The sequence below is a fragment of the Syzygium oleosum genome, unplaced genomic scaffold (assembly GCF_021117445.2).
Source record: "Syzygium oleosum isolate NSW1041296 unplaced genomic scaffold, Sole_v2.1 Sole_v2.24, whole genome shotgun sequence".
NCBI classification, from domain to species: domain Eukaryota; kingdom Viridiplantae; phylum Streptophyta; class Magnoliopsida; order Myrtales; family Myrtaceae; genus Syzygium; species Syzygium oleosum.
The window spans coordinates 216,266-338,161 of NW_026607508.1; the positions used below are offsets into that span (position 1 = coordinate 216,266).

A 121,896-nucleotide genomic window follows, 5' to 3' on the forward strand; every position below is an offset into this window, starting at 1 on the left:
GGCCCAGACGCGTCGCCGTCTCCGCCCGCCGTCTCCGCCTCGGGCAACAGGCCCAGACGCGTCGCCGTTTCCGCCCGCGGTCTCCGCCTCGGGCAACAACCCAGGCGCGACGCCGTCTCTGCTTCGACGCGAGCGGAACAGGATCGACCCATCCCTGCTTCGTTCCTTCTCAATTGATCATATCAATTCGTATTTTAAATTCATCTAACCCTAATTGAGACTCACTTTAGGCATACATCATATGTATCAACAATTAGGGTTTTCAATTCAACTTCAATATATCACAAGCAGCTCTGATACCACTGTAGGGTTCATCAACGAAAAACAACGCAGCGGAATATAGAACCCCAGACAGGATCCATGTGTATATTGAAATCGAAAGGGAATTTCGACGCGTACCTTTGCATATCGAAGATAAATCGGCACCGGATTGTGTCGGGATAAGCGCCCCAAGTGTTGCGCCTCTACCGGTATCCACACACGCGAACGGAATTCTCCAACGATCCACGTGCTAGCGAAAGATCTTGAAGTTCCTTTTCTTGAACGCTGAATAGAGAACGATTCTCTATCGTAGAGTTTCTCCTGGAGACACTCTCTCTAGGGTTTCCGTATTCTATGGAGGCACGTAGGCGTGTGTCATCTGACGTGAGACTCTCTCACTATCTATATATATATATATAGCCTCATAGGAAACCCTAATGGGCCGGGCTATTTGGGCCCGCCCAAACTATCCACCTCCAATCGTACATGTAACGTTATCTCATAACGCGCACGACCGCGTAGATAATTTAAATAGGAGAATAAATATACTTCTGAAGTAGATCAAGGCGCACAGAAAATATGAAGTCCGTTCGCTATTGTGTGCGACCCTGTAGGTTCACTAAACATTAGCAGTGTGCCCAAAACTCTTTTGGCCCACAAGTCATAAGCGGTCTCTAGCAACACATTATGACTACCTAAGTATAATGAAGATCGGTTTTCCGACACAACCTAATCCACAACTAATATTAGAGTATCAACCTTGATTGATTCTTAGGGCAGACCACTAACAATTCCATATGCAACAATAACACCAAATAGTCCCCGAGAGAGAGAAAACCGAACTTGCACATAATCGGTGCTATTCTGGGCAGCCGCATAGCCGCAGAAATCCTTTTGAAATAACTAGTAATTCAACTCCAAAAATTCTGAATTTTGGATATGTCCTAGGATATAATTTGATAAACATTTTTTGTGCAAGACACGAAACCCAGTTCCGAATGTAAACACCTTCTTTTGCCACTCGAAATCAGACAGAAACCAGCTGGTTCGGACAGGCCGCCCGGCCGTCAAAATGCATTTCATTCAGTACCCAAATCTCTTTGGAAAGCTCTGAAATGATCCTAAACTATATGCTATGCAATTTTAATATTTTTTGTTTAGGAGTTAAAATTTAATCCCTGATTTTTTATGAATTTAATCACTAAATGATTGGTCAAAATTTAGATGTCAACAAAGACTAAATAGATCAAAGCCATTTCCTCGAAGCTAGTATTAAGGGTGTGCAAAACAGACCGCCTAGACTGGGAACCACTCGGGCCAAACCAGCCGGTTTGGTCCAGTTCCCGAGAGTGTCGGTTCGGTTCTTGATTCCTAAAAGTGGAACCGGTGTCCGAGCGGTTTGATTCTCGGTTTTAAGGGAGAACCAGACTGAACCGACTACATATACTTTTTTTTTAATTTATTCAAAAAAATTAGCAAAATGTGAACTAAACCCATGTACAATGCTTTCCCCTTATCGTTGCACCATAATGAATCTTCACTCATCGTCGTTTCCGTCAATATGTTGAGATTTGTCACTCTCTTTCGTTATGATGGGAAAAAAATAACAAAGTGACCGGTTTCATTGGACGGACCGGACCAGTGATGGGTCCTAGGATCAATCGGTCCTATTCCCGATTGTCAAAATTGAGAACCAGCCCTTCCAGTCCGATTCTCAATTTTATTTTGAAATCAAAAATTGAATTGAGAACCGATCATTCCTAACTAGTACATGGTCTACAGTGAAAATAAGTCCATATGTTCGTACATATTACATATCTTATTCCATACTAAAACGCCATTTTTTCCAAAGTTCTACTATTCATAATAGATAAAATATTATATTTTGCAGGTATACTTGATCGTGCGTGTAATTAAAATATGTCTTGACTGGTCATGTTGTAAATCATTATATAGCAAGGAAAAAGTAACTTGTCATAAGTTGGGGATGAAATTTCGAGGAAGCCACCAGGTTGATTTAATGAGTGAGCGCCTAGAGTTTTTCGTCGGTGGGTGCAATAATTGAGTCCACTAGGATCAGTACAGATCTACACTATTCACTGCCTTCCTTGGCCACAAAAAAGCTTGTGTCAATCATACAGTCCGGATAACGCGGAGATACGCGGTCTTCAATGAAAAAAAGTCCATGTATTCATAACCTTAAATCAGTACAGATCCATCCTTATCCTTTTTTTTGGTCGAGGTGCATGTGCATCCTTATCCTTAAAGGCTTATACACCACCGTTAACCAAAAAGTCACGCATCTCTATTCCCTTAGTATAAGAGCAAATCAACAAGATCAAGTGGCGACCGAACTACTTGAAAACCCTATCAAATCTTTAGCTAATAGTTGTTGCTCCTTGTCGAACTCCATCATCCGATGGCTTTTCCGGTCGAAATCCAAAAAGATTTACAATGTCTTCTTAAGTTTTAGAGGCATAGAAGTACGTAATAAATTCTTCGGTCATCTCAATAAAACTTTAAATTAGAATGAAATATACACTTTCATTGATAGCGAGGAACTAAAGAAGGGTTATATTTCAAATATTTAACACGTACTTATAATTGTTAACCAGATTTATATTACTTAGGCTATTTTTCACTGGATCGGGAACTAAACATATGAACTCCGAGCTGTTTTTTGCTAGATTAAGACGAAGATGTCTTATTCTATCCCGCTATGACTACATGGTACCGAATATCATTCCGAGGCGGCCATGCGCTAGGTTCGCAGTGGAATGAATTCTCCAGCGAGATCGACTTCGCATTGGAGGACTCGGGTTTTTAAGACTCGCGATCTGATCCCGAGCCTCCCTTCGAGACTGCCGGGCCGTCGTGCGGGGGCCTCGAGAAATGTAGCTGGTGAAAGAGGCCTTGCCAATATGGGCCACACATTTGCCTTTAATGGGCTTTTACATCAAATGGGTCAAGAGCCCATCAAACTTCATCGAGGATCACATAAGATGTTCAAAGAGTCTCGATGACCTATCCCTCTCCTCATTCTTCACTTTGATAATCCAATTGAGCGTCGAATGCATTTGATACAGCTAAGACTATGGCGTTATTATATTACACTGTAACCGTGTTGTAAAATGTATTATAACTCGAGTTCTCAGTAATACGTGCTTTAAAGTTACAGCACTCAAAGTTGAATGAAACATCTTTTTAAAAGCTGCTACGATCATGACGAATTTGTCAATTTTCTTGTGTTATTGCCTTTCACTCTTTAACGTATGATCAATATTTGGTTATTACTGACTGTATAACAAAAAAACTTATTTATTCCTAAAACCGTATCACATTTGAGTAACAAAATTATCAGTCAACTATCAAGGGAGATGAACTCCTTCATGCAGATAATATTTGTAAATTCTTATTACATAATGCTTACTTGGGATTGAAGAGAAAAACACTTGCTCATAATCAGAATGGTGGTCCATAAGGTAGGCAGCTTGACCCATGTAACCCAACATAAGGCAAGGCAGTACAAGAAAAACAAATGTAAGCTGCAAAGAAAAATAAATGAATCATATGAACCAGCTTCTACTTCTTGGAAAATAAAATAAAATAAAACAGTAAAAACAAAGAAAGAATAATGAATAAACCGGATCAGATTTTTCGTACCATCGTGTACTTATATAATTTTTTTTCTTGAATTTCTTATATAAATCTGAAAAATCTAATATAAATGAATTGTGTCTTCGGTACCGCCTCCTTCTTTCGACATAATATGAGAGAAACAAAATGAGGACAAACATGATTATCCCACGAATCATCTCTTACACACGTATATGAATACTTCAACTGATGGAAGAAATCGTGTGTGAAGTGATCAAAAGTTTATCGATTCTAAGATCGAATAATGATTGTAATAGTGATGGGATAATGTGGATAGGCGTAGCTTTTGGTAATAGCCTCCCAGTGTACCACCGTAAACATTTATTATTTCTCATCAAAGATTCGCGTTTCTAACACTTTATCCCCGATTTTGAATTTTTTAACTTTGGTGCCCACTTTACTTCCGTGACCACACCTACAATTTGTCGTTTATTATCTAAGAAGAGAATCGAAAAGGATGATGTTTTTAACATCTCATACCCGAACACTACCCGAACACTACAGACAAGAAGTTGTTCCCATTCGTTTTTTGATATTGTGGGAGATCGGAATGACATATACCACAATATAATACTACTGTAAAAGTAACATTTATTTTGTCTACCACTTGCACATTAGAGCTGAATTCCCAAAGGTGCAACTCGAATTCTCTACCCATGGCAACCGAGAAACCCACAATCATATGGCAAATACTCTGCTAGGTTGACTATGCTATAGATAGCAGAGGAATTTATGTCGGTCTGTCATGAAAACGCACAAGTTCCGCGTTCCGCGTACTAGATTTGTTCGTAGAGTTGATCTGCCCACCACCCATGATTTTATCTGGAACCAATGGACGCAGCTATAGAGCGTTTTCCATTAATTCATCGGCAAAATTTCCGATGAACTCTGATAAATTTTGTGGCGATTCTTCATTCCGAGAAATGTCTCACAAACTTCTCGAAACCCGACAATATTCAATGTGCCTATTTCTGACAAATTTAATGGAAGGTCGACTTCTATGGTACACTGCTTGTCATAAATGATGCCCTCCATTTCCTCGCGTCTTTTTCTTTGATCTTAAATCATATGGAATGCTCTTCCTTTGACTAAGCGAAAGAAACAAAAAGAAAGGGAACCAGAAGGCGCCGCGCAGCAGCAGGAGAACAGGTCGCACAGCAGCAGGGAGGGCAGAGTCGCGCGAGGGGCAGAGGTCAGAGTCGCCCGGAGAATCCTTTACCCATCCGAGAGGCCCGCGGTTTGAGGCCGGTCCGTTAGTTCACTATCTCGGTTTCTTGTCTTGTATGTTTGGTTGAATAGATTTAGCGCGTCTTCTTTGGGCCGGAAGTTTTGGTAGCCGGAAAACGAGATTTGGTTGTCGGTTTTAAGTTTTAATGGCCAAAACGGTGACCGGGATAGGCGGCCGGCGGTCCGGTGACGGTCAAAGTAGGTAGCGTTGTTTCGGGGACCGGATGTGTGATTGATGGTCGGAGGACATTCCTCCGGCGAAGCAAAAAGGAGACGTTCGAGAGAATAGATTCTAACTTACAGGGTGTCAAATATGCATTTTGGCCGTATGCTCGAAATGGTTTGCTGCATATTCTAGCAAAACCGAGCTGCAATGAAACAAAAAGAAAAATGTAATTAAAACAATAAGAAAAGAAAATAAAAAGTGGCCAGTTCCTGGGTGGAATTGGGAACTAGCAGGTTCGTTTGGTTCCCGGTTCCAAAACAGGATAGGCCGATCATCCCCTAGTCATTTGCTGTTAAAATTGAGAATGAAGCTTAATCAGGAGGTGAACTCGGTGAGCGGAAGCTAGGTTTAGATTTTGAGAGTTATTTCTTGCTCTGAAATGTAATACTCCACGTGTTCGACTTGTTCTGCCACTGCCAGTATTGTTTATTACATGAGTTCGCCTTTGCTTTCTGAACTTGCTCTATGAAGACAATTAAGCATTTCGTTTTGGGCCTTTGATTTTAACTTTATGATTTGATCTTTGAAGGTTCGGACCAGAGATTACCCAACCGGTATGTATTCTCAGAGGAACTACGGTAATTGGACCCGTCAAGGTCTTGAGGCTGAGGCGCCAGCTGCCTACCCTCCTCCAACTTCCAACTTGCGGCAACTTATTAGGATGTATGGTCATGATAATGGAAATAATGGTCCAAAGGCTCCTCCTAGTGTCCCATATCTCAATTATCAAGAGCATTATTCTTTGCATGGAATCCAAAAGTCCCACCTCTTTCCAACTCCCTCACTTCCTCCTCCCCCCACATACTGGCCCCCACGTCCAATCAATTCGCAGCCTCAGCAGCCTAATTGTCCACTCTTCAATCAAAATTCAGGCCTCATTATTTCATTTCCTGCGAAAACTTTCACTCAAACTTCCACTCAGTCATTGGATCCCCAGCAAATCCAATCAACTGGTGAAACAAACTCCTTAACATTGCAGCAGAAGAGAAAAGAGAAGAAAATGCAGAGGAAGAGGAACATAAAAGAGGCAAAAGTTAAGGGGATATATTGCCCGACCATTCAGCGGAAGGCAAAGGATAAGGAAAAGAGGAAGAGGCTGAGGAAGCAAAAAGAGGCCGAGGAAGCAAAAAGAGGCCAAAACTAAGAAGAATATGTGCTATGAGGACGTAAGTCCTTTGTCAGAGTTGTTGGTGGCTGAAGATGATGTTAAATTGGATATCGATATCAACACAGGAGGGATGTCTATGCAAATTCCGGATATATCGTCAAAGAGGATTAGTGTTGAACCTTCCCAAAACATATGCAATGGCGTGTCCGAATGCTTAGATACAGATACGCCATTTGACTCCCTTGCAAATGCATATGACCTGAGACGACAAAGGAGAATACCTATAAAGTTGGCCCAGTGGAATGTTTTGTAATGACAAAGGGTTAATGGAATTGCAACCGTAGAAATAGTGGGTCATTTGTTGGATAAGAATCCATTCAGAAGTTTTCTTCGTCAAGGATGTGGTGCCTATCTTGAGATGGTGGCTACAGTTAAACAAGATTGATACTATGTATGGTTGCTTGAGTGGAGCGGTGCTCAGCCATATAATGGTTGCTATGAATAGGTGTAGAATTTGCCTGGTAAACAAAAGGTAGAGTTTCTGATGCCTGTCTTTTCCTTTGGCCAGTTTTCAGATGTCCTGTTTATCATATGTAGTTGTCCTCTAGACTGGGTATTCGTAGATTGCCATTTGAGAAATGGGAAGTCATGTCCTTGGTTAAGGAAAATGACAAGTAGTGTCTTAATCGTAGATATTCCATTGGTTAGACTCATTAGAGAGAAATATCTTCTTCCTTGATCCCTATTGTGAATTACTAAAGATATATTTCAATTTATATGCTTTTTGATCTAGCAATTCTCCAATTTTAGCTCTTAAGTTACAAATATATCAAGAGATTGATTAGACCATGACCTTTTCATACCTCTTAGATAATTAATACGCTTTGGAAACTCATTACATACAGAAAAGATGGTCTTGAAACAATTTGTCTTCAGAATGATAAAGTCAATTTGGTGCCTGTTTCTTCTCTGTTTAGTAGAACCCTATTACATGAATATCATTTCTCTTTGCCTTTTTGACCCCTCCTTTTTCCATTCATTTGCTGTTTATGACATTGTGGAATCTATGATTTGTTAAGGTATTATATGTATTCTAAATGCTAACGTTTGGTTTTCAGCTCCAAAGCCTCACAGGCCATGGGTTACTCAGGCTTCTCATTGGATCTGCGTGCATTGATTCTTTCTGTGAGTCCTCTCATGCCCGTGCACAACTTGGTAAGACCTTTGAACTTATGATTCCTTGCTTTCTTGACATCATGCACAGCATCTACAGTATGATGATGCACCTCTGATGCATATTGAATAATCAGTTGCTTGTGCATATTACAAGACAGCTGCATGGTGTGACCTTTCTATACTATAGCCTGTTAACAACGTAATGGCATGTGTTAGGGCTCTATGGCAATGTTTCTTGCTGTGGCACTATGATATGATGCTCATGCTAAGATTGAGTATACGTATAGCTGTAGATTTCCTTGCATGATGGTAGTCAATCACAACGAGGACACTATAGAGGTCTTCAAGATGAAGTTAGGCGATATCCTTGGTCTTCATTCCTGATTCTTGGTTTATTCTGATCATATTGTTCATTGTTCTTATTCCTGTTAGTTAATCTCTTCATTTGACTATAACCTAAGTCAAACTTGCAGTTCAAGGGAGTTCCCATTCTTGTGGTGAATTCATCGCAAACTAATTGAACTATAGTATTCTGACTCTTTGTACTGCATGTAGAGTGCAAATAGGTATGTGACATCATTGGTGGTGATTCTAGCATAATGAGATTCTCTCCTGTTTCTGTGACGGCAGAAACCGTTAATGCTAATTATTTTGTCTCAAGAAGTTAAAACATTTAATAACCATAATTTGTTCAGACAGCGCCTTATGGATAAAGATATGTATGAATGTTATTGACGATGATTAGCATTCTATTCTTTAGTAAGAGGATGTAGTTAATCATGTAGCAATCCATAAATTGTCTTCAAATGATTCAGTGTACTCTGACTGACAATCCATGTGCCATTTACTGCTTTTCCAAACACAGAATTTCATCAAGGGACCGAGAAAGGAAGCATGATGAATGTCCAGATCAGGTCTTTTCCGGATGTTTATGTCTTTATTGAGGGTTGCAGCTGTGATCACAAGCCCATTCATGCTTTTAACTTGATTATCAGATTGTTAAGATAATTTATGGCATAACCCTGTCTAGGCATCGCTTTTTCTGATGCTAATTTATGTCACCAACATAATATGTAATCTGGCTTGATATTTGTTATGAGTTTTTTGAACTTTGAGGCAAATTTAGGCGTGCTATTGATGTGTCCGAGTTTCGTAGTTCTGGACTATATCAGGTGCAATCCTTGATGATGGTAAAAGAGGTAAATGATTCGCATATGATTACTACCATCAAGTGTAGTACGATAACTGTAATGAAGAATCTTCGCATTTGCGGGGATTGTCATTCCCAATTAAACTTATTGCAAAGATTGTTGATCGTGAGATCGTTGTGAGAGATTCCAGCCACTTTCATCACTTCAGGTGGCATTTGCTCGTGGGGATCATTGGTAGCAAGGGCGTGAGGTTATTTCTCCTGTCATGAACCTGTTAGCATCCTGAGTTTGCTCATTGTGTTAAGCATTGATGATAGTAGAGCAGCTACACGAGCACTATTCAATATGGGCTTACTTTTATTGTTGACGTAATAGACAGTGAATTCATGTGGAATCCATGGCTTTTTTATCAGCTTTGGTTAGTTTAGGAGGGTAAGGGAGTTCAAGTATTTCTCAGCTGTATGAGCTTGTGGAAAGTTGGAGACCTGGGAGGAAATCTTGCTTTGGATGGCATTGCCATCCATTGGCTCCATTCAGGGATTTCTGTCACTTAGCTTATGGCTTTGGTCTCACCAGAAAAAAAGAATCTATTCACACGTAGGGTATCCCTTCCACAGAATTAGATCAAGTGAAAAAACCTAGAGCATTGGAAATAGATACTTTCCATCTAATAGAATTTGTATTTCGATCAAAAAAAAATCTATTAGAATTTGGGACGTTCAGAGAGAAGGAAGTACTGCTTGATAAAAGAAGGAAAAATGACACAAACAGTCCATGAACTTTAGCTCAATGTGTAATTTGGTCCCTGAGCTTTTAATTTTTTAATATAATTCTTGAATTTTAATTCAATGTGCAATGTGATCCCCGAACTTTTAATTTGTTCAATGTCATTCTTGAACTTTTGGTACATATTCAATTCAGTCCCTGAACTTGAGCAGTCTTTTCCATTAATTCAAGTTCAGGGACTGAATTGAACATGTACCAAAAGTTCAGGGATGACATTGAATAAATTAAAAGTTCGAGGACTACATTGCACATTAGGTTAATGTTAAGAGACTACATTGAACAAATTAAAAGTTTATGGATCAAATTATATATTGAGCCAAAATTTAGGAATCGTTTGTGTCATTATCCCATAAAAGAAAAGAAAAGAAACCCACCCAAACAAAAAAAAGGTTCCTGCCCTGCCTCCTCTTTTTCGATTGGACTTGAAAGTTGGTCCTTTTCTGAAATGTCCCATCAACTCTTCTCCTCCGGCCCTCTATTAAATTCTTAGAGCCTCTTCGCCTCTTTATTAGGTCTATGAGATATAACAAAAGCTTCTTCCATCTCTGGATGAAATTCAACTTCACCAAATGTTGTCTCACAAATTTGCTGGATCTCTTCAACAAATCGACAGTAGCAAGTGAGGTTAGTTTAATTGTGGTGCCAAAGTTAGTACTCTCATGTTCTTTGTCTTATTCAAGTTGAGCCGATGTTAGTGTTAGAAACCGGTAGTCATAAAGCACAATAAAATCTTAATGGTCTAGCACAGTTGATCAGTTGTCAATGCTCGCTAATGTATTGCACGAGAAGTGGAAACTATTTCTTTTAATAGTGATTAGTCAACTCTTCATATTGCAGTTTTCACTATCCTAAGAGTTCTTTTGCCTTTCCTGTGGATTATTTTGTGTTGTGTGGGGTTGAAATCCATAACTCTTGTGCCATCTATTTTCTCGCGTCTTGCTAATATGTGGCTTGGGCTCGCAATTGCCTGGGTCTTCCTGACCACAATGGAGAACTAGTCTTGTTCGTATTGAAGATGAATTTCACAATACCTCTACCAGTAATATTCTAGCACTACCTTGTAGGATTCCTTTTTTCTATGGATGAAAGTTGGACCTTAGAGTACATTTTAATTCACAGTCCTGATGATGCATACTTGAACTTAGTTTGCTTGCTGTAGGTTTCAGGTTGTGCTTACCAAGCTTAACACTTTCCACAAATGGAAGTTACATTAGAAGCTGGGTGTGCATTAAGAGAAGATTATGGTTTTTTGTCTGACTACTCATGTTCTTTGGCCTCCCTAAACTTGCACATTATGTCAAGACTGGAGAGTTGTCTCCCAAAATGTCTGCATAAACTGGTTAGAATTTTTCTTCTTCTGTTTTACTCTGGACACGAAATGCTAACACTCCTTGCCCTTGAGTTACTTTTCATCTTGCTGTTATGTTTAGAAAGCATGAATTCCATTTGGCCTCATTTGAAGAACTAGTTTTGTTTCGAGGTTATAGGTATAAACTTTGAAGAACTGACTCTTTTGACATCTGGTCATGAATGTTGTAATTCTTTGACTGTTAGAAAGTACTGTTGTAATATGTAGGGTAAAACAGAGATGTCATTTGTTTACATGTGAATATGATTGATATCCAAGAGGTCTAGACTCGTCATCCTTTAGAGCCGTGTCACGTTGTGATTTGATTCCCAATAAAGCTTTCTTAATATTCATTACTTGCTAGCTTGTATCAGATGTTTATAACATAGCATATGGGTAGGGCTGTGTGATGTCTTTCTTCACTCCCACTCTTTCAATGAAGTCTTCACAGAATAGTCATATAGATTTATTTTGTCTTTTGCAGTGTAGAAATGATAAAAGAGGTTTCACTTGAGAGTGATTCGGCTATTTTCACTCGTGGCCTCTACTCTGCAAGAAATAGAAAGAGAAGCATGTTAGTTTGCAGCTTTTTGAGGTACGTGTAGAAGATTTTCATTGTGAGATGCAACAACCTTGGCTATGTCTGTGGTTGATGTTCTTTGATATATGTCTTACACTGTTTATTTTCTTCTATTATTGTTCCACTAGTTCATGGAGGTATATCTCTCTTGACTTCATTTTTGCGTATATACCCTATGGAATTACCTATGGGCCCAAATCGCAGTGGCAGTCAACCTCTGTGACAGAGGCATGGGCAAGTGCTGCTTGAGAGTTTCTCCGAATATCTCCCATGAGAGTTCTCTTACCTGACGCGAACAACCACTTCCGGTTGGGGAAGCCGCAGGTGAAGGAATGACTCACTATGGGAGCGAGAGGTTGATGTTTTTGTTGTTGCTTGCAGCGCTAGGAGTAACTGGCTTGGCAGAGAGAACACGGACCTTTGTTATCCTGGGAGCACAAGAACAGTAGTCTTCCCACTCGTCATTGTTTTCAACTTGCTTTTCGTTTCATGGAATATGTATTACAATCATCGATAAATCAATAGGAGCTAGTTGAAATTGGAAAGCAAATATAAAATCAATTTGGAAGAACATAAAAATTTCATTATTATCAGATTTTTTTTTAAGGATAATCACACTACAATAAATTTTCATCCGTTTTATTATGTACAAGTACCGCAACTTTTTCTTTTACAATTGAGTATATGAACTGTCAAAATATAGCTCAACATGGTGACTTGCTTACTCAGAAAAGAATGATGCACATTGCTATATAGGAGTGCCAACTCAATTTAAAATTTGATAACAATATTGTGATTTTTGTGTTCCATTCCAAAGCTGAATGCCTTTAAGGATCTTTGAAACTTCCACTGTAATTTTGTAATAAACTAATTGATTCACATCAATTTGTGTTAAGTGGCATTAGTAAGAGTGCTACTTTTGTAACATCTTTCGTGGAAGAATTATAAGATGGCCTAGGTCCGCAAGGACACATAAGCTTGAATTTTTGTCTAGTGCTGAAAATTATTTTTTAAGAGTCGATTAGGGAGTTTCTAACACATGAATATTTGCCGACAAGTTGAAAATGCACTTTTTATGAAAAAAATAAAAGAAAAATAAAATAAAATAAAAACAAGAGAGAAAAGAAAATAATAAATCTCCAGCTCATCCCTTAAGTTCGGCCCTATTCTGAGGGCGACGTTTTGAAGCCGTTTGTGGCCTTTGCTGACTCATTGACGACGCCCACAGCTGAATCAGGTCGTTTTGTATCGAATTGAATTCTAGGTATGATTTCAGTTCATTCCTGCTTTGCCCTCTCGCTTTTTTCAGAGTTGCACTGCCGTTGATTGCGATGTGGAGGAGGAATCGAGTTTGCGAGGAAGGTGTTCGATGAAATGACGAAGCTGGACTCTGTTTCGAGAAGTACCTGTTCACGATAGAGATAATTGACGACTCGGCAGTGGCGACCTCAAGCTTTGGATTGGTGATCGAGCGAAAGCAAGTCTCTCGAAGATTGATTCCAGAGAAGCTCGCTGAACTTGCTCGGCAACGCCATGATCGTGTCCGTGGACTTTCTCTCCCTCTCTCTTTCTCTGCATTCCTCGTCTTGGTTACGTGCGCTTCTTCGCTTCTGTCTGCCAATAACGTCTCCGTTGTTGCTCTGTTTCAAAGGCCTGCGACGTCTCGCCCAGGGATATTTCAGGCGCACTAGTTGTCGATTATCACCGGTGCTGCTCGTTTCCCATGAATTCAAGCTCCAGCATGGTTCGTCATTCTCGGTCATGATGACACATACTTGAAGCACATGGAGCAAGAAATCTTCGATCAATTCATGAAGCTGGGTTGTCATGTCATTTGAATCGATTGAATCAGGAACTCTCTAGAGCGTCGAGGTCCACAAAAGCAGGTCCCAAAGCCGGCACTCTGGATTAGGCAGTTGAAGCGTTGAAAAGGGAAACAAATTGATGACGATGCCAAAAAAAAAAGTTGAGTTCTAGGATGGAGAGTGATTTGGAGGAAAGAATCATTATCTTATTCAGCGAAGATTGTGATGTCAAGAAGTGCTAAGGGACAAAGTGGCCAAATTTGAAGCGGGTTTGTATTCCATGCTCTCTAACGCTCTTCCGTTTCATGTTAGAGAATGATTTGAAGTTGGAATAATACGAAGAGTTCAAGATTTCTTTTAAAACCTCTATTTGACGGGGGCGAACACCAACTTGAATGCTATCATGGTGGATTGACGAATATCCACAATGAATGAAGATGAGATGGATGGGGTCGACGCTCTCGCAGTCGAATGGCAAACTGTTTGATTGATTTCTCTAATAAATTTGAGAAATAATGTTTTTCATGAATCGTATGATGCTGCAGATCCACTGGTGTCAAGGGGGAGGTGTTGAGGTCCTTGAATGATAGCGTGAAGTGATGAGTGATGCTACAAATTGTTATGAAAATGAAGTTGGAGGAATTGAAGGCTAGCTTGAAGTGAGGGGCAATGCGTTGCTATGCATTTTTAGGATTTTCTTTTAATATATTATAGCATACATTGTCAATAGGAAAAAAAGGATTTACAGAATTGGCTTTATACTTACGCCATTAATTTAAAAAAGAGAGTATTATTAACCTAACATCAATTATGGATTGGTTGATTAGGTAAAATTTCCTATAACTTAAGTATAATATATTTTTCCTATTTTTTTTCTCTGTTCTCGTTTCTCTTTGTGATGATCAAGATTCAAGATGACTTGGATTTATACAATGATTGAAAGGGGGAGAGACCGGTGATTGTAGAGGACTTGTCATGGGCTCATATGAGATTTTTAATTTTTTTTTAGCAAAAGAGGATGAGTGTTGTGCACAAGTAGAGGTGGCAAAATGAATTAATGGACCCATTTTTCCACTCAGTTTTATTAAAATTGGGTGTATAATGGGCCAACCCTCACCCTTGAGTTACTTTTCATCTTGCCGTTATGTTTAGAAAGCGTGACTTCATTCTGGTCTTATTTGAAGAACTAGTTTTGTTTCAAGGTTAAGAGGTATAAACTTTGAAGAACTTACTCTTTTGACATATGGTTATCAATATTGTGATTTTTTTATTATTAGATAGTACTGTTGTCACATGTAGGGTAAAACAGAGCTTTGTCATTTGTTTACATGTGAATATGATTGATATCCAAGAGGGCTAGACTCGTCATTCTTTAGAGTCGTGTCACGTTGTGATTTGATTCACAATAAAGCTTTCTGAATATTTATTACTTGCTAACTTGTATTACATGTTTATAACATAGCATACAGGTATGGTTGTGTGATGTCTTTCTTCACTCCCACATGACCCATAAATTACAATGGTTACTCTTTCAATGAAGTATTGACAAAATAGTCATATAGATTTATTTTGGGTCTTTTGCAGTGTGGAAATGATAAAAAAGATTTCATTGGAGAGTAATTTGGCTATTTTCACTCGTGGACTTTACTCCTCAAGAAATAGGAAGAGAAGCATGTTAGTTTGCAGCTTTTTGAAGTACATGTAGAAGATTTTCATTAGGAGATGCAACAAGCTTGGCTGTGTCCGTGGTTGATGTTCTCTGATATATGTTTTACACTGTCACGCCCCGAACCCCATCGAGCACGCGACACACTTCTCTGGTCGATTAATGCGAGTCCCAGGGTATCGCCGACCCAATTAAACTTATAAGAGATTTAAAAACGATCAGCGAAAGCCACTAATACCCGGACAAATAAAAAAACTGGGGTAAACAAAGGAGAAGATACATATTCATTTTTCTTCCAAACTTATACAATATTCACAAATTACAAAACCACCATACATATGCACCAGCACACCGAACTTATAACTATTAACCATCGACATCAAAAGGATCGGTAGCCTAGATATCCCAACTTCCAAAAATGGTACACCTCAAAAGACCTACTCCCAACCCCTACTCTAGCCCTTACGCCCTCGAGATGGCGTCCACTCCGAATCCGACTTCTCAGAACTCGAGTCTGAATCCTCCTGAGCCTCCTGCTCGTCTGTCGGGTACCCTACCACGTTATTGTCGGTGTGCAACGGTAGTGCAAAACGCTGAGGCGGCGGCGGAAGGTTCATCGCTCAGGCCGGGGTTCTGAAATTGTTGGTTAAAACAACCATGAGATCACATCTCAATAAGTACATACCCTAAACCCCACCTAGGCTTTCACGTACCTCCAAACAATCACACAAAACACAATCACACACATACTATCATCACATAGCAGGCACATCAATTGATCTTACCTGGGCCTATCACGCGTGCTACCTGCACGTTAGTCACACCCACATCATATGCAAACACATGCATGCTTAATTCATGTTTCACGCATTCCCGCTTGCCTCATCACATTCCTTTCCATACCACTCGCCAGTGACCCGCGTTACAGTACACGCCTCAGGTTCATTGCGACCAATTTTCACAACACTTCAGGGCCCGCGTTATAGTACACGCCTCAGGCCATGTTTCTTGCCCGCGTTGCAGTACACGCCTCAGGCTCAACATCTACCACCTACTGCACAACCCGCATTGAAGTACACGCCTCAGGCTGGCAGTTTTCCGGTAATACCGGGCATCGTCCCGCGTTGAAGTACACGCCTCAGGACGGCACAATTCCCATGATCGCACATGCCACACTACATTCACTTTCTTGCTCATGCACATGCTCAACAACAACTTGCCACTCAGTTGGTCAATCACACGCGGCCCGTGCACGCAACAATTCATATACATTTTTCATGCTCACCAAGCATTCGATATGGCCTATTTGACAATTCATTCAGTCCGGCCCAAGCGTGCACACAATCAAGCATATTTCAATCCATCAAATCTCGGTACAATAAACACACAAGGCCACTCACGGGCCCACAAACACAGCCACATCACGGCCCATTCGAACCAACACAAATTGTCTCCAAATCGGACTATATGTCCGTCATTTCAATCCACAACGTCCGGCACTCTAATCAGTCTCACTCCAGCCCCGAAACATCCTCATTTCATCCTCAAATTAATTCATACAACATAAATTCAAGCATCAAATTCCAATCCTCTTGGCAGCAACTATTCAACCTCGACACCCCCACCATTCCGCTCATAAAAATGAATATCCAAAGAATCGGGGTAAAATTGGGCAGCTTACACAGTGACCGAAATTCCATCAAAATAAATAGTAAACAAACTCCAAAAATTCTAGATTTTGGATATATCATAAAAAAACATCTTGATAAACATTTCTTATGAAGAACACGAAATCCGGTTCAATCTGAAACCATGCCTTTTTGTCCCTTGAAATCAGACCAAAATCAGTTCGCTCTAACAGACCGTTTTGTCCTCAAAATACATTTCTTTCAACACCCAAATCACCTTGAAAAGCCTTGAAATTTTTATATGTCATAGAAATACAAGTCTCCAACAAATTTTGTGAAGAAAGTTTATTGAAAATAGATTTTGAAAATTTTATAAAAATTCGGCAAGACAAGAAGGTCGGGATGAACAGTGTTCCGGGCAGTTTTAATACGGTCCGAAAATGGGTTTTCGTGCGACCCAAATGGCCTCCAAAAATTCCAAATTTAAAGTATGTTATACTTCAAGATGTTGGAAGAAACTTTTATGAAGAAAACTTTCTCAAATTCGGCCCAAAAAATTCTCCACAAAAATAACAAACCGGACGGTTACAGTAACCGCGAATCAGAGATTCACCTCAAATTTTAAAGATCTGAGCCTTTGTTAGTATCCACCGAAATTCAACCCACAAAACTCATTCCCCTAAGCTCAAATGACCATCCAACAGCCACAAGAATGTCCAAAAACACAATAAAGGATCAAGCTCTCCTCTAATCCATTTACAATCACTTCCATCAACCCCTAAACTACCCTAAACCGCGCCTAAACGAGTCCGTTAATACCCGATATCCTAAATAGGGTTTAGGGGGCGAATTACCGAGCCCTAGACTATCTCGGCTAGAGCGACAAGTGGCGGCGATTGGCGGGGACGGCGGCGAACGGTGCGACTTGGCTCGGTGGACGGCGATCGGCGCACGGCAGCGGCACGGCTTCCTTGCCGTGGGTCACGACCAAGGGAGAGGGGAGAGAGAGAGAGAGTCCACGGTGGGGGGTGGTGTTGCCGTGAGGGAGAGAGAGGGGGAATGAGGAGAGAGAGAGAATGGCCTTGACTAAATAGTCCAATTTGACCAAAACGGCAAATTACGATCTTGCCCTCATCTAATCTTTTCAATCAACGGCCCAGATTCGATCTTATCTTGAAACCAACGGCCGAGATCGCATCTTACCCAAAATATCCAAGGGCAATTTGGGAATTTCATAAAAATCCAAGGGCAAGAATGTCCAACCAAATATTTAGGGCAAAATGACCAAAATGCCCTTGCCCATTATAACTAACCCTTTATAAATCTTTAGAGGTAAAATGGTCACTTTCTTCATTTCTCATCGAAATCGAATTTTTCCGAAAGAATCGGGACAATTCAAAATTGCATGATCCATTCACAATGTCATCCTAACGTCCAATTGTGACTTCCTAATTTTCCGGTGTCCGATTTGGGCTCAATTAAATAATTAAATTTTATCAAACGCAACTTGAGCGTTTCTCGAACTAAAGGGTGGCTTGTTGGGGAAATTCGCATATTCGACCTGTGACTGATAATAAATCGAGTCACGTGCAAGTTCATTCGGTTCGTGACGACTTCGGTTGTCATTTAAATCGCGAGGATCAATCACTAGATCCGAGGGGTATGATCGTTCGGTATAGGTTCAGGATCATTCATCAATTCATTTCGTGGTCTGGCGGTATCACCCGCGATCCACTACTCTGACAGTGGCGGACTGACCCCTAGCTATCCTTGGATCGGCCAGCAGTGGCTCAAAATATCACCTCGACGATTTCATGGTCGAAAATCAATTCACGATCGAATTTTCTCTTAGTCGTACGAATTTAAATATTCAGTCAGCCTTTCCCTAATGGTTAGTATCTCAGGAATCATCAGTTCCGGGCGAGAACTAACTACAAGTACATTTATAAAACCAAATATTTCACAAATCCTAAATGGACAAATTTTCAGGATGTCACATATACTGTTACTTCTTCTTTTATTATTGTTCCACTAGTTCATGAAGGTATATCTCCCTTGACTTCACTTTTGCGTATATACTTCATGTAATCACCTATAGGCCCAAATCGCAGTGGCAGTTAGCAATGGAGGCATGGGCAAGTGCTGTTTGAGAGTTTCGCCGATTATCTCCCATGAGAGTTCTCTTAGCGGGTGTGAACAACCACTTCCAGTTGGGAAAGCTGCCGGTGAAAGAATGACTCATTATGGGTGTGAGAGGTTCATGTTTTTGTAATTGCTTGCAGCACTGGTAGGAATTGGCTTAGCAGAGAGAGCACGAGATCTTTGTTATACAGGGAGCATAAGAACAGTCGTTTTCTACTCTTTATTGTTTTCAACTTGCCGTTCATTTCGTGGAATATGGAATATGTATTACAATCATTGACAAATTAATAGGATCTAGTTGAAATTGGGAAGTAAATATAAAAACAATTTTGAAGAGAATAAAAATATTCATTATTATCAGATTTTTTTTTAAAGGTAATCACACTACGATAAATTTTCGTCCGCTTTATTATGTACAAGTACTGCTACTTTTTCTATTTCAATTAAGTATCTGAACTTTCAAAATATAGCTCCATATGGTGACTTGCTCACTCAGCAAAGAACGAGGCACATTGCTATACCGGAATGCCAACTCAATTTAAAATGGATTAATTTTTTTTATCTTAAAATGGTTCTTATTATTTATTTTTTCCCTTCCATCCTCTTCCATGCTCAGCCGTCGTCCACACTGTACAATGCCCCATTGCTCCCGCCTGTTAATGCTATGAGGCCATCACTGTGCCGGTGTTGCCGTCCACCGCACAGGGGGCTTGCGACCATCTCTCTCCCTATCCCCAACCTGCGCGACCTCCGCTTGAGGTTGCCGCCTCGAGCCCGAGGTCTCCCAACCTCGAATCTGAGGTCGCAACCTCAGCTAGCCACAGTTTATAATTTAAGGATTATTAGTAACGCGGGAAAAAGTCGGTATTATGGTAGGCATAGTTTAAAATTTTTGCTGGTATATTAATCCAAGAAAAAAGAAATTGTAGAGTGTGTTTACCTCAAAAATTGTTGAAGATGTGTGTCCTCCTCTTCCGTCTCCCTTTCTTAGTGCGACTCTCTCTGCGGTGTGCGTCCTTGACTCGAATCCCTTCGTGGTTTTTCTTCTTCTTCTTCTTCTTTGTTGTTTTGATCTCGGTGACCCACCACGTGTCTGAGTTTCCTAGGCCCTTTTTATACGATGATTTTGAGTTTATGATGTTTGGAGGGTGTTTAGATTTGTGTAATGGGATTGATTCTATGGAGATGGCTAGAATTTGGAGGTATTTGTAATTGTAGTGGCTGCTATGATTGGCCCACCGGGTGTTCGTTAAAATTCCCGAGAGAAAATTGAGTTGAATATCTCAACGGATAATCATCTTTTGTGAATGTGTACTAGAGATGACGACAGTGTATTAGAGATGAAAGTAGAGAGGAACTTGAACGAGCGGAGAATTACAGATTATGTACCTGCACTGGTGTTGCACAGTGTCCTGCTTTATCCCTGGTCTGAACTCAATTTGTGGGAGGGCTTGTCAAGCTGTGGACCTCTGAGTCCATGATCAATTTTTGTATTGGTGTGTGATGACCAACTGCTAGGTGGGTGCATCAACTGTACTCTATATCAAGCTGTGAATCACATTGAACCACAATTTTCCCATTTGAGCAGTTTATGCTAGTGTTGTCCAGAGAATTCTGTGGTCTCCTAGTGAACATGCGTGCTCCCTCGAGGGCATATGCTCAAAAGAATCCTTTTTTTACTTGGTCATCTATCAAAACACTTTGGTAAGGATAGTCCTCCATACTTTTTTGGAAAATGACTTCCACCTATAAAATTAGGAAGTCATTTTCCTTATTTTTAAGCTTGGTATTTTCTGGTCAACTGAAGTCATTTTTCTTTGACCTGCTTATTTTCCCATACCAAACACTTTGAAAAATGGAAAAAGAAGTTTTCTAGTAAACTATTTTCCTTCAAACAAACAGAGCCTAAGTCAAAACCAAGTTTCGTCTTTCCAAACTACCCTTTGATCATAGCAGAATATAATTGGTCTTTCAGGACCACATACTTCATAAATAATTACCAATTTTCATCTATGCATGACTACCTAATTATGCACGCGTGCATCCCCTTTAACCTTTTTTTTCTTTTCACCAAATCCCCGTTAACCCTGGTTAACTATACATCCTAAAATAAATTTCTGTAATTTTTTCTTCTATTTATTCTTTTTCTTTGTTTTTAATTCTTTCTCTCCACCTTCTTTCTTTGATTTCCTGTTATAAGCTCCTTCCTTTCCTTCACCATAGGCCAACTTCACCATCGACACCACCTACAATATCATGACCGCTCATCTTTCATCCGACACCAGCGAGCTTTGATGAGTGGAAGATTGCTACCTGCCAATGGAGGTGACGAACAGAAGAAATTCTTCTTCCTAAAACAGCCTAGCGACTGAAGGTGATGGAGACTGGCAAGTGGAGGCGACGGACTACCACCACCAACCAAAGCCATGGAAATTGATAACGTAGTTTCGGTGGAACGATTCTCTCCTGAGGTTCTGGGTTTTATGCAGCTTGCTATAGATCAGGTAATGCCTGGCACAGCCGAATTGTATTAAGTAGATGTAATACTTGGGCTGAAATGTCAACGATACGTTTGGTGCTATAATTGCGCGGGAATTTGAAGAATGCATAATTGACTTTTGTATGAGAGACATTGAATAAGTGTTTCTTCATAAGTGTTGTCTGTGGATGCTTCATAGTGAATCCATTGGTAATCGACACTACACGCTGCAAAATCAGCAACAATTTCTAGAAGGTATAGGTTTTATTTCTTTGTTTCTGTAGGTGGCGATTTATTGAAAGAAGTAGGTGAAGTCTAGGTTCAAAGGAAAACCAAATGAGGGAGAGTGAAACAAAGGGAAGTAGGGTGTACATGGGTTGGTTCAGCCTCTTTCTCAGGTGAAAAACTGAGCCAATCCGGGTGCTGTAGGTTGGGAGAGAGAGAGAGAGAGAGAGAGAGAGAGAGAGAGAGAGAGAGAGAGAGAGAGAGAGAGAGAGAGAGAGAGAGAGAGAGGGAGGGTGCTTTTGAGGTGTCTAGGAAATGTGGATGTGTAGTATGTGCCTATCAGAAAGATGTGTAGTGGGTGATAGGTTTGCCAGGACAATTGAATTATGAGAAACTTTGACCGCTGGGATAGGACTCTGTCGCCGAGTTTCATTAGGCGCTTGAAGAGGCAAAACCATCGAGGAATGAAGAAGGTGCAATTCGGCAAGCCACAAGGTGCTTTTGAGGTGTCTAGGAAATGTGGATGTGTAGTATGTCCCTATCATTAAGATGTACCGTGGGTGATAGGTTTGCCAGGACAATTGAATTATGAGAAACTTTGACCACTAGGATAGGACTCTGTCGCCAAGTTTCATGAGGCGCTTGAAGAGGCAAAACCATAGAGGAATGAAGAAGGTGCAATGAGATGGCAAGCCACAGGGAGAGGTTGCTTGACAGTCGAGTCCTTTTGCCACTTGTAGACTTTGGCACCTAGGGAGAATTGAAAACAAAATTTACTTGGAGTGTGAGCATAATATGAACATCGATTGTGCCCATGGATAACTGGTTAGGTTTTTTCTTTGGCCTTGTGGCCTGTGGATATGTAAAAGAAAAAGAGAAAAACAGAGTTTACATAAGTTATTCAGTAGAACAGAGACAAAATCACAAAAGCTGATTGCCAATTATGATTTCTGAGGGCTTCACAACGGTTTTATGGATCTCTCTTTCTCGTCATGTGCCATAATATTCGTAAAGGAAAATGACCCAGAAGCTAAAACTCAAGGAAGCTTCTTGACTGTTTGAGTGAAACCTCATTAATGGAAAGAAAAGCTTCTGAGGTACCCATGATAGGACACACTAGAATCAACAACATGTAGTTTCTCAAATTTGTTCTTATTTTAGCTGTACTGTTGTTAGAGCCATATCAGTTTAACCGTTAGGTGGGATTTGCATCTGTACTACTGGATGAGTATGGGGTGATAATCATTGCTTAGAAGTTAGTGACCAGTATATTATACAGGACCTGCAAGATCTTGATCATATAAGTATGGGACATGCATTTGTTCCATTAGTAACTGTATATTGTTACGGAAATATTACTACTGCTGGCAACGTTATGCTGATTTCCTCTTGAATTTGGCTTTATGCATGCATGCATGCATGAAAGAATTTCTGACTCTTATTCTTATAATTTTTCTCCTAACAAGTAACAAGACCTATTTGCTTTTCTTATATAAGGCAAAGCTTGCATTGGACAGCTTTGAAGTTCCAGTTGGGTAAGATACTGATTATCTGTAACTAGGTGCATTTCATATATGTTACTTCATTTTCTAATTAATATGATTAGTGTTTCAGTCTTAGTAGTGAATGATTTCAGATTGGACTCTTTGATTGAACAGCTGTGTGATTATTGAGGATGGGAACGGTATTGCGGCAGGAAGAAACCGGACTAACAAGACATGGAATGTATGTTTATCATTGCTTCTCCACCCCCTTCTATAAATTTTGGCCAACTGCACTTTGTTATTGTTCCGAATTAATACCCTCGAATCATCCACTCATAGTTTATTGTTGATCATTTCGTGTTTCTCTGTTAATATGTATTTATTAGATAATAAAATAATATATCTGATCAAATCTGTTTAAAAGTGGAATTTTCCATGCATTAGTAGGCTGTAAGGGGCTTTATTCCCATTGCTCTTAATAAAATATGGCTACGGCTAACAATAACAATAATCTCGCGTTATTATGCACAATGTTTTACGTTTTCGTTTTCCATTGTGCTTTGTCTGGAACTGTTGAGAGAAAAAACTGAACTGAATGCTTGGTTAGGTCTATGTGACCCCAAGCTATCTATTTATAATAAAGCCAAAAAGGCCAAAATTACAATATTACCCTTATTGTTGCAATATATAAAATAATAATGGAAATAAACAAATATGCCCCTATTAGCCAAGTACTTTCAACACTTCCCCTCAAGTTGGAGCATAGATATCACACATGCCCAACTTGACTAAAACAAGATGAAACGATTTACTCCCCAATCCTTTAGTCAACACATCAGCAAGTTGATCACCGGACTGAACAAAGGGCATACAAATTAAACCGCTCTCCAACTTCTCTTTGATAAAGTGCCTGTCAATCTCCACATGTTTTGTACGGTCATGCTGTACAGGATTGTGAGCAATACTAATGGCGGCTTTATTATCACAATATAGCATCATAAGAATAGGAACAGATACACCAAGATCTTCAAGTAATCCCTTAAGCCATAACAGTTCACAAACTCCATGTGCCATTGCACGAAATTCTGCTTCAGCACTAGATCGAGCAGTCACATTCTGCTTTTTGCTGCGCCAAGTCACAAGATTCCCTCCTAAGAAAGTACAATACCTAGAAATAGACTTTCGGTAAGGAGATCCAGCCCAATCAGCATCTGTATAGGCTTCAACTTTCAAGCCATCACAAGGAGATAAAAGAATCCCTTTTCCGAGAGCAGACTTCAAATATCGAAGGATTCGAAGAACATCATCCATATGAGTAGAGTATGGATCATGCCTAAACTGACTCACTAGGCTCACGGCAAAAGCAATATCGGGTCTGGTGTGTGATAAATAAATCAACTTGCCCACTAACCGTTGATAACGACCTTTATCTACGGGATCACCATCCTTTTCTCGAAGACGAGTATTGACCTCAATAGGTGTATCAGAGGGACGACATCCTAATAACCCAACTTCTGTTAAAAGATCAAGGACATACTTCCTTTGGGATAGAAAGATACCTTTTGAAGATCTGGCAACTTCAATCCCAAGAAAGTATCGAAGCTTTCCAAGATCCTTTATTTCGAATTATTGTCCAAGAAAATTCTTCAACCGGCTTATCTCATCAATATCATTCCCTGTGACAATAATGTCGTCTACATAGACAATAAGAATAGTGACTTTAGCACCTGATCTCTTCACAAACAAAGTATGATCAGCATTACTTTGTTTATACCCAACAAAGATCATAGCTTTCTGAAATCTACCAAACCAAGCTCGAGGTGATTGCTTTAAACCATAAAGTGCACGTTTCAGCTTACATACTTTACCTTGAGTTTTGTCACAAGAAAAACCTGAAGGAATCTCCATATATACCTCCTCTTTCAACTCTCCATGAAGAAAGGCATTCTTCACATCTAACTGCTGAAGATCCCATCCCTGGTTTACAGCACACGAAAGTAACACTCGAACAATATTCAACTTGGCAACAGGAGCAAAGGTTTCTTGATAGTCAATCCCATAAGTCTGAGTAAATCCCTTCGCCACCAACCGTGCTTTATATCTGTCCACAGTACCATCCATCTTCTGTTTGACTACAAACACCCACTTACATCCTATTGGTTGTTTCCCAGGAGGAAGAACAACAAGATCCCACGTGTCATTTTTCTTCAAAGCATGCATTTCCTCCACCATTGCTGTCTTCCACTTCTCATCTGCAAAAGCTTCTTTCCAATTCCGTGGAATAGAAACAGAAGATAGAGAAGATACAAAAGTATGATAAGAGCTGGACAAAGAGTCATATGAAACAACATTGGATATAGGGTGTTGAGTACAAGTTCTAATACCCTTTCGGAGTGCGATAGGAAGATTAGAAGGAGAAACCTCATCAGAAGGGTTAGTAGAATCCGGATCCGGAGATGATGACTGAATAGGCAATGTATCAGCGGTCTTAACCTGCGTGTTGGTAGTGGAATTCCTACGACAATATGTCTTCAATGTTTCCCCATTATCAATCCGCCTTTGAAAGATATCAATACTTTGCTTAACAGTTGTGGTCTCCCCCTGAACCTCTGATATCTCCCCCTGAGGTATTGCATTATTCTCTACTTGCGTTGCATCGTTCTCCTCTTGAGAAGGACGATCAGAGACTATTGGAGGAGGAGGAGGAGAAGAGTAAGTAATATCCTTAGGAACATCTAGAATTGGCAACACCTCTACACTAGGACACTCCACCTGAAGAGGTGGAGCGGAATAATAAGAAGTAGACTCATGAAAAATCACATCCATAGATATAATACTGCGCCTAGAAGGAGGATGATAACACTTATAACCCTTTTGAGTAGCTGAATACCCAAGAAATATGCAGTGGAGACCGCGGGGTTCCAACTTACTCTTAGAGGTAGTGTTACGAGCATAACAAACACAACCAAAAATTTTTGGAGGAAGAATAAAAGTTGATGATCCCTGTAAAACATCAATAGGTGTGCGAAAATCAAGAATTCTAGTCGGCATCCGATTGATTAAATAGGCAGCGGTTAAAATAGCATCACTCCAATACTGAGAGGGGACATGACGTGCAAACATAAGAGACCTGGCGACCTCTAACAAATGTCGGTTCTTTCTTTCGGCAACACCATTCTGTGCTGGGGTATCAACACAACTGGTCTGATGAATAATGCCATGATCAAAGAGATACCGTTGAAACTGACCTTCAGTGTACTCAGTGCCATTGTCACTGCAAAGAATTTTCACAGTGGCGTTGAATTGAGTTTGAATCATTTTATGAAAAATTTGAAAATAACGAAAAACGTCACTCTTATGCTTCAACAAAAAAATCCAAGTTGCACGAGAATGACAATCGATAAAAGTAACAAACCATCGATGACCAGAAATAGAAGTACGTTGGGAAGGACCCCACACATCAGTATGAATCACATGAAAAGAGAAACGACTTTTATTATTTGAAGATGAATATGTAGAACGAGTTTGTTTTGCAAAGACACAAGCTTCACAAAAAAACTCATCTTTATTACAAGCTAAAACAAGACTCGGGAAAACTTTTTCTAAAGTTCCTAAAGGGGGATGACCTCATCTGCAATGCCACTGATGGAGATCTGTCAATGCTGAATTAACTTGATGGGGCGTAGTAGACGACATAGAAGTAGAAACCCCACTACCCTCGAGCAGATAAAGACCACCATCCAATCTACCATATCCAATCTCCTTCTCCGTTACCAAATCCTGGAAAATACAGTAAGAAGGGAAAAAAGTTACTTTACAATTTAAATCTCGAGTCAAACTACTAATAGAAAGGAGATTAGTAGAGAATGATGGAATATGTAAAACAGAAGACAAGGGAAGAGTGGAGGAACGATTGATAGACCCTTTTCCAGCGATAGAAGAGAGGGTTCCATCAGCTACACGAACTTTGTCTCTACCTGAAGTAGGGGTGTATTGATGAAAAAGACTAGAAGAACCTGTCATATGATCTGTAGCCCCCGTATCAATGATCCATGGGCTAGAAACAACAGATGTATTAAACCCCCCAAAGAAGATACCTGAAGTGGCTAGATTTGAAGCAAAATGGGAAGACGAATTGGCAACTGTGGAGGAAGCAGCAGTAGTAGAAGCTTTCAGTAGACGTCGAAATGCCTGACGTTCTTCCTGGGATAAACCGATATCAGTAGTAGGTGTAGCAGTAACAGTTTCAGTATGGTTTGCTTTGTTTTTTGTCTTTCTCTGTGCCTTTTTTTCCTCAAAATCTGCAGGTTTTCCATGTAACTTCCGGCAAGTAGCCTTAGTATGATAAGGCCTATGACAATATTCACACTTCACAACTTCCTTAGGGGTATCATTAAATTGAGAGAACGAACCAGATTTAGTAATAGTGCCAGCACTGATTTGTAGAGCAGATCGATTAGTAATAGAGGAGTGGAGCATTGCTGTCCTACGGCTTTCTTCTGAGTGAACTAGGGCATAGGACTGTTCCAGAGTGGGGAATGGAGACCGGCTAAGGACTTGAACACGTATATGATCATATTCAACATTCAATCCTGCCAAGAAATCATAAACTCTGATCTTGTCCACATGGTTCTTGTAGGCAACAATGTCTATAGCATTAGTTGGTTGATAATCGGTACAATGATCTAACTCTTGCCATAAACTTCGAAGCTCAGCATAATATTGAGATATAGTCATCTCCTTCTGAGAAGTGTCATGAACCCTTTTTCGAAGTTCATACACTTGTGCATCATTCCCGATTTGACCATAAGTATCCCTAGCAGCTGACCAAATTTGCGCCGCAGTATCAAGAAGCAAATATCCTTTTGCAATACGTGGCTGCATCGAGTTAAGCAAAAAACATATTACCAAAGAGTCATTCGAGATCCACTTGTCTTGAGTAGCACCCGATGTTTCCGGCTTCAAAGAAGTGCCATTGATATGACCTGTAAGCCCACAGCCTGCAATGGTCAAGAATACAGATCGAGACCATATCAAATAATTTGTGCCGTCGAGCTTCACAGAGATTGTAGCGAAAGTAATATAATCTGTACGGCCATCTCCTGTAGGTGGAGGGTTCTCAACTGAACCGTCAGACATTATGTCACTGGTAGTAGGCTAAAAATATCCTCCAAAAAATCAGCAAGATCAGATCAAGGGAAGAAAAAAATCGATTTTTTTTAAGATTTCAAAATCTTGAAAAAAATTGATAATTCTAATTTATCCCAAAGAATTTGAAAAAAATATGGTGGTCCACAAACTGCAGTGCTTTGGTCTTCACACACGAGAGAATTGTAGGCCATCAACAAGGCAGAAACAATTCCAGACAAGAAGATCCAAAAAATCGCAGAAGAAGTTGAACCACCTATCGCGGATTGCAAAGAAGTTTTAGTTATGTCATAGAGGTGAAGTTTAGGGCAGACACTAGATTCAAAGAATCACCTCATTAGTGCTGCCCTACACTGTGAAAGATAGCAAAGGAGAAGATGAGAAGGAACTGCAGTGGGAGAGAGTGAAGACGTGAAGAGAGGAAAAAAGAAAGGTTGCGCAGAGGAGAGATTAGGGTTAAGGTTTCAGTTCAGATCGGCTTTGATACCATGTTGAGAGAAAAAACTGAACTGAATGCTTGGTTAGGCCTGACCCGAAGGGTGCCAGGCCAGATCCTGGGTATAAAAAAAAAAATATTTAGTGTCCTACCAAACGCATTTCTGTTCTTTTTTTACTCCGGGAATAGAAATTTTGTACAGTTACTAAACGCGTTTTTTTGCCCAGAAACTCGCTAGGGAATAGAAATAAAAAAAACTATTTCTGAACAGAAATTATTTTTAGGAACAGAAATTTTACTAAACAAACCCCTAATAGTCTATTTCTGTAATCATTTATAGTCATGAGGTGACAATACATTACTATAAATGATTTTATGGATAGCAATGAATAGTTGATGTGAAAAATAATTGGCCCTTTTAGTATCTTGTGGAGATTAATAAAAAAACAAAGGCACCTTGCTACAGGGGTATATTAAAAAAATACTGTTAAAAAAGGTGGAGGTGGCTAATCCAATAAGAAGCCTCTTTTTCCTAGTGAGATTCTCAGCAACTTCAAGTGAGTAAAACTTGTTGACTTCACGTAGTATATGCCTTGATCAATCTTATATTTACTCTTAATCAGTTAACTTGAAGGAGAAATATTTCTCATGACAAAGCTCCTAAGTTTGATATGCTTGCTTCGTTTTTCCCCTTGTGCTTTCATGGGCAATGAGACATGCAGAGATGGAAGCTCTTGATGTTCTTCTTGTATGGTGGCAGAGGACTGGATTTTCGGCTGCAGAAGTTGCAGAGAAGTTTTCAGCATGCTCCCTTTATGTGACATGTGAACCATGCATAATGTGTGCAGCAGCACTATCGATCATTGGTACATCCGTTGATCCTACTGAAATAAAACTGAACTTTCCTAAAAAAAATTTATTTATGATTAGATGACTCTCTCCCTTTTTCTGTTTAAAGAAAGTATATTATGGCTGTGCAAATGATAAATTTGGAGGCTGTGGCTCAATAATGTCGTTGCATTCAAGTAGCTCTGAGGCACACATTAGATCAGTTTATGAACTTGCTTTTGCTGCTGGTTTTTTATTTACATAGCTTTACTTTGAAATTGTAACCTATGACAATTGACAACTAAAGCTTACTGGAGGTTTATGATTCCTTATGTTGATGACTGATGGATGTGGCTTCGTAGTGATTCTGTATATTGTTGCCACATCGGATATTGCAACACATAACCACGAAAATAAATGGAGGTTTATGGAACTAATTTTCCATCTTTTATGTCCTTTCCTTAGTCTAAATGGAAGAAAATGGTGTTTCTGGAAGCATTAAGAAGTCAAGTTTATATTTATTCTTTCTTATCCTGCTTTGTTTCCTTTTTCTTAAATTCTTGGTGACTTGTTAGACATTTATGTATTCTTTGTTTGCCCTAAAAAGTTTACAGTTATGGGAAGTGCCACAAGTTAAGCTAACATTAGTTTCTTTTTTCCTTTTCCCTCTCCCCTGTTTCTTCATCTCTTCTTCCTGACCTTTTTCACTGCGGTGAGATTCTTTGATGTCTTTAATGTTATCACGTTTAAATCGAGATATATAGTATCTTCAAAGAAGTATGATATTTTAACTATGAGGAAAAATTTATGCTTTCTGATATGCCATGGGCAATGTACTTGATAAAGAAATCTCTTTTCTTGTTTAATAGTTGCTATTGTCTCTTCTTGCATACATGAGAGCATGTGCCTGCTAAACTGTGGTGTATGGCTTGTGCTTCCAGTATGATATTTCAACTGTATGATGTTGTTATGAGCTAACATTTCATGTTTCCTAAGCTTGTTCAGAACTAATCAATTTTTTGCTCCGACTTTGTTGAAATAAAAATTAAAACGTAGTGAAACAGGATCTGTTTCATTGTGATTTGAGCAGTACATGAAGTTGCTAATCTAGATTACGGACATTGTTTTTCTATTCAAATTGTTAGTTTTGAGAGAACAAGCTCAAGTACTGGGTGAAGAAGCAAGAGATGTACCAAGGATGCATCTAAGCAAAAAGTTCAGGGAAAAAAAAAAACCATGAAAACTCAATACTTTTAGAGCTTGAAATTTACAGTTATGTTTCGATTCATAATCTGATTATGAGTCAAAAGCATTCTGGGATGCATCTGCCTGATTTATTAATGTTTTTAACTTTTTTCTTGTTATTCTTGCAGTATTGGGAATTCTGGATCAAAGGGTTTCAAATGCTGTGGAGGTATAATGGCATCAGAAGCCAATTCTCTTCTCCAAGATTTTTATGAACGAGGAAAGCCTAATGGTATAAATGGCAATCAACCATTTCAATCAGTTGAATTGTCTGTTCGAAAGAATGTTATTATAATGTAGTTTGCACCTATTTACATTAGATAACCTAAGGGAAATGGTAGTTCGTTTTCAATGGACCCATGGTTAAATACTTTCTAAGAGGCTTCTATGAGCATAATAGAGAAATTCTACCTTTGAACCAAAGTTTTCTTTATCAATCAATGAAGTTGAGATTGTGCCTGCTAGCAATGTCTCCCTGAAAGACCCTTCCGGAAAAATTTATCTTTTAGAGCCTAATACGACGGTCTTCCTAACACTGATCCCCTTCAATATTGATTAAGAAGAATTCAGGAAGCCTCTTTTTATTTCTACTTTTCAATCAGTTCTCTCAACCAGCTAGAAAAAGAACATTTCATATGTTGCTTCCTCTAGACTCAGTATACCTAGCCAGATTGCATTTGAAAAATGGGTTGTCATGTCCTTGGTTAAGGAAAAAGACGAAGTGCAGTTTCTTAATAGTTGATAATCCATTGGTTAGACTCGTTAGAGAGAAATATCTTCTTCCTTGATCCCTATTGTGAATTACCAATTATATATGGTTCTTGGTCGAGCAATTGTCCAGTTTGTGCTCTTCAGTTGCAAATATTTCAAGAGACTGATCGGACCAGAACCTTTTCATGCCTCTGAGATAATTAGTACGCTTTGGAAACTCATTACATACAGAAAAGATGACCTTTAATAATTGACCTTTGCAATGATAAAATCAATTTGGTTCATGTTTCTTCTTTGTTTTGTTGAACCTTGTTACATGAAGTATCATTTCTCTTCTCCTTTTTTCCCCTCCTTTTCAATTCATTCTCTGTTTTTGACATTGTGGAATCTATGATTTGTTTATATATATGTATGCTGAATCCTAATCTTTGATTTTCAGCTCCAAAGCCTCACAGTTCCCGGGTTACTCAGGCTTCTCATTAGATCTACGTGCATTGATTCTTCCTGTTGAATCTTCTTATGCCTTTGCACAACTAGGTAAGACCTTTGAACTTATGATTCCTTGCTTTTCTGAACATAATGTACATCATGTATAGTATTTTGAAGCACCTCTGCTGCATATTGAACGATGATCAGTTACTTGTGCATATAACAAATGGGCTGCATGCTGTGACCTTTCTGTAGTATAGCTGTTAACAATGGAATGGCACGGATTAGGGCGCTGTGGCAATGTCTATTGCTGTGGCAGTATGATATGATGCTCATGCGACGATTGAGTATACCTACAGCTATAAATTCTCTTGTATGGTAATATTTAATCACGAGGCAATATAAAGGTCTTCAAAATGAAGTTAGACAACATCCTTGCTCTTCATTCCTGATTCTTGGTTTATTCAAATCATAATGGTCATTATTCTTATTCTTGTCAGTTAATCTCTTCGTTTGACTAAACCTAAAGTCAAACTTGCAGTTCACGGTAGTTCCCATTCTTGAGGTGAACTCATCACAAAATAACTTACGAACTAATAGTTTTGTGATCCTTTGTATACTACATGTAAAGTGCAAATCTGGATGTGACATCGTTGGTGCAGACTTTAGCATAATAAGATTCTATGCTGTTTGTTTTGTGATGCCAGAAACAGTTAATGGTGATCTTTGTCTCAAAATCATAAAAAGTTGTATAATCATAGTGTTGTTCAAATAGCCCTTTAAGTATAGAGATTCGTGTGAACGTTATTGACGATAAAGTATCTGCAAATGATTCAGTGTACTTTGACCGACAATGCATTTTCGTTTACTGCTTTCGATCACGGAATTTCATCAAGGGACCTAAGAAAGGAAGCGTGAAGCATGTCCGGATCAGTTTTTGCCTTGATGTTCATGTGTTTACTGAGGATTGCAGCTGTGATCACAAGTACATTTCATGCTTTTAACTTGATTATCAGATTGTAAGATAATTTATGGCATAACCCTGTGTAGGCATCACCTTTCTGATGCTAATTTTTGTTATCAAAATATTCTATAATCTAGCTTGATTTTTTTATGAGCTTTCGAAGTTTGAGGTAATTCTAGGCGTACTCTCGAAGTGTTTGAGCTTCATAATTCTGGTCTATATCATGTGTGATCCCTAACGGTCCGCGACCTAATGGGCCAGTGCCCAGACACAGACCCAAGGGTGCCGGGCTGTGCTATGCGCCGCTAATACCATATCCTCTTTATTGTATACATCACATACGAAGAAACGAGGCTCCAATCCTAGGCAAACAAACCTCTTCCAATCAACCTTGGCCCCATGAGTGTTTTCTGACCTTCCTTTGTAAGAATTTCCTAATGTAGGCTTCATTAATTGAAATTAACTGAATTAGTTTGGTCTAATAAAGGTAAGATATATGGGTTCTTAATCAGTCTAATATGGGGCTGGCTGGTGTGGGCCGAGTACGGCCCGGCCCGTAATGAGAGGGCCCGTGGTCGAAGACTCTATAAATAGCGCTCAAGTCCCTCCCCTAACCTGATGATGCACAATTTGACTTATATATGGATTTAGAGAGAACTTTCTTCTCGTGAGTGGCAATCTCATTAGGCCAGTGTTCTAACGAAGGGGATAGGGGAGAGGCACTTGAGTTCGTGTTCGGAAACCGTCGCAAATTCTGCGTCAAGTTCGATGGATTCCAAACCAGGTACGCGAAACGACAATTTCTCCATTATCGTGTTTCGGTTTATGATTATGGTGATCTTGGGCGTGCCATTTTCGTGGCCAACATGTGGTATCAGAGCCTGCCATAGATTAGAACTGAAATATGCGGATTAGGACCGTTTTCGTTTTGTCCGAGAGGTTTTTGCCCAGTTGCGAAATTTTTTGTCGGATGAAAGTTAAATTTTATTACATATTTAGAATCTACTCGTCGAGACGAGAAAAATGGTGGGCGGCACGTCGCCGGAGGATGCCGGACGCGCCGTCACGCGCCTACACGCGCCCTAAGCACGGCGGCGCGTGACGTCCACGCGCGGCCGTGCCGAACCGGCGCGTCCTTCCGCCGGTAACCGCAGGCTAACGTCAGCATGACGTCAGCGAGGGCGCGGATCCGGTGACCCGGATCCTGACCCGACCCGACCGTTGACCCGACTAGAGTTTTGACCCGACCCGACCGTTGACCTGACCGGTCAATCGGTCGGACCGGTCCGTTGACCATTGACCGGTTGGACCGGTCAACCGGTCGGACCGGCTGTTCAGACCGGTTTGACCGGTTGAACACGCGCGCACGCGCCGCGCCTTCCGGTGGCGCGTGAGGGCGCGTCCGACGTCCGTTTTGGACGTTCTTGGTACTGACGCGCTCGTATCGAGATTCTCTACACTGTGGTGTATTTATTTTACATGTTTGAAGCTTTTACAGATGTGAAAATACTTATAGAACCCTATATACGCGTATTTTTAGGGTATTTTTGCGTATTTTCTTGTATTTCTCTACGGTTTCGGAAATACATATGGTAGCTCACATGTATATCACCACATAAGGACTGTGTAGGGTGTAATTCATTGTCTATCAATGAATGAAACAATATAATTAGCATGACATGTAATTTCAGAGACATACGCCCCTGTCTTTACGTCTAACATTAAATGTATATAGTAAATGTGATACATAAAGCTCATATCCCTGGTGTGAGAGATTTTCAAGGATTCAGTTGGATTGTGACCGCCAAAGTGGCACACTTGACTGGGTTTGAGAAATATCGGTCTCATATTATGGTGGGATGTCTCTTGTTCTATTGCGTGATTATACTCCCAAAGGAGGTGATCTCGTACTGGTTCATGGAAGGGTACATGTATAGCATGTGCTTAAGAAATGACTGATCTTAGTGGTTCATACAGCCAAAGGTGATGATTTCACGAAAGATTAGAATATGTTCTCATGGCCGCTGTCATGTGGAGAGTGTACAACTGCATGTCATATTTTCTGCCCAAAGGTGATTATGTGATGATGTGTGTAACTCTCTGGATATGTACTCACATGATGCTGATTGTATTGTTTGTTTGTTTTCGAGTCACCTTTTCTGTAAATGGCAATTCCATTTCCATTGAGGTCCTTACTGGATTGAACTTTAAGAAATGAAAAGAGGATTTTCTATTTGGAATGGAGCTGGCGGATGTTCACATTGCTCTTACAAAGAATAAGCCGGCAGATATCACGGCCAGCAGTACTGAAACTGAGAAAACGGACTATGCTGCCCTGGGAAAAGAGCAATCGGATTTGCTTATTGACAATGAAGAAATCCATTCAAGAACACTTAAAAAGTGGTTTGCCAGCTGACTGTACTGCTAAGGAAATGATGGCAGCCTTAGAGGCTAGAAACCGCATTTCATCTAATGCTGAGGTTGGTACACTTCTTCAAAAGCTATTCAATATGAAGTATGATGGTACTGTTGGGGTTAGAGATTATGTCCTTAGGATGGTAGACCTAAAGACGAACCTTCAAGCTCTTAATGTTTCCATTCCTGATGCTTGTATTGTGCATCAAGCCCTAAACACCCTTCCACCTGATTTTGGGATTATAAAGACAAATTACAATTTCCAAGATGAGACTTGGTCAGTGAATGACTTATAGCAAGGGTGGTGGCAGAGAAAGAGAAACTTAAGAAAGAAAAAGGGCATCTAGCCTTATATGTTTCTAGTTCCTACAAAAGGAAGAATAAGAAGTCCAGAAATCGTACTCATAAAGGTGCTCATGACACTACTGGTCAATCGGACAATATGGGTCCAAAGAAAACATCCTTCAAAAGGGATGGTGACCGCTGCTTCTTTTGTAAGAAGAAAGGTCACATAAAGAAGGACTGTGGAAAGTTCAAATCTTGGTTGTCCAAAAGTGAGTCTACAGGTAATGATTCTTTGGCACTTGTTTGTGAATCCAACCTATCAGAAGCACCATCCAGTTCTTGGTGGCTCGATAGTGGTGCAACTAATCATGTTGCGTTTACCATACAAGGATTCATAAACCGGAGGAAGCCAAATCAGGATGAGTCAAGACTCACTGTGGGAAACAACGAGAAAGCCGATGTTGTGTTTGTGGGAGATGTCTTGATTCTAGACTCTGGTTTTAGATTAATGTTGAAAGACACTTTTTTATGTACCTTCATTTAGACGGAACTTAGTTTCTGTATCGTGTTTGGACATGTATGGCTACTCTTTTGAAATCAAGAACAATGTTATTTCTTTGTTTCTTAATTCAAGTAAGGTTGGGTGTTGTTATATGTTCAACGGATTGTACAGATTGTGTTTGTCTCCCAATGATATATACGTCGCTTATACGGCTGAAAATGTTGTTTCTAAGAGACTACTACCTAAGGAACAGTCTTATGCATTGTGGCATAAAGGGCTTGGTCATATTTCTAAGGATAGAGTAGAAAGGCTGATAAAGACTAACATCCTGCCTGCTCTTAAAGATGACTTAGAGACATGCGTAGACTGTTGTAAAGGTAAAATGACCAAGATAAGGAAGAAAACTGCAGTCCGAAGTTCTGACTTGTTGGAGGTCATTCACACTGATATAAGTGGACCCTATACGGCAACCTTGTGTAGAAATTTTTATTTCATTACATTTATCGATGACTATTCTCGATATGGCTATCTGTACTTGATTAAAGAAAAGTCTGAGTCTCTTGACAAGTTCAAGATTTTTCAGACTGAAGTCGATAAATAGTTGGGAAAGGTCATAAAGGTTGTTAGATCTGACCGAGGTGGAGAGTATTATGGCAAGCATGGCGATGCCGGACAGCATAAGGGGCCATTTGCCAAATACTCAGAGGATTTTGGGATAGTGGCTCAGTTCACTATGCATGGGAGTCCTGAGCAAAATGGTGTAGCCGAAAGGCGCAATCGCACCCTTATGAAAATGGTGAGGAGTATGATTAAAAGGATAAATTTACCTGGTTTTCTATGGGGTGAAGCTTTGAAAACAGTTTTGTACATTCTGAATCGTGTACCTACTAAAGCTGTTCCATTGACTCCTTTTGAGTTATGGACTGGACGTAAGCCTATCTTAAATCATATTTAGGTTTGGGGATGTCTTGCAGAAGTGAAGTTATATAATCCAACATTAAGTAAGTTGGACTCCAGAACCACTCTGTGTTACTTTGTATCTTACCCGGATCATTCGAAGGGATATCGGTTCTATAATCCCAGTGGAGGCACAAGAATTGCGGAATCACAGACAGCCAAGTTTCTGGAGTTTGATGTGGCCGAAGAAAGTAGCTGCTCACAGACTATTGAGGATAATAGTACAATGGGTAATGTTGTATCTTTATCTCCTCCCATACAAATAATTGTGGAGACTCCCAGACCACAGACTGAACCTGTTGAGGCTCAGGACCCTATTATCGAGACAGCTCCTAATGAAGTTCCTCAAGGCTCTCATGTGCAGGATGAGGCTGTTGCTGCTCCAGTAAGGAGATCCATTAGGGAGAGACGATCAGCTATACCACCAGACTATTTAGTCTATATAGGAGAGCAAGACTACGATATCGGTTCTGTGGCTGATCTAGTGACTTATGCGGAAGTTGTTTCTTGTCCTCAGTTAGAACTGTGGTTGGATGCAATGAGAGATGAAATGCAGTCTATGAAGCATAATGGAGTTTGGGAACTTGTTGAATTACCTGAAGGTCATAGACCCATTGGCTGCAAATGGGTGTATAAGACTAAAAGGGACTCTAAAGGAAAGATTGAGAAGTTTAAAGCCAGACTGGTAGCCAAGGGTTTCATTTAGAGAGAAGGAGTCGACTATGAAGCAACTTTTTTCTCCGGTCTCTTCGAAAGATTCTTTCAGAGTGATCATGACATTGGTAGCTCATTTCGATATGGAGTTACACCAGATGGATGTTAAAACTGCCTTTCTCAATGGAGATCTTAATGAAGAAGTCTATATGATGCAACCCGAAGGCTTTGCGGCAAATGATTCAGGTACACTTGTATGTAGACTTAAAAAGTCTATTTGTGGTCTCAAGCAAGCTTCTAGACAATGGTACTTGAAGTTTCATAGTGTTGTCGCTTCATTTGGTTTTGTTGAGAACAAAGTAGATCAGTGTATATACTGTAAGGTCAGTGGGAGAAAATTCATTTTCCTTATACTCTATGTAGATGATATCCTGCTTGCGAGCAGTGACCTTGGTTTACTGCATGAGACAAAGCGGATGTTGTCAAAGAACTTTGATATGAAAGACCTTGGTGAGGCGTCTTTTGTCCTTGGCATTGAGATTCATAGGAATCGTTCTCGCCGACTATTGGGTTTATCTCAGAGGGCATATGTTGATCGTATCTTAGAAAGATTCAACATGCAGCAATGCAAGCCAGGAATTGCTCCTGTCAGTAAGGGTGATAAGTTGAGTCTGTCACAATGTCCTCATTCAGATTTTGAGAAAGCCCAAATGAAGAATGTACCTTATGCTAGTGTACTTTGGAGTATTATGTATGCTCAAGTATGTACTAGACCAGTTATTACTTTTGCAACAGGACTTCTAGGCAGATATCAGTCAAATCCAGGACATGATCATTGGGTTGTTGCCAAGAAAGTTTTGAGGTACTTAAAGAGGACAAAAGACTATATGCTGATTTACAAACATGTTCAGGACCTATAACTAGTTGGGTATTCGGATTCAGACTTTGCTGGTTGTCAGGATGAAAAGAAGTCGACAACATGTTACATCTTTAAGTTAGCAGGAGGTGCAGTATCATGGAAAAGTGAGAAACAAAAATCAATGACATCCTCTACCATGCAAGCGGAGTTTGTAGCATGCTTTTCGGCCGCTACTCAGGCAATTTGGCTCCGGAACCTCATTAAGGAGTTGACCGTATTTGATTTTGTGGATAGGCCCATACAGCTGTATTGTGAAAATAACTCTGCAGTGTTGTTTGTTAACAACAACAGAGGTCTCAAGGGGTCTAAGCATATGGATGTCAAGTACCTGACTATAAAGGAAAAAGTTCAGAATGGTGACATTGCAGTAGAGCACATTTCAACAGATGATATGATTGCAGATCCGCTAACTAAAGGCCTTCGCCCTTGTGTATTTGATTGACATATCATGAACATGGGCTTAGGAGTATCATGGGATACTGTTAATTAGTGGGAGCTGTTTAGTTTTATGTTGCTCTTATGAAGTTTGTATCTGATTTTGTTACATTTTGTAATATTTGAATATGTATCAACTCTTTTGCATTCAATGAGGTATTTGTGAATGTAGATTTATCAAGTTGAGTACATATATTTGATGAAAATCTCGAGGCATTGTGTAAACCTCGAGTACAGGCTATGGGGCATTCTTGGTATTAGCCTTAACGATATGTCTTGTTACACATAAAGTACAGTTAACTATCAAGGTAAGACATATGAAGGTTCGTTGGAACCATGAAGGAATTCTCTGGTGACACACTAGGTTTTGTGACACTTAAGGAGAGAGAATTTGGACTAACAAAATGGATAACACATGAAGTATCACTCATTTTGAGGTATTGTCTATTTGACACACTACCATATTGAATCCATATCAGTAAAGTTGAAAGCACTCGTGACCATGGAAGGCTCTGCGTGAGTACATGCAGTTACCGCCATGATTCGGTGTTCGAGACTTTATGGGATCGGATTGACTATGAAGAATAATCTCTAGACCAATATAAGGGTGCGCACACAGTTCTGTTTCAATTAATATTGCCCAAGTGGGAGAATGTAAGAATTTCCTAATGTGGGCTTCATTAATTGAAATTAACTGAATTAGTTTTGTCTAATAAAGGTAAGATATATGGGTACTTAATCAGTCTAATATGGGGCTGGCTGGTGTGGGCCGAGTACGGCCCGGCCGGTAATGAGAGGGCCCGTGGTCGAAGACTCTATAAATAGCGCTCAAGTCCCTCCCCTAACCTGATGATGCACAATTTGACTCACATACGGATTTAGAGAGAACTTTCTTCTCGTGAGTGGCAATCTCATTACGCCAGTGTTCTAACGAAGGGGATAGGGGAGAAGCACTTGAGTTCGTGTTCGGAAACCGTCGCAAATTCCGCGTCAAGTTCGATGGATTCCAAACCAGGTACGCGAATCGACAATTTCTCCATTATCGTGTTTCGGTTTCTGATTATGGTGATCTTGGGCGTGCCATTTTCGTGGCCAACATCCTTTACACAAATGCTGAGCATTTCATATCAACTTTCTTGGCATAACAATGTTGACAATTATAGTTTATCAAGCTGTAAATAACGACAAACTTGATCAATTGGGGTCTACCTGCATAAATGAAGTGTTTTACAGTCCATGCCGTCGTTCCGTTTGGAATCTTCCTGATCAACGACCTACATCATTTGTCACTTAGTCTACCAGGGGTAAGAGAAAGATCCTAAACCTTGACAGACAAATTTCCCCATTTAGAACCACTCAATTGAAGCAACTTAGCACAGTATCGATCCTCATATTCAACCAAAAACAATTGTATTTTATTAGAATTCAATTTCAATATGGAGAAGCTTTGGAATATATGGAGTACATTGAAGATTAATCAAGTCCCTGACCTAGGTACCGAAAGGTTTCTAATTGACCACAATAAGCTATTGGCGACTCTCTCGTATAGGATTTTCGTAGGTTTAATTAGTTGAAATGAATTTCCCGACATCGCGCAATGTAAAGGTTTGGGAGAACTCGTGATGATTGAGAGCCGTTGGTCCCTTAACTCGACGTTACCTCTAAATCCGTCTCCCGACCATTCGGGAAGTCGTGACAGCCCTCCAAGCCACCATTCAAACTAAGAGAGAAACAAGGAGTAGTAATGCAAAGTTTAATCCACATTACAATTTATTGAAATTTTAGTGAAATAATACAAGCAAGCAAGCAAGCAAGCAAGCAAAATTTCCCAATTTACTGAAACAAGTGCCTACGTTATATCAGCCTTGATCATCCAGTAATTGTAAAAGCTCACGAGATAATGTCCCAAATCTCAGATGTGAAACCTACACCCAACTCTCCAAGCACTTCTTTAAACGTGCGAGTCATGCAACTAGTGACAGTCCCGCGGTCTTTGGACACCTTAAGAACGAAAAGCCAGATGAAACTCGGGAGGTTCTGGACATATTTCAATACCTAGATGTTCGTTCGTTCACAAAGATGATCATGGGTTGCCAACGAACTGGCTGCCTTGACGATGCCCTGAAACTGTTCTACGAAATGCCCGTGAGAGATGCAATTTGCTGGAACACAATGATCAAAGGCTGCTTAGACTACGGGGACTTGATGGTGGCGGAAGAGCTTTTTGATGAAATGCCCGAACCAAGTGTTGTTTCGTGGACGACAATGATAGATGGGTTCTTTCGATTTGGACAAGTTGAGTAGGTAGAGAGATTTTTCAAACAGATGCCCATAAGGGATCTCGCTGCATGGAATGCGATGCTTCATGGGTATTGTGAGAATGCGAGGGTTGATGATGCTGTGAAATTGTTTGAGCAAATGCCTTCTCAAAATGTGATTCCATGGACTCCAAGGACTGGCGGGCTTGACTAAAATGGTAAGAGTGAAGAGGCTTTAATTCTTTTTGAGAGAATGTTCGAGTCTGGTGCTGTTCCCAATTCGAGTAACTTGACATGTGCATTGAGTGCCTGTGCAAATGCATCATCTTTTCCTCTAGTGTGCAGATTCATGGTCATGTTTTCAAGTCAGGATTCTGCCTTAGTCGATTTGTATGTGCTTCTCTCATCACGTTCTATGCTAACTGCCAGCGCATTAAGAAAGCAACCCAAGTCTTCAATGAAGCAGTTTATAGGAATGTGGTCATATGCACGGCTCTTCTAACTGGTTATGGCTCGAATGGCAGGCATGAAGATGGCCTGAAGGTGTTCAGTGACATGATGAGAACAAGTGTTCTTCCTAATCAATCTTCTTCTCTAAGTTCTTTAAACTCTTGCTGTAGTTTTAGAGTCTCTAGATCGAGGTAAGGAGGTCCATGCGTCAGATGTAAAGACGAAATTGGAAAGTGATGTTTTTGTTGGCAATTCTCTTGTAGTCAGGTATAATAAGTGTGGAGGCGTTGATGATGCTGTTGTAGTGTTCAAAAGACTTAGAGAAGAACATTGTCACCTGGAATGTCGTTGTTTGCGGGTTTGCACAACATGCCTAAGGGATGTGGGCTATGGAGTTGTTTAGCCAAATGATTCACAGACTGGTACAACCAGATGAGATCACACTGCACGGGACTACTTTCTTCCTGTAGTCATTTTGGGATGTTACAAAAGGGTAGGTGCTTGTTCAGATACTTTAGTGAGAACACTTCCAGTGAATTGAAGCATGAGCATTATGCATGCATGGTGGATGTGCTAGGATGATGTGGGAAGCTAGAGGAAGCAGAGGATATTGTAAGAACATGCCCTTTAAAACTAACTTCATAGTGTGGCTTGCTTGGCTTAGTTCTTGTAGGATGCATTCTAACCTAGATTTGGCAGAAAGAGCTGCAAACTATATTCTTGACCCAAAACCACATTGTAGTGCTGCTTATGTTTTACTGTCCAACATCTATGCTTCTGCTAATAGGTGGGGTGATGTCTCGAGATTAAGAGTGACTATGAGGGATAAATGGATTGTGAAGCAACCAGGTAGCAGTTGGGTTACTATAAAGGGGCAAAAGCATTTATTTCTTTCTAGGGATAAATCCCACCGTTTGAGTGAGAACATATATTGGAAGCCGGATTAGTTGAAACTGAAGTTGAAGGAATCGGGTAGCGTTCCAAATAAGAGGTTCTCTCTCCATGACATGGAAGACGAACAGAAGGAAGGGTCATTATTACTATCAAGGGTAGTACAACAACTATAATGAAGAATCTTTGCATTTGTGGAGAATGTCATTTTGCAATTAAACTTATTGCAAAGATTGTTGATCATGAGATGGTAGTGAGAGATTCCAGCCGCATTCATCGCTTTAGGAGTGGCATTTGCTCTTGTGGGGATTATTGGTAGCGAGGGCATGAGGTTATTTCTCCTGTCATGAACCTGTAAGCATCCTGAGTTTGCTCATTGTGTTAAGCATTGATGAGAGTGGAGCAGCTATATGAGCACTATACAATATGGGCTTACTTTAATTGTTGACATAATAGATAATGAATCCATGTGGAATCCATGGCTTTTTTTATCAGCTTTGGTTTAGTCTAGGAGGCTAAGGGAGTTCAAACATTTCTTAGCTGTATGTGTTGGGCATGTGGAAAGTTGGAGACTTGGGAGGAAATCTTGCTTTGGATGGCATTGCCATCCATTGGCTCCATGCAGGGATTTCTGTTGAGAGGTGAGTATTTATCACTTTGTTTATGGCTTTGAAGCCACTAGAAAAAAAGAAACTATTTACACATAATATATCCCTTCTGCGGAATTAAATTAAGGGAGAAAACTTAGAGCCTTGGAAATAGCTACTTTCCATCTCTCTCTAGGAGAGAGAGAGAGAGAGAGAGAGAGAGAGAGAGAGAGAGAGAGAGAGAGAGAGAGAGAGAGAGAGAGAGAGAGAGAGAGAGAGAGAAATTGGGGCATTTAGAGAGAAGGAAGTACCACTTGGTAAAAGAAAAGAAACCCACCCAAACAAAAGAAAGGTTCCTGCCCTGCCTCCTCTTTTCTGATTCCTTTTTTTTGAAAACTCCCATTAACTCTTCTCCTCAACACCTCTATTACATTCTTAGAGCCCATCTGTCTCTTCATTAGGTCTATGAGATATAACAAAAGCTTCTTAATCTCTAGATGAAATTTAACTTCACCTAAAGTTCTCTCACAATTTTGCTAGATCTCTTCAACAAATCGACAGTACCAAGTGAGGTTAGTTTACTTGTGGTGCCACAATTAGTACTCTCATGGTTTTTTGTCTTGTTCAAGTTGAGCAGATGTTTGGATAGAAACTAGTAGTCATAAAAGCACAATAAAATCTCAATGGTCTAGCACAATTGATCAGTTATCGACACTCATGTGTTGGATGAGAAGTAGAATGTCACGCCCCAAACCCCAACGGGCTCGCGACGTCCCTTCAACGGTCGTATTGAACGCGACGTCCCAGGACACGTCGCCGACCCAAACAAACTACGCAAGCGGAAGCGAAATAAAACAACCCAGACAACTAACATGATGACAAAAGGATAGCACGAAGCAATAATTGCATAACATCATAAAGCAGTCACTATTACAAAACGATAACCCAGGCTACCAATTTCAAACCACAATTTTCAAAAGGGGGCGGTGGTTGACAAGCTTATCTCCTCTACGAAAAGGTACTCAAAAGATAGGGTAATTTGATCTATCCTTCAATCCCTGTGGTACTCTGGCGGCATCTCCAAATCGATCACGGTCGCGGATCTAAAAGTGGTTATATAATAACCGTGAGAACGAGTCTCAATAAGCAACACCCTAAATCCCACCTAGGCCAATGCGTACCTAGACAAGTCTCAACATGCAATATAACCGATAACAAATATATAATTCACATCAATGGACTTACCTCGCCATCCAATCACATGCCCCCACTGCACATTAGTCAAATCATGATAATGAAATAATATTCCGATAATATAACACAATCATTCGAGCGCCATCCATACTCACACCCAACCAATCCAACCAAACATCCACACATACCATCAATCAATCCAATCAAATATCCACACGTACCATCAATCAATCCAATCAAATATCCACACGTACTTCCAGCCAATCCAACCAATCACATTTCGCACACGTGCCCAATCAACCATCTCACGACCAGCGCCACTGCGCTTCAGGTCCATTCTCACAGCCCGTGCCAATGCACCTCAGGCTCAGCCCTTCGATCAATTCGGGCTCTGTCCCTCACTGGACGTTCGCACTTTCTCACGACCCGGTAAACACGCCTCAGGTCTGACTTTCCTTTGACGGACCACCGTCAACACGTCTCAAGTCCGTTCTCACAAGCACACAAACCACACAATTCAATCAATTCCAATGGCCGCCGTCAACACGTCCCAAGCCAAACTTTCCTTTCACGGACCACCGTCAACACGTCTCAAGTCCGTTCTCACAAGCACACAAGCCACACAATTCAATCAATTCCAATGGCCGCCGTCAACACGTCCCAAGCCAAACTTTCCTTTGACGGACCACCATCAACGTCTCAAGTCCGTTCTCACAAGCACACAAGCCACACAATTCAATCAATTCCAATGGCCGCCGCCAACACGTCTCAAGCCAAACTTTCCTTTCATGGACCACCGTCAACACGTCTCAAGTCCGTTCTCACACGTCATACTAATCAAATTCCAATCACGAGTTCACCAAACAAGCCCACCCATCCGACATTCAAGTCGGCCACATTCAAACATCAAATTCATCCACAAACGCCACGATAACACCGAATAATTCTCGAGAGAGAGAAAAACCGAGAATATACAAAATCGGGTCCAAACTGGGCAGTTGCGCAGTAACAGAAATCCATTTGAAATAAATAGTAAATAAACTCCAAAAATTCTGAAATTTGGATATGTTGTATAAAACATCTTGATAAACATTTTCCATGAAGAACTTGAAACCCAGTTCCAACTGTAAACACCTCTTTTTGACACTCAAATCCGGACAGAATCCGGTTCGCTCGGACAGCCCCTCAGACCATCAAAATACAACTCATTCAGTACCCAAATCACTTTGAAAAGCTCTGAAATTTTTATATATCATAGAAACAAGTGTTTTTAACAATTTTCGTGAGGGAAGTTTGTTGAAATAAGGTCTAGAAAATTTTATAAAAATTTGGAAAGATAAGAAGGGCGGGTGAACAGTAACTCCGGCAGCCCTGAGACGGTCCGAAAGCCGACCTCCGAATGACCCCAAACAACTTCCGAAAATTCTGAATTTAAAGTATGTTATACCTTAAGATGTTGGGAACAAATTCCATGAGAACACTTCCTCAGATTCTGCCCACAATGATCACCAAAAAAATAACAAGGCGCAGAGGTACAGTAACAACCAGAAATCCGAGAATCATTAAACTTGCACCATTAAGCAAATCAAGCTTATACAACCACTAAACCAACTATCCACAGCCCCTAACCCATCCCTAGACATGCCATTAGTAACCCACTAGCCTAACCAAGGATTAGGAAGTCACTTACCAAGGGTTTAAGCAAGAAAACCAGTGAACAGACAAACTAAGCTCCGGCAGTGAACAGGGCTGGACGGGAATCTCCGACGACTTTCTGGCGACCAGGCTGGGATGGTTGGAACGAACACAAGATGGTGGTGGTTGGGGTACCAGGAGTGAGGCCTAAAGAGAGAGAGAAAGAGGGGAAAATGGGTGTTTTCCAGTTGGTTTCTGGGCTAGTTCAGGCTTTTGTGAACAGTGCGCACTCCGGTGGCCGGACGGGTGTCTGGGCGGCGATTCAGGCGGCGAGTCCGGTGGCATCTGAACCGGAGAAGCAAGGTGGAGGTGATGGTGCTTGGAGCTTCGGCTGATTCCAAGGAGGGAGAGAGAGAGAGCTCCGGGAATAAGAAGAGAGAGAGAGAGAGCAAGTCAACCCACTCAAGTGCAATCCGAGGGTCCAAAATTGATCTTGGTGAGCAAGCCAATATCTAAGGGCCACGAAAATTCCTAGTTTTCAATTAAAGAAAAAGATTAGAAGACACTAATTCAAATAAACACTAAGGGAGGTATATTGGTCTAGGTCCGCACCCGGTCCAAATTTCACTTTTCACATATCCCGGGCAATCTCAAGGCTGGCCACAATAATATCGACACCGTCCAATTAAATTCATCCCGAAACTCCGAGAAATTCGACACCAAAGTTTGGGCTCTAAATAACGGCCAAATTCGATCGAGTGCGATTCTAGCGAAATCTCAATTTTAAAAACAATAACCGAGAGTGATCAGTTCCCGAGCGAGATTTTACTATAAGCACACTGACGAATTACACGTTTTATAAATCCTAAAAATGGGCCGAAATTCGGAATGTCACATAGAAACTATTTATTTTAATAGTGATTAGTCAACTCTTCATTTTGCTTTTCCTATGGATTATTTTGTGTTATGTGCGGTTGAAGTCCATAACTCTTGTGCCATCTATTTTCTTAATTCTTGCGAATATGTGGCTGGGGCTCCCAATTGCCTGAGTCTTCCTGACCACATTAGAGAACAATCTTGTTCATGTTGAAGATGAATTTCACAATACCTCTGCCAATAATATTCTAGCACTACCTTGTAGGATTCCTTTTTTCTATGGATGAAAGTTGGATCTTTGAGTGAATTTTAATTTATAGTCCTGACGATGCATACTTGAACTTAGTTTGCTTGTTGTAGGTTTCAGGTTGTGCTTACCACATTTAACACTTTCCACAAATGGAAGTTACACTGGGCATTACATTTGAAGCTGTGTGTGCATTAAGAGAAAAGATTATCATTTTTTGTTAGACTATTGATGTTCTTTGGCCTCCTTAAACTTGCACATTACGTCAAAATGGGGAGTTGTCTCCCAAAATGTCTGCATAAACTATGACAACTTTGCTTCTTCTGCTTTACTAGGTACACGAAATGCTAACACTCCTTGCCCTTGAGTTACTTTTCATCTTGATGTTATGTTTAGAAAGCGTGACTTCATTATGGTCTTATTTGAAGCACTAATTTTGTTTCGAGGTTAGAGGTATAAACTTTGAAAAACTTACTCTTTTAACATCTGGTCTGGAATGTTGTAATTCTTTGACTATTATAAAGTACTGTTTTCATATGTAGGGTAAAACAGAGTTCCGTCATTTGTTTACATGTGAATATGATTGAGATCCAAGAGGCCTAGACTTGTCATTCTTTAGAGTCGTGTCACGCTGTGATCAAATTCACAATAAAACTTTCTTAATATTCATACCTGCTAGCTTGTATTAGATGTTTATAACATAGCATACAGGTATGGCTGGGATGTCTTTCTTCACTCCCACATGACCCATAAATTACAATGGTTAGTCTTTCAATGAAGTCTTCACAAAATAGCCATATAGATATATATCATGTCTTTTGCAGTGTTGAAATGATAAAAGAGTTTTCACTAGAGAGTTATATAAGCTTCCGGGGTAGCTGGACTTTTGTTCTCGTGCCCCTAAGTTATAAAAATAATGAAATAGGGCTAGACCAATTATATACTTAGTTGTACGTATCAATTATATATCTTTTGAGTGGTCATGTGTTAAATTATTATCGACAGTTTGGAGAAAAGAAAAAAAAAAGAAAAAACGACTACTTGGAGGTTGGGATTGCCATTTCGAGGAAGCCATAATTTTTTTTCTATTAGTGAGCATATGATAAAAGCTAACCTAATGACATGAAATACTTCATTTTCCAAAAGAAAAACGAAGACTACATAGACAAAAGCCTCGAATCCGGTACATTAATTGAAAACACTTTTGTTGACCGCTCAAGAGCATCAACTATTTAACAATAAATTTGATATAAAAACAAAGAAACTTGTGTAAAATAAGATAATCTGAATATTGCCGTGATATCCATTCTCCAGAGAAAATAAGTTGATGGGTTCACACCTATTAGATATAGCGGTCCACACTTAAGAACCATTTCTAAAGTTCTAATTTTATTAATAGATCTAATACTGTTCTTTGCTGATATATTTGATCGTGCGTATGATGATGTCTTTTGAGGTAGACCTGGCCACGGTTCGGAACCGGCGGTTCCGGGCCAGTTCGGAACCGGCCGGTAAAAATTAAAAAAATAAATTATGAAATAAAAAAATAATGAATTATCAAATTATGAAATAATGAATTATTCAATATAAAATGTAATCAAAATATACATTGTAATCAAATTTGGAGAAAAAAATAGAGAAAGAATGAATTTTTTTTTTGGAACCGGGCCCGGAACCGTTGGTTCCAAAATTGTTGGAACCGGAACCGGGCCCGCAAGCCACGGGCCGGTTCCTGTTCCGAACTGCGGGCTCGCCACGGGCCGATTCCTGTTCCGAACTGCAGGCCGGGTCAACGGACCGGTCCTGGGTTTGCCCTGGGCCGGTTCCGGACTGAAACCGGCCCGTGGCCATGTCTATTTTGAGGGGTCACGTGTTTAATTACGGTTTAGCAAAGAAGAAACAACTACTCGGAGGTCGTGGATGTGATTTCAAGGAAGCCAACAAAGTTTCTTTGTCAGTTTGTGCAATAATTGAGTCCACTGGGACCAGTAGTGATCTATACTATTCTCTGTCTTCGTCAGTCATTTGGCTTGTTGACTGGTCAAATTTGTCGACAATTTACCAATAAATACAATATCAAACAAACAAACTCGTCAATCAATCAGCCAATCGGAATAACCCCGTGATATGCGGTCTTGAGGAAAAATAAGTCCACGTGTTCACACCTATTAGATATCTTGGTCCATCCAGAAGCACCATCATTTTCCAAATTTCTAATATTCTTTTTTGTTGACCCTGCCCTAAAAAAGTCATGCGCCTCTGTCCTTTAGTATAAGAATAAATCAACAAGAAGATTGAATGGTGAACGAACTACCTAAAAACACTCTACCAGATCTTAAGCTAATACTCGTTGCAGATTGTTGAACTCCATCATCTAATGGCTTCTTCATCGAAACCTGAAAGGATTTACCATATGTTCTTAAGTTTCAGAGGCAAGGACGTCCGGAACAACTTTCTCGGTCATCTCCACAGAGCTCTTGACCAAAAAGGAATCTACACTTATGTTGATAGCGAGGAGCTCAAGAAAGGAGAGCAAATAGCGCCGGCGCTTATGAAGGCAATCGAAGAATCACAGATCGCGATAATCATTTTCTCTGAGGATTACGCTTCCTCATGGTGGTGTTTGGAAGAGGTGGCGAGAATCATGGAGTGCAAGAAAGAAAGAGATCTCATGGTCTTTCCCTTGTTTTACAAAGTGGAACCTAGAGAAGTAAGAACACCAAGAGAGAGGTACAGAGAAGCTATGATCAAGCATGAGTCTAAGTTTGGGAAGGATTCGAAGGAAGTGAAGAGATGGGAGAAAGCTCTTTCCGATGCTGGTAACTTGTCTGGGTAGCATTTGAAAGATGGGTAAGTAGAGTGGAGTTCATATTTTGTATAAGAAACCAATTTTTACAAGTAATTATAGAGATTGTTTGTAAATAGTCTACACACACATGTTTGTAAGTATATGCATAGATGCTTCATCTTATGGTTTCTGAAAATTCTTTAGCAGCTTGAGTTAAAGTGAGTAATCTCATATAAGAGTTGGTAAATTTAAGATTTAGTTAAAAAAGAAAAATAAAATTTGGCAAAATTGAAGAAAATTTGATAATTAAAAGAAAATTAAACTTGCAAGTTTCTCAAACGAGAATTGATGACCCAAAATTAGTTGGTAACTTAATTGTAGAGAAGTTGGTAAGTCACTCTAATTAAGATCGGCAATTTCTAAAATTAGTTAGAAAATAACTCAAATGAGAGTTGGTAACTCAATAAAAAAGATGGTCAATTAAAAGAACATAAGTCGCTCAGGTGAGAGTTGGTAACCCAAAACTAGCAGGTAATTATTTAATATAACGAATGTTGATAAGTCACTCTAATTTATGTTGGTAATTTCATTTAATAGTAAGTTCGTGGCCATGAGTTATGCAAATCAATTTTGGTAAGTTACTACGAAAAATTAGTTATTTACTAATTATAAAAAAGATTGGTGATTTCATAAAATCGTTGGTAAGGTACTAACAAGTTATGGGAAAGGAAAAGGTCACCGATCATGTTTTACCGACAATTTTATGAATACTTACAAACACTTACTGAAATTCACTATCACAAAAAAAAAAAGTATTTCTAAGCATGAAACAATAAAATTCTGCCTTTGGCTTTTGCTAAGCCTTGTTTCATTCGGGTAAGGTCCATAGCTCTTTCATTCGGGTAAGGTCCGAGTCATAAACTCGTTACCGGTGGCATTTTGAGTTTGAAAAATCACATGTAGCTAACCATAGAATAGACACGTGGCTTTTTCCCGTAAAAAAATTTGACAATAGGACTTCATCGCCCGAAAGTTTTACTGACTTATTGGAACAATATAAAATGTTAAAACTTGATCAATCAATGGACAAAATGTTAAGTATGTGTTACTACACCTATCCCTTTTCTTTGGAAGGAAAGAGAAAGTTCGCCAACACTTGATACAGGATAATTAGTGTGCACAGGCCATGTAAGGCAATGGCATCGTGCTTCGGCGTATTTTGATAGTTTTCAAATCAAAATCTCAACCATCGTTCAAAGTCCTGAATAACTTTTTTTGATTAAGCGTATAAATAAATTACATATTACAGTTCAACAAAAAAAATAACTAAATCGTCATGTATAAATCAAAAGAACATGAATCACTTGGATGACTAAAAGTTGAACCCTGAACTTGTTTCGATTGTTGTGGAGCTCTTTTGAGTTCTAATTCGACTTGGTAGGAATACATTTTGTTTTGGTTGTGGTTATGTAAAAATGCGATGCACTGCTTTTGTCATCGTTGGCTAGTAATTGCTTGTTATTTGCTTATTCAAATTGCTAAAACGATGCCACAACTTCTATTTTTTTTTTCAGAGATGAGTCAGAGCTTATACAAAGAATTGTGATGGAAATCTCCACTCACCTAGACCGAACACTTTTGCATGTTGCTACACATCCGGTTGGGATAGATTCCCGAGTGGTTAAGTTAAAATCGATGTTAAACCTTGAGTCTGATGATGATGTTCTCATGGTGAGATTGTGGGGACAAGGAGGCATTGTCACGCCCCGAGCCCCATCGAGCTCGCGACATCCCCTGCTCCGGTCAAAATGATGCGACGTCCCAGGAACGTCGCCGACCCAACCCAAACATCAGAGCCACATGCGGAAGCGAATAATAAAACCCCGGACAAATAATGACGATAACGGGGTAGAACAACAGAACAATCCAGCAACCACATATTCATACAACACCAATTATACATACATCATATTACAGGCATAATTAACAAACTAGCATCCGAAATCACCGTCAACAAAATATCAGGGTCTGGTTAACTTAACTTCCCTATGGGTCAACCCGATTTACACAACCCCCAAAAATCTTAAGGAAAAACCTAAGGATCGCCCTCCTCCAGTCTGCTTCTGAATCTCTGGCTTGAATTTCTGGAACTCACCTGCAGCTCCACTGGCACCAACAGTAGCTCCCCGGACTTCCGAAAAGAAAAGCCGCACTTCCCGGGTTTAGGGCCGGGGATCTGAAAGTGGCGGTTATACAACCGTGAGACGAATCTCAATAAGTGTACAACCCCAAACCCCACGTAGGCACTCACGTACCGCCAGACGAAAACACCCATAACACACAACGATCGGCCAAACTAACAATCACATGCGACCCTACTTGGAATCCATCACGCACGTTCCTGCACGTTAGACAATAACACAGCCAACACATCACAGCAAGGACTCACAGACGTGCGCGTGCCTCAATTATAAGACAGAAACCACTTGGGCACGTCCCATACCGTGCCTAGCAGTTTCTATCCCATAATTAAGCATCACATCGCGCGATACAAACACACTCGCACGCTACTCACACCATGCGTCACTTTCCACAATCCACTCGCTTGTCTTGCCAAATCCCACTCATTTTCAACCTTTCCACCACTACCGCGCCCGCGTAAAACGCATCAGGCCAACGGTCTTCTGACCTCGTCAGGCATCGTCACCCCATCGGGCCGGACATCGTCACCTCGTCAGGGACGGCATCGTCCCGCGTAAACGTACACGCCTCAGGACGGAATCCTACACACACTTTCCTTCTACCGCGCCCGCGTAAAACGCATCAGGCCAACGGTCTTCTGACCACGTCAGGCATCGACACCTCGTCAGGCCGGGCATCGTCACCTCGTCAGGGACGGCATCGTCCCGCGTAAACGTACACGCCTCAGGACGGACCTTTCCAACCAATCCTACATTTCCATATCCTCGTTCCACTCAAACCACACTTACACACAACCAGCACACGCACGGCCAAACATACACGCCTCACACATACATAGCCACGCACCAAATTCACATCTCACGTACACTTCACAAACACGCATTCTCATCACACGAACACCACATGATCACCCACACTCGGCACACGAACTCAATGCACATTCTAATGTCCACGCCACCACACCTCACAGCCACACACACGGCATAGCACCACATCACATTCGGCCCAAGCACAAACTAGAACAAGCCAATGACAGCAAACTACACAATTAATCCGATAAACCCAATCAAGCCAATACATTTCCAATTAATCACCCATTTAATTCCCGATCGATCCTCGACATCACAGCCCTAACTCAGCATTCCTAAACCTCGAATTTCGTCGCCCAATCAGCCCACAACCTCCAAACATTCAACCCCTAACTTAGTCCCGAAGACAGCCATGAAACAGCCACAAACAGTCCCTAAAATCACTTAAACCGAACTTCAAACGAGTCTAGAAATACCCGAGGTCCTAAATGACATTTGGGGAAAACACTTACCCAAAAAGGCGAGACAGAACGGGCCGGAACGGCCGGACAGCGGCAAAAGCTGCGCCGGCGATGTACGGACGGCGGAATGCTGTACCCGCACGGACGCGGTGAATAGCATCACTCGCACGGACACCGTACGGACAGGCTAGGACGGTGGCCGGCGAGGTGCCCGCGATAGCCGCGGGCGTCCGTACGGTCCGGCGCGAATAATGCCGATCCGTACGGACGGTGGAATGCACTGCACGAACACTGTACGGATCTGTGGCCGGACGGCGACGCACGGCGAGGCCGGGACGGTGACGTACGGCGAGGCCGGACGGCCGGGTGTCGACGGAACAGCGATCGGAGCTCGGGCGAAGCTCCGGCTGCATGTTTGCGCACCTGAAAGAGAAAAAGAGAAAACAAGGCTGTTTTGGACAAAAACCGGGCTGTGATGGCTGCACGTGAGGTGGAAATGGTTGATGGTGTTGCTGGCTTGGTGGGGACAGCTCGCTAGTATCTGTTCCGGCGTGAACGATCCGAAAATGGCGAAACGGGATCTGAGAACCGTAAACGTGAAGAAGAAGAGGAAAATTCTGGGGAAAAAATGGCTGAATGCTTCTGTACGTGAGAGAGAGAGAGAGAGAGAGAGAGAGAGAGAGAGAGAGATATCTGGTCAAACATTATAGATTAGGGTGCCAAGTGTCAAAAATCCAAAGCCTTGGACACTTTTGCCCCTAATCCAAAGGCCCATATTTGTTCTAATCCATAAAAGCAAGGGTAGAATGGTCATTTGCTCTTAACCATGGTTGACCAGACCTGAGCTAAGCCTAACTCACCTTGGTTATTCCCAAAATTAAATCCAAATTTCGGAATTAATTAAAAATGGCCTAGGGGTATTTTCGTAATTTTCCGATCCCGAACCGAAATTCCAATTTTCGCACATACGTGTTCCATATGTGCGTGGCCAACATAATATGGCGTCGGAATCGCGAAATTCATCGCGCAAGCCCTCGAAAATCCACGTCAAAGTTTCGGGAATAAAATAATATTATTTTCCCAATTTTTGTCGAAATTCCAATTTTTGGCCAAAACCACTCTGAATGTGCGTGGCCACCCCAAATTGACCTTGGCCGCGAAAAATAACCTCAAACGGCCTCAAAATCCAACATCGGTGTCCACAGGGGCAAAATCGTAATTTTCCCGGTCCCGAACCGAAATCCATTTTTTTGCAGAAATGGTTGGCCCCAAGGTTGGCCAAGCCAAAAACGTCATCGGCCGTCCAAAATTGTCACTTTCAAAATTCTCGATTCCCGGGCCCGAATTCCAAGAAATGACTAAAATCGAGCAATCGCAACTTTAGCTTATCTTTGGCTAACGGGTGGCTCTCTGGAATTACGCGCTCTCGACCCGTGACCGACACTAAGTCAAATCACGTTTAAGTTTACTCCACCCGGGACGACCTCGGTTGTCATATAATTGCGAGGGTCTGTAGCTAGTTCCCTTCGGACATGATCAATCAAGTAGACCGGTCTCGGTTGGCTCAAAACATTCCCTCGTCAATCCATATGGTCGAAGATCGAATCCAGGTCGAGTTCTTTGGTCGTGCGAACTCAATCCCGTAACAGCCCTACCCCTAAGGTTAGCATCCCGTGAATGCGCATTTCCGGGTGAGACCTCACTATAGTGCATTGGTCAAATTCATTTCTTAAATCTCGGGAAAAGGATCGAAAATTCAAACTGTTACAGGCATAGGAAAGACGACTTTAGCCAAAGCCATTTATAATGATATTTTCAATCAATTTGGGAACTCATGTTTTTTGGCAAATGTTCGAGAAGTTTCAAAAGATTGCAAGGATTTAGTAACTTTGCAAGAAAAATTACTATTTGAGATATTAGCATTGAAAGAAAGATTAGTAGTGTCCAATGTTGACAGAGGTATTAATCTAATACAAGAAAGACTTTGTCACAAAAAAGTTCTCCTTATCCTTGATGATGTGGATGACTTGCGCCAATTACATGCTTTAGTAGGAGAAGGTAAGTGGCTTCATAATGGGAGTAGGATCATTGTTACTACAAGAGATAGCCATTTGTTAACTTATCTCGGGATAGATCAATATTATGTGTACGAAATTAGAGAACTGGATGACAGTGAAGCCCGTGAGCTATTTAGTAAGCATGCTTTTCCGACACACAAAAAATTTAAAATCAGGACAGATCTAATGGATAGTGTTCTAAATCATGCTAAAGGCCTTCCTTTAGCACTTGAGGTGCTAGGTTCCTTCTTACACGGTAGAAGAGAATATGAATGGGAAAGTGCACTCGATGAAATTTCTACGGCTCCTAAAAAAAGCATCAATGATGTGCTCAAAATAAGTTACGGTGGACTAGAGCCAAAAGTGAAAGAGATCTTTCTCCACATTGCTTGCTTCTTTAAGGGTTGAGATAATGAGTATGTAAAGAAAGTTCTCTATAGTTGCGATCTTAAGGCAGTAATAGGATTACAAAATCTCATGGGGAGGTCCTTGATAAGAATTGAGTCCAAGAACATACAAATGCATGACTTGATTCAATTGATGGGCATGGATATTGTGAACCAAGAAAGCGATGATCCCGGGAAACGCAGCAGACTATGGCTGTATGATGACGTTGTCGATGTTCTGTCAAGTGACATGGTGAGACTTGCATATATGATCAAATTCTGCTCCTTATCTATTTTACTCTAATTACTGAACTTGCATAACCCAAATAGTCTTCTTTATACAGGAGGATTGTGTTGTAAAAGCCATAGTAGTGGAGGCACTTGAGCCGACAGAAATATGTATTGGTCCTGATGATTTTACAAAAATGAGAAGGTTGAGATTGCTCATTTTGCGAAATGTGCATAATTCTTTCCAAGGTCCTACATGTCTTCCTAATGAGCTAAGATGGTTTCGATGGGATGGATGTGCTCCTCAGATTCCCAAATTTTCCTCTGGTCAAAAGAAATTAGTGGGACTTGATATGAGCAATTGCAGTATCACAGTAGTGCCAAATCAATTTAAGGTGAGCATTTACCTACATTAGCCCTTTTGAATTTAATATATGAAATTTGTATTTTCTTTCCAATGTTTTTCAAAGTTGGTTTCATTGTCTTTGAGAAACTTAAACAAATTTTAAATTTTATTGATTTTTGGGAAATTCTTTTGTGATAAAACATATATTCTTGACCTTCATCTATTATATATAGTTAGAGCCGGAATCCGACAAAGTGTTCACTCTTGTGCTCACCACATGACACTTCATTTTGCTTCTATGGTTGTCACATGACTTGACACGTTACATCGTTTTGTTACGTGGCCCACGCCCACACTCACCATGTGGCACTTTCCTATGCTTCTATGATTGTCACATGGCATGACATGTGGTATAGTTTTGTCACATGCTGCACATTCGCATATTCACCACGTGACCCTTCACTTAGATTTTGGGATTGCCAATTGCATGATACGCAGCATCATTTTATCCCAAACTAATTTTCATCTACAAATAGAGAGTAGATTTGGGTGAGGAGTACCGGTATGAGATGTTTTATTAAACGAAAATTAGATTTTGATAAATGTGTCATAATCGTACCAGTGTAGGATTTTCGTAAGACGAAAATTAATAAGGGGTAAATCTGCATGTCGATTTGGGATTTTAATGATACTTATTCTAATCTTTTCTAATAATTGTTACCCCAATTTTACTTGTGAACTTTTTTTATATGGTGTGTCTATATATTATTCAATTCTTTCAAATAATATCTAAAATGTCAAATGATAAGGTTAACTCTGAGTTACTAAAATGTACATATATATGTAAGTATGTATGTATAATTACTGGTAAAGTTTCTAAGTGTTTAGTAACTTCTCAATGCGATATTTAATACTCACAAAATCACTTCATAGTAACTTTGAATGAAAAGTTAATTAATAAGTTAAGAAATTCACTCAGAAACCTGAATAGTAGGCTCCGTGTTGTCTGATGTACCGAAGCTCCTTGCTTCCTTCCACACGAAGAGTGTTGTGGCCTAAGGATATGTAATAAGGGCATATTCAGTGTTCACCCGGTCAATATAGATTATATAACAGTTGAGGATACGTAATTGTGACATGTTCTTTCCCCTGATAAACCCAACCTCCCCCATGTGTTGTGGAGGCAATTTTATAACCCTCAATCTAGCTAAGTGTCACGCCCCGCACTCCTCGGCGCGCCACATCCCTCGCAAAGGTCGATTCGTGTGCGACGTCCCAGGACGCGTCGCCGACCCAACACCCAACACAGAGATTTAAAGCACATGCGGAAGTAATTAAAACCACCCGTACATTAAAATACACCTGACCAAGGATAGCCATACAACAACCAGCACGGATAAATATACCCTTGCTTTGACATTGGGAAACATATATAATATTCATATACAGCCCACACTCAAAAGTCAAAAGCGGGTACGTGGCTCGGCGATCAAACACTATATCTAGCCGGGGCTCCTCCCAAAACATTTCAATACGCCTGGCATCCTCAAGGCTGGGGGTCTGAAAAATTGGGTTTCAACAACAGTGAGAATAAATCTCAGCGAGTAATTCCCTAAACCTAAATTAGGCTAAAGTGCACCTCCTGACGAGTACTAAATCAACACACCAAGCAAATAATAATTGACTTAGGCCCTCGGGCCCAAATCCAACACTCACCTTGCCCTGCAGGTTAGGTACTTACAGTTCAAGCATAAAACATAGGACCCAATCGCAGCACACGTACACATCATTTGATCACAACGCATGTCATGCTTATGTTCGTGCTCACACGCGTGCTCACGCCTCATCAATGCATTTTCGCACGCTTGCACTCTAGCATACTTGCCATTTATCAATTTCTCCTCCGACCCGCGTTAAACGCATCAGGTCCGACCCGCGTAAAACGCATCAGGTCTATCACTATCCAACACTTCCTAGCCCGCGTAAACGCATCAGGCCCAGTGTCTCTAGCCCGCGTAAACGCATCAGGCGCAACACCGATCTCCATATACGGACCGAACCCGCGTAAACGCATCAGGTTGGCCGTCTTCCGGCAATCCGGGCATCGTCCCGTGTTAAACGCCTCAGGACGGGTTCACTACCCCGCGTAAAACGCATCAGGGTTTATTGTGATCACACATTCACAAGCACCAATTTTCATCTGAACCCCGCGTTAAACGCATCAGGGCATTTTAGGTGATCACAATGCACATGTCACTCGAGCACACTTGTAAATGCACATGCCGTGCCAATGCTCGTGATGCAAACTCATGGCCATAAACTTCACACTCGGGCATTCACTTGCACCTCACCACTTACTCAAATCACGATGCAATCATGCGCACTTGCACCACGCATATTCAATTTCATAAATCAACATGCCCAATCAGACAATCAATTCAAATCAGCCATGGCATCAACTTGACACACAATCCATGCACAATCCACACAACCGGGATAACAAGAACCCTCGGATTCGAGGCCCGCCAAGCTATTCCATTCTTAGTCCCGCTAAACAAGCAACATGGCATCCTAAAATCAATCTCAACAAGGCTCATTTAGCTAGTCAATTGATCAATGCGATCATTCCCGGTAATTGCACAATTAAACTTCAAATTGATCACGCCTCGCCTAAATCAAATCCTGTCGTGGCCAGCCACTATACCGCAATGTCTGGGCCAATAAATATCTTCAAAATGCCCCATTAAACTCCCCAAACCATCATTCTAATCAGCCACCACAAAGATCAAATGAGGCGCGCACTAAAATCCATATTTAAAGCCCGAACTTACTCCAAACTTGGACCGCTCCGAACCAATCTGTCCAGCCATCTCACGGCACCTCGCGGGTCACTAAATCTCAACTAAATTGTCGCACTAAGTCCGTAAAATAGCCACCAAGACAGCCACCATTCGGTCTCCCAATTTCACCCGCTAAATCCACAATTCCGTCCAAATCACGGCACCTATGCCTCGCCACATCACAGCACACTATAGTCCACTAAACCTCAATTAAATCATCATTCTCGGTCACCAAACGGGCCACAAAATCAGCCCCTAGCGGCCTCCACTCGGTCCTCAATTTGCACCCGCCAAATTCACATTTTCGCCCAAATTAAGGCGCCTATGCCCAGCCACCGCACAGCACTATACGGGCCACCAAACCTCAATTAAATTATCACACTAAGCCCGTAAAATAGCCACAAGATCAGCCACAACACGGGTTATTAATTTCATTTCCCCAAGTCCACCATTTTGTCCAAATCCCGACACCTACGCTTCGCCACATCACAACACTATACCAGTCACTAAACCTCGACCAAATAATCATCCTTGGTCACCAAAAACGCCACAAAATCAGCCCCTAACAGCAGCCACCATTTAGCCCCTAATTACCCTAATTAACCCCTAAAACCCGTCTAGAAATGCAAATTGGCCTAATTAGGGTTTAGGGTCAAACTCACCGGGTGTCCTAAGCTTCAAACCGTGCCGAACACGCGGCAATGGCGGCTGGACAGCGGCGACGCCTCGCTGGAACAGTAACTGCAGCGGCGGTTCCGGCGAACGGCGCGAGTCTAGCGGAGGGGTGGCTGGTCGCGGCGGTCGGGGAGAGAGAGAGGACGGATGGTGAGGCCGGGTGAGGCGTGGGATGGTGGTTCCGGCGACGGCCCGGGGCGGCGGCGGCTCCTCCGGTGAGGTGCTCCCACGGCCAAACAAGAGAAAAGAGGGGGAGTGATGGCTGTGGGTGGAAGGCACGGCCGAGAGAAGGGAACGGCGGCCCACGGTCGGCGCGACGCACGGCCGAGCTGGCCGGCGACGGCGCGCACGCCGGGCCGAGGCGGAGGGCAGCAGCGACGGCTTGCTGTCACGCGCGCGTGAGGGAGAGAAAGGGAACGGTCGGGGCGGCGGCTGGTGGTCAACGCGACGGTGGTCGGGCTTGCTGGCGGCGACGACTGGCGGAGTAGCGTCGGGTGGAGGCGGAGGGCGGCCGAGCGGCGGACGGCGACTGGGCAGAACGGAGTAGAACTAGTCGCGGGCGAAGAAGGAGGAAGAAGAAGAAGAACAGAGGAAGAAAGGAAAAAGAAAGAAAGAAAAGAAAAGAAGAGAGAGAGAGAGAGAGTAGGTGGGGTGGGTGTTGAGGGACGTCCGAGAGAGGGAAACGTGGACGAGGGGGACGGGCGTGGGAGAGAGAGAGAGAGAGAGAGAGGGAGAGAGAGAGAGAAATAAAAGAAATTAAACTTCATTCAAATATTAATCGCGATCCGATGGCCCAAATTAAAAACCGAAAGTGGTCTACCGGTCCAAAATAAGCCTCGCACATAAAAAGGGACAAAGGCCAAATTAATTAGACCAAATCATAACGAGGGAGGTCTACTAGTCCAAATTTGCACCTGATCAAAAACTCCCCTTTTTCCATCATTCCTGACAATCTCAACGTTGGCCCCGACCATATCGACACCGTCCAATTTATTTCGTCCCGACACTCCCGAAAATCGACTGCGAAGTCTGGGGTCTAAATAACGGCCAAATTTGATCGAGTGCGATTCTAGCGAAATCTCTAATTTAAAATGATAACCGGGAGTGATCAGTTCCCGGGCGAGATTTTACTATAAGCACACTGACAAATTACGCGTTTTATAAATCCCAAAAATGGGCCGAAATTCGGGATGTCACAACTCTTCCCCCCTTACAAAAATTTCGTCCTCGAAATTTACAATCCAACCCAGTTATCCAAACAAATGGGGGTACTGGTGTCGCATCAGCTCCTCACTTTCCCACGTCGCACTTTCAATCCCATGGTGATTCCAAATTACCTTGGCTATCGAAATTTCTTGTTTCACAACACTCTCTCTATTCTATCTTTGATCCTATCTGCCTTTTCCACGTACGACACCCTGTCGTCCACGTCCATTACTTCATGATTCAGCTCATGGGTCGGGTCTGGTTCATACTTCCTTAACATCGACACGTGGAAGATGATATGAATTTGTGACAATTTCGATGGTAAGGCTAGGCAGTATGCTAACGATCCAATCCTTTCCAAAATCTCATATGGGTCTACATATCTTGGACTTAGTTTCCCTTTCTTGTCAAACCGAGATAGTCCTCTCATCGGCGATACCTCGAGAGAAACGTGATCCCCTACTTGAAACTCCAAAGGCCTACGTCTCCGGTCCACATAGTTCTTTTGACGGCTCTGAGCAGTTCTCAACCTTTCCCGGATAACCTTTACTGTTTCCACCGATTGCCGAATAAACTCTGGACCCGTTATACTTCTTTCCCCCACTTCATCCCAACACAATGGTGTTCTGCACACCCTGCCATATAGTGCCTCAAACGGTGCCATCCTGACACTCTGCTGAAAACTGTTATTGTAGGCAAATTCCACCAAATGTAACTGTTCTTCCCACTTGTCTTGAAAAATCTAACTCATATGCTATCAGCATGTCTTCCAAAGTCTGAATAGTCCTCTCAAACTGGCCATCCGTCTACGGATGATAGGCCGTACTGAATTGCAACTTAGTCCCCATGGTCGATTGCAGACTTTTCCAAAAATTCGCAGTAAATCGGGGATCACGGCCTGAAGTGATTGACACCGGTACCCCATGAAGACGAACAACTTGTCGTACATATAACTCTGCCAGCCTTTCTAACTTGAAGTCCTTTCGCACCGCCAGGAAGTGCGCTGACTTGGTCAACCTATCCACTATCACCCATATAGAGTCGTGTCCCCTCTGGCTTCTTGGCAGTCCCGTTACAAAATCCATTGTAATGTACTTCCATTTCCATTATGGGATTCCCAACGGCTGCAACATTTCCCCCCCCCCAGGTTTACAACGATGTGCCTTCACTTATTGGCACGTCAAACACTTGGCCACATGTTTGGCCACGTCCACTTTCATTCCATTCCACCAGTAGTGCTGTCGGAGATTCTGGTACATCTTAGTGCTGTCCGGGTGAATGCTATAATTGCTCCTGTGAGCCTCCGACAAAATCTCTTCCTTAAGTCCCGAAATCATCAGGCACGCACAATTGTTCTCGAAACTTAAGAATTCCATCCTCGGACACTTAGAAGTCCGGTTTCCTCTTAGTGTCATCCATCCCTAGGATCTTCTGAATCTCATGGTCCGTAGACTGCAACGCCTTAATCTTGGCTTGCACTTCCGGTTCAATCCTTAATGTCGCCATCAGACTAGAGAGGTGTCCTACCTCGAACTTAAATTCTGAATGCCGCGATCCCTCCAATAAAATCCACTCTTTGACCAACAATTGCGCGATGCTCGATTTCCGACTCAAGGCATCCGCTACCCGGTTGGCCTTCCCGGGGTGATACAATATGTCGCAATCATAGTCCTTCAGCAATTCTATCCAGCGCCTTTGCCTCATATTCAATTCCTTCTGCGAAAATAAGTACTTGAGGCTCTGATGGTCCGTGTAGATCTGGAACCTTTCTCCACACAGGTAGTGCCTCCAAATCTTAAGCGCGAAAATAATGGCGGCCAGTTCCAAGTCGTGGGTCGGGTAGTTCATCTCATGAGGCCTTAACTGTCGCGATGCATAAGCAACTACCCTGCCATGTTGCATTAGCACGCATCCCAATCCTTCGAGCAAAGCGTCACTGTAAATCTCATACCCGCCCGGTCCTGAGGGATTCGTCAACACTGGCACCATCGTCAACCTCTGCTTCAGCTCCTGAAAACTCTCTTCGCACTTTTCGGTCCATTCAAACTTAGTCTCCTTCTTAAGTAACCTCATCAATGGAGTGGCTATCGCTGAGAATCCTTCCACAAATCGTCGATAATACCCTGTCAGTCCTAGGAAGCTTCGCACCTCAGTAACTATTGTCGGTCTCGGCCAATCCATCACTGCTTCAATCTTTGCCGGATCCACGGAGATTCCTTCTCCGGAAATTATATGTCCGAGAAACGCTACCTGATTCAGCCAAAATTCGCACTTGCTAAACTTAACATACAGTGCATGCTCTCTTAGCATCCTTAAAACCTTTTTCCAAGTGTGCCTCATGTTCCTCGGGACTCTTTGAATACACTAGGGTATCATCGATGAAGACAATGACGAACTGATCTAAGAATTCCTTGGATACTCGGTTCATTAAGTCCATAAAGGCTGCAGGGGCGTTCGTCAGTCCAAACGGCATCACTGTAAACTCGTAGTGCCCATACCTCGTCCTAAATGCCAACTTCGGCACGTCCTCCTTATTGATCCTCAATTGGTGGTAACCAATCCTCAAGTCGATCTTAGAAAACATCAATGCCCCTTGTAACTGATCAAACAGGTCATCAATCCTTAGTAACGGGTATTTATTCTTAATGGTTACCTAATTCAGCTGTCTGTAGCCAATGTACAACCTTGACGATCTGTCCTTCCTCTTCACAAATAAAACTGGTGCTCCCCATGGAGACGCTCTCGGTCGGATAAAACCTTTGTCTAGCAATTCTTGCATCTGAACCTTAAGTTCTTTCAACTCTGACAGCGACATCCTATAGAGCGGCTTCGAGATTGGCTCAGTCCCTAGGGTTAATTCAACCACAAACTCCACTTCCCTTTCAGGTGGCAATCCCAGCAATCCCTAAGGAAAGACATCGGGAAAATTACACATCTCGTTTATGTCCTTTAGCCTTGGTTCCTCAACCGACTAGTTAGCCACCAAATCATTATCTTTCTATACTTCAAGGCCAAGCTCAATCCATCCAATTCCAATCCAACAGTCTCCCAAAAACGAATCACATCGGTCCTTTACAAAATCTGAAATTTCTAAGCAACACTCATCCTTCCAAACCCGTCCAAGAATATCATCAGTAATCCATAAATCCTTAGACCGATTGTGCCTATTCGCCATAAAATTAATTATAAGTCTTTTGTGACCACTCAAGCGATAACTTCAAATTCCTCTCCTATTGCACCCGATATCACCTCGTAACGCATACCGACTTTCACGGCACATCCTTCGCTTCCTTCTCAGCCAAAACATATATTTTTCCTTAGGTCCTTAGCCGATTCTGATTAATCTTCAGGGCAGCTCTCGCTTAATGTCCTACCTGCGATCACTGTGATTGCATCAGTGGTCTAATCTATCGGTTCAGCAATTTCTTACTTGATGACCTTGCTGTCCACATCCACAACATGCTTCACTTATACCTTGACAATGACTATTCTTATGTCTCTTTCCATAAGACCGACATACGGCGTCGAAGTAGTAGTTTGGCTCTCTAAGGTTCTTCCTTACCGGAGGGACAAGTCTCATATTCTCTGTCATAGACCTTTTTCCCAAGTTCCTATTGTCCCTAACCGGCGTGTACCATGGTCCCGAAACGGCAGCCATTTCACTCATATCCATTTCACCCATCGAGTCCTCTCACACAGCTCATTGAAATCCCTTAAGACTCGAGAGCACTAACTGATTGCCAAGTTCCGATTTCAATCCATCCCTGAACCTCTTTGTCCTATCCACATGGTCCTTGACCATCCTTGGTGCGTACTTAGGTATTCTTACAAACTTGACCTCGTATTGATCGACTGACATCCAGGAGGAACTCTGTCTTTTTCTGTTCTTGTGCACTCTCCGAAAATTACTTCCCATTGAAGTCCCATACCAAAGCATCCCCCAACACTGCGAAGCCTTTTTCCAACCCTTATATCCAAAGTGATGTAGCCTCGGAGTCACTTTTCCCATCAAACTGCGGAGGTTTCAATTTCGAAAATTGCTCAACTAGCTATTGCGTCTGTTTGACTGCATTAACTTACTCTCAATCTTGGTTCCCATCATTCCCATTAAAATTCCAACCTCCTCATGTGTCTTCAGAATTCCATCCACTCTGAGATCCTCTGCAACTCCAGCTTGCGGACTTACACGACCTCGACCTCGACCGCTCAAACTCACAGGGTCACACCACTCACTTGCCTGCTATAATTCCATTCAGGAATTAGAGACCTAAACCAAGCTAAACCGGTCTAAGGTCCTAGGCAGGTATACACAACAGCAGTCAAGCAACCAGCATGCGGCCTTACACAAACAGCACAACATCTCACCCAAGGAGATTCGCGTACTTACCTCGGGTCCTGCCGCACCTGCACTTTACGATCAACTAAAACAAGCACTCAATCAAACACAAGCAGTCAGGAGGTACACATAGCACACGAGGTCACCCTACTGGCTACCCAAGGTCACCGCTCCTTATCACTCCAAGCTTCGACCTAATTGGACCGAGCTGACCTTGCTCTGATACCAAATCAAACGGGGATGTCACGCCCCGCACTCCTCGGCGCGCCACATCCCTCGCAAAGGTCGATTCGTGTGCGACGTCCCAGGACGCGTCGCCGACCCAACACCCAACACAGAGATTTAAAGCACATGCGGAAGTAATTAAAACCACCCGTACATTAAAATACACCTGACCAAGGATAGCCATACAACAACCAGCACGGATAAATATACCCTTGCTTTGACATTGGGAAACATATATAATATTCATATACAGCCCACACTCAAAAGTCAAAAGCGGGTACGTGGCTCGGCGATCAAACACTATATCTAGCCGGGGCTCCTCCCAAAACATTTCAATACGCCTGGCATCCTCAAGGCTGGGGGTCTGAAAAATTGGGTTTCAACAACAGTGAGAATAAATCTCAGCGAGTAATTCCCTAAACCTAAATTAGGCTAAAGTGCACCTCCTGACGAGTACTAAATCAACACACCAAGCAAATAATAATTGACTTAGGCCCTCGGGCCCAAATCCAACACTCACCTTGCCCTGCAGGTTAGGCACTTACAGTTCAAGCATAAAACATAGGACCCAATCGCAGCACACGTACACATCATTTGATCACAACGCATGTCATGCTTATGTTCGTGCTCACACGCGTGCTCAAGCCTCATCAATGCATTTTCGCACGCTTGCACTCTAGCATACTTGCCATTTATCAATTTCTCCTCCGACCCGCGTTAAACGCATCAGGTCCGACCCGCGTAAAACGCATCAGGTCTATCACTATCCAACACTTCCTAGCCCGCGTAAACGCATCAGGCCCAGTGTCTCTAGCCCGCGTAAACGCATCAGGCGCAACACCGATCTCCATATACGGACCGAACCCGCGTAAACGCATCAGGTTGGCCGTCTTCCGGCAATCCGGGCATCGTCCCGCGTTAAACGCCTCAGGACGGGTTCACTACCCCGCGTAAAACGCATCAGGGTTTATTGTGATCACACATTCACAAGCACCAATTTTCATCTGAACCCCGCGTTAAACGCATCAGGGCATTTTAGGTGATCACAATGCATATGTCACTCGAGCACACTTGTAAATGCACATGCCGTGCCAATGCTCGTGATGCAAACTCATGGCCATAAACTTCACACTCGGGCATTCACTTGCACCGCACCACTTACTCAAATCACGATGCAATCATGCGCACTTGCACCACGCATATTCAATTTCATAAATCAACAAGCCCAATCAGACAATCAATTCAAATCAGCCATGGCATCAACTTGACACACAATCGATGCACAATCCACATAACCGGGATAACAAGAACCCTCGCATTCGAGGCCCGCCAAGCTATTCCATTCTTAGTCCCGCTAAACAAGCAACATGGCATCCTAAAATTAATCTCAACAAGGCTCATTTAGCTAGTCAATTGATCAATGCGATCATTCCCGGTAATTGCACAATTAAACTTCAAATTGATCACGCCTCGCCTAAATCAAATCCTGTCGTGGCCAGCCACTATACCGCAATGTCTGGGCCAATAAATATCTTCAAAATGCCCCATTAAACTCCCCAAACCATCATTCTAATCAGCCACCACAAAGATCAAATGAGGCGCGCACTAAAATCCATATTTAAAGCCCGAACTTACTCCAAACTTGGACCGCTCCGAACCAATCTGTCCAGCCATCTCACGGCACCTCGCGGGTCACTAAATCTCAACTAAATTGTCGCACTAAGTCCGTAAAATAGCCACCAAGACAGCCACCATTCGGTCTCCCAATTTCACCCGCTAAATCCACAATTCCGTCCAAATCACGGCACCTATGCCTCGCCACATCACAGCACACTATAGTCCACTAAACCTCAATTAAATCATCATTCTCGGTCACCAAACGGGCCACAAAATCAGCCCCTAGCGGCCTCCACTCGGTCCTCAATTTGCACCCGCCAAATTCACATTTTCGCCCAAATTAAGGCGCCTATGCCCAGCCACCGCACAGCACTATACGGGCCACCAAACCTCAATTAAATTATCACACTAAGCCCGTAAAATAGCCACAAGATCAGCCACAACACGGGTTATTAATTTCATTTCCCCAAGTCCACCATTTTGTCCAAATCCCGACACCTACGCTTCGCCACATCACAACACTATACCAGTCACTAAACCTCGACCAAATAATCATCCTTGGTCACCAAAAACGCCACAAAATCAGCCCCTAACAGCAGCCACCATTTAGCCCCTAATTACCCTAATTAACCCCTAAAACCCGTCTAGAAATGCAAATTGGCCTAATTAGGGTTTAGGGTCAAACTCACCGGGTGTCCTAAGCTTCAAACCGTGCCGAACACGCGGCAATGGCGGCTGGACAGCGGCGACGCCGCTGGAACAAGAATCGCAGCGGCGGTTCCGGCGAACGGCGCGAGTCTAGGCGGAGGGGTGGCTGGTCGCGGCGGTCGGGAGAGAGAGAGAGGACGGACTGGTGAGGCTGGTGAGGCGTGGGATGGTGGTTCCCGGCGACGGCTCCGGCGGCGGCGGCGGCTCCTCCGGTGAGGTGCTCCCCACGGCCAAACAAGAGAAAGAGAGGGGGAGTGATGGCCGTGGGTGGAAGGCCGCCGGCCGAGAGAGGGAACGGCGGCCCACGGTCGGCGCGACGCACGGTCGAGCTGGCGGCGACGGCGCGGCACGCCTGTGCCGAGGCGGAGGGCGCTAGCCGACGGCTTGCCGTCACGCGCGCGTGAGGGAGAGAAAGGGAACGGCCGGGGCGGCGGCCGGTGGTCCAACGCGACGGTGGTCGGGCTTGCTGGCGGCGGCGACTGGTGGAGTAGCGTCGGGCGGAGGCGGAGGGCGGCCGAGCGGCGGACGGCGACTGGGCAGAACGGAGTAGAACCAGTCGCGGGCGAAGAAGGAGGAAGAAGAAGAAGAACAGAGGAAGAAAGGAAAAAGAAAGAAAGAAAAGAAAAGAAGAGAGAGAGAGAGAGAGTAGGTGGGGTGGTGTTGAGGGACGTCCGCAGAGAGGGGAAACGTGACCGGAGGGGACGGGCTTGCAGAGGAGAGAGAGAGAGAGAGAGAGAGAGAGGGAGAGAGAGAGAGAAATAAAAGAAATTAAACTTCATTCAAATATTAATCGCGATCCGATGGCCCAAATTAAAAATCGAAAGTGGTCTACCGGTCCAAAATAAGCCTCGCACATAAAAAGGGACAAAGGCCAAATTAATTAGACCAAATCATAACGAGGGAGGTCTACTAGTCCAAATTTGCACCTGATCAAAAACTCCCCTTTTTCCATCATTCCTGACAATCTCAACGTTGGCCCCGACCATATCGACACCGTCCAATTTATTTCGTCCCGACACTCCCGAAAATCGACTGCGAAGTCTGGGGTCTAAATAACGGCCAAATTTGATCGAGTGCGATTCTAGCGAAATCTCTAATTTAAAATGATAACCGGGAGTGATCAGTTCCCGGGCGAGATTTTACTATAAGCACACTGACAAATTACGCGTTTTATAAATCCCAAAAATGGGCCGAAATTCGGGATGTCACACTAAGCCCCTACAAATAAATTATGATATTATTAATGATCAACATATAAAACCATGGACAACGTGAATGATATCCGATATTAAATTACCATCATTTCATGAGTTTGACTTCCCCGTCTATGTACAACAGCTAGTATAGGCCTATTTGTGGACTTTGCAACATATCACCTCTACGTTAAATAAACAAATTGCTCAAAATTTACGATTGATGGCCTAAAATATAATAATCTCTTGAAAGACCAACACCTGATATGCCTCAATAGCAACCTATTCTCAAACGGGAATTCGACGGTTTAAATGTAAGGAATGAACATCATCATAAAAACACCCCTTTTTTCCCTTTCAGAATGTTTATCAAAGCTGGTTTTGCTGTTTTTGCAGGGCTTCCAAAATTTGAAGTACATGAATTTCAGTTACTGCGAGTCGCTGGTTTGCATGCCTGACCTCTCGTTTACTCCAAATCTCGAGGAATTGTATATGCATAATTGCAAAAGCTTGGTAGAAGCCCATGAGTCCATTGCATATCATGACAAGTTACAGGTGTTGGATTTAAGGGAGTGCCTTGAACTTAGAGTTTTTCCAAATGAGCTGAAGTCAAAAAATCTCCGACGTCTCCATCTTGAAAAATGCACAAAATTTGAAAGATTCCCTGATATTCCACATAAACTCGAAGGCTTGAAAGAGCTTTATTTACAAACGACCGCTATTAAAGGACTTCCTACATCAATAGAAAATCTTGTCTCTTTGAACCAAATGTACATACAAAATTGCAAGAACCTGGAACATGTTCCATCTAGCATTTATAAGCTACAAAGCCTTCATCACTTGGAAGTTAGCTCTTGCACCAATTTAATTGGGTTTCCAAAGTACGAGGACTCGGCTGATCCATGCATGAAGACTGGACTTCCAAAGTTATACAGTTTAGACCTCTTAGGATGTAATTTGTCCAAAGTAGAGTTTCTTGAGAATCTTTCCTATTTTCCCTTCTTGGAAAGGTTATATCTGCAGAGGAACAATTTTACTAGTCTTCCTACATCCATCACTAAGCGTGATCATTTGTGCCAGCTGAATGTTAGAAAATGCCATCAATTACGAGAGATTCCCGAGCTTCCACCACTTTTGAATTCTTTTCAGGCGGATGATTGCAAATCTCTGCAAAAATTTGGAGATTTAACTTCATTTCGCCATCTTGTCCGTAGAAAGTTGACCATGGCTAATACTTCCCCACTTGACCAGGTTAGACTCTCTCACTCTCTCATAAACCGATGTGGAGTATATGCTGGATCCAGTGTGTGCTTGTATATGACAATAGCAAAAAATGCAAGTGGAGGCTTAAGAAAAGCAAACAAATATAAAGTGAGGTCAAACTGTTTATATCAATGTGCATTCTCACAAAAGAAATTATCAAAATAATGTAAGAGTTTTTTCTTTATATCAATGTGATAGCCCATAATTTTTTGAGTACCCAACTAATCTCCACTAGATGAGATAGTCCCCCCTCTGGCCGAACCCACCAACATGGGGTAATTACTGAGGACATGCAGGTTTATGTTGCTAGGAGTAGCACAGAGAAAATGTGCCAATGTGGTGATTTGAACTCAGGCGTTGATCAAGGAGGATAAAAATGTTTACTACTCGTGAAACCTCTTAGGCTTATAGACATATCGATACAGTAATGGAAAGTTGGATAGTGTTTCGCCGGTTTTATTCCGTCGAAAATCTTTCACCGAACGCTGCGTTTCAGATTTTATTAGAGGAGACCAGGGTCTTAAGTCAAGCTTGGACAGAGAATGTCAAATGCGTTTATTAATCCAAATTTAGATCTTACACCCTGACTCGATATGATACCAAACTCGACAATACTAATCAATGAAACGACAACTTGCAAATATCGAGACCAAGCTATGTCGGAATCTAATCAACGACACAGCTAATATGCGGTATTTCCATTTACGGTACGCCAGAATCTAATCAATGACGTAACTTGAGAGAATATGACTGGAATCTAATCAACAGCTATATTCCAAGCACAACGCCGGAATTTAATCGACGACGCTGAACTAATGGCACAACATTGGAATTTAATCAACAATGTTGAACCTGATAAAGACTCTTGCCGGAATTGAATCTAAGACGCAGAATCTGAAAATTACAGCTAAAACTACTCCTAATATGCTAAAAGTAAAGCTTGATAAAAGATATGTTGTGTTGTTTGCGAAAGGTCCTTTCTTCATTGGAAATCCTTGAGTATTTATAGAGCAGCTTGATAACTGTTGATCGCACTTCTCCTTGAAAGTCGTTTTCCACTTCCTTACGTTTCGCGTTTTAACCGCTTCCTAACTTATCGATGTTGCTTACGCTCCTTGGGCATCACGTAGTAGCTAATTTTCTTCCACGTGTCTCTTTATTTCTTCCTTGATCTTCACGCCCATGGTCATATCTTTACCTTTTGACACGTGTAAATGAATTTTCGGTCACGTATTACCATGATTCCGTGCAAACCTCGTGATCTTGGATTCGTCGACGTCATTTGCAAAGCTCGTGATCTTGGATTCGTCGACATCACGTGCAAAGCTTGTGGTCTTGGATTTGTCGACGTCACGTGCAAAGCTCGTGATTTTGGATTTGTCGACATCACGTGCAAGGCTCAAGATCTTGAACTTGTCGATGTCGCGTGCAAGGCTCGTGATTTTGAACTTGTCGACACCTCTATAACGTGACTTATCGACAATTATCTTAGGTCTTCTTAATGCCTCTAGGCCTGACTTGCAGCCTTTTTGGATTTTCGCTATGTGGGCCGTACTTTATATCTTTTGTAACTTGTAAATGGCCCACTTCCACCAGGGATAATTTTGGGTGTCAACATATGCCCCCTTTTAAAAGGAATAAATTTGAATTTATTTCTTTTAAAGGTGTACCTTGTCTGTGTACGAATCCCTAGGCGATGATCATGCTTTTCTGTCCTTTGACGTCCTTTCGAGCAGTCCCTACGAATTCTTCACCCAATACCTGTTGGACACATCACCTCATATCTTCCCCGAACAGTTGTGACTTTTCAAATCGTCTTCTTCGTCTTTTATTCTTGTAAAAACCTTGTTTCATCGTCGCGTCTTCTTCTCCAACCCTAAAAATCCTTTCTTGAACCCTTTTTCGATCTTGATCCATCGCTTCTTATGGCGTCCAAAAAGTCTGAATATTCAGCTAGCGATTACATCGCAGCTTTTGATAAGTTTAAAGACGATCCGCGCGCTGGTAATTGCTTTTTTCATTTACTGAAAGCTGTCGAGCATGAATGCAACTGTTTCTCTCTAGGCCCCAGTTTCATGGACCATCTCAATATACCTGTGAATCTCCAATTCCATTTCCCGTATAAACACAGTGAGACTTTGGCACTGCAACATTCTTCTATTACGGATGTGTAGTCCACCGGGTCTTCTCGATTTCGAGGTTTCCCTACTTACGAAGAGGATTTTCATGAATGGTTTATTCGGTTGAAGGCTGACCAAGAAACTCGACTTTTATGGACAGCTGCTGGAATCGACATCGCTCTTGAGGTTAGTATGTCATCTTATGACCTGGAACGTGGGTTATTGGGCTTCGCCATCACTTTCTGGTCCTCTTCCAGCAATTGTTTCTTTTTTCCTTGAATATTATCTGAATAATCATAGTCTGCGCTTGCCTTGATGACCTGTATGGTATTATTGACTGAACTACCCTCTCTTTATGCTCTCGAAAAGACGTCTGTGTACAATCTTCTGTACTTGCATTTAATGAATCAGTATGATGCGTAATCACTTTATATCGGTGTGATTTACTTCTGCTGTCGTATGGACATCCATCTGAGTAGTAGTTGAATCCCATCGGTACACGTGTAAATCATCGAATGGCTAAGAGTAATTATCGGCACGTTTTTCCCTGAACTCGCTTCGTAACCTTCAAGGAATAAATACCCACTACTCGCAATGTTCCAATCCATGTATCTTGGGCTAATCAATCAGATATGAGCATGCCCACCGAGATATTCGTCACGTCAGTCAATTTTCTCGTACCGATTCGTGACGATTCGAGACTCCAGTTGCGGGCTATAAATAGTAGGCCTATTGTGATCAAGACTTCACCACTTGACTTTGAATTTTAACCCCTTATCCTCTAGAGAAATCTTCTTTCTTTTATTGTGCCGATCGTCGATGGAATCCAATGCTTCATCACCAACCTTGAGTGCTCGCAAGTTCAAGGCCTTATGGAAGGAGATCATCTCCTACTTGAGCCTAACCTACGTTGTTCTAGTCCTCAAGCCCCAGGCGGTAGCCAAGGTCGAGAAGCTGATTCGCAAGGGGAGACCCGACGACCTGCCCTTCGATCATCATTTCCTCGCTGACTATAAGGAATTTGTGACCGTCTTCGAGCACGGGGTGTCCCAGTTCCAGGACAATGAGAAGGCCATCCGTGCGTATTTCGTTAGGGAATGTTTGTCCGAGAGCATCAAGGAGGAGGTCGAGCATGCTGATGTGGTGTACAACACACTTTATGATGTGTATGGCCAACTTCACTCTTCCCAAGAGCGTCTTAACAAATACCGAGAGCCGATTGTTGATCGGATCCGGGGAGCGGAGAAAAGACTGAGGCGAGGAGTTCCTTGCCCCGAAAAGGATGAAATCGAGATGGACCTCTCGATGGATTCTCGTTGTGAAACCTTTGTCACCTCCGCTTCCACATCCTTGGGCCGACTGGCAGAAAAGTTGGATGAACTGGTGGAGTCTGTGACATTCCGAATTTCGGCCCATTTTTGGGATTTATAAAACGTGTAATTTGTCAGTGTGCTTATAGTAAAATCTCGCCCGGGAACTGATCACTCTCGGTTATTATTTTTAAATTAGAGATTTCGCTAGAATCGCACTCGATCGAATTTGGTCGTTATTTAGACCCCGAACTTGGCAGTCGATTTTCGGAAGTTTCGGGACGAAATAAATTGGACGGTGTCGATATTGTTGTGGCCAGCGTTGAGATTGTTAGGAATAATGGAAAAATGGGACTTTTTGACCGGGTGCGAATTTGGACTAGTAGACCTCTCTCGTGGTAGTTGATTTAATTAACTTGGCCTTTGTCCCTTATTATATTCTAGGACTAATTTGGACCGTCGGAACGTTGTCGGTTTTAATTATGGGTCGTTGAATTGCATTATTTATTTGATTGAACATTTAAATTTATTCCCCCTCTCTCTCTCTCTCTCTCTCTCTCTCTCCTCCCTCTGCCGTGTCTGCGCACATCTGCCGTGCACGTAAACATCCCCTCCCCCAATTCCCGCTCACGTTTCCTCCTCCCTCTCTCTTCCTTTCTTTTCTTTTCTTTTCTTTTCTTTTCTTTTTCTTCCTCTTCCCTTCCTCTTCTTCTTCGTCTCTTCGCCCCGACTCCTGCTTCTGCTTCTTCCTCCGCCTGGCCGCACCTCGCCGACCGCCTCGCGCCGCCGTCGTTCCGACCGAGCTGCGCCGCCGCTCGCCCAGCCGCCACACCGCCGCCGGCCGCGCCATTGCTGCCGCGACCCCCCTATCTTCTTCCCTTCCCCTGTTTTTCTTCGCTCGACTCCTCCCCTGTCCTGCCTCGCCCGCGACCGCCGCACGCCGCCGTTCCGGTCGCCGTCGCCTCCACCAGTTCGTCGCCACCATCACCATTCCGTCCCCCCCTCAGCCTCCATCTCCCTCTCTCCCGCTCCCCCTCTCCTTCTCGGCCGCTCAAGGACCTCGCCGGAGGAGCTCCACCGCCGCCGTTACTATTCCGGCCCGGATCCACCACCTCGCCCAGCCGTCCAGCCGTCCCACCTCTCTCTCTCTCTCTGGCCGTGTCCATCTAGGCCGTGGAATTGCCTAGACCGTCGCCGCCGCTCGCACCGTTCGCCGGAGCCGCCGCCGCCGTTACTGTTCCGGCGCAGGACCGCTGCTGTCCAGCTGCCGTTGACACTTGCCCAGCCCTATTTGGAGCCTAGAAATCCAGGTGAGTTCGACCCTAAACTCTAGTTAGGCTTTCGTGCGTTTCTAGACGAGTTTTAGGGGTTAAATTAGGGTATTTTAGGGGTTAGATGGTGGAGGCTGTTAAGGGCTGATTTTGCGGTGTATTTGGTGACCGAGAGTGACGATTTGATCAAGGTTTAGTGGACTATAGTGTGCTGTGATGTGGCGAGGCATAGGTGCCGTGATTTGGACGGATTTGTGGACTTGGCGGGTGAAATTGGGAGACCGAATGGTGGCTGTCTTGGTGGCTATTTTACGGGCTTAGTGCGACAATTGAATTGAGATTTAGTGCCCCGCGAGGTGTCGTTAGATGGCTGGACAGATTGGTTCGGAGCGGTCCAAGTTTGGAGTAAGTTCGGGCTTTAAATATGGATTTTAGTGCGCGCCTCATTTGGTCTTCGTAGTGGCTAATTAGAATGATGCTTTGGGGAGTTTAATAGGGCATTTTGAAGATTATTATTGGCCTAGAATCAGCGGTATAGTGGCTGTCCATATCGGAGTTTAATTGGACAAGGCGCGATCTATTTGGAGTTTAATCGTGCAATTACCGGGAATGATCGCATTAATTGATTGACTGGCTGATTGGCCTTTGTTTGTGGTTGGTTACGTGATGCCAGGATTGAGTACTTATGCAGCCGAGAAAGGATATGCTTGGTGGACCTTAGACTTGTGCAAGTTTAATGGCTTAATCGCGTGATTTTCGTGTGCCGATGATGTACCATGGCTGATTTGAATTAATTGATTGATTGGGCTTGTGATTCATTGAATTGAGCATATTGTGTTGTGAATTGAATAAGTGGCGTTGTGCAATTGAATGCTCATTGTGAAATTCGTGAGTGCCCAAGTGTGAACTTCATGGCCATGGGTGTGCATCTCGAGCATTGGCATGGCATGTGCATATATGAGTGTGCACGAATGACATGAGTGTGTGATCACCTAAAATGCCCTGATGCGTTTTACGCGGGGTTCAGATAACAATTGGTGTTTGTGAATGAGTGATCACGTAAAGCCCTGATGCGTTTTACGCGGGGTAGTGAACCCGTCCTGAGGCGTGTTACGCGGGACGATGCCCGGATTACCGGAAGATGACCAACCTGATACGTTTACGCGGGTTATGTGTCATGAGCCTGATGCGTTTTACGTGGGCCGGAGATCGATCTCGAAGTGATGGACCTAATGCGTTTTACGCGGGTCGGACCTGATGCATTTAACGCGGGTCGGAGGAGAATCGATAATTGCAAGTGTGCTGGAGTGCAAGCGTGCGAAAATGCATTGATGATGCGTGAGCACGCGTATGAGCACGAGCATAAGCATGACATGCGTTGTGACCAAGTGATGTGTGCATGTGCTGTGATTGGGTCCTATGTTTTATTCTTGAATTGTAAGTGCCTAACTTGCAGGGCAAGGTGAGTATTGGATTTGGGCCCGAAGGCCTAAGTCAATTATAGTTTGATTGGTGTGTTGATTAATGCTCGTCAGGAGGTGCATGTTAGCCTAGCTTAGGTTTAGGGAACCTACTCGCTGAGATTTATTCTCACTGTTGTTGAAAACCAACTTTTCAGACCCCCGGCCTTGAGGATGGCAGGCGTACCGATACGTTTTGGGAAGAGCCCTTGCTAGATATAGTGCTTGACCGCCGAACCACTTACCCCTTTTGTTAGTGGTGGCCATTGACCCGCTTTTGATTTTTGAGCGTGGGCTGTAAATGAATATTGTATATGGTTCCCAGTATTAATGCAAGTGTAATTGTTCATGTTGTTTGTTGAGTGACTATCCTTGGTTATATGGTTTAAATTTGTATGGGCGTTTAAGTTTGCTTCCGCATGTGCCCTGTACTCTGTTTGCGGTTTTGGGTCGGCGACGCGTCCTGGGACGTCGCGCTCAAATTCGACCTCTGCGAGGGATGTTGCGTGCCGGAGGGTGCGGGGCGTGACAGAGTCCCACCTTGAACTTATCCGAGGACTTAACAAACAGCTGTCGAACCTGGATGAGATGCTCCCCAAACTCGAGGAAGCCAAAGAGCAGGCTGAAGTGGCGAATCAGCGCTTAGAAGAGCGGATGCAGCACTTCGTGGCCCGTTTTAGAGATCATGTCGGTCTCGGCCTGGGAGAGTGAGGATGGCTGGCAGGTCTGGGTTCGGAAGGAAGGAAGGAAGAAAGGAAGGAAGGAAGGAAGGAAGAAGAAGAAGAAAAACCAAAACAAAGTCCCCTTTTTTTTTTGGCTTGTGAATGAAATTGGACTTACTCAGATTTTCAGTCTCTTCTTCCTCCATGTCTCGCATCTCCCACATAGTAGGATAATACTTCTTCAAATATTTGCCGTTGATAGTACGGGGAAATTCCATTCCGTCGATGTCCATTAATCGATAAGCATTTCCGGCAAATGCTTCGGCTACCATGAATGGTCCTTCCCAGGTTGGTGACCATTTACCAAACTTTTCACTGTCCAAACTCGTTGGCAAAATGGTTTTCCAGACTAGGTCGCCAATTTCGAACTGTTTATGTTTTACATGTTTATTATATGCTTTGGCAACTCTATCTTTCTGGAGGATTAGCTTTTCCAGGGCAATCGCTCTATTCTCTCCCAATTCATCGACGTTGGCGAACATTAACTCGTCATATTCCTCCTTGGCCAAGTTATTTTGAAGTTTGACCCGTAGGGATTGAACCGTGACTTCAACAGGGAGAACAGCCTCTTGTCCATAAGTGAGCATATATGGGCTAGTTCCGGTAGCAGTCTTTTTGGACGTTCTATAAGCCCATAATACAGTCGACAATAACACATCCCACTCTCTGGGATTATTCTCCAGGTGTCGTTTAATTAGTGCAATGATGGCTTTGTTGGAGGCTTCAGCTTGGCCATTGGCTTAGGCATAATAAGGAGTTGAATGAATCATTTTAATGCCTCTAGCCTTGGCGAAACTAATCACCTCTTGCCCAGTAAAAACCGTGCCTTGGTCCGTAGTTATAGATTCTGGAATGCTAAATCTATGGATAATACGCTCCTCGATGAACTCCCTCACCGTCTTTTGTGTTATATTATTATACGAGGCCGCTTCAACCCACTTGGTAAAATAGTCGGTAGCAACCAGAATGAAGCTATGTTTTCTAGACGAAGGGGGGGTAGATTTTTCCTATTATATCTATAGCCCAGCCTCTGAATGGCCAAGGTTTAATAATAGGTTTCATTACGGCTGCAGAAACATGTTGAATGGGTCCATATCTTTGACAAGCTTCACATCCCTTAGCATAGCTTATGCAGTCTTGAGTAATAGTTGGCCAAAAGTAACCATGTCGACGGAGTAACCACTTCATTTTTATCGTTGATTGATGGGCCCCACATATGCCTTCGTGAACCTCGGCCATTGCTATCACAGATTCTTGTCGTCCTAAACATTTGAGCAATAGCCCATCCACAGTCTTACGATACAACTCGTCTCCAATCATTAAATAATTGAAGGCTTTTCTTTTGAAGTTTTTATCAGTAGAGATTGGGTTATTGAGATACTCTATAAATGGGGTTCTCCAATCTTGGGTTACTATTTTGTCAATAGTCGTGTTGTCGACAAGAGTTTATGTCGACTGTGTAAACATGACTCTATTATCCATCGATGGTAATACCTTGGTCTGAGTAATCATATGGCCAACAAGCTCTTTTGATATTTTATAACCGGAAGCCATTTGTGCCAAATCATTGGCCTCCACATTATGCTCTCTTTTAATATGGATCAACTCAAAGTCGTCAAAGTGATTCAGAAACTCCTTGGCCAGTGAATAATAAGATATAATATTCTCATTAAGGCACTGGTATTCCCCAGATAATTGCTTTATCACTAATTGAGAATTCTGTATAACTTTGACGAAACGTATTTTCATATTGGCCAAGATGTTTAAGCCAACGATTAAGGCCTCATATTCGGCCTGATTATTGGAACATTCAAAATCCATTTTGAACATAAGTTTCGTTTTCTGTCCATGAGGGGATATTATCATGATCCCAGCTCCAGCAGACCCAGGGGTACTGGATCCATCGAAGTAAAACTGCTATGGGACCACGTGAACATATCCCTCACAGCTTTCATCTCGTACTCCAAGATATTCCGTAATGAAATCCGCTATGGCTTGTCCTTTTATTGCTTTAAGTGGTACATAGACCAGATTTATTTCGGTCAAAACAAACGCCCACTTAGCAATTCGGCCTTTAACAATAGGCCGAGCCAACATGTACTTAATCACGTCTGCTTTTAATATTACATGTGCCGTGGTCGGCAGCATATAATGACGTAATTTCGTACATGCATAAAACAATGACAAGCATAGCTTCTCAATCGCAGTATATCTTGTTTCAGGATCATTCAACATCCGACTCAAATAATATACTGCTTGCTCTTTGCCTTCGCCATTCTCCTGCGCCAGCATACATCTGATGGTAGTATCAGTAGCGGCCAGGTACAATTTCAATGGTTGACCCGCTCTTGGCGGCATCAATACTGGCGGATTAACCAAGTACCGCTTGACTTGGTCAAAAGCATGTTGATGTTTGTCTTTCCATACAAACTCTTCTTGACTTTTCAACTTCAACAATGGGGAAAACACCTCAATTTTTCTTGACAAGTTAGCAATAAATCGACGCAAAATATTTTTCTTCCCTAAAATCATCTGAAGTTGCTTTTTGGTTGTGGGGGGTGGCAATTCTAAGATGGCCTTAGCTTTATTCTTATCGATTTCAATTCCTCTCTGATTAAGCAGCCCTTACTCCAAAAGCACATTTCAATGGATTCATTTTTAGGTCAAATTTCTACATCCTAATAAAAGATTGTTCTAAATAATTTAAATGACATACCTGGTCTGATTTGACAATAATATCATCGATGTAGACTTCCATAAAGTCCCCAATCATGTCATGAAAGACGAAATTCATGGCTCTCTGATAAGTTGCCCCTGCGTTCTTTAATCGAAATGGCATGACGAGCCATTCAAAGGTACTGATAGCCCCAGGACACCTAGCCCAAGGTTGACTTCTTGTAACGGATCTTGAGCTTCAATTGATTTTTCAATTTCTTTTATAGTTAATTCTTCAAACTTGAGGATTCCATCGACAGCTTCTGTGGATTGTTCTGCGAGCTCGGCCTGATAGACCGAGTACCTCTTAATGAGGTCTTTTGACAATATAAGGTTCTCCATGGACAACCTCATTTAATTGTGCTGCCAGATGACTCTTCGTGTGACATCCCGAAAATTTGTCCATTTGGGATTTATAAAATACTGAGTTTTATAAATGTACTCGCAGTTAATTCTCGCCCGGAACTGATCATTCCTGGGATACTAACCATTGGGGAAAGGCTAATTAGGGAATTAAATTTGTACGACTATTAGAAAATTCGATCGTGAATTTAATTTCGACCATGAAATCGCCGAGGTGATATTTTGAGCCACTGTTGGCCGATCTAAGGGTAGTCAGGGATCAGTTCGCCACTGTCATAGTAGTGGATCGCGGGTGATTCCGCCGGACCACGAAATGACTTGACAAATTATCCTGAATCTATACCGAATGATCGTACCCCATGGATCTAGTGATTGATCCTCGCGATTTTAATGACAACCGAAATTGTCACGAACCGAACGGTCTTGCACGTGACCTGATATATTATCAGTCACGAGTCGAATATGCGAATTTCCCAAACAAGCCGCCCGTTAGTTTGAGAAACGCTCGAGTTACGTTTAATAGAATTTAATTATTTAATTTAGCTCAAATCGGACACGCGAAAATTTGGAAGTCACAACGGGACGTTAGGACGACGTTGCGGATGTAACGTGCAATTTTTGTTGTGCCCGAATCCTTCAGAAAAACTTGATTTTGATGTGAAACGGAGAATCGGACCATTTTACCCTTGAGAATTAACAAAGGGCATGTTTTATGGGCAAAGGGCATTTTGGTCATTTTGCCCTAACTTTTTGATTGGACAATTTTTCCCTTGGACTTTTTGAGAAATTACAAGTATACCCTTGGATATTTTTGGTAAGATTCGATCTGGGCCGTCGATTTCAAGATAAGATCGAATTTGGACCGTCGGATCAAAAAGTAGAGAAAGGGGAATTTCGGTAATTAGCCACTTTGGTCAAATTGGACTAATTTAGTCCAATTTCTTCTCCTCTCCCCTCTCCCATTCAGCCCCTTGCCGTGAGCTCTCCCCCCCCCCCCCTTCGGCCATCTCTCTCTCTTTGGCCGATCACCGCCGCACCGTTCGCCGCCGTGCTGCGCCGCACCACCGCCTCGCCCCCCCCACGCCGCCGTTTCTCTCTCCCCCTCTCTCTCCCGTGAGTCCGTGAGTCCCGGCCAAGGAAGCTGAGATCACCGCCGCTCGCCACCGCCGCGCTGAGCCGCTCGCCATTTGTCACATCCTCAATTTCAGTTCCTGGGAAAATGGCTATGATTTAAGTTTGGCAGTTTTCCATTTGGAACTAATATTTTTACTCTTGTTTTGGAAAACGATATTTCGGATCCTTGGTACCCCTTCGTTTTGTTATTTTTGGGGAGACTTTTGTGATCCGAATTTCCAAACACTTTATTCTTGAAAGTTGTTCCAAATATCATGAAGTTTTACATACTTTAATTTCGGAATTTTTGGAATTGATATGAGTGGTACGATGGCCTGATTTTCGGACCGTGTAAAACTGCCCAGAATGGGTATTTCGGTGATGTTCACACTGTCTTGATTTTCTACAAGCTTTTCTGGGACGATTTTGGAAAAGTTTCCTTCACAAAAGTTGTTGAGAACGTCCTTTCCTATAATGTATATAAATTTGGGAATTTTCCGAGATGATTTGGATTCTGGACAAAGCTTAATTTTAGAAACCAGAGTCCCGTTTCAGCGAACTGTTTTTAGTCTGTCTTTGAGCTACTAAAAATGGTGTTTACAGAAAGATTTCAAATTAAGAATTTTCTTCACGAGAAATGTTTGGTAAAGTCTTTTTTATGACATATTCAAATTTAAGAATTTTCGGAGTCCATTTACTATATTTTCAAGCTCGATTTCGTGAACAGTGCAAAGCTGTTCGGTTTTATAAGATTTCAAAGATTTATCAATTTCTATTTGAGAACGTTGGAATCTCAACTTGATGTCTTTTGGTGATATTTAAGGACATTTCCGCGCCGAACCTCGGGTTGAATGAGATTATTATACGTGTTTTGTCGTAGAAAACCCTCGGAAATCAAGGAATTGATTATGATGCGGGTTTACGACTTGAGTGTCGATTAGTTGTTATTGTGCAAACTGATGGTGCTGAGTCATTGTGAGCCGAACCGACATTTCTAGAAGACCGAAATAGGCTCCGTGTTTGTTTTGTTGGGAAGAAACTAGAAGATAAGGCTTTGTCATGGTCAAAGCTTCTCCTTCAAGCTTCCATCATTAAGTTTCATTAATGCCATTAAATGGCCCTTGACTTAGAAGCCCTATTTCATGATGACAAGCATTAATAACATTAGACTTTGGAGGTCCTATCATTATGGGACACAAGGCAAGGCCAAATGGCCTTGCCCAGGGAACCATCGTGAAGGCCATTCGGCCATGAGGAAGGAAAAGAGAGAGAGAGAGAGAACCAATAGGGAAAGGATGAGTCTTAGCCTTCATCATTTAACCCATAAATGCTCATAAATGGTCTTATCTTTTGTGACATATGTCATGACTCAAGCAAGGCCATCATGACTATTGTGCACATTAATACTTGGCTTCTTCTCCAAGCCTATTTGTCTATAAGGAAGCAAGAAGCCTCACGTGAAGCCCCGCCCCTTCTCCTCTCTCACGACAATCTCACCATCATCTTCTTCTTCCTTTGTATCTTGTTTTTCTCACTTTGGCCGAGAAGCTCACGCCCAAATCAACCCCGAACCGGCCCGTGTTCCTACTCGTTCCCATCCAAGAGCCACGGTTTGGCCTTGGTAGGCCTCGTCTTGGTCGGCCAAACAAGGAGGAAGCAAGGAAAAAGCCCGAAATTTCCCGAGCTCACCCGTCTCGATCCCCGTTCCCTAGTTTTATTTGTCGTTGAGTAAGTGAATTCCCTAATACCGGGAAAGGAAGTTGCGATACGTTGTAACTGGGTTGGTTGACCCGTTTCTTGGTTTCATAGTTGTTCGTTGTTTCTCATCTAATGATGTTCGCGTGTGATACTCACGTTTGATGTTTGTTTTGTTGGTTTCGTAGCATGACTTTGCTATTTGAAATGCCATTGATGCCAGTACGGTAAGAATCGACTTGTGTGAATGACGATTGTCTCGTCCTCGCTTGATATTAGTGTTTTCACTTGCTGAGTCTCCCCGACTCATCTCCCGTTGTTTCCCTTTTTTCAGGTCCGTAGGATGGCATCTCCCCCAGCCCGCGTTGGCAATCCCGTGGAGCAGCGAGCTGAAGTGCTCACCGTGATAGATGTCAGAGAAGACCGTGCCTATCGCCGAATCACGATGCTTGTGACGATTTGATGAGGGCCTAACGGACTTGGTGCCTCATCCGTGCATAGGTTCAACGGTGCTTTGGCAGTGCGAGCGGGCCGGCTCCGGGATAAAGCCACGGGTGGGATCTGAGATGGCCAGGCAGACGGGACCGGGGTGGAGGTGAAGAAGCGAGGAGCGAGAAGCCGTAGTGGGTATAGGATAACCCAAGCCGAGTTTTGTTACTCAGTCGGCTATGAAAATATGTGTTGTTTGCCATGGCCCGAAGGGCCTGTATTTAATATGTTTTCATGCACTGTAAATATAAGCTTTGTTCATGATGCTGCTTGTCTAAATTTCCGCTGTTGTTTTGAATGTGATTGTCCCGATATTATGCTTCCGCTCGTGTGTAAAGAAAGATAATAATGAACGGAACGTCACGTTTATGACCCCGAGGTAGGGGCGTTACACCGTTCGCTGCCGTCCGCCGCCACATATCGCTCTAGCCGAGATAGTCTAGAGCTCGGTAAGTCGCAATCTAACCCTTGCCTAGGACGTCGGGTATTATTGGACTCGTTTAGACACGATTTAGGGTAGTTTAGGGGTTGATTAGGATGTTGATCATGGCTGTTGGTGGCTGTTGTGTGTTGGATTAGACAGTTGAGAATGAGTTTTGTGGGTTGGAGGTACATGGGTGTGAGCTAGAACTTGAATTTTGGTTGTTTGGGGTGATTCTCGGATTCGTGACTACTGTATCTGTCCAGTTTGCTATTTTTGTGGAAAATTTTGTGGGTCAAATTTGAGGAAGTTTTCTTCATAAAAGTTGCTCCCAAAATCTTGAAGTATGACATAATTTAATTTTAAGAATTTTTTGAAATCATTGGAGGCCATTCGGAAGTCCATCTTTGGACTGAAATTAGTGTGCTGGAAACACTGTTCCTCCGACCTGCGGGTCTGTTTGAATTTTTATAAATTTTTCCAGACCCATTTTCAAAATACTTCCTTCACAAAACTTGTTGGGGACATTTGTGACTATGACATATAAAAATTTCAAGGCTTTATAAAGTGATTTGTGTAGTGGATGAGATGCATTTTTATGGTCAGGTGGCCTGACCAGGCGGGTTGATTTTCATCTGACTTCCAATGACAAAAATAGGTGTTTAAAGTTGGAACTGGGTTTTGAGTTCTTCACGTAAAATGTTTATCAAGATGTTTTACACAACATATCCAAATTTCAGAATTTTTGGAGTTTGTTTACTATTTATTTGAATGGGATTTCGGTCACTGTGTAAACTGCCCAATTTTACCCCGATTCTTTGGATGTTCGTTTTTATGAGCGGAATGGTGGGGGTGTCTAGGTTGAATAGTTGCTGTCCTCGTGACGGGAATTGATCCTGAATGTGTGTTTGTATGTGGATGGTGTGTTTGTAAAGTGGTTGTAGTTGTTGGTTGATTTTTGAATGATTGTTGGGCTGAATATTGAGTAGCCGTGTGCCCTGTGTGTGTGGCCGTGAGGTGTGTGGTGTGATTGCGAAATGAGCTCATGTGTCAAGCATGTGTGATTGTGTGGTGTTTGTGTGGCGAGGATGTGCATTTGCGAAGTGGGTGTGAGGCGTGAGATTGTGTGTGGCCGTGTGTATGTATGGCCGTGTGATACGTGTGAAATAAGTGGAACGAAGGTACGGGAATGTAGGATTGGTTGGAAAAGTGATACCCTGAGGCGTGTTCGTTTATGCGGGGTAAGTTCCGTCCTGAGGCGTGTTCGTTTACGCCGGACGATACCGTCCCTGACGAGGTGACGATGCCCGGCCCGACGGGGTGACGATGCCTGACGAGGTCAGAAGACCATTGGCCTGATGCGTTTTATGCGGGCGCGGTAGTGGTGGAAAAGTTGAGAGTGAGCTGGATTTGGTTTTACGCGTGAGGATTGTGAAAGTCGACGCATGGCGTGAGTTAATGTGTGAGTGTGGTTTGCTTCGCGTGATATGGTGCTGGATGAGTATGGATATAAATGAATTGGCTGTATTATTGTCTGACATGCAGGGATGTGCATGATGGATCCCAAGTAGGATTGTATGTGATTGTAAGTACGATTGTGTGTGGACGTTGTTGGTGTGTTGTTTGATTCGGTGTTTGGACTTGTCTGGAATACGTGGTAGCCTAGATAAGGTTTAGGTTGTAACTTATTGAGAAGTGTCTCATGATAGTTTCAACCAAACCATTTCAGAGCACCCGCCCGAGCCTTGAACCTTCTGCTGCTACCGTTGCAGCGTTTTGGGATCCCGATGCACACCGAGCATTCAAGAGTAGAATATACCATGGCTGCTAATCCCTTGTGAGGTCGAGGACGCGATCCGTAGAAGCCAGTTGGTGTGCGTGTATTATAAGTCTGATATTAAAGTAGTGAGTGCATGATGTGAATAGTTGGTGGTGTAATCAGGAAAGCCATTCGGGTGTGTACTATCAGTTGATGTCAATCTGATGGATGTTGGAAGTGTTTGGTTGTAAAGAATTGGATGTTGTATATTTATATATCGAGGTATAGTTCTATGTTTGGTGGTTTGGTGGTTTGGTGATTTATTTCTTCATGGTGTTCTCCAATTTTATTGTCCCGGTTTATTTCATTGGTTTCCGCCGTGATCGAACTCTGATGGAATCGTGAGGTGCTCGATGGGGTTCGGGACGTGACACTTCGGGACCCACTCAACGATCCCTTTGTCGAAGCAGCAGAATGCAATACTATTGGGGTCAACGAAAGGTGGCTTACTGATGGATATACTGTCTTCCAACGTCAATGCATGTGTATAGGTTGTATGTGACTTGGTGTTTGCTTTGACGTATTCTACCTTATCTCCATTCCAAAATACTAGCATCTGATGGAGAGTTGATGGTACGCATTGATTACCATGGATCCAGTCTCGGCCCAATAGCAAATTGTAAGATCCATCTGCATTAACCACACAAAAGGACGTCCTAGAAGTTTTGGTACCAACGGTCAAGTCAGCAATGAAAATTCCTTTAACTTCGGAGACTTCTCCAGTAAAGTCGGACAATTGGATGTTCGACGGAATAATCTCCTCATCACGCCTTCCCAGTTTCTTGTAGAAACGATATGGGATGAGATTCAGCGTAGATCCCCCGTCCACTAATACTCGAGACACCGATCGGCCATTAACTTTTGAGTTGATATTCAGAGCCCTTAAATGGTTTGAACCCTTAGGTGGAGGTTTCTCGAATTCAACCACCTCCTCGATATCAAAGTGAAATTCTGCCTTTTCTTTCTCTTCCATTGTAATTTCTTCCGTATGACCTGGCTCCACTGTCATAACCTGAAGGTTTGATGGAAGACATACTCGAACCATGCAAGAACTTAATGACGAGATTGATCTTGACAATTGTTGTGGTTCACACCGTGCAGACTCAATGGCTTGCTTTGGTGAAGATTGTTGAGGTCGACCAGATGTCGACATTCGAATTCCTGGTTTTCTTTTCCGGACTAAGTTTCTACGTTTAGGGTACTTTGGCTTGACCTTTTGTTCTGCGATTAAGGTTGGTCTAACCTGCTTGATGTGAACTTGACTTACTTGTTGTTGGAGCTGATACTCCTTTCTTTTCCTCAGCATTCTCCTTTTTTGAGTCCGCGTCAGATTTGAACTACGGTTTTGAGTCGGGCGGGCCTCATACCATTGACCTACAAGTGGATCTTTTGGCACTTTCAGAGTTTGTCGACGTGGTGGATGAGGGTTTGTGCAAAGATCCTCTTGATCAGGAAAGTTAGAACCCCATCCGCTTGGCTCAATCTTCCCATTGTACGAAGGTGGTGGAGCATAACTAACATAATAATCATATTTACCACTAGGCTTTCCCAAAGTACCAATACTCGGATCACCTTCTTCGTACCTTTGCTTGAATGACTTAATAGTCTTATTATGGCTTCGGCGGCCTCTATGATGATTAACACCCCTAGGAGGAGTTTGTTCATCATATGAATCAGTGAGGACCAAGTCGCGGAATCCGTTGACAACTTCACTAGGCGGACGTCTTCGACTATTGGAGTAATGTTTGTCTTGTTCCAATAGTTGTCTACACTTTTCGCAAAAACGATATGGCTGATGCCCCCTGGTCTTTGTCCTTAATGACACAATCCCCGTCATTATAGGAAAATGATCGACATCAACTTCCATCGGGGAATTACCTTTGTCCTCAGAGAATTTTATCTTCCCTTGCTTAATAGTTTCATGGACGTTTCTTTTAAATACAAGATAGTCATTGGTGGTATGGCTCCATGAATGATGCCGTTTACAATACTTCTTTCCCGCTAATTCATCTTTGGTGGGTATAACCTGACCCTCCGTGAGTCTAATCTGTCCATCGGCTAATAATAAGTCAAATATTTCCTCTGTCTTATTGATATCGAAAGAATAAAAAATGGGTTCCTTAGCCTTGGACATGAGGTTGGATTTTTCTTTAATTCTTGCTGGCTTTAGAGCCTTGCAAATGTATGGCTTATCAATCACCCTTTTAGCGAGAGCCACATCTGCTATATCTGCTGATTCAGTTTCATCTTCGCTCTCGTCAGCGTCAGCCCAACGAACTTCACCCTGTCGAGCATACCTTTTGTCTTTTTCCTGAAGGAGACTTTCATGCTTAGTAGCTATGGTTGATAACTTGAACAGATCTGAATATGATTGTCCAACCATTCTTTCTCGGATTTCAAACTTCAGTCCATTAAAAGCGAGGTCCGCAAAAGTCTTTTCAGGTAAAGGGACTAAACACTTATTCCTTGCCCTTTTAAACTTGGAAACGAACTGATCGACAGATTCATTAGCTAACTGTCTCATGGTCGATAGGTCTGCTACTGACAATCCGGCACAGCTCTTTGAAATTGGCAGTGAAATAACCTCTCCATTTGTTTCCATGATGTAACTGAATTTGCAGGTAAGGCAGTATACCATGTAAACGCGGTTTTTGACAAGGATAAGGGAAATAGTCTCAACTTCCAATAATCAGCATAAGCCGCATCACCACATTGAGCCAGAAAACGATTAAAATGTTCAAAAGTGGACTGATCTTCTTCTCCAGTGAATAATGTACATTCTTGCATTTTAAAACCTCTTGGATATGGTATAGTATCCATCCAATCAGGATATGGTTTTCTATAAACGTTTGGGAGGTATCCCATATCATGGCCATATCCCCTCATTACAGGGTCTACTACTAACTGATTTTGCACTTGACCCACAACAGGCGCAGGAGCTACAACATAATTAAGTGGCAATGGTTGATTCAAATTTTGATGAGGCAATTGGTAAAATGGCTGTTGTGGTAATTGTGGCTGCTGTTGAGGTGGTGGCTGCATTAGCTATGGTATGTTGTGAGCAATCAGAGGTGGGTTAGCTGGTGGGTTTAACTGTGCTGGCAATGGTTGCTGGATTTGAGCATTTGGACCCATAAGGGGTGGAAAATGCTGATTTACGTTAGGCGCCACAGGCTGGGGTGCCTGACGTTGTGGTTGGATGTTTATCTGTTGGATCTATTCTTGCCCCCTAGGGAAGGATGTTGCAAGATTCTGAGCATCTAGAACTACAGGTGGAGGATTTACCTGGAACACAGGGGGGCCATGCACCTGAGTAACCTGATGTCCTCTTTGGAGGTTTTCATCGATCATTGAATGTCGAGCAATTCCTCCATTTGGGTCCACGCTAGCGTGAGGTAATCCTTCGCTGGGTGCTATTGGCAAAGCTTCTCCCCTTGGTAATATTCGAATGGGTGAGATCGAAGACGTACTTTGCATCATTGTTCCAAACTGTATTGCAGGACCCCCCAATGCTGACGGAGATCCTGTTCTCAGTTGGGTCGGTGCGATGGTCCCTCCATGTTGACCTTTCGTGCATTCATGATAAGTGTTAATAATCAAAGGCCTAACTACTTTAGTCATACGCCTTACCACATAATCAGCGAACTCGTTTTGAGTTTCTTCGATAGTCCGCCTCATGGTAGAAAGTGCAACTGGTGTGAGCTCAGTTTGCCTTCTATCTTCAACACGCTGCCTCGACATATCTGCGACCTCCTCTCGAGATTGGTTAGCAACCTCGGTATGAAGAAGTTGAGCGGATGATGTCTCAACACGGGTATTATCTTCCGCCATCAACGCAGCTTGCTCGTCAGTAGTATTATCCGAGTTGGTTCTACTCCGGGTGCGTGGCATAGCACTCTCTCTACTTAACTCAATAGAGGTCCCACCGGGCGTGCCAAAAAGATGTTTCGCTGGTTTTATTCCGTCGAAAATCTTTCACCGAATGCTGCATTTCGAATTTTATTAGAGGAGACCAGGGTCTTGAGTCAAGCTTGGACAGAGAATGTCAAATGCATTTATTAATCCCAATTTAGATCTTACACCCTAACTCGATATGATACCAAACTCGACAATACTAATTAATGAAACGACAACTTGCAAATACCGAGACCAAGTTATGTCGGAATCTAATCAACGACACAACTAATATGCGGTATTGCCATTTAAGGTACGCCAGAATCTAATCAATGACGTAACTTGAGAGAATATGACTGGATTCTAATCAACAGCTATATTCCAAGCACAACGCCGGAATTTAATCGACGACGTTGAACTAATGGCACAACATTGGAATTTAATCAACAATGTTGAACCTGATAAAGACTCTTGCCGGAATTGAATCTACGACGCAGAATCTGAAAATTACAGCTAAAACTACTCCTAATGTGCTAAAAGTAAAGCTTGATAAAAGATATGTTGTGTTGTTTGCGAAAGGTCCTTTCTTCGTTGGAAATCCTTGAGTATTTATAGAGCAGCTTGATAACTGTTGACTGCACTTCTCCTTGAAAGTCGTTTTCCACTTCCTTACGTTTTGCGTTTTAACCGCTTCTTGACTTATCGATGTTGCTTACGTGTAACGTCCTGAATTCGCCCACTTCCGGGATTAATAAAATAGATGATTATTTCTCATTTCGTTTTAGTGAGTCTCGCCCGGAACTGATCATTCTCGGGATATGACCATTAGGGAATGGCTAATTAGGAAAACGGTGCGTCGACCCAAGAACTTGACCGTGAATCGAGTCCGATTCCGAGAAGCGACGAGGGAATATTTTGTGCCAAGGTGGGCCGATCTAAGGAGAGTGACGGGTTCAGTTTGGTCAGTGACGTACAATCGGATCGCGGGTGATTCCGCGCAACCGAGAGTGCGCATGGCGGACGATCCCGAACTTATTCCGAACGATTGCGACCCTCGGAACTAGCGATAAACCCTCGCGTTCTTTGGGAGATCGACATCCTCGCGACTCGAGTAGCCTAGGTCAATACGCGTAACCCCTAAACAGCCTCCCGTTAATGAGAGACGCTAAAACTGCAAATTGAGCAAAATCGATCGTGAAATTGAGTCCGGACTTCGGTGTCGAATTTCGTGGGCGTGCGCAACTATTTTGGAAGGACGAAGTCATTTTTATGTGGCCACTCATATTTGGGATCAATAGAGTCAAAAATTGGAAATTTGACCCGGGACCGGAAAATTACCGTTTTGCCCTCGTGCCCTAGTCTTGTATTCCGAATTTTGGGGTTAATTGGAGATTATTTTAAGGTTTTATATTGAAGTGTATCAGCCCAATAATGCTAGAATTGAGGACCATAATGCCCCCAAGATATTTAGCAAGTTTTAATCCAAGCCCTTGGATTAGGGGCAAGTTGGTCATTTTTGGGATAGTGGTTCAACCACCCCACTAAGCAATTTGATAAACACTCTAGCCTCTCTCTCTCCTCGTCATTTTCCACCATCACCACCGGTCATCCTCTTCTCTCTCCCTCTCCCGTGATCTCTCTCCCTCTCGATCGCCGAAGTGCCGCCGCCGCCGCCCGCCGGTGCCACCGCCGTGTGCCGCCATCCCCCTCGCCTCACCACCACCATCCAGCCATCCCGTCCTCTCCTTCTCCCTTCCCCAGCCGCGTGAGGACCAGCCCCCGCCTAGGATCGCCGTCCGCGAGCCGCCGCCGGTGCCGCCGCCGAGAAGGCCGCCCGTCGTCGCCGCTTGCCCCGCCGCTGCTCAGCCGCCCTTGCCGCCCATCCAGCCTTCATTAGGAGCCTAGGAATTCAAGTGAGTACAACCCTAAACCCTATTTAGGCTAATTTACATTTCTAGATGTATTTTAGGGGTTAATTAGGGTATTTTAGGGGTTAAATTATGGAGATTGTTAGGGGCTGATATGGTGGCTGATTTCGCAGCTTAGTGTGATAATTTAATTGAGGTTTAGCGGCTTAGAATGTGCCGGGTGGTGGCTGGAAAGGTTGGATTGAATCGGCCCAAATTTGGGTTAAGTTCGGGTTCAATTGTGGAATATTGTGCGCGCCTAGTAATGGTCCTCATGGTGGCTGATTTGGGTGATGTTTTGGGGAGCCTAATAGAGTATTTTGAGGATATTTATTGACCTTGAGTGACCTGTTTGGTGGCTGTCCATACCGGGATTGAATTGGACAAGGCGCGATCAATTTGGGGTTTAATGGTGTAATTACCGGAAATATTTGGATTAACTGATTGGGTGGCTGAATTGTCATTGGTTGTGATCAATTTTGTGATGCCATGTCATATGCTTAGTGTGACCAAGAATGGAGTAGCATGGCAGGCCTCGAGTGCGCGAGTTCATGTGAATCTAATTGTGTGATTTATACATGTGAATTATGTACCATGCAAGAGTGCTTTGAATTGCTTACATGGACATGCTGATATGTTGGTTGGGCACATTGAAATGTGGATTGAACATGTCGTGGCGTTGTTTTGAATAATTAGCCAAATCATGTTGAGTGCCCAATGTGAATTCCATGAATACTCAAGGGTGAACGTTATGGCCATGAGTGTGCATCTCTAACATTGGCATAACATGTGCATATGCGGGTGTGCACGAATGACATGAGCATGTGATCACCTAAAATGCCCTGATGCGTTTTACGCGGGGTTCAGATAATAATTGGTGATTGTGAATGTGTGATCACATAAAGCCCTGATGCGTTTTACGCGGGGTATTGAACCCGTCCTGATGCGTGTTACGCGGGATGATACCCGGACTACCGGAAGATGACCAACCTGATGCGTTTTATGCAGGTTTTGTGTCATGAGCCTGATGCGTTTTACGTGGGCCGGAGATCGATCTCAAAGTGATGGACCTGATGCGTTTTACGCGGGTCGGTGAACTTGGTAATTGCAAGTGTGCAAGAGTACAAGCGTGCGAAAGTGCATCGATGAGACATAAGCACGCGTATGAGCACGAGCATATGCATGACATGCGTTGTGACCAAGTGATGCGTGCATGTGTCGCGATTGGGTTCTGTGTTATTATTGTGATCTATAAGTGCCTAACCTGCAGGGCCAAGGTAAGTTTTGGATTTGGGCCCGAGGGCCTAAGTCATTCATAATCCGGGTTGTGTGCTGTTTAGTACTCGTCAGGAGGTGCATATTAGCCTAGCTTAGGTTTAGGGAACCTACTCGCTGAGATTTATTCTCACTGTTGCTTAAACCAATCCTTTCAGACCCCCGGCCTTGAGATGTCCGCAGTGCCTACTCGTTTTGGGATCCCTTACCGGATAGACCGAGAGGAGACGGTGTACCCCGCAGGGAACGTGGATTTTTGGGTTAGATATCTTTCTATAGTTTGGGTCGATGCGGGCGAGGAGCTTGACCAGGCCCATAGATATATAGCATGGTGTATCAGGGACCAGGTAGGGACTTACGGGCCTTTTCGATCTTTTGAGGTTCCGCTCAGCGATTCAAGGGATGTTGACTCTCAATGTCCGGACGGGGACTTGGCGAGCCCTGACCGTGCACCGGAGGATGGGGATTCAGACCCGGAGCTGATGGATTCGGAGGGTGAGGAACCAGAGCCCATGGAGCAGGACATGGAGCAGGAGGACGAGGCTGAGCCGATGGATTCCGAGGAGGAGTCAGCTGGGGTCGAGTTCGAGCAGGATTCCCTAGACTCTGAGGTTGAGCTGTCTGATAGCTCTTCTGAGTCATCGGGATCCGACTCAGACTGGATTCCGTAGGTCTAGCCTTAGCCCTAGATAGATCGGGCCAGTACCTTTTTGACCGGAGCCCCTTCTAATTTTAGTAACCCTAACCGCCCGGGCCACTTACCCCTTTTAGTTAGTAGTGGCCATTGACCCGCTTTTGATTTTTGATGTTCATGCTGTATATGAATAGTGTATATGTTCTTCCTATCAATGCAAGTGTATATTTGTTATTGTCGATTGTGGTGCGGCTATCCTTGGTTATGCAATTTTAAATTGTTCGGGTGTTTAGTTATTTCTGCTGTGCTTTGTTCTCTGTCGATTTGGGCGTTGGGTCGGCGACGCGTCCTGGGACGTCGCACATGAATTGACCGTGGTAGGGATGTGGCGTGCCGTAGGGTGCGGGGCGTGACATTACGCTCCTTGGGCATCACGTAGTAGCTAATTTTCTTCCACGTGTCTCTTTATTTCTTCCTTGATCTTCACGCCCACAGTCATATCTTTACCTTTTGACACGTGTAAATGAATTTTCCGTCACGTATTACCATGATTCCGTGCAAAGCTAGTGATCTTGGATTCGTCGACGTCACGTGCAAAGCTCGTGATCTTGGATTCGTCGACATCACGTGCAAAGCTTGTGGTCTTGGATTTGTCGACGTCACGTGTAAAGCTCGTGATTTTGGATTCGTCGACGTCACGTACAAGGCTCGTGATCTTGAACTTGTTGATGTCACGTGCAAGGCTCGTGATTTTGAACTTGTCGACACCTCTATAACGTGTCTTATCGACAATTACCTTAGGTCTTCTTAATGCCTCTAGGCTTGACTTGCGGCCTTTTTGGATTTTCGCTATGTGGGCCGTACTTTATATCTTTTGTAACTTGTAAACGGCCCACTTCCACCAGAAATAATTTTGGGTGTCAACAGATAGAATAGTGTGCTATGGATATATCATGTGTCGAACAATCATTGGCTCCATTTTCCTCCATCAACCTATATTTCGTTAAAGGAAATATGAAAGGGTGTTAGTTAAATGTTCTCTAGGACTAGAACTTGAAAAATTCATTTCTGAAGTTATACACAAACTTTGTCATTTACTACTTTTTTTTTACCATAAACTATTAACTAAAAATGAAATAAAGTTAGAAAACACAGCGGCATAATTAACTTACATAGCAAATTACCATATATAAAAGGTAATTTACATAAGAAATTTACTTATTATGTAGCCAAGAAAAACTTCATTAATTAATCGTTTTTAGATGGGCATTAATTGATATGGCTAGATCACATGGTAAAACATAATTTCAAATTGCTCTCTTTAAATCAGTTATCATGAGGATGGTATAACATCAAAACCAAACATTACAAAAGTTAAACTAAGAAAGAAAGATTTTGCACCATATAGTCTATAGCTTGGTGTAAATAATCAGTATTTGGCATTGATTGGATACTAGCAATACCAAAACAAGGAAAATGTTGCATATGTCATTGACTTGAATAATCAGTGTAGGTGGCTACTGTACTTTTGGGAATGATTTCTGTCACATGAGACTTGTATGTTAATGCAAGCAAGGATTATTGGATCTATACTCACTTATACACCTCCGGTTTGAAGTGGAATTCGCTAGAATTACTTACTAACTCAAATTGAATTTTCTATTTGGAAACGGATAACAAACTCGGTACTTTCTAATGCTCTATCTTTATAACAGAAGTTTCGTGGCTACCCTGGTTACTTAATTACTCTCCCAGCAGGAGAGTTGCCAGAGTGGGTCCTCCCTGTTGAAGAGGATTCCGTATCTTTTATGGCTTCAGAGGACTTGTATGACAAGTTTTTTGGATTTGCTCTTTATATCGCTCTCGGTAATGGTGAACAGACAGAGGGACACCCTTTTATGCTTCAACCACGTGTTAATGGTGATCCTCGGAGTTACCTTGTACCTTATTTCGAACGCTTTGGGTCGGAATCGGATCGTATTTGGCTTGAGTATTTTGAACCATTTGAGCTGTGGCAAGAAGTCGATTTTGGTCAAATTGATGGGAGTTATGCACAATTTAGCATAGCACTCTCGGGTAAAAAAGTGAAAAAGTAGGGATTCCGAATAATATGCAAGTCACTAGAGGACGATTTAAAGGTTATTCTCCGAGACAATCAGCTAATGGATCCAGCTTTACTCTATGAAATTGTTCTTGAATCAACAAATTTAGAAGCCGAGATTTCACTTGTGCACAAAGATAGTTCTAGCGAAGCAGATCTAAACTATACATATTTGGAATATCGTCTTAGGAGTGCTAAGGAACAAAGTCAAATAGAATTAAAGAGAAATAATCAGGTATTCCCCTCCGAGGCTTTCTTTGGGTATTATACCCAAGTATTATATATATTTTGTTTTCCTTTTTAGCGAAGGCAACCAAAAATTCTAAACTATGCTCACCATAACATATTTACCCTATACTTTTTTTTCGGGACACTAAAAATCTCAAACTTGTATTTATATGACACATTTATCCTCCATCAAAGTTCAGTTAATGTGAACCATTAAAAATTTACCTACATGGATGCCAGAAAGCAAACAATGCTAACATGGCGCCCAAGTGGTTTAAGTAAAAAAAAAAACGGTGTTATTTTGATTGAAAAATCATTTAACGGAACCTCGACGGAGGGTAAATGTGTTACATAAATAAAAGTTTAGGGTTTTTTATGTCATAAGAATAAGTTTGGGGTAAAAATGTTATGGTGGACATAGTTTTAGATTTTTGATGTCACAAAAAATAGTGTAGGGTAAATGTGTAGGCATAGTTTTGGTTTTTTTATGGCTTTTTTTTTTCTCTAAATCCTCTTTTCTCCGCCGTAGGAGGTCTTCGAGCCCCCCCGATTCCACCCGGGAGCTGTGAGTTTGACTAATTTAAGATCGCCACCTGCCTACAGAGACGATAAGTTCACCTGCATTATACGACATCATTGAGGCCGGTGAGGGAGCAAACGGACTACCGCCGCCATCCGAAGCCGTGGAAACCGATGACGTAGCTTCTGGTGAGCGATTCTCTCCTGAGGTTGGTTCTGGGCTTCATGCAGCTTGCGATGGATCAGGCAACGCTTGGCACATCGGAAGTGTATTAAGTTTATTTGTAATACTTGTGATGGATTTTGAATTCGATTCGTTTGGTTGCTACAAGTGCGTGGGAACTTGAAGAATGTGTCGTCGAATGTGTCCGAGAGACGTTGATTGAGTGTTTCTTAGTAAGTTTAGCCTGTGGATGCTTGGTAGTGAATTCACTGGCAATCGATGTTACACGCTGCGAAATCAGCAACGATCTCTAGAAGGCATAGCCTTTCTTTCTTTCTTTTGATAGGTAGCACCGCATTCAAAGAAGTAGGTGAAGTCTAGGTTTAATGGAAAAACAAGCAAGGGAGAGTGAAACAATGGGAAGTAGGGTGTACATGGGTTGGTTCAGTCCACTTTTCAGGCGAAGAACTGAGCTAATCCGGGTGCTATAGGTTGGGAATTCCCTTACCCAAAACTAGGCAATGGAGTGGACAACCATCTAGAGAGAGAGAGAGAGAGAGAGAGAGAGAGAGAGAGAGGGGGTTTGGGTGCTTATTGAATTGTGAGGAGCTTTGATCACTGGGATAGGACTCTGTCACTAAGTTTTATGAGGTGCTTGAAGAGGCAAAACCATAAGGAATGAAGAAGTGAGATGGCAGTCACCGGGAAAGGTTGCTTGGAAGTCGAGTCCTTTTACCATTTGTTTACTTTGGCAACTAGGGAGAATTGAAAAGTCAATTTACTTGGAGCTTGAGAGTAATATGAACATCGGTTGTGCCCATGGATAACTCATCAGGTGGTTATTTTCTTTTGCCCTGTGGACTGCGGATATGAAAAAGAAACAAATCACAAGAAACACGGCGTTTACTTAAGTTATTCAGTGGAATAGAGTCAAAAGCACAAGAAGCTGATTGTCGATTCTGATTTCTGAGGCCTTCGCAACAGCTTAGGATTCTCTTTTTATTTTTTATGTGCCATAGCTTTATGAAGGAAATTGATTGAGAAGCTAAAACTCCTGGATGCTTCTTGAATGTTTGAGTAAAACCTGATTAATGAAAGATAAGCTTCCGAGGTACCAATATTAAGACGTACTGGAATGAGCAACATGTAGTTTCTTAAATTAGTGGCTTTTTTGCTTTACAGTTGTTAGAGCCATATCAGTTTAAGTGTTAGTGGGATTTGCATCTGAATTACAGGATTAGTATGTATTAATAATCATTATTTGGAAGTTTGTGACCAGTGTATTATACAGGACCTGCAAGATCTTGATCATATAGCTATGGGACATGGATTCATTCAATTAGTAGCTGCATGTTGATACTAAAATAGTTCTACTGCTGGCAACTTGATGCTGATTTCCCCTTAAATTCCCTGTATGCACGTATGAGAGAAATTCTGAATCTTATGTGCTTATTTTTTTTTCTCCTTTTCTTATATAAGGCAAAGCTTGCCTTGGATAGCCTTGAAGTCCTAGTTGGGTAAGAAACTGATTTTCAGCAACCAAGTGCATGTCAGTGTTACTATATTTTATAAGTAAGTTGATTAGTATTTTCAGTCTTAATTAGTAAATGTTTTCACATTGTACTTTATTTTATAAAGTAAGTTGATTGAACAGCTGTGTGATTGTTGAGGAAGGGAACCTTATTGCGACAGGAAGAAACAGGACTAATGAGACACGGACTGTATGTCTACCATTGCTTCTCCACCCCTTTCTATAATTTTTGGCCAACAGCACTTTGTTGTTGTTCTGAATTGATACCCTCACAATTTCCACTCGTTATTGTTGATCTTTTTTGTGTTTCTGCCTTAAATATTTCTTTAATATATGATAAAATAGTATATCAAAACAAATCTGTTAAAAAGTGCAATTTTCTATGCATTGTTAGGCTGTAAATGGTCTTGTTCCCATTATTCTTTCATAAAATATGACTACAGCTAACAAATATACAGTGCTTCACGTTTCTCGTTTGCCATTGTGCTCTGTCTGAATTTCAGACCAATAACAGTCAAAGAAAAAGCTTTAATGAGGAGAGAGAGAGAGAATAGAGGAATAATATTTATTTATTTTTTGGATAGAAATAAAGCTGTTGCAAGCTGCTGAACCAGAATGTTGAGTGCTCATAGATTGTGCTGTATTGCATGCTTGAATATGTTAACGAGTACTTGACAGCGAGTTGTTATGGTGGCTTCACCTCTCTTGATTAAAATGGTATAGTGAGAGATGCAAAATTCTAAAGTTTTGGGAAGCGAGCTAAGAGACTTTGCAAAATCTCAAGTATAGGGAGGATAACTGCAATTTCACATAAAATTTGAAGAATGTAATGCTTGAGTACTAGAAATTAGATCGAATACCTAATAGTGAGGAGCAAAGAGAGTTGTCCATGCTTCACGCATAAGATCCTCTTGTAGACTCTCAGTGTTGTGGGTATTTGAAGAAAGATATGAAATTTCCAGATAAGGTGTATTGATGATTCTGTCTTAAAGACAGTGATTCTTCCAATAGGATTCATGATCTAATGTTGTTGGCTTTGACGAGAATCCTGTCCCTAGAATACAATGTATGCACTCTAATCTCCCTCACTTAGTCTGCCTAGCAAAGGATGAACACGATCAAGCCTTACAAGTATAGTCAACATGGAGCAGATATGGAAGGGGCGATTTTAAGAGGAAATAGATTTGGACTCAAACATTAAGCAACAGTAAAAATAAAAAAGCCTGAAGAAGAAAACTTTTTTCAGGAAATGCATTTTCTAAATTTATGTTGAAACTACACTAAGAGCAACTTTCTCTCTGACAAAGCTCCTAAGTTTGTTATGCTTTCTTTATTTTTCTTCTTGCGCATTCCTAGGTAACAAAACATGTGGAAATGGAAGCTCTTGATGTTCTTTTTGAACAGTGGCGGACGATTGGATTTTCGTCTGCAGAAGTAGCAGAGAAGTTTTCAGCATGATCTCTTTATGTGACACGTGAACTATGCATAATGTGAGCTGCAGCATGATCGATCATTGGTACATCTGTTGATCATACCGAAATAAAACTAAACTTTCATAAAATTTGATTATTCATAAATGATTAGATGACTCTTAGCCATTTTTAGGTATAAAGGAAGTATATTATGGCTGTGCAAATGATAAATTTGGAGGCTGTGGCTCAATACTGTCGATGCATTTGAGTAGCTTCGAGGCGTGCATTAGGTCAGTTTCTGAACTTGATTTTGTTGCTGATTCCGTATTTACTTAGCTCCCCTTTGAAATTGTGACATATGACAATTGACAACTAAAGCTTACCGGAGGTTTATGTCTTCTTATGTTGATTATTGATGGGTGTAATTTCGTTGTAATTCTGTTTGTTGTCGCACTTTGAATATTGCTACATATAACCATGAAAATAAATGGAGGTCTATGGAACTAATTTTTCACTGCAGCGAGATTCTTTGATGTCTTTAGTGATATCAAGTTTAAAACAGAAAATATAGCATCTTCAAACTATGAGGAAATAATGGTTTTTGATATGCCATGGGCAGTGTACTCGTTAAAGAAATCTCTTTTCTTGTTTATTAGTTTCAATTGTCTCTTCTTGCATACATGAGGGCATGTGCTTACTAAATTGTGGTGAATGGCATGGGTTTCTCATATGATTTTTCATCTGTCTGATGCTGCCATGATCTAACATTTCATGTTTCCTAAGCTTGTCCGGAACTCATCAATTTTTACTCAGACTTTGTTGACTTAAAAGTTAAACGTAGTGAAATAGGATCTGTCTCGTTGTGATTTGAGCAGTGCAGACAATTTCTTTTTGTTGAATTATTAGTTTTGAAAGAAGATGCTCAAGTTCCATGCCTGCGGGGGGGTGGGGGGTGGTGGGGGTTGGGAAAGCCATGAAAACTCTGACTTTTAGAGCTAGAAATTGATACTTATGCTGCTCTTAATATTATGATTATAAGTCAAAAGTATTGTGGGATACATGAACTGGCTCATTTCATGGTTCATAAGCAATGTTTTGAAGATGTAGCAAATTGAAACCCATCCTAGCCAGTATTAGTATCCAAGTCATCCGCAAATCTTCTCTCAATCAGATCACTGGTGCCAATAACTCTCTGAGAGAACTTGTCCAGCTGTATTAAAAGCCTTGAAGTATCCCCTGTTTACAGCATGTTGTTTGTTCTCCAAGGACATTAGGTTTAAGCCATAGCTATCCCAAACACACCTCTTTTAAATCTGATGCAAGAAGTATGCCAAGTTGTAGAGCCTAGTTACTGTCAAATAAATTAAATGGTACACTCCAGACATAATTTGCTTGCCTGAGAACCTGTTTCCTGGAGTACAAACATTTCTTAAAATTGATATTCTTAGGACCTAAATGTAAACTTCCTAAGTTAAGCATATTCCTTTATTGGCAAACTTGTTTTTGTGCTTAGATGGCACCTTCTTTTGCAAAGTGCTTTGTCAATTATTCTGCTAAATTATCTCTTGTGTGATATTTGGACATGTTTTGCAAATAGAATCTGTTTTGGGTTTCAAGCTGATGAGCCAGGTGAAAATGCAGAATCATCAGAAATATTGGGTGGCTTCCACAGAAATTTCATCTTTGTTTCCCCTTTCAAGTGTCTGCGTGATTTATGAATGTTTCCAAGTTTTTTCTTGTTTTTCTTGCAGTAATGTAAATTTTGGATCAACCGCACCTTAAGTATAGTTGATTCAGTGGAGCGCTATGCGTGTAGAATTTGCTCAGTAACAAAGATTAGAGTTTCAGATGCCCGGTCTTTTATTTTGGCCAATTTTCAGATGCCCTGTTTATCAAATGTAGATTTCCCCTAGACTGGATATTCTTAGCCAGATTGCCATTTGAGAAATGGGACGACATGTCCTTGGTTAAGGAAAAAGACAAAGTGCAGTATCTTTATAGCTAATCCGTTCATTAGACTTGTTGAGAGAAGTATCTTCTTGATCCTTATTGTGAAATACTAAACATATATGGTTCTTGGTCGAACAATTCTCCAATTTTAGCTCTTCAGTTGCATATATTTCAAGAGACTGATTAGACCATAAATTTTTCATGCTTTTGAGATAATTAGTACGCTTTGACAACTCATTACATACAGAAAAGATGGCCTTGAAATAATGTCTACGCAATCATAAAATAAATTTGGTTTCCTTCTCTGTTACGCTGTAACTTGAATGTCATTTCTCTTTGCCATTTTCCCCTCCTTATCCATTCATTTGCCGTTTAGACATTGTGTAGTCTATGATTTGTTTAAGGTATTATGGATAAATACTGAATGCTAATATTTGGATTTCAGCTCCAAAGCATCACAGGTCAGGTGTTACTCAGGCTTCTCGTTAGATGTGCATGCGTTGGTTCTTCCTGTTGAATCCTCCCATGGCTTTGCACAACTAGGTAAGACCTTTGGATTATGATTCTCGCTTCTCTGAACATCATGGATATCATGTATGGTGTTATGATGCAACTCTGCTGCATATTGAATGATTGGCAGTTACTTGTGCATAGAACAAGTGGGCTGCAGGGTGTGACCTTCTATAGTATAGCCTGTTAAAAGGGAATGGCACGGATTAGGGCACTGTGGCAATGTTTCTTGCCGTGGCAGTAGGATATGATGCTCATGCTAAGATTGAGTATACCTATAGCTACAGATTTCCTTGTATGATAGTAGTCAATCACAACAAGGACACTATAAAGGTCTTCAAGATGAAGTGAGACAACATCCTCGCTCTTCATTCCTGATTCTTGGTTTATTCTGATTATATTGTTCATTGTTCTTATTCCTATTAGTTAATCTCTTCATTTGACTGTAACCTAAGTCAAACTTGCAGTATAAGGTAGTTCCCATTCTTGAGGTGAACTCATCGCAAAATTACTTTTGAACTGTAGTTTTCTGACTCTTTGTATTCTACATATAAAGCGCAAATCTAGATGTGACATCATTGGTGCTGATTCTAGCATAATAAGATTCTTTCCCGTTTGTGTGTGATGACAGAAACAGTTAATTATTTTGTCTTAAGATCGTACAAAATTTAATAACACAGTGTGTTCAGGCATCCCTTTAAGTATAGAGACCCGTGTCAATATAATTGATGATGATTCGCATTCTTTTTCATGGTAAGAGGATGTAGTTAGACATCTAGCATCCCAGAAGTGTCTTCAAAATCCAGTGCAATTTGACTGACAATGCATGTGCCATTTGCTGCTTTTCCAATCACAGAATTTCATCAAGGGAGCTGTGAAAGGAAGCGTGATGCTTGTCCATATCAGTTTTTGCCCGGATGGTCATGTGTTTACCGAGGGTTGCAGTTGTGATTGGAAGTCTATTTCATGCTTTAACTTGCTTATCAGATTGTTAAGATAATTTACGGCATAAACTTTGTAGGCATCACTTTTTTACTGGGTTTTTGAACTGAGTTATTCTAGGTGTGCTATTGATGTGTCTGAACTCCAGAGTTCCGGACTATATCATGTTTCATCCCTAATGATGATAAAGAGGTCAATGATTTGCATGTGTTTCGTGTAGATCTCCTGGCAAAGAATTGCAATAACTGGACTTAAGGTTCCCGGTTATACCAATTATGTCGTAAATATTTGGAATTTACAATATTGATGAGTCAATTAATGGTTTGATTGTTGTTGACTTTGCCTAGCATAGTACTGTGAGAAAGTCTCCGTGATTTGATCGATCACGTGGCGACCATGATTGGTTGAGATAGTCATGCGATGGCTCCAAAAGTACATGAAAATCTCAATGTTTTGCTTGGTCAAGGGATAATTGGCAATTGCTTCTTCTCTATCTGTGCTATTTATTGTTCAATCCTGAAGTGATCTCTTTTCTTCTGGTAAAAAAATGTCGAAATTTGTGTGTTTCTTTAAGCTAGTAATGATTATGTTATTATCATGTCTAGTAAAACATAGAAAATACCAAACTAGTTGTCCGAAAGACCGTAGTCTAAAATGAACAGGAAGATGGTGATTTTGAACCATAATCCATTAGAACTTTTTATAAATGTGGGGCTTCTTTTCTATGTTGAATATCAATTCTACTCTGTTAATTTCATGTCGTGATATGATCTAGGTCGTGGGAATTGCGATCAGAAGTTTCAGAAATTTTTTGAATAAATTACCATGCGACCGAGTAGACAATTTTCAAATTGGATGTCAACTTCTGTTCATATGTCCAAATTGGCTTCATTTTCGTATTACCCACAGCAATGTCGGTCATTTTGCACCTTTAATTTCGTATTTCTGTTCCCATGTCCAAAATTCCTCGTAATTTTGCTAGTGTTAATGGAAGAAATACCTCATAATTGGACCGTCATTATGCATGAATAACTTTCGTGATTGTATTTTCTGATCTTAATGATGGTTTAATTGAGTGCAAATTCGAGTTAGTATGCATTTATACGAGGATGTATTTGACTGGCTTTTCAGTTATAGATCTATCTCTCAATAAATCAGAGACTCTATTTCGAATTAAATAATTTAATCAGGATGATTTTCAATGATTAATATTTAAGAAAATCAAAATAGAGCTTAATTAAAGCTCCAAAAGTGTCGAATTTGCTGTGTTTGAACGCCGGGTCTTCAACGGGTCACGATTGGGTAGCAAATTGCGTCAAGCGACCCGGACAGAGGTTGGAGAAGACTGTACGCACGCGCAACTGAAAGGTACCAGGGCCCATAGGGAAAATACCATTTCATTTTTATTTTACTCGAGAATTGCGAGTAAAGTGAACCCATATAGAGTGCATATTAGTCATTAATAAGTTCAAGAAAATAACAGTTCAAGTCAAAATTTTGCAGATTTTGTTCTTGATTCTTTATAATAACCTAAATACGTATTGGGAAAAGAGAATACTTGATGACGGCTAAAATTATGTCAAATCTTAAGATTTAATTTTTAGCTAGAACTTTTCCACTATAATTAATGTTGGCTTCGTCCATATTAAATTTTTCTAAAGATATAACTAAACAATATATATTTTGCATAAAAGGTGCACATATAGTGTTAATTAGAAATAACAATTTCTTAAATGAAAAATAATACGAAAAAAGAGATAGTACAATGTCAGTATATATAAGTTGAGATGACATTATGTCATCAGTTTACATCTTTGCCCACTGGATACGACAGTTGGGATCTACCTCAAGCAAACATACTGGGATTTTGATAGAAACTTCATATGAAAAAAAAGTTTGACCATCAAACTAAAGATGACATTAGTCTCTATATAGTAGTGATTTATAATTTTATTTTTTTCTATATATGTACAGTATACACAAATTTGGGGAGGATATATAAGCCAGATTGATGAAGTTTTATTAAAGTGCACCGAAATTCTACAAGCCCGTCAATTATAATCATGTGTTAATTTTTAAGAGGAAATTAAAGTTTTTGGATCTTGTTACTTGTTGGTAGATTCATGTAAACTTTAAAATGGAATATGAGTTCTTTTAAATATAAGCTTCATAGAAATGTTCCATCTAGGACCTTCATTTTTTCCATTTTGATAAAAGTTGTTTTTCGCATAAACAGATGGTGTCTACTTTGTAAAACATATACATGTTTGTTTTCTCTAAAAATGAATTCATAAGTTGAAACCAGCAGTTCTTGATATCGACAAATTATACGCCGGTAGTAGCCCGTTACTTAGCAAGCTCAAGTGTTATTATTTGCTTTTTAATTGAAATTGCCCTAAATCACGTAACGGGGGAGGATTTTCTCAAGGTTTGTCACCTTCCCTCACCGTTTTTGTCCTTGCTCTCTTACCAATTTGTTTATCGTGTTGAAGGAGGATGCAAGAGAGTAAAACCATATGAAATATAAGGACACAACATTGACCTAAGAGCTAGAAGAAGACAACCTACACAACATTAACCTAAGAGCTAGAAGAAGACAACCTCGAAAGTAATCACCGTTGAGTTAAACTAGCTCAATTTCTTCCTAACATAATACTAGGTTGTGGGGACATATAACCCGATGGTTCTCAAAACCTCATTGTTATCTCCAAATTGAAAACTGGTGGAAATTGTTGGAGCACTTAATGAAGCTGAGAATGTCTCTAGTTCCATCTTAGCTTTGTCATTGTCCACCGGCTCATCCGGTGGGTAAATAAGCGAATTCGGAGCCATTTGAAGTTTATTAATATCTCCTTCAAGCATTTCTAGAAGGCCGATGGTCAGGGTTTAACTCTATACACCAAAGTGTAACTACTGTCATCATTTTTTATCACCCTCTTTTCCTCTACTACGACTTACTTCCCTTTTAGCTCAATTTCCTTCGTTGACTTGGTCGTATACCCACAATGAAAAATAAATTTGGTTTGAGTGTTCCATATTGGCATTTACATTCTTCCTTCTACCTGCCATTTTCATGAGCAACATCCCAAAGCAATAGAGGTTAGATATATAAGATACACCACCAATTATTTGTAGAATAACTCGACCGCCATATATCACAAGGTTCCTCTTGCAGCAATTAATGAGACTATGCTATTATCAATGGGATAAAGTTTCGCGAGTCCAAAGTCATACACTTTCAGAGTGAAATCTTGTCTAAAAGAATGATGTGAGGCTTGATATCAAAGTATAGTATTTGCATGTCACACCCCAAATGTAAGTATTCAATCCCACTTGCCACCCCAAGAGTGTTCTTATATATTTTCATGTAAACAAGAAACTTATGATGTCCTTATCCAAGGATCCATTTGACATGAGATCATATACGAGAGCCTGTTTCGAGCCTTCAAAGCAAAAACTGATGAGTTACACTATATTAACATGGTGAATTCTTTCAATAGTAGCCACTTCACTGATACATCTTGGCCATGGGCCTTTGACTGCTTTAAAATCTTTATGGCCACTTCACTTCTAAGCATTCCTTTTTACATGGAACCATACCCCCCTTCACACCTAGTTTGTGCTTAAAATTTTTAGTGATCTTCTTAATATTTGAGTAATACCTTGTGGGCAAAAAGTTGTGATGAGCTTGCCAAAATTCTTAAATGTTCTTGTCCATGGCTAAGTACCTTCTTCAGTACTTGTAAATTAGATATATCAAGACAAATGGTGTTTCGATTACAAACTTCTCTACACAAAAAAGCACTGAAGAAAATTTTGATAGGTTAGAATTTTTTTTTCAAAATTTTTGTAAGAATAAATCATTGCAGCTTTCCTAATAGTATTGTAAAATCCCAAGTAGTCAAAAAGTGCAACATCATCTAGGATACTTGTGGAAAAAATGAAAGATGTGAAAAGGAATTAAAGGAAAAGAAGAATGAAAAACAAAAACTCACGAGGAAACGAGTGGTAGCAATCTACTTTGTACATGAATTGTCCAAAAGAAGATGAGAAGTTGGATGCATGCATTTGCAAATAAATGGAAATAATAAGCTTCGTTTTAACTCCTTTTGAATTATTATTAAAGTGACTAATTAAGGAACTAATTAAGAATTCTAAATTCTATGCCAACAAAAAAACTAGTGACGTGGCTGCCCACACAATAGTCCTTTTTTTTTCATTGGGAGTTCTAGCCCTTCTTTGGAAAGGAGATACAATCTAGGCACATGTATGTCTACAGCTTATGATGGATCTGTTTTGGGATGATTTCAAATGTCATTTTTATTTTATTTTATCGGGAATCTTGCAACTCATAGAATTTAATTTTCATATGTAATGCCAAGCTCCCAAAACCTTTCAAAACACACAAATGTTGACGTGCACTAACGTGAATATTTTGTCATTATTTTCATGGATTTCAAATATTTCTGTAATTTTTGAGTTTTGAAGAGAAAGTATCAAGTGAAAGTGTGTGCAGAATCACGAAAAATTGCGGTTAATTATCATTGCCAACCGATGCTTACCGCCCTCGTAGTATCAGGATCCGCAAACCTGACCTCCATAGATCCTACTGAAATCATAGGAGGAATAGTGTCACGCCCCAAACCCCGACGGGCTCGCGATACCCCTCCGAAGGTCGTATTGAACGCGACGTCCCAGGACGCGTCGCCGACCAAAACGAACTACGCAAGAGGAAGCGAAATAAAACAATCCAGACAACTAACATGATGACAAAAGGATAGCACGAAACAAATAATTACATAACATCATAAAGCAGTTACTATTACAAAACGATAACCCAGGCAACCAATTTGAAACCACGATTTTCAAAAGGGGGCGGTGGTTGACAAGTTTATCTCCTCTACAAAAAGGTACTCAAAAGACAGGGTAATTTGATCAATCCCTGTGGTACTCTGGCGGCATCTCCGAATCGATCACGGTCGCGGATCTGAAAATGGTTATATAATAACCGTGAGAACGAGTCTCAATAAGCAGCACCCTAAACCCCACGTAGGCCAATGCGTACCCAGACAAGTTTTTAACATGCAATCTAACCGATAATATATATATAATTCACATCAATAGACTTACCTCGCCATCCAATCACATGCCCACACTGCACATTAGTCAAATCATGATAATGAAATAATATCCCAATAATAAAACACAATCATTCGAGCGCCATCCACACTCGCACCCAACCAATCCAACCAAACATCCACACGTACCATCAATCAATCCAATCGAACATCCACACGTACTTTAAGCCAATCCAACCGATCACATTTCGCACACGTGCCCAACCAACCATCTCACGACCCGCGCCACTGCGCCTCAGGTCCATTCTCACGGCCCGTGCCAATGCACCTCAGGCTCAGCCCTCCGATCAACCCGGACTCTGTCCCTCACTGGACATCTTGCACTTTCTCACGACCCGTGTAAACATGCCTCAGGTCTGACTTTCCTTTCACGGACCACCGTCAACACGTCTCAAGTCCGTTCTCACATGCATACAAGCCACACAATTCAATCAATTCCCAATGACCGCCGTCAACACGTCCCAGGTCAAACTTTCCTTTCACGGACCACCGTCAACATGTCTCAAGTCCATTTTCACAGGCATACAAGCCACACAATTCAATCAATTTCCAATGACCGCCGTCAACACGTCCCAGGTCAAACTTTCCTTTCATGGACCACCGTCAACACGTCTCAAGTCCATTCTCACAGTCATACATGCCAGACAAATCAATTCACCATTCTCACACGTCATACTAACCAAATTCCAATCACGAGTTCACCAAAGAAGCCCACCAATCCGACATTCAAGTCGGCCACATTTAAACGTCAATATCACTCACAATCACCACAATACACAAGCCATTAAATCCATCTCAATCAGCCACTAATTATGCCACAATATCGTCATAATTTAATCTACCAACGAACCACATTCAAATCTTGATTCTATCCCAAGATTAGCCACTAAACATGCCACAAATCACCCCAATCCATTCCACCAATTAATCACATTTATAAATTGGCCCGAACCCAAATTTATCCACTAATCCGGTACTAATTACACCCTAAACAAGTCTAAAATTACCCATTATACTAAGTAGGGATTAGGAAGTCACTTACTAGGTTTTGGCCCGGAGAAAATCTACTCGGGCCTAAAATGGCCCGGGTGAACAGTGCTGGGCTAGGCACAGGCGCGGGCCAAACGAGCGCGCTGACCGGCCAACACGGGCGCGGTGGCCGAACGGTGCGCTTGGCGCACGGGCGCTGTGGCCGAGCGAAGCGCCTGGGGTGCACGGGCGAGCGAGACGGGCGACGCGCCTGGCTGGACGAGCGAGGCACCGGGCAGTGGCTTGGGCTAAGCGGGCAACGGCTCGGCCACGGCCTGGGGTGACTTGGGCCGCGGTTTGGGTTGGGCTGGTTGGCGAGCCGGCCTGGCAAAGCCGAGGGAGGCGGGTTGGCCGCGAGCTGCGGCGGCCACGGTGCGAAGGAAGGCTGGGGCGGTGGCGGCGACGGCCAAGCGCGGCTAGACAGGCGCGGCGCGACGGGCAACGGCGGCGAGCTCGCTGCTGCGTGCGCGAAGGAAGAGGGAAAGCGGCTGGCGAGGCGACGGCGTCAGGCGAGCGGCCGGACGGATGGTGCAGCGCGGCGGTCGGGCGCGGCGAGCGGCGATCGGGCGAGCAGAAAAGAAGCAGGAGCAGAACCAGTCGGACCAAGGAGGAAGAAGGAAGAAGAAGAGAAAAAGAAAGAAGAAGAAAAGAAAGAAAGGAGGAGAGAGAGGGAGAGTGGACGTGCATGGGGCAGAGAGGGGGGGACGCGCGGGCAGGGGGGAAGGGATGGGCGCAGAGGGGAGAGAGAAAAATAATCATGATCCAACTGTCACGATTTGAACCCGAAAACGATCCAACGGTCCACAAAAATCCTAATTAATTATTTAGGAAAAAGGGCCAAAAGAAATAACTCAAAACACACTACGAGAGAGATCTACTAGTCCAAATCCGCACCTGGTCGAAATTTCACTTTTCACGTATCGCGGGCAATATCGACGCTGGCCACTATAATATCGACATCGTCCAATTAAATTCGTCCCGGGACTCCGAGAAATTCGACACCAAAGTTTGGGCTCTAAATAACGGCCAAATTCGATCGAGTGCGATTCTAGCGAAATCTCTAATTAAAAAAATAATAATAACCCAAGAGTGATCAGTTCCGAGCGAGATTTTATTATAAGCGCACTGACGAATTACACGTTTTATAAATCTCAAAAATGGGCCGAAATTCGGAATGTCACAACTCTTCCCCCCTTACAAAAATTTCGTCCTCGAAATTTACAATCCAACCCAACTATTCAAATAAATGGGGGTATTGGTGTTGCATCAACTCTTCGCTTTCCCACGTTGCACCTTCGGTTCCATGGTACTCCCAAATTACTTTGACCATCGGAATTGTCTTGTTCCGCAGCACTCGTTCCATTTTATCATCGATCCTTACTAGCCTTTCCACGTACGACACTCTGTCGTCCACGTCTATTTCTTCATAATTCAGCACGTGGGTCGGGTCCGGTTCATACTTCCTTAGCATAGACACATGGAATACATTATGCTCTTGAGACAAATTTGGCGATAGCGCGAGACGATAGGCCAAGGTGCCGATTCTCTCTAAGACCTCAAATGGGCCTACGTACCTCAGGCTCGACTTTCCTTTCTTGCCGAACCGTGATAATCCTCTCATAGGCGATACTTTGAGGAAAACGTAGTCCCCCACTTGAAATTCCAAAGGTCTACGTCTCCGGTCTGAATAATTCTTTTGGCAGCTCTGAGCGGTCTTAAGCCTATCCCGAATCACATTGATTGTTTCGACTGACTACTGAACCAACTCGGGACCCGTGATGCTCCTCTCACCAACTTCGTCCCAACAAACCGGTGTTCTGCAAGCTCTGCCGTATAGTGCTTCGAATGGTACCATTCTGATACTCTGCTGGTAGCTATTGTTGTAGGCAAATTCAACCAAATGCAGCTGTTCCTCCTAACCACCCTTAAAATCCAAAACACATGCTCGCAGCATGTCTTCCAAAGTCTGAATCGTCCTTTCAGACTGGCCATCCGTCTGGAGACCATAGGCCGTGCTAAACTGTAACTTCGTTCCTCATGCCGTATGAAGACTTTTCCAAAAAGCAGCAGTGAATTTAGGATCACGGTCTGAAGTGATCGTCACTGGCACTCCGTGCAGACGGACTATTTGACGCACGTAAATCTCGGCATACCTTTCCAAGGCAAAGTCCTTTCGCACTAGCAGAAGATGTGCTGATTTTGTCAATCGATCAACTATCACCCAAATTGAATCGTGACCCTTCTGACTTCTCGGTAATCCCATTACAAAGTTCATCGTGATGTGTTCCCATTCCCACTCGGGAATTTCCAATGGCTGCAACATTCCACCCAATTTGCAATGTTACGCCTTCACTTGCTGACATGTTAAACACTTGGCCACGTGCTTGGCTACGTCTACTTTCATGCCGTTCCACCAATAATGTTGTCGCAAGTTTTGATATATTTTCGTACTACCCGGGTGAATACTGTAATTGCTACGGTGTGCTTCATACAAAATCCCTTCCTTCAGTTCTGCATCACCGGGTACACATAACCGACCACGGAACTTCAGAATCCCATCCTCGGATACCTGAAAATCCGATTTCCTTTTTGTGGCATCCATACCCAAAATCTTCTGAATCTCCGGGTCCGTCGATTGTAAAGCCTTAATCTTAGTCCGTATTTCCGGTTCAATCTTCAATGCTGCAAGCAGACTCGAGACATGAGTCATTTCAAACTTAAATTCCGAATCCCGAACTCCCTCCAACAGAGTCCACTCCTTGACCATCATATGCGCGATGCTCGATTTCCGGCTCAGTGCATCCGCTACTTTATTAGCTTTTCCAAGATGATACATAATCTCGTAGTCGTAGTCCTTAAAGAGTTCCATCCAACAACGCTGTCTCATGTTCACTTCCTTTTAGGAGAACAAGTACCTTAAGCTTTGATGGTCCGTATAAATCTGAAATTTCTCCCCACACAGGTAGTGTCTCCAAATCTTAAGAGCGAAAATAATCGTGGCCAATTCTAAGTCGTGCGTCGGATAATTCTGCTCATGTGGCCTCAATTGACGCGATGCGTATGCCACTACTCTTCAGTATTGCATTAGCACACATCCCAATCCCCTCAACGACGCATCACTGTAAATTTCATATCCACCCGGTCCTGACGGGATCGTCAACACTGGCGTGGTCGTCAACCTCTGTTTCAATTCTTGGAAGCTCCTTTCGCACTTATCCGTCCATTCAAACCTCGTCTCCATTTTTAATAACCGCGTCAACGGCGTCGCTAATACCGAAAACCTTTCCACGAAACGTCTATAATAACCTGCTAGACCCAAGAAGCTCCAAACCTCGGTTACTATTGTCGGCCTCGGCCAATTCGTGACGGCTTCAATCTTTGTCGGGTCCATCGCAATCCCTTCCCCGGATATCACATGTCCTAAGAACGCCACTCGATGAAGCTAGAATTCGCACTTACTGAACTTAGCGTAGAGTGCATGTTCCCTCAAGGTCTATAGAACCTTTTCCAAATGTACCTCATGCTCGGCGGAACTCTTTGAATACACCAGAATATCGTCTATGCACACGATCACAAACTAATCCAGAAACTCCTTGAATACCCGATTCATTAAATCCATAAGGGCTGCGGGGGCGTTCGTCAGTCCAAACGGCATCACCGTAAACTCATAGTGTCCATACCTCGTCCTAACTGCCGACTTCAGCACGTCCTCCTTCTTGATCCTCAATTGGTGATAGCCAGTCCTAAAATCGATCTTGGAAAACACTGACACCCCTTGAAACTGATCAAACAGGTCATCAATCCTTGGCAACGGGTACTCATTCTTAATGGTCACCTAATTCAACTGTCCGTAGTCGATGCACAACCTCAAGGACCCGTCCTTTTTCCTCACGAATAAAATCGGCGCTCCCCATGGAGACGCACTCGGACGAATGAAGCCTTTATCCAATAACTCCTGCATTTGGACCTTCAATTCTTTCAATTCTGATAGTGGCATCCTAAAGGGTACTTTCGAGGTCGGTTCCGTCCTTAGGGCCGACTCAACCACAAACTCCATTTCACTATCAGGTGGCAATCCCGGCAATTCCTGAGGAAAGACATCGGGAAGGTTACACACCTCGGCTATGTCCTTTAGCCTTGGTTCCTCAACCAACTAATCAACCACAAAATAATTATCTTCCTATACCTCAAAGACAAAACTCAATCCATCCAATTTCAATCCACAGTCTCCCAAAACAAATTACCCCAGTTCTTTACAGAATCCGAAATTTCCAAGCAACACACATCCTTCCCAACCCGTCCAAAAATGTCATCAGTAATTCAGAAATCCTCAAACTGATTGCGCCTATTCACCATAAGTGGTTATAAGTCTTACATGACCATTCAAGTTATAATTTCAAAATCCTCTCTTATTGCACCCACTATCATCACATAACGCATCCAGACTTTCAAAACAAATCCTCTGATTCCTTCCCAACCACCGCGTACATCTTTCCTTGTGCTTGCGGTTAATCTGGTTAATCCGCGGGGCAACTCTCGCTTAATGTCCGACTTGCGGTTGTTGTTGCTGTATTAACGGTCTAGCTTATCAATTCGGGTAGTTTCTCACTTGGTGACCATGTTGGCCACATCCAAAATACGCTCTAGGTCCACCTGGGCAGGGGCCATTCCTGTGCCTCTTTCCATAAGACCGACATGCGGTATTGGAGTAGTAATTCGGCGTTCCAAAGGTCTTTCTTACTAGAGGGACAAATCTCCGATTTTCTGTCATAGGCTTCTTTCCAAAGTTCCTATTATCCCTAGCCGGCGCGTACCGCGATCCAGAAGTGGCAGCCCTTTCACTCGTATCCGTGTCAACCATCGAGCTTTCTCATACAACTCATTGTAATCCCTTAAGACTCAAAAGTACTAACTGATTGCGGAATTCCGGTTCCAATCCATCCCGAAACCTCCTTGTCCTATCCACATGGTCCTTGACCATCCTTGGTGCATACTTAGGCAACCTTACAAACTCAATCTCGTACTGATCGACTGACATCCGATTTTAGCGAAGCCGAAGAAACTAGGTCATTTTCTGTCCTCACGCACTCTCTGAATGTACTTCTCATTGAAGGCCTCGACAACGACACCCCAGTTTGGAATTATGCCCTTCGAAATATCCTACCTTGGGGGTCCTTTTACCAATCACTTGCATTTCCTTGGAATTGGTATACAGCCAGGGTTACTTTCTCCTCATTAGTGCACCCAAATACCTCAAAAGCCTTTTTTCTAAGTCCTCTATCCAAAGTAATGTAGCCTCAGGGTCACCTCTTCCCATCGAACCTTGCAGGTTTAAATTTCAAAAATTTTCCAACCAACTAACGCATCTGTCTGACTGCATTAACTTGCCCTTGACCTTGATTCCCAACATTTCCATTACACCCATGATTCTCGTTATTTCCATTGACGGCGACAGCAGCGGCCTCAGCAGCAGTAGCGACAGTAGCATTTCGCTCATCAGTCTGTCTTCCCATTAAAATTCCAACTCCCTCGAGTGCCCTCAAAATCTCATCCTATCTGGGATCCCCCACAACTCCAACTTGCGGACCTACGCGACCTCGACCTCGACCTCTTCCTCGGCTACTCATACTCACAGGGTTCACACCACTCACTTACCTGGTATAATTCCCCTGGGGAATTAAAGACCTAGGCCAACTATACCAGTCTAAAGTCCTAGGCAGTGAATCGCAACAACCATTCACTAAGCAGGCAGCCAATCACAAACAACAGCCAATCACAACCAACAAAGTTCGTGTACTTACCTCAAGTCCTGACGCACATGCACCTCACATAATATTGCATAAAATCACTCAGCAATCATAATCATACAGTCTGGGGTACGCATGACACACAAGTCTCCCTAACTAACTACCCCAAAGTCATCGCTCCTTATCACTCTAGGCTTCGACCAACTTGGATCAAGCTGACCTTGCTATGATACCAAATCAACCGGGGTGTCACGCCCCAAACCCCGACGGACTCGCGACACCCCTCCGAAGGTCGTATTGAACGCGATGTCCCAGGACGCGTCGCCGACCCAAACGAACTACGCAAGCAGAAGCGAAATAAAACAACCCAGACAACTAACATGATGACAAAAGGATAGCACGAAACAATAATTGCATAACATCATAAAGCAGTCACTATTACAAAACGATAACCCAGGCTACCAATTTGAAATCACGATTATCAAAAGGGGGCGGTGGTTGACAAATTTATCTCCTCTACGAAAAGGTACTCAAAAGACAGGGTAATTTGATCAATCCCTGTGGTACTCTGGCGGCATCTCCGAATCGATCACGATCGCGGATCTGAAAATGGTTATATAATAACCGTGAGAACGAGTCTCAATAAGCAACACCCTAAACCCCACGTAGGCCAATACGTACCCAGACAAGTTTTTAACATGCAATCTAACCGATAATATATATAATTCACATCAATGGACTTACCTCGCCATCCAATCACATGCCCACACTACACATTAGTCAAATCATGATAATGAAATAATATCCCGATAATATAACACAATCATTCGAGCGCCATCCACACTCGCACCCAACCAATCTAACCAAACATCCACACGTACCATCAATCAATCCAATCGAACATCCACACATACTTTAAGCCAATCCGACCTATCACATTTCGCACACGTGCCCAACCAACCATCTCACGACCCGCGCCACTGCGCCTCAGGTCCATTCTCACAGCCCGTGCCAATGCACCTCAGGCTCAGCCCTCAGATCAACCCGAGCTCTGTCCTTCACTGGACATCTCGCACTTTCTCACGACCCGCATAAACACGCCTTAGGTCTGACTTTCCTTTCACGGACCACCGTCAACACGTCTCAAGTCCGTTCTCACATGCATACAAGCCACACAATTCAATCAATTCCCAATGACCGCCGTCAACACGTCCCAGGTCAAACTTTCCTTTCACGGACCACCGTCAACACGTCTCAAGTCCGTTCTCACAGGCATACAAGCCACACAATTCAATCAATTCCCAATGACCGCCGTCAACACGTCCCAGGTCAAACTTTCCTTTCACGGACCACCGTCAACACGTCTCAAGTCCGTTCTCACAGGCATACAAACCACACAATTCAATCAATTTCCAATGACCGTCGTCAACACGTCCCAGGTCAAAATTTCCTTTCACGAACCACCGTCAACACGTCTCAAGTCCGTTCTCACAGGCATACATGCCACACAAATCAATTCACCATTCTCACACGTCATACTAACCAAATTCCAATCACGAGTTCACCAAAGAAGCCCACGAATCCGACATTCAAGTCGGCCACATTTAAACGTCAATATCACTCACAATTGCCACAATACACAAGCCATTAAATCCATCTCAATCAGCCACTAATTATGCCACAATATCATCATAATTTAATCTACCAACGAACCACATTCAAATCTCAATTCTATCCCAAGATTAGCCACTAAACATGCCACAAATCACCCCAATCCATTCCACCAATTAATCACATTTATAAATTGGCCCGAACCCAAATTTACCCACTAATACGGTACTAATTACACCCTAAACAAGTCTAAAATTACCCATTATACTAAGTAGGGATTAGGAAGTCACTTACTAGGTTTTGGCCCGGACAAAATCGGCTCGTGTCTAAAATGGCCCTGGTGAACAGTGCTGGGCTAGGCATGGGCGCAGGCCAAACGGGCGCACTGACCGGCCAACACGGGCGCGGTGGCCAAACGGTGCGCCTGGCGCACGGGCGCGGTGGCCGAGCGACGCGCCTGGGGCGCACGGGTGAGTGGGACGAGCGAGGCGCCGGCAGCGGTGGCCTTGGGCGAGCGGGCAACGGCTCGGCCACGGCTCGGGGTGACTTGGCCGCGAGTGGGTTGGCTTGCCGGGCGGGCTGGCTGGCCGCGAGCTGCGACGGCGATGACGCGGAGGAAGTGCCGGGCGGCGGCAGCAGCGGCGGACAAAGTGCCGGGCGGGACGGGCAGCGGCAGCGAGCTCGCTGCTTCGCGCGCGAAGGAAGAGGGAAAGCGGCTAGCGAGGCGACGGCCTCAGGCGAGCGGCCGGACGGACGGTGCAGTGCGGCGGTTGGGCGCGGCGAGCGGTCCGGCGCGACGAGCGGCGGTCGGGCGAGCGGAACAGAAGCAGGAGCAAAACCAGTCGAACCAAGGAGAAAGAAGAAAGAAGAAGAGAAAAAGAAAGAAGAAGAAAAGAAAGAAAGAAGGAGAGAGAGGGAGAGTGGACGTGGATGGGGCAGAGAGGGAGGGGACGCGCGGGCAGGGGGAAGGGACGGGCGCAGAGGGGGGAGAGAGAGAGAGAGTGTGAGAATAATAATCACGATCCAACGGTCACGATTTGAACCTGAAAACGGTCCAACGTCCACAAAAATCCTAATTAATTATTTAGGAAAAAGTGCCAAAAGAAGTAACTCAAATCACACTACGAGGGAGGTCTACTAGTCCAAATCCGCACCCGGTCGAAATTCCACTTTTCACGTATCCTGGTCAATATCGACGCTGGCCACTATAATATCGACACTGTCCAATTAAATTCGTCCCGGGACTCCGAGAAATTCGACACCAAAGTTTAGGCTCTAAATAATGGCCAAATTCGATCGAGTGCGATTCTAGCTAAATCTCTAATTAAAAAATAATAATAATAACCCAAGAGTGATCAGTTCCGGGCGAGATTTTATTATAAGCGCATTGACGAATTACACATTTTATAAATCCCAAAAATGGGCCGAAATTTGGAATGTCACAAAAGAGAAACTAATTTTGGAAGGTTATAATACGAGTTGTGTTTATAAATGAATAAATAGAAATAATTCAAGCACACTCAATTAATTAGAATGCGTACCTGATTTTCTTCCAAAAATAATATGCAACTCGATATTGCCAGTAATTCCTGCACAAATAAAATATGTCTGCCGAAATTTGAAATGAGAATATTACCTTGTATTTGAGTCTGAATATGACTTTCAAACTGAAATGGCTTGAGTCTGAGAAGTTCCTGTCTTAGAAAATCTTCAAGTAGAAGGGTAAGTAATGCATAATTTATTACGAATAAATTCAAATGAGGATTTATCTAATGGTTTTGTGAATATATCAGCTAATTGATTTTTTGAATCAATGAATTGAATATTCACATCACCGTTCTGAACATGATCTCTGATGAAGTGATGCTTGATTTTAATATGCTTGGCTTGTGAATTGAGAATTGGATTTCTGGTCAGATTGATAGCGCTAGTATTGTCACAATTGATTAGAACATTTGATTCGTTGACTCCAAAATCTTGCAGTTGTTGTTTCATCCACAGAATTTGAGCACAACAATTTCCCAAGGCCACATATTCTGCTTCTGCTGTAGAAAGCGCAACTGTGCCCTGCTTCTTTGAGTACTAGGATACTAAAATATTTCCAAGTAATTGGCATGTCCCTGTGGTGCTTTTTCTATCAACTTTACATCCAGCAAGGTCAGCATCAGAATAACCAATAAGTCTAAAATCTAATTCTTTTGAATAACAAAGACCTAACATTGGATAAGTGCCAATGTATTTGATTATTCTTTTGATTGCTGTAAGATGTGATTCCTTTAGATCAGATTGAAATCTGGCACACATACAGACACTAAATAATATATCAGGTCGAGATGCAGTAAGATATAGCAATGAACCAATCATACTTCTGAACACCGTCTGATCAACCTATTTACCGTTCTCATCCTTGTCCAATTTGGACGAATGAGACATTGGAGTGTATGTTTTCTTGCTGTTTGGCATTCCAAACTTCTTCACAATCTCTCTAGCATACTTTTCTTGGCAAATGAAAGTACCATCCTTGGTCTATTTCACTTGTAGTCCAAGAAAGAATGTCAATTCTCCCATCATGCTCATTTCGAACTCATTCTGCATGCACTTTGAAATTTCCTTGCAAAGCACTTCATTAGAGGATCCAAATATAATATCATCCACATAAATTTGAACAATTAAGAAATCCTTACCTTGTCTCTTAATAAATAGAGTTGTATCAACTTTACCTTTTGTGAAGTCATTCTGCAGAAGGAAATTACTTAACCTTTCATACCAAGCACGTGGAGCTTGTTTCAGACCATAAAGCGCTTTTTTGAGCTTGTAAACATGATCAGATTTTCTTGGTTCTTCAAATCCAGGAGGTTGTTCTACATATACCCCTTCCTTGATGTAACCATTCAGGAATGCACTTTTCACGTCCATCTGAAACAATTTAAAGTTATGAAAACAAGCATAAGCTAAAAGTAGCCTTATGGCTTATAACCTGGCAACCGGTGTATATGTTTCATCATAATCTATGCCTTCTTCTTGTCAGTAGCCTTTTGCTACAAGCCTTGCTTTATTCCTTGTGACTTTTCCTTTGTCATCCAATTTGTTTATGAATACCCATTTTGTTCCAATTACTGGATGATTCCTAGGTCTGGGTACAAGCTCCCATACTTCATTGATTCTAAATTGTTGAAGTTCTTCCTGCATTGCTTCCATCCAACTTTCGTCTGTAAGTGCTTTATCAATTCCTTTTGGTTCTATCTCAGATATCAATGCTAAGGCATTGATATTTTCTTTATGTTTAGATCAAGTCTTGATGCCATCTTCAATTTCTCCGATAATAAGATTCTTCGGATGACTGGATTCATGTTTCCAGTTTCTGTTAAATCTCTCCTTCTGAGTATCATCAGATTCTGAAGATTCTGATTGAGTTTGGATTAAATGTTCTTTTCCTTCTTCTATAGATTCAATGATCTTTGGAGACTCTTGTTGAGCTTCAGACAGCTCTTGAACATTGGGAGATGGTTTAGATTCATCTTTGTGAGTCTGAACATTTTCATCAAATCTCACATTCATGGTTTCTTCCACAGTCTGAGAATTCTTGTTGAAGACTCTGTATGCTTTGCTTGTAGTAGATATCCAAGGAAAAATCTTTCATCTGCTTTCTCATTAAACTTTCCAGAGCGATCATTTGGATTTTTAAGAATAAAGCATTTACAACCAAACACTCGAAAATATGAAACATTGGGTTTTCTACCTTTGCAAAGCTCATAGGGGGTTTTGTCAAGAATAGGCCTCAGAAAAACTCTGTTAATAATATAGCAAGCTGTAGAGACTGCTTCTACCCAAAATTGATAAGGAATCTTGCTTTCAATCAAAAGAGTTCTTGCCATATCTTGCAAAGGACGATTTTTCCTTTCCACAACATCATTCTGTTCTGGTGTATAAGGAGTAGAAAAATTGTGTTGAAAGCCATTTTCCTCACAAAAATTTGAAAAGCTTTGATTTTCAAATTCTCCCCCATGATCATGAAAAGCCATTTTTCATTCTGAATCCTTTTTGCAAATTTTGAGAAGTATGAAAATGTTTCATTTTTGTGAGCAAGAAAGAATACCCAAGTAAATCTGGTAAAATCATCAACAATGACTAAACAGTACTTCTTACCACCAATGTTTTGAGTTCTGGTTGGTCCAAACAAATCCATGTGTAGAAGCTGCAAAGCACGATTAGTAGAAACATGATGTATAGTCTTAAAAGAACTTCTTACTTGTTTCCCTAAGGTATAAACTGTGCATAATTCTGTTTTCTTATAATTAGGACTTGGAAGACCTCGAACAAACTGTTTGTTTGAGATCTTTGAAATTTGCTTCATGCTGATGTGTCCCATTCTTCTATGCCATAAGTCCTCATCTTTCTTGATAGAAATTAAGCATTGAGTAGAATCAAACTTTACATCAAGAAGCTATATATTACCATGTCTTCGTCCTGTGAATATCTGAGAGTTGTTTTTACTGGAGCCAGAGCAGATGTTTTCTTGGAAGCTTATTTTAAAGCCTGTGTCACATAGTTGGCTTATGCTGATCAGATTGTAATTGAGACTTTTTACTAATGAAACATCATTGATAGTAAGTCCTCCAACTTCAACTGTTCATTTTCCAACAATTTTTCCTTTGTTATTTCCTCCAAAGGAAACACTTCCACCATTCAGACTTTGAAATTTGATAAACATGCTTGGATCTACTGTCATATGTCTTGAACAGCCACTATCCAAGTACCATTTCCTTTTTCTTTTGCTAGTAACCTGCAAGAATTATATACATTCAAGCTTTCTTTGGTACCTAGATTTGTTTGGGTCCTTGAGAGTTAGTAGTATAGGCTGTTTTTACAAAGTTTCTCTGAATTGGTCTCCAGACCTTAGGACAATCCTTCTCAAAGTGCTGTGGATCTCTACATTTTGAGCACTTGAGAGCACTTCGGCTAACAGGTTTTACGAAATTCCTTTGGAAGTGATTTTTGTAGGTTTGTCTAGGAGGTCTTTGCCTTAATCTCTCCTTGACCTTTGGAAAATCAATCAAATGATCACTTTCCTTAATAAATCAAGGACCAGATTTATTATAGTAAGGAATTTTTATAGAAAAAATATGTTTCAGCATTTTTGAACAATTTGAAAATTTGGAAGTAATATCAGAAAACTTCCTTTTCAAAACAGAATTTTCTTTGGCAAATAAATCTCGATTTTCCTTGATTTGATGAAATTCTTTTTGCAGAAAATCGATTTTGTCTTTTTGAGAAATATCCTGTTGCCTTAGCACTAAATTCTCCTTTTTTAGTTCAGAGATTCTCTTAAGAGCAGCCTTAAATTCCAAGCATAATTCATCAATATAATTTGACACTTAAATTGGAATTTCAGGATACTTCATGTCGATTTCAACTTCAGTATCAGAATCTGAGTCTGAACTTGAGTCTGAGT

General features: G+C 42.1%; 2 protein-coding genes, 3 long non-coding RNA genes and 1 pseudogene across 6 annotated transcripts; 5 read left to right on the top strand and 1 right to left on the bottom strand.

Moving 5' to 3' along the window:
* The first annotated feature begins 6,300 nt into the window (after positions 1-6,300).
* Positions 6,301-8,625, top strand: LOC115691157 (uncharacterized). The gene is made up of 3 exons (XR_004006945.2): positions 6,301-7,011; positions 7,598-7,694; positions 8,521-8,625. It is a non-coding gene; the product is annotated as an uncharacterized LOC115691157 (long non-coding RNA).
* A 10,647-nt stretch (positions 8,626-19,272) lies between these two features.
* LOC115691156 (tRNA-specific adenosine deaminase TAD2-like) lies at positions 19,273-103,192 on the top strand. Of its 2 annotated transcripts, none has more exons than XM_056302595.1 (8): positions 19,273-21,265; positions 22,969-23,000; positions 23,124-23,190; positions 29,000-29,090; positions 29,256-29,399; positions 99,711-99,807; positions 101,913-102,010; positions 102,834-103,192. In XM_056302595.1, the coding sequence occupies exons 1-8, from the start codon at positions 21,188-21,190 to the stop codon at positions 102,926-102,928; spliced, it is 702 nt and encodes a 233-aa protein (XP_056158570.1). In that variant the 5' UTR covers positions 19,273-21,187; the 3' UTR covers positions 102,929-103,192. The 2 variants fall into 2 exon arrangements, with proteins under 2 accessions (XP_056158570.1, XP_056158569.1); XM_056302594.1 differs by having other exon boundaries at positions 19,274-21,265; positions 22,963-23,000.
* On the bottom strand, positions 44,012-109,130 carry LOC130134854 (uncharacterized). Its single transcript, XR_008814343.1, has 2 exons — positions 109,100-109,130; positions 44,012-44,166 (listed from the first exon to the last, which is right to left on the bottom strand). It is a non-coding gene; the product is annotated as an uncharacterized LOC130134854 (long non-coding RNA).
* LOC130134853 (toll/interleukin-1 receptor-like protein) lies at positions 48,905-55,639 on the top strand (annotated as a pseudogene).
* On the top strand, positions 55,773-95,750 carry LOC130134852 (disease resistance protein RUN1-like). The gene is made up of 4 exons (XM_056302593.1): positions 55,773-55,971; positions 56,063-56,341; positions 69,489-70,343; positions 95,279-95,750. The coding sequence occupies exons 1-4, from the start codon at positions 55,810-55,812 to the stop codon at positions 95,657-95,659; spliced, it is 1,677 nt and encodes a 558-aa protein (XP_056158568.1). The 5' UTR covers positions 55,773-55,809; the 3' UTR covers positions 95,660-95,750.
* LOC115691159 (uncharacterized) lies at positions 96,522-98,444 on the top strand. The gene is made up of 3 exons (XR_008814344.1): positions 96,522-96,600; positions 98,054-98,091; positions 98,229-98,444. It is a non-coding gene; the product is annotated as an uncharacterized LOC115691159 (long non-coding RNA).
* Positions 109,131-121,896: the final 12,766 nt, after the last annotated feature.

Excerpts from the sequence above, each read along its gene's own strand:
- LOC130134852 (XM_056302593.1), top strand. The coding sequence starts at position 55,810 with ATGGGGAGGTCCTTGATAAGAATTGAGTCCAAGAACATACAAATGCAT. Across the intron at positions 55,972-56,062 it reads ATGTTCTGTCAAGTGACATG|GAGGATTGTGTTGTAAAAGC; the intron begins GTGAGACTTGCA and ends TTCTTTATACAG. Across the intron at positions 56,342-69,488 it reads TAGTGCCAAATCAATTTAAG|GGCTTCCAAAATTTGAAGTA; the intron begins GTGAGCATTTAC and ends CTGTTTTTGCAG.
- LOC115691156 (XM_056302594.1), top strand. The coding sequence starts at position 21,188 with ATGGAAATTGATAACGTAGTTTCGGTGGAACGATTCTCTCCTGAGGTT. Across the intron at positions 29,400-99,710 it reads AGCAGCACTATCGATCATTG|GTATAAAGGAAGTATATTAT; the intron begins GTACATCCGTTG and ends AGCCATTTTTAG. Across the intron at positions 99,808-101,912 it reads AGCTTCGAGGCGTGCATTAG|CTCCAAAGCATCACAGGTCA; the intron begins GTCAGTTTCTGA and ends TTTGGATTTCAG.